This window comes from Diplotaxodon limnothrissa, linkage group LG11 (genome assembly GCF_057381915.1).
Source record: "Diplotaxodon limnothrissa isolate DT_005_m linkage group LG11, D_limnothrissa_male_GT1.1, whole genome shotgun sequence".
Classification (NCBI taxonomy): Eukaryota; Metazoa; Chordata; class Actinopteri; order Cichliformes; family Cichlidae; genus Diplotaxodon; species Diplotaxodon limnothrissa.
Genome location: NC_140606.1, coordinates 10770954 through 10872735, shown reverse-complemented (window position 1 = coordinate 10872735; position 101782 = coordinate 10770954). Strand labels below are relative to the sequence as shown.

At 41.7% G+C, this 101782-nt stretch overlaps 4 protein-coding genes across 7 annotated transcripts; 3 read left to right on the top strand and 1 right to left on the bottom strand.

Moving 5' to 3' along the window:
* Positions 1–15455: 15455 nt before the first annotated feature.
* On the top strand, positions 15456–15983 carry LOC146622373 (uncharacterized). The gene has a single exon (XM_085365086.1). It carries the CDS (start codon positions 15456–15458, stop codon positions 15981–15983), a length of 528 nt encoding a protein of 175 aa, XP_085221212.1.
* Positions 15984–34029: 18046 nt separating this feature from the next.
* On the top strand, positions 34030–49264 carry mms22l (MMS22-like, DNA repair protein). 2 transcript variants are annotated; one of them, XM_085365085.1, is made up of 25 exons: positions 34030–34237; positions 34496–34621; positions 35083–35135; positions 35870–35957; positions 36079–36256; positions 36532–36625; positions 36726–36856; positions 37089–37202; positions 37282–37461; positions 37663–37725; positions 37896–38015; positions 38234–38469; positions 40541–40757; positions 40838–41127; positions 44408–44589; positions 44845–44995; positions 46276–46415; positions 46534–46676; positions 46855–47011; positions 47125–47270; positions 47381–47592; positions 47843–48009; positions 48566–48662; positions 48856–49023; positions 49189–49264. In XM_085365085.1, the coding sequence occupies exons 1-25, from the start codon at positions 34065–34067 to the stop codon at positions 49262–49264; spliced, it is 3702 nt and encodes a 1233-aa protein (XP_085221211.1). In that variant the 5' UTR covers positions 34030–34064. The 2 variants fall into 2 exon arrangements, with proteins under 2 accessions (XP_085221211.1, XP_085221210.1); XM_085365084.1 differs by having other exon boundaries at positions 34065–34237; positions 37663–37719.
* A 1807-nt stretch (positions 49265–51071) lies between these two features.
* Positions 51072–88144, bottom strand: klhl32 (kelch-like family member 32). 2 transcript variants are annotated; one of them, XM_085365081.1, is made up of 10 exons: positions 88120–88144; positions 84164–84341; positions 72498–72605; positions 66505–66603; positions 62950–63165; positions 56963–57689; positions 56753–56811; positions 54381–54573; positions 51978–52072; positions 51072–51233 (listed from the first exon to the last, which is right to left on the bottom strand). In XM_085365081.1, the coding sequence occupies exons 1-10, from the start codon at positions 88140–88142 to the stop codon at positions 51072–51074; spliced, it is 1860 nt and encodes a 619-aa protein (XP_085221207.1). In that variant the 5' UTR covers positions 88143–88144. The 2 variants fall into 2 exon arrangements, with proteins under 2 accessions (XP_085221207.1, XP_085221208.1); XM_085365082.1 differs by having other exon boundaries at positions 84164–84348; positions 88124–88142.
* Positions 88145–90567: 2423 nt separating this feature from the next.
* Positions 90568–101274, top strand: fzd6 (frizzled class receptor 6). 2 transcript variants are annotated; one of them, XM_085366172.1, is made up of 8 exons: positions 90568–90680; positions 91940–92359; positions 97428–97621; positions 97705–98281; positions 98390–98809; positions 99990–100138; positions 100256–100660; positions 100802–101274. In XM_085366172.1, exons 2-8 carry the CDS (start codon positions 92174–92176, stop codon positions 100965–100967), a joined length of 2097 nt encoding a protein of 698 aa, XP_085222298.1. In that variant the 5' UTR covers positions 90568–90680; positions 91940–92173; the 3' UTR covers positions 100968–101274. The 2 variants fall into 2 exon arrangements, with proteins under 2 accessions (XP_085222298.1, XP_085222297.1); XM_085366171.1 differs by having other exon boundaries at positions 98390–98812.
* The last annotated feature ends 508 nt before the right edge of the window (positions 101275–101782 follow it).

Genomic DNA, 101782 nt, shown 5'->3' with positions numbered 1-101782 from the left:
TATTCTGCTTCACACTACTTTGAAATAGAGGGGGGAAATCCATAGCACGGGGAGAGCTGGGCATCTTTATGGAGGAGAGTAAAAGGTTTCCTCTTCATTAGTTCAAAGAGTACTCGCTTACTCTCTCCTTTGCCGTTCCATTGTCCTGGGTTAAAAGCAACAAAAACACCCCCGCCTCACCTACACCTCTGTCCTCCACAACACGCATGTGCACGCATTCACGCGCACGCACGATTTCTTTCATAGGCCGCTGCTCGCAGCTTTGATCTGATAAGAGGCTGGTCCTTGTGAAGGTGGGTGAAGTAAATCAAACAGCAGATCACAGACACGCATACGCACACGCACATATCACTGTCAGGCCACTATTGTCCTCTTACACTTAAATCAGAGTGGAAGAGGTTGAAAATAAATACTACTGAGAGGCGGCGGCAGTCTTTTATGTTCCTAAAAGCCTGCTTGGTTTATTCCCTCTTCACCATCTTCAATTATACTCAATTAACAAAAGCTAGGAGCTGGTCTAACCTTCCCAAAGAAGACAGCTGTTAAAGCTAAGAACTCGTCATACGTGATGTGAAACAGAGGAGAACTCAGGCAGAGAGAAGATGTGATGTGCACAAATCTGCAAATGTAATCAAATGGGTGTTTATTTTAGGTGCAGCGTATTGATTTATGCTAATTTAAGATGATTTAAAGCATAATAAGCTAAGTGTAACAAACACTTGGATTTGTTAGCACATTTAGGCAATTCCTATTTAGCAAGAGAAACATTGTTTCTAATTTATGTGTGAGCTATACTATTGCTTTGTTTTGTTTGTTATGAATACAAAAACATGTACCAAATTCAGAGTGCAGCTCCAAACTAGCATTTTACTTAGGATATACTGTGTAGCACAACAGTGCACTTGGTACATATGTATTCCTCTGGATAATCAGAATAACAGAACTGATAGTTCACCTTTCATGCGCATTCATTCAGGACATTCACATAAATGTCATCATGCTAATGCAAAACGGACACGAGCAGTTTCCCAATACAGCATGAGCCAGCCACTGGGGTCCACTGAGACTTTATCGTTGGCATGCAATGGACAGCATCAGTGAGCAAAAGCTTGCAGCTGCCTTTCACTGAGTTTTTATTTGCACGTTGCAAAGCACTTCTAAAAAACATAGTTATCTCTGCAAAGGAGTTTATGTTTCTGGTAGCATTTGCATGTGTGTCGTCATTTTGTCTCTGTAGTTTTTAACAGGTTTTGAGTGAATTCTGCTGAAACGTTGTAGCGGTTTAGAGTGGGGTCGTGTTAACAATCCATTCAAAGTTTGCTTACGTCAACTTAACGATTTATTGTGTGAAAATTGACACATATCCTTAGGAACTATCATTCTTAGTGTGGTACATATTGTCAACACATAGAAAGTACTGTATAAAGATTTAAAATATTATGTCACATTTGACCTCTGATTAACAAACTGATCTGAAGGTCAAATTAACAGCGCTATTTAAAACTATGTATCTTATTGCCATTATTTGTAATGACAGTTTGTACTGTCATATAGGGAATGAACTATGACATACGGGGAATCTAAATTTCACCTCTAAGCTCTACTTCAAGGTCAAACTTTCAGAAAATGGTATGTGTGGTTTAAAAATATCACATTATAGTTTGCATCCAAATATCATGTCACATTTGACCTCTGACCTCAACTTTACATTTGACTTTTGTCTTATTTCAAACTAACACCAAAATGTGTTATTTTGATTGCACTACAAACTTCTTAAAGTGCATTCAAAAAGAACAATGTAAACTAAAAGAATATGTACAGAATACAATACTATTATTATTAAAAGTAAATACTGTAGAGTGAGCTGCCATGGTGGAGGTTTGCACTCTCTGAGTTCTTCTTGTTTTATTATATTTCTGTTTTAACTTATATTCCACTATATACAATATGATTGTGGGCTTTTAAATACACTGGTTAAAGAAAGTGTTAACAGGAATATTTTCAGATGCATCTCAAACGTCAGGTCAAATTAAACTGGGAGTAGTATTGGTAGGCTATTGAAGATATAACCATTTTCAGCTGGCTAAGCAGTTAAACACCAGAGCGGTGTGTGGCAATAGTTCCCAGAAACTTTTAGAGAAAAGTATTTCCAAAGTCACTCTATTTACGTTGGTTTCCAAAAGTGAAACCAATGACAACGGGATGGATGAAAAATTTCCGTGGAGGCGCATAAACTCGCTGGCAAATAGTGAGTGTGTGCACGCATGTGTGAGGGTGTGTGCGTGTATGTCCCAATAGCCTTGTTAAACCCCTTCAGCCTCTCCTCTCGGGGAGCAGCCAGGACATGGTGATCAATACACATGATAGGGAGCTAATCGCTCTCTGTCAAACCAAGCCCTGCCATCTACTAATGGCACACGCTCACTTGGGAATGCGCGCGCGCGTGTGTGTGTGTGTGTGTGTGTGTGTGTGTGTGTGTGTGTGTGTGTGTGTGTGTGTGTGTGTTTTCAGGCCTTAATGGCAGATTGAGACTCTTCAGGGAGTGTTGCTCAAGGTTAGGCTCAGGGGACGAGGGGCAATTGACCATACTGTCTGTGACACTGACCCCTCTACTGTCAGCACATTCATCATCCAACTGTGATGCATGGGCAGCACACACACACAAACACACACACACACACACACACACACAACAAAATGCACACAATTTCCAAAAACACATGCCACATATACCTGAACTGAAAAATGACATCGTAAGTTTGTGCAACATCAATTATCAAAGCTGCTGACACTTTGCCCTTCACAATAAAAGCATCACTAAATAGAAAAAGAGATATACAAAAGGAACATGGTATGAGATCAATGGAAAATAAAAATAAAGAAAAAACTGAAAAACAAGTTTGGAAAACTCATTTTTAAACAGTGAGTGGGGTAAAAGAGACACAGAGAGAGAGCAGTGGAGTACTTGCTTGATTGAACAGCTGAGATAGAACTGACAGAGGCACAATGTGAATGTGTGGAAGAGGAGGGGAAGAAAGACAGCGAGATGGAAGGAGTAAAACTGCATGAATGTGTGTTTAAAGACATCCCATGAAGAGTGTGAGTGTGCGTGTGAGAGTGTGTGTGTGTGCGCGCACGTGTGTGTTTGTTTGTGTGCAAAAATGGCTCTATAGAACTGAAATGAATGAACAAGGAAGGTGCTGACGAAACGCAGAAAGAAAACTGTGGGTGTTAGAGAGAGAGAGTGAGTGTGTGTGTCTGTGCAATACTCCCATGTCTCTATATGAATGAGTGGATGCGGTGGATGGCAGGCAGCTGCAGCAGTGTGATAGCCGAGCCGAGCTGCACAGATATCAGCGCTGACATTTTGGGCTTCACTACCCACCCACGGCCCCACGGGAAACTGATGGCAATAGCAGCAGCAGTGGCCGCATCACCCCACCGTCGCTGCCTCCGCTGCAGCCCCAACCCCTCCCTGAGCTTGTCAATCTCAAAGCTTTGCTTCCTGACGCACCGTCGGCCTTAGCCTGGCTCTGGTTGGACCCATTATGCCACACAGCAGTGAGCACACCGCATGAACTACCGTCACCAGACCCCGCAATGCACTGCTGATTCCTATCTAGTCCTCAACCCTCCCACCACACTCACCAAGTCTGCCTCTTCATTCAATCTCATCTCTAGCTGCCAGACTGATAGTCCTGACCGCAGAGAGAAAAACGACAGAGAAGAGGGGTTTTTTTTCTGTGTGTGTGTGTGTGTGTGTTACTGTTGCAGAGAAGGCGAACAAGGAAAGATGGGGAGCTCTACAGTAGCACACAGTAAAGGGAGGGAGGGCAAAACTGCTGAAAGAGAGGAAATAGATAACAGCGTGATACACTCTGGCCCCTCCTCTAGGCTTCTTTTAGGGCACCTCTTGGCCTCCTCTCCTCTACCTCATTCCTTCCTCCTTCCTCCTCCCCCACCAACCCCTGGGCCCTCTGGTGTGTTGCTCACTCCATTGTGTCAACCTTCAGAAGTGCTCAGTTTGAGTGGCAGGCCGTCACAGATCAGTTCCCTGCTAAAGCGGCCCGGCAGGCCAGGGTGACGGGCCAGGAAGGGATCTAAGTGGGGTTTATCAGCGCTTCTTAACGCCTCTCCGGCTGCCTGACACAAAAGAGAGGGGTATTAAACATCTAAAGCAAACCAAAAAGCGTGAAAGCTCCTTATAGGGCCGCGGGATTGCGGATGTGACTGGAGTCTTAAAAAAAATAGCAGAAAAAAAAGAGAGGAAAAAAAAAGAAAAATAAGGAGAAGGGGAAAAAACACACACACAAACGTCTCAACAGTGAGAAAGTATTGAGGGAAAATTCAAATGTTTTTCCTGTCCTTTGTGGATAGAAGAGTGGGTTGGAAAGAGGGAGGGAGAGGGAGAGAGAAATCCTCACATTTGAAACAGACATTATACTGCTTGCAAAGCTGAACACAAATATGCAAGTTAGCTAATGTTAGGGTTGCCAACTCCCTGAAAAATAAATAAGGGACACCTCGTGGCCAGGGCCGGGCGACCCAGTTGTCTTCACCCTTCCCAGTGTGGTGAATTTTCTAGCTCTTTTTTTGTGTGTGAAATTATTTTTTTAACCCTTTGACTTGAATTTGATTTAAGTAGATGTGTATTCTTTGTGATATGAACACATGTGAAACAAATGATCATTTAGCCATTTATTTTTAGCTCAAAATGACAACATTAACACAATAAAACAGGTCTCCTTCTTAAACAGAAGCCTGTCATGCTTAACTTTTGAGAATATAAGTAAATCTTTCTTTAAAAGAACTGTCCTGCTTAACTTAAAATAATAGAAAACAATAGAAAGAAAAACATTCTTGTAACAGTGCACATTTAGTGCATTTAGTACAATCGGCTTCAGTTGAAATATTATTTCAGCTTTTCTAATGCTAATCAGCTGCTCCTGTTTGTAAACCCGCTTGTTCCCATGATTACGCATCTTAACTCATCATCATTATTCATCTATGTATTACTTTTATGTATTAGTCATCTATTTGTTGTAATCATCTATCCTTGCAGTTGTTTATTACACAAAATAAATTATATTATCACACTTCTGGCCACATAGCGCTGATATTCATTGCACATGCCCATATTAACTTTTTCCAGCCAGGTGTTTTCCTTTTCCCATTCTTCCCTTTCTCTGAGGGGAACAAACATTGCTGCTCTAATGCTGGGCTCACACTGTGCGGTTTTAGGCCCATTTTGAGCCGATTTTTGACCGATTTTGGCCTTCATCGTGCATCGTGTAGTATACGTGGGGTAACGAGAAGTGATTAACACCTCACGACCAGCTCCCGATCATCAATCGCTCGTGAGGGTCTCATCACAGCCGCTCACACTGCTCGCGCGCAAACACGTAAACGTTGGTGTAAAAGATGGAGCAGCACGGCTGTGCAGCGTGTGATCTGGACACAAGCGATGGAGGCACAACTTGTAGAACTTTGGAAAGCTCATCCGAGCCTTTTCGATGTGGCATCACAAAATTATCACGACCACAACAACCGTGAAAATAGTTGGATTTACACTGCTGCTCAATCACAGCTGCCTGATCATGTTTTTCATTAGCAATTTAGCAAAGTTGATGGTGGTGGTGTGTGTGTCTGTAAGACGGAGAGAGAGAGAGCGCGACAGATTTTCTGTTATAACCTTCGTGTTATGGAGGCACAGTGTGAGCACTCAGGTCGCATCAGAGCATCGGGCGGTATAGTGTGAGACCCTGCATCGTGACCTACCAACTTCTAACCCCTGCGAGTCAATCGTGCAGTTTGAGCAGGAGCTGAATAACGTGACTGAAAAAATCGCACAGTGTTTGCCCAGCTTTAGGTGTACTGTCGTCCGAGACTTGCACCGCCGTGTCGGCGTTTGTTTCCCTGTTGGCCATGCTTCTTGTTGTGGTCATCTGTTGTCTTCCGGTATTTTCTCCGTAAGCGACCTTTCCTCGACCAATGAGATGAGCGGTAATCTGAATTGTCATACTCGAATTGTCATAAGTGTGCTGTCAGCTCATTGGTCACAAAGCAGGAGAGGGGCTGGGAATTATGTTTTCAAACAAAGCGTTAATTCCATTAAAAGTTATAGACTACTTTTGATTCTCACTGTATTACGGGACAAAGTGCGTCCCTTATTAGCTCAATACGGGACGTGTACTTTTGTTTCGAAATACGGGACGATTCCGTATTTTAAGGGACGGTTGGCAACCCTAGCTAATGTAAATCAGGTAATGGTAACCCAAACAACAAAAATGATAAGATAAGCCCAAACGGCATTAGAGTGGTGGTTGGGGTGAGGCTCTTAACTTCATATTCTGTCTTTTAGACAAGTTATCTTTACAGCCTTTTTGATGCCGCTTGGAAAATAATATGGAGCACAAATGAGGCAAAAAACAAACAAACTTAGATTTAACTTAGCATTAAACAAAGCTTCCAAACTTCTGTTAAAGCTCCTAAATCAGTGTGAATACATTACAGATTAAGATTTTATTTTGCGAGCTAACAATTATTCTGGCCTTGTAGATTACAAATGTCGTATAGTCTATCGTCACAAAATAAAATCACAGTAGTGAACAGATAGGTAAACTACTGGTAAAATTAATTAACAACATTCATGATCAAATTAATGACAAATGGATTACACTTAGTAGCTTTAGTTGCAGCGACCACTGACCCCATCTATAAAACAGTTTCCTAGATTTATAGTTATTCTCAGAACTAAGAATTGAAGCCCCAACCACGCGTTAGCCGCTAAATGTGGTTGGGGCTTAGCAGCTAGCACTCTGTCAAATGTCAGTAAATGGTGTCTTTCACTCCCACTGGTGTTGAATCAATAAGTTCATCAGAGTTAAGAGTTGTTTACTGCCCACACAAAGTGATTTGCTCGACATGCATCACTTTGGTGTTGACGTTTGGTTGCTAGTGGACATTCCCGGTTGCACAATGTCCACTAGCATAATGCCTACTGTATCTAACACCCACGATATGTCAAAGAGCAGAATCATTCACTCCCAATGGTCGTGGCTTCAACTACTTGCTTAAAATATGAGCTTCAAATATCAAATATAAGTTCAATTAAGGAACCAATTCACACAATTATCTAATTCATTGATAATTCTAAGTATAAACAAAACATTTCCAACAATTTCATATAAAGTTTTATGAATGTGAATTTCTGCTTAAGTCATACTTAAGAACATAAAAGTTGATCATTTTAATAGTAATATCTGTATTGCTCAATGGATATATCTAATATGGTTTTTATTTTAAATGCATCAAAACAGTTTGCACATAGAAGAAGTGAGAAGCAGGATGTACCTGAAAGCACTCTCACTCTTATTCCATCTCTATTCTACAGACATAGCAATGTAGTAAAGTTATGCTTTATGCAATTAAAATTCTAGGACTTTAGTTTAGGCACAATATCAAGAATTAACAAAGATTACTATAGATTTCTATAATATAATTAACACGTTCATCAGACAGAGTGTAACTTTTTAAAAGCAACATATAAGTAGGGATGGGTACCAGTATCCGGCACCGGTTCTGACATAAACGGTAGCAACCAGACCGAAAAGCAGAATTTTGTTAAAAGCCGAGAAATGCACCGTATTTGATAGCTTGCTGCGAGACTTCACATCGTCCACATCTACTGCGTGTGTGGTGCCCGTTATCGGACCTGGAGTTAGCAACATCCCCCAAAAACCCGAAGAGGAGAGTCCTGGCCCCTAGCCCTGCCAGTGTAGCAGAAATGATGACGGATGATGATGATGGCAGCAGCAGCCGTTCTTCTCTGCATGAGTAGCTTAATGTTGTACGTGTGTAATTTACGTTGAGTAGGCTAACCACGCTATTAAATGAATGCATGTAAGGTGAACTAGCAAACACCGTCGTAGTTACATGCGGCTGTCTTCTTGTTTGATGGCAGATACTCCCTTCACCCTGGCCAAAAAGGCTAAAATGACCAAAGAAAAGTGGAAAACAGCTAAACATGAGAGGTTTTTGGACAAAGTTTGTGTTTTTTCCATTGTTTAAGCACTGCTTCCAGCCAAGAGTGATACCAGATATGCCCTATAGCTGCAGAAAAGGCACACATTGTTATCTTTTTACAAAAAAAACAGCTAAACATGAGAGGTTTTTGGACAAAGTTTGTGTTCTCCATTCTTTAAGCACCGGTTCGAGCACCGTTTAAGCACCGGCACCGTTTCAAAAGTACCAGTTTGGTACTGGTATCGGATAAAACCTAAACGATACCCATCCCTACATATAAGGCTAAACTTGCACTGACAAAAATATTTTTCGATTTGCTGTCACATTTTAAACACTACAACAACTATCACATTTATTAGCACATTTTCACTTTTATACGTTTTTAAGGATTTAACACACTGCAAATTTTAGAGGTCGTTCAATAACTCGATATTCAATCACAAGGAGATCGAGCATCATTTGACAACAACTGGACAATGCATGCTCTATCTTAATTTAGCTGTGGCTGTTTAGAATATATTTCATTTTTTATGCAAAAATAAGACTACCTATTGGTGAGCTTACACTAGTTAGGTAAGCATCACTAAAAGTTTAGATGTTTTGCTAGCTGCAAGGTAAAGCCTATATTTGACTTTATTTTTTCTAAAAGCTGACCTTGGCCTTTCATCATTATAGCATCCTCACTATAATAAATATCTTTTAGCGCCCTGCTTATTTTTTTCAGTTTATATAAGAAAAACTTCACACTTGTTCTGCCGGTAATGTCTTTTCTCCTTGACTTCTGTCTGCAGCTTGCAGCTGTCGTCTCAAGTGTTGCATCAATAAGGTGCCTGTACAGCTCAGATTAATGAGACAGATATTAAAACAGATTTCTTTTTAAAAAGAAGATTCAAACCAGGTCATCACAAGACTGGAACATGCTGTGAACAGTGCCTTTCTGTATCTGTGTATTAAGTGTGTAGTACACCAGCAGGAACCAATGTGTGTGTCAAAAGATGGCAGGGGGTTAGTATCTGAGACATTTGGTAAAAGGTCAGTATAGAGTTTGGTCAGAAACATGTCTGCGCGTTTGAGAATGAAACCACAAGAGGTACAATAGTTAGGACAGTTCGGAAGAGAGTCGTTGAGGGGAAACGGGGTTTCAAATAAACTACGTACACATACACACGCAGAGAGACAGAAGAGAAACCATGTGTGTATGTGTCTGTGTTTTTGCTTCGTTAACAGCATTTTTACATGTGCTTTATTTGCCAGATGTGCATATATGGTCTTTCTCCATGTGTCTCTAAACCCTCACATTGGTATGTTTTTCCACAGCTTTGCTAATGATGCCATTAGCATTGAGATTAATACCACAGCTGATTGCTGCCTTGCTGACAGAGGGCTGCATCAGCTGGGATTACACAGTGGCAAAACCTCCTCCTCCTCTGAGATGCCACTGTGGCCTCCATTCAATGTGACTGTGTGTGTGTCAATGCAGCAAACAATAGACTGAGGCTTCTATGAGCTGCAGCAGCTGCGGCAGATCGTGCTAATTTATTAAAGATGTTTCTTATTCTTCTGTCAAGAAGATTTAAATAGTTCCCTTTCATTTATTTTCTTTATAAAGGACTCCTCAATAGTTTGCAACAGTTATGATATACAGACAGGTATAAATGATATTTTATGTTGCGTCTTATTTTGTTTGCCGTGGTTTTACAGCATTATTAATCAATACGCCAAGTTACACTGCACAGCTGTTATTACAATATAGTTACAACTATTTCTAAAAGGTAAAACAGCCCTCGGTTTAATTCCACCTCCTGACAGGAGTAGATCTATCTCGTGAAAACACAGCCTCGTTATGCTTTTGCTACACAACGATGCACCAGTGATTTCACCTTTCATTTCAAAATGCAGGTGCTTTGCAGAGTAACACAAACACCTCAGTGAGTAGCACTCTACCACATCACTGCAAATGGGATCTCAGCAACAGTAGGGCTTTTTTACCTGTAAATACTATTCTACTGTAAATACTATTCTAACTGTGAAGGGCAGATTAAGCCGCACGAAGCTAATTTTAACTCCGTCGCAACCTTGCAGTCTACTAAACTTTATATGATGCAGTAACTGGTGGGTTCTGCTATCAAACCCACCTGCTATGCAATCCAAAGGAAAAAAAACAGCAGACGTGTTTGTAAAGATGGAAGCCTGGTCAGAGGTGGGCGGACGAACTATTGCTAAGGCTCTGGCAGGAGGCCAGCTGCTTCAGCTAACACACTCTAATTGTGTTTGACAACACATAACCCAACATAAGCATGTCTTCCATAAACCCACAACAATATTAACTGTATTCAGCTAAAAAAAAGAAAGCAAATAAAGTGCATTATATAAGTTGGGAAGCAAAGAAGTTTCAAGGGTTTTCAGAGGGCTCAAGTAAGCTGCAATAGCAGCATTTTTTTTACTTGCTACAAAACTAAACGATAAGATTTCTTTAAATGAAACAAAATTCCAAAATAAAATGACTGTAATGGAAAAAAAATGAAGGCAGCTGGCAGGGAGAAGCAGCGTTTAAATACGCAATTGTTCATCATCCCAAAACATTATTTGTGCAATCCATTAAATGTAAGACTCATTACGAAACGTGAGACATTTAAGGGTGGGAATTTATTTTCACCTAAAGTTACGATAGTAGAAAAGTAATTAAAGTTACAGTTTAATGAAATCATGAACCATACATGGAGTCACTGGAGATTGTGCATAAATTACTTCAATTAATCACACGCACACTGATTCAGATGATAACTCTGAATCGGAAAGTTGGAATTCCTTTCTCTCCTTTGCTTTCAGGCTGTTTGTGTGTCTGTGTGTGTTCGGGTGGGAGGGTGGTTTGTAGTTGTGGGGTAGATGCACACACACACACACACACACACACACACACACACACACACACACACACGCACACACGCACACACACACACACACACACACACACGCACACACACGTCTTTCTATGTGAGTATTTTTATTGTTTTGTGTATTTTGTGTGTATGTGTGTGTGAGAGAGAGAGATTGAAGGGGCAATGTGTTGGAGAAAGGCCAGAGGTCCGGTGCACCCTGGAGAATGGACAGGGGCGAAGCCACATCTCCGACCCTTCCTCTCCCTGCTGTCATGGGATGTCTCCCTGAATGACGGTTTCCATGGCCACGGAAGCCTAGTGAGGAGGTTGAATTGTGAGCTCCGAGGGTAAAGCGGAGCAGCTTGCTGAAGGTGGCAAGGGAGGAAGGAGGAGGGGATGGGTGCACAAAGTGATATTGGGTGGAACAGGCACACAAGCAACAAGAGCAAGGTAAACAACTTTTATCCATTGCTCAACACGGGCCTGCTTCAGTCTTTTTTTCCTTTCATTTTGCTAATCAACAGTGGAGCATGATTAAAACAGCAATGGCAGCTTAAATGAACTTCCATTTGCATACACTCGCTGGGTACAATCAGAACTGATGCCAGAGTGTAAATTCACTGTGCTAAATGCATCAAAGAGTCTCGTCCAAGTGGCTGGATGCTCTCAACAGCTGTAGTTGTGAATGCATTTCTCAGAGTGTTGCAGGAACAGGCAAAGAAATGAAAGATAAAAGTAAACAGAGTGGCTTCTTTTTCTTTTGGGAACACACAGCTCCTTCCTCTGTCAGTGTCCTCACTTTTCAGTCCATCAAGTGTTTTTTTTTCCTTTTCTTTTAGTTCATTTATTCATTTATTTATGGGGGGGTGGGTGGGGGGATACTTACCCTTGCTGCTGCTGCAAGTCTGTCTTCAAAGGTGGCTCTGTCAGGGCGCCCCCTGGTGTCCCTCAGTGTGTACAGACCGTTCAGGCTGCCAACCTGTGAGCATGGAAAGACAATTTCACATTCAGCTTATACAATCCCAAACTTTTAAGGCGCAAAGTGTTGCAGGGTGCAAGTTATGATATAACATTTGATCATGTGGCTGCATTTTATTTAAGAATGCAAAAACAAAGATGCATTTGGAAAAATCACTCAAGCGCTTTCTTCAGCGCAGAGAAACCAATGCAGGTACAGAGCGAGGGTCAAAGCACACAACGCATTCAGCCTTAATCACCCATCTGACCCTTTTGCACAACATGATTTCAGCGTATCCCCTCCGGCCATCTGTCTTGTGTGGGTTTTTCTGCGAAGGGTGGCCCAAAATCAAATAGCACACAGTTTATCTAACCTTATCCTGGGCTTTTCATTTCCAAGCCTTATAAACTCAATCGTATTGACCGCCTGGGAGAGTTAGAACTAACTAAGTGAAATCTACTCGGCAGCAATTGTGTGCAAGGCACACGTTGTGTGAGTGTGTATGTATGTGTGTGCGGGGCTTGCTGATTCTATCTTCCTTCACTTTCATTCTCTCTATTCTCTGTCCCTGAGGTGCATCAGGGCTGAGACTGCCGAGTAAATTGTCCCAAATTGAGTTCCTTCTTGCCGGCAGATACAGGCCACATCCCGACCGTTTAGAGCGAGACGGGGAGGGAGAGAGAGAGAGAGAAAACAATCACAGCGCACATCACTCGCTTGAAAAATTTCTCTCTAATTTCTCTTCTTGCCTTTCTCTCCTATGCGCCCTCCCCGTCTCTTCTTCTTTTCCCCTCCTCTGCTGATTTCCCTGCTGCCTCTCTTTCTTCTCTGACTGCATTATTCTTATGCTTCTCCCTCTTTATATCACTCCCCGTGTGTCTTCTCTTGTCTTTGTCTGCTGCGATAGGTGTACATCAGTCTTTCCTTGCTCAGCGTGGCTTTTTCCTTCCCTTTGATGATTCAGTCCTCTCCTGCTTGTTCTCCTTCCTCTATCTTTTATTACCCTTTCTCCCTCGATCCCCGTTACCCTCCTTCATCTCTAACAATTTTTTTCCTCCCTCTCTGTGCTCTTTTCTCGCCTCAGTTTCAGTCTCTCCTTTTGCTCTCTCATCCCTCTCGCCACGGCTGGCCCCGTACCCGGTGACATAGTACCCATCAGTGCGCACTTCCTGCGTGGAGGAGCCTGGCTCCGACAATAATCACACACTAAGTTTATAACGCTTGCAGCCCAGCTGAGCTGAGCTGAATTGAGCACACGCGACTCCCCTGACGCCAGTACAGTCCATTTAACTTGGCAGGGGGCTGAAGGCTGGCTGCGGTGGGAATGAAGCATGAGGCAGAGATGGGGATGCCAGTGTGTTTTTGGGATGAGGGAACTTTGGGGGCTGGTGGGCTGGTGATGGAACAGTAACTGGTGATAGATATGGAAATGTAATGAGGGAGGACAGCTGAAGCTGAAACAGTTGCTGGAGGGGAAGAAGAGGGTGTGAGGTTTTGGACATTTGGGTTTAGGAAGAAAGTTGGGTGGTTTTTTTTGGTGTTTTTTTTAAAATATGCGCAAGTAACTCTCTCTGCATAGACTGATACTTCTTCTTTACTTTCCCTGCTCACTTTCAGCAAAATCCCGTCTGTCCCTTTGTGCAGCTTTACAGAGAAAAAGGAGGAACATTTTCAAGCATCACACAACACAGTCTCACAGAAGTTTGTGGAATACTCATGAAACTGAAAACTTCTTTTTTGGTTAGGCTTGAGACAAGATCATGGATTGGGTAAAATACAACTCCTACCACTATTTTTCCTTTTTAACTTATTTTTTCCGGTTGCCTGGGTCACACATTCCCACTGAGGACTCTCCGAGATGTATGTGGCACCCACATGAAATACACTTCCTGATGAACCCTAGTTTCATTGTTGTGCTGATTGCAACGAAAACAGAATAAAATAAAAATCAAGTCCATTTACATAAACCAATAAACTGCTTTTCCATGACTACTTCATATTTTTTATCTATTTCTATAACCACGATCTCCAGCAAATAACTAACTAACCCTGATGTTGGACCTCATTTAGTGGGGCAACAGCAGTATGTAGTCCACAAAGTCCACAAACAGCATCAAATTTCACTTTATGGTTTGTGATCTTCACAAAAGAAAAAAAGAAAAAACATAGAGTATATATCACCTATATATCTGGGCTTCCTTGTCATATTTCAGCATATTACACTAGACATAAAATGCAAGCCATTGGAGCTAAATATTTCCTTGTGACACAGGTGCATATACCCTTTAAAACAGCAGACTAAGCCTCATAAACACACAAAGACACTTGCTGCTTCAGTGAGTTACTGATGTATCACAAAATGTCAACTCTGGATATGAATCGTGTGCACACATCGCGCACACAGACAAGCTACAGCTGTACAAGAAAATTAGTGAGCAATTTCAAACCAACCAAAACAAACGCACACTTTTTGTGCCCTGCCAGAGCAAGTTCACAGCAAAACAATATGAGGCCAATCAGGGGACCGTTGGTATGGCTCTCCCTCTGCTAATGAAGGCACTTTAAAAAGGTAATCTAATTCACCAGCAGCAATTAAGGCTGGGAGCGCCTTGTCACTATCAATTATTCGCTCCTTCACTCATGTTCTCCAGTGCGGACGCTGAGCCTGCCTGACACACTGCACTGTCGGACAAATCAACCCCATCAGCCAGCAGTCACTGAGAACACTAATCATGAGAGTGTTCAAAGGCACACAAACACACGCCCAGACACACAAAGAGACATGTGATACTGTAGGCTTGAATCGGTGCACAGTGAACTAAGTGAGCTTGGGATGAATTTGGATGTTCTTGCTGACTGGACGCTGGTACCAACAGACTGATCCGTTCCTCTTTGGATCCTCTATGATCCTTTCGTTCTTTTGGGGACTTCTTTGTGAGTGAGCCATTTCCTTTGCTGCACTGCCGCACCAGATCTTAGGGTTCCCCCCACCTATCGAATCCACTTTAACCCCTCACTGTTTGCAAACTCGCTGGTTCCCATATACATAAAGGTTGAAACCCCCTCCACTACCACACACCCTATAGCGAGTTTAAAGTACTACATCACCAGCATATATGAAATCATCTTCATTGCTAAGCTTTTATTATTCTGGTGTGCACAGCTGACTGGCTGCTCCTCTATTAGCAGCTGTTCTTCGCAGCTAGGAGTGAAAGCAGAAGTAAGACTTTACATTGGTAACTTCCTTTAGTCCCTGAGATACGCCTGCTTAGTTTAATTATTCTTTCAAATGGGACTTTCACAGAGTCCAGCTGTACAGCAATCACTTCCTTTTTCATCGCACATAGAGAATGAAAACCCTACCAGTGTGCTTTCTTTTTTTTCAGTCTCTCCACATAAGACAGAGAGAAGACAACCGCAGGATCGAATAGTTCGTTCAGCTGCAGCACAAAACACCAACTTTAGTTTCGGTTGCAGGCACGCTTTGAGACTACAGGGAAACGGGTACCAACTAAAAGGTAAGTTGTGAGAAAATGTTTCTTTAGTGTAGTTTTAAGATTCCTGTTCTCACACTGGGATGTCTTTTTTCATAGATGGCACACGACAAAGCCTTGTTTTGTTTGACTTTGGTGTTGTCTGTGGTCTTGACCTCACCTCCGAAAACCCTCGACTCAATACAACAACTCCAGGACAGCGGGTTTGGTCAGCCGCCTCCTCGCCATGGCCTTAAGCTGCTGGTGTGGTACGTTCAGAACTGCTTGGACAACAACATGAGGGCTCTGTGTGATCCCTACCGGGGAGAATATGGGTTTCACTTGTTTCAGAACAAAGGGCCAGTTCTTCCTGTGATAAAAGACAGACAGCAGTGGAGCTATTACACCATTGGAAACCTCCACTATCCTGGCGCAGAGAAGCTGCCGTATGAAGTCAGAAGATACTACAACCGCAGCAATCCTAAAAGTAACATGGACAGAGTTTTGGTGAAATATAACAAGAACAACAAACGAATCGACGAGCTTTATGCATCCGCGCATTATGAGCCAAAAGAGACGTACAGGATTGGGCCCAATCTTCTTGCATCTCTTCGAAAGAAAATCGCCTTCGTTAGCACAGACGTGTAGGAGACCTCTGATCCTAAATCAGTACAGTATGTAACAGCTTTGAGAATTTTGTGAATCTAAAAAATACAGGTGAAGTCACAATCTTTGCTTTTATGCTAGTTTCTTTGAAATAAAGTAGCCACAAGTTTTCACTTTGAGGCTTCAGTGTAAACTATCAGCTTTTGTGTAACCTGCATCTTATGCCTGCTTGTAGGGAAAAAAAGTAATCAATAAAATGTGTTACAAATGTGGCTCCCAAAGTGGTTTTCCAACTTTTTTACATAGCATGCCCTACTTCAGACAACCAAAAACATTCATTCAACTTAGTGTCCATCCACATTTTTTCTTCTTGTAGTGTTATTAGCAGGTCTAAAAGGGTGTGGAATCACTGTCAAAGCCTCACTACATTCTTCATTTCCAGTTAATACTTGTACAGGTGCTGTTATTGTGTATATATTTATTTATATTTCTTCATACATTCTTATATAGTTCTATATTGTGTATTTTGTTGCACAGTTATTTTATTTTCAACTTTAATTTATATATTTTATCTTATTCTTTCCCAGTTAAATTTACCCTTCATTCTAATTTGTGTTGTACAGTTATTTCATTTTTAACCTTAATTTATATTTTATTCCTTCCTAGTTAAACTTACCCTTTTAAATTTTTCATATTTATGTCCTATCTTATTCATAGCCTTTTCCTTTTTTGTTTTCTTTAGGTCACGAGCAGTTGTCCAAGCATTACACTACATATCGTACTGTGTATGACTGTGTACGTGACAAATAAAAATAAAATTTGAATTTGAAATTTGAACCGGGCAAATGGCACTGGCATGGGTAAAAAAAAACAACTGACTCAACAAGTTTATCCTCACTAATTCGATTGTATTTTGTTTCTTTTATGTTGCACTGTCAGTTTAGATAATAAAATACTAAACTCTCAGTCAGATTTTAACATCTTTTGAAAGAAACTAAAATCTAGCTGTGTAGAAAAAAAGATTCAAACGTTTCACATTTTGACAATCATGCTGTAGGATGCCTATCAACTGGAGCATGTTTCAGAAAAAATAAGACATGCCTTCAAGAACGTGTGAACTAGTGAAAAATATATATGTATTTAGTATCTTTTTGGTGGGAGGTAGTTAAGAGTGCCTGCTGACGTAAATGTGTTAAACAGCTGATGAAAATTGGGGGTTGAAAATTCCTTTATTATATGATTAGAAAGGCAGTGATCCATGATCAGACAAACCTGTTTAAATTCACTGAGGTTTTTCTAAAGCATTATGCTAAGATTGAATCTGACACATGGATGCACAAGCACCCTGACCTATCGCCCTCTTCCCAGACTGAGAGCAGCTTTAACTAGTCCTTCAGACTGTAGACAGAGGTATAAGTTGACAGACAGCACTATTCACCAGGCTCTTCTCAGGGTCTCTATTGCTTAACTGAATCTCCCCAATCCATGACCTTATTACAAAGTACTGATAGAGAGGGTATATGCATGACAGTGTTGCTGCTGTATAAAGCCTGTAAAGAAAAAATCTGAACTTAACTATGTTGCCACTGCAAATAAAGATCCTGGGTAGAGACAGATGTTCATGATAAATTACTATTAATTCTCAAAAGTCCATTTTATCCAAGACTGTCCTGTGAAAATGTCTTTTTAAATTCATATTTACATATAAACATATCGCCATTACAAACTGATAAACTTTGAATCTCATTTGTAATTTGTACATATGTAGGATCTTTACTTTACAATATGAAGCACCTTCAGGCGTCTGTTGTGATTTGGCGCTATATAAATAAAACTGAATTGAACTGCATTAAAGAAAAGCATGCTGTTGCACCTCTTGCAAAAAAAGAATAAGAAACCACAGCCCTGATGAATGGGGACAAGTAAATGAATATTTTCCCACATGAGGTAAAATGTGCAGAAAACCTCAGATAACATAATATATAAAAACCAAGGAGACCACACCTATGATTTTTCAAGAACCGCAAATCAATTCATATCAAGCACATTTGAATTTTTATTTAAGTTCATGTGTCATATGAACTGTAGCATTATCTGACACACCTCCTCCTGTTGACCTAAAGGCTCTGGATCTGTGGCTCTCTATTCGCTGTGTACCTTTTGTACCAGAAAATCATAGAAGGTGTGTATGCAATACACTCATTGTATATATTTAATACAAGTTGCATAATTATTGCAATACTGAAAACTGTAGATACCACGTTGGCCTACTTTATGACCCTGCAAAAAGTTCTCCACCACTAAAGTCTCAGAGTATAGTCCTGTCAGTCAGTCTGATCATCATCATAATCCGATTTGCCATCACTGGAATTGATCGTCACATTTTTGTGATGTCACAGCGTAGCAACTCAGGGAAAAAATGCACATGGGAAAAGTTTTCAGTCACTTTTACAGTCATTTGTGCCATAAAGCCAAACTCTGCTGTTCAGTTTGTGGTTAACACTCTGTTTGCCATTAAAAACCAGGATTTTTTCCTAAACTCAATCATAACTGCAAGCTGAAAGCTGACAATGACAAGAGCACGCACAAGTCCAATAATAATAATAATAATAATAATAATAATAACTGTTTTCACATGGGACACAAAGCCTTGTTTGAGAAAGTCCTGTGCTTGATCCTTTCATCCAGCACAGCCTCATCATTATGCAGACTTTAATACGATCTTGTGTGAACAGCATTAACTTGGCGATATCAGTGATTACTGGAAAAAACAAAAAGATCTGGAATACTGACAAAAACATTAACATAAAGTATTGGGCATTGTTTAGAGTTCCCAAGGTAATCTGACCTGCATGGTGAAAATATAAACACCATAAAGAACGCATAGCTGCACGGCAAATTGCTACTACTAAAAGAATACTCAATAAACTCAAAATTGCATGTCTTGTATATCAAACAATTGCGATAAAGAGCAAAAATCTACAACTTTTCCTTGGATCAGGATATATATATATATTTATATATATTCTGATCTAAAAGCCCCCCAAATGATAATCTTTAGATTATAAAGTATTATTAATCAAGACAGAAAAAAAGTAAAGTCTGTATAAAACAGTGACACTTGAAGTGCTCTCTAATCACACCCACTGAATAACTCTGTCACGCAGCTGCTGGATTCTCTTTCAGCTTTAATTAAACTCTCACTTTTGCGCTGAGAACCAGTGAAAAGATTTCAACAGTTCAAAGTACTGATTTAAACAAAAGCAACTTTATAACATCACAAAAATGGACTCAGTATCAAACGAGCCTGTTGCTTTAAAAAAAACCCACTACTTTTGTGGTGCAAGCACAGTTGCTTATTATGTGAGGCGGAGGGTTTTTGTGTTATAGCCTTTCATTGTATTGCTGAGTTACCGTAGTGCTACTGTCTCATATATCTCTCCATATCTATTTTGATTGATTCTTCTGTGTTAGAAATGCCTGTACTCGCTCCTCGAGTGTCAACTCAGATCAGCATACTGTGCTGCATATGATTGAAAGGCTCCAGCCTTAAAATCAAAACAACATTTGAAAGCAACAAGCAGATTTAAAGCGCTGTGAAACAAAATACCAAAGCTCAAAATCTGCAGGTACTGTAATACTTGCACTGTCTTTTGTTCTTTGGAAGCTGTGCTTAATATTATTTTTTTTAATAAAAGCCAAACTCTTTTTTTAATGTTTACTTGAGGAGTTTTGAAATAAATGATCCATTAATTTATTTTCTTTAATAACCTTTATTGAAGTCAAATCGGTCCATGAAAAGCTGCGTTTTTATGACTGATGTAATTAAAGTAGACATAAGTGACAATGATGCCCATCACAAGTTAGTCACTGACTAATGTGTTCTGGACTTCCTGCTGAATTGACCTGATGGCAAGCTAACACAAGCTAAAAGCTAAAGGTTTGCCAAGCTTAAAGCTTACCAGATTTCATAAGTAGGCTAAGCATAAAAATAACAGATATATCATATAACTGTTACTCATGTTGAGAAATTAACTGTTATGTTTCTAATGGAGTAAAATGTAACATGCAATTGCTGCTTTATGTCGTAATTAGCAGAAGTGGACAAGCAGTTGGAGAACTCTTGTTTGTACCAGTCAAAAGTTCAAGATAAACTACAAGCAAACAGAGAAGAATTGCTTCAATAAAATAAAAGACAACGACAACAAAATTCTTTTAGCTGCTCACTTTAGGCGTTGCAGCAGATCATCTGCCTCCATCTCACCCCATCGTTAGTACTCTCTTCTGTCACACCAGCCCTCTGCATGTGCTCCTTCACTACATCCATGAATCTTCCCTGAGGTCTTCCTCTTTTCCTCTTGTGTTGCAGCTCCATCTTAAAGATCCGGTCTCCAGTATATCCACTGTCCCTCCTTTGCACATGTCCAAAATCTCTGCCGTGCCTCTGTAACTTTGCTCGACCTGAGCAGTCTGATGTACTAACTTATAATCGAATCCATTCTGTTCTCTCCCAATGAAAATCTTAGCATCTTCACCTCAGCATGCTGTTTTTTGTCTTTTGTTTTCTATTTTAAAGGCTTACAGTGTGAGTTACAACTACAAACAGAGGACGAGCATGTCAGTCAGTCATCCAGGTCATGGTAGTCTTAAGAGCTTGACAAAAGGTAAATAGACTTCTATAACATGTTTGAAGATCCAAGAAACTTCTTCAGTTCTACAACCAAAAGGTGGCGAGTCCTTGGTATCATAACATGCATGAGATGACCTCAATAGGTCACATGATTAGGTGGCGCACGCTCACAGAGTGGTTTCACACAAAATCTCTGGTGGTAATCTCCCACGCCTATTTTACGCCTTGGCTCATGTGGTGACACACGTGATTAATAGTGGATCAACAACCACCTCCTCCCTGGGACAATCCCAAGCAGGGCTTAAATACCTGGGACTCTCCACCTTTTGGTTTTGAAACTGAAGAAGATTCTTGGATGAGAGGTGAAATGTCTTTAAACAACTCAAAGCAATCCAGTTTCCTTCGGTCAAGTTAGCTACTAAACGTGGTGGTCTACACGAAAACTTCCAAATGGAACTAGTGACACAAACACAAAACTAGGCACACGAATGCTGGATTTATATCATGGGGGGGTCAGAAAGCGGACTCCAAAGCAATGCTAAGATAGAATATTGGGGGGAAAAAAACAACTTATATTTATTTTTAAGCTGCTTTTGCAGCATTTGGGACATATGTTTAACAGCCTTAGGGCTGCGGTTTTGTAGCACCAGGAAGCAGCTGAGTAATAACAGCTTGTATTTTACACTTGTAAAGCCTGAGCGTATTTTTACGCCTCAAGTTCATTTTGGGCATATTGCACAAGTAACTACAGGAACTAGGCCCTCGGCTCCGACTGCTCTGCTAATGTGGCTCAGACTCTACATTGTGTGTATGCACAGCGTGAGAAACACAGAGACTCACACTGCAGCAGCCCTACCACATACAGAGTCAGCTATTATAATTACTGTAATTATCTCAATGTTACAAGTTCACACTCATTTACAGGTCACTGTAACTAAAAATACATAATGGCTACTACAAGTCCAAGAAAGAGACAGAATACATGTCCACCCAAAAACATATCCTGTCATAACTGTGGTGTACAACAGAGCTTCTGGTTGCAGTTCAGACTCTGAGTCTTCTTGGTGCTGAAGCATCCACAGGATCTGCGTGGCTCACTGCTGCTGGCAGCCTCCAGCAGACAAACAGAGAAACAGCAATGGAGGGAGGGAGGGATGGGGGGTGGGGGGGGGGGGGGGGGCATGAAGGATAAACAAAAACAAACACAGACATCAAGAGCCACTGAAGCAGTGTGTGAGAGCCACGTGAGGCAGTCCACCCTATGGAGAAAACAGCAGCTGGTGTGTACACTAACAGCCCTACAGGGGCTGTGGCCTCCACAGCCTCAACTATGGAAAAGCAGAAAAAGGAGAGATGGGAGGGCGATGGAAGGGGGATGCTAGGGGCTAAATGGGGTGAGCAGTTAAGCCTTGTTGGTTACAGTATTGGCAGCAAACGAAATGATAGAAACGAGTGGAGGGGGGTGGAGGGATTTTTACTGTCCATCTTAAAAAGGAAATATATTGGGACTGATGAGTTTTTAAACGATAACGCATCTAGGAGTTACCACAGGGTTTTATATAGTATAAGGTTGGAAGAAAATTAACTCCTAGGTGGTTACAATTATGACTGTATTTTGCTGGTTATAGGCTCCAATTTAACCACAATTTAATAAAAAGTGACACCAAGTTCACTGCTAATGTTTCGATATGTAATAACTATTAAAAAGAGGGTTAAACAGTCCAAAAAAAGAGGCTTTTTTGATCATTGCATAGATTTTAAATGTGAGGCATATATTCTGATGACCTAAAAAAAAAAAGCAGAAAGTGCTTCAACAATAATGTGCTTTCTGAAAATTTGAACTCATGTGCACTTCTGTCCTATTGCGCACGTCTAAACGGGATTCTTCTGCTGTCTCAGGTTCTCATTTTTACTAAAAGGCAAAAATCGCAAAAACAGCACCAGACGATGTTTTCCACAGCAGCGGTAAGTGGAAAGCATGTCCTGAAAGTTCATCCGCAAAGCATGTAAGAAAAACAAGCGCTTCATAACATCTGCTCTGCTTTCATTTATGTCTTTTTTTTTTCAGCTCTATTTATGGATAAGGACAAAACAAATACCTCAAAGTAAAATCAAACGGTAAAGCTTCAAAACATGCAATTTTATCAACATTTCGGAATTTTTCATATCACCTACAAGAGCATTGTGTGTGTGAGGGTGTTTGTGGGCTTCTGGCACGCCCCACTCCCCGCTCTCGTCCACCACTGTCCTTTATCTTCTTTATCTCTCTGTATTTCCCTCTCTCTCTCTCCATTTCAATATTGAAGAGAGTTTTATTAAGGGCTAGACTCGGATGTGCCGAGGCGCTCTTAGTAATTTTCCTACAAAGTGCTTTAATCCATCACACGGCCAACATGTGGCCTTTGCAGCCATACATCATCTAAGCCCACAGAGAGAGAGCGACAGACACACAGAGAGAGAGAGAGAGAGAGAGAGAGAGAGAGAGAGGGAGAGAGAGAGAGAGAGAGAGAGAGAGAGAGAGAGCAAGCGAGGAGGTGGTAACATAATTTCAGCCCCCTCCTTCTTCAACTTCTTCTTCTTCTTCTGCTTCTTTTTCTTCTTCTCTGCGCTCGTCTCCCTCCAGAGTTTCCCAGCTGGGATGGAAAGCACATCTTCTCCACATATTCCTCATACAAGTCCTCTCTCCATTTACAAATCAGAGTGAGGTATGTGTGAAGATGGAGCGAGGGGAGGGGCTGGGTGGTAAGCAAGGGGAGAGAGAGAGAGGATGAGAGAGAGAGAAAATGAAAGAGATGGAGATAGGCGAGAGTGAATGAGTGTGTGAGGCTGAGAGAGAGAAAGAGAGAGATAAGGAAAATGGAGAAAAGCTTACTGGAATGAATGAAATTGGGGGACAAAAGCGGGTGATAGGAAGTCAGTGTGTGTGTGTGTGTGTGTGTGTGTGCTCTGTATGAACAAGGTGTGCGCGCTGTACTTGGATGAGGAAATAGAAATAGGCGGAGAAGGAGTGGAGATGAGTGGTGGGGGGCTGCGTTTCCCAGCATGCAGCTGGTGCTGAGTTGCCCTCTGTGTTGCCCCCGGCCAACACCTGCTTCCATTTCGCTTCCTCCACCCTCTTCACGCTGAGGAGCAGCGATGAACTCCGGGCCCCCTGACTAATGGAATGGGCCCTTGCTCACAACCATTAGAGGATTGGTGTCCCTTTCGGTGCCCCCGAGTGCCCTACGGTACAGAAAAGGGAGAGGAAGGGGCGAGGTAGAAGATGGTGGCAGGTCTGCCTTTTTTTTTTTTCCCTTTTGGCCCAACACACACACACACACACACACACACCTGGTCATAATATAACAGCCTAGAGTAATCCAGCCAGAGTAAGGCTTGACATAGCTTAGCATCTGACTGAGGCTATTTCTGAGAGGATATTAGAAAATTCTGAATTGGGTGCAGCACTGCGAGGTTTCGGAGAGGGAGCTCTCTGAATGTGTACGACAGCGGCCCCGGCTGATCGCGAAGCGTTTGTGTGATTTCATTTAGCCGGTAAATCCAGTGCTCTACCTCAATTACATCTGCTTTACTCAGATGGAAAACACACCTCTGTGTACAGAGGCAGGGGAGGGAGGGGGGGGTGGGGAGAGGAGAGAGGAGGGGAGGGTGGAAGCAGGGAGCGGATTGGGGGATTGAATCTCTCGATGAGCTGATAGCACGTCCAAAGACAGCGAGCCAAGCTGTGCAGCGGTAATGTTATGCTAATGATATGGTAATGATATGGTAATCTGCCGGCAGTATTCCACCTCACTGGAGAGAAGGGGAATCTGGGAGGCCTTTTACCATTGGTTGGAGACCGGGGACTTCCTGAAGTCAGAGTTCAAGACAAAACCCTTTCTCACACACACACACACAGACACACCACATTAACATGGGACAGGCACTTAATTGTCGAAGCAGTGATCTCAGCTAAAATAAAAGCAATGCAAAACATAGAGCTAATCTGGCTTTAATCGGATTTGCAAACTCTTAAGTAAGCAAGAAATAATACCTGTAAACAATGCAGTATCATGAAGACTGGGTTGGCTGCATTGTGAGTAAGCCTGCGAGCTTTATCAGCGTGTAATATCAAGTCGCTGCGACGCTGTTTTGTGTCGACATAAAGCGAAACAGAAAATCATCTATTTTAGATCGTGATCAGGGTCTCTTTTTTTCTGTGCCTGTGTGTGTGTGTGTGTGTGTGTGTGTGTGTGTGTGTGTGTGTGTGTGTGTGTGTAACTCTGCACCTGTGATGGCTGCCATTACCTGTCTACACAGAGCAGCTCTTTCTCTCGGCTTTGTAATGAGTGGGTTACACCACCGCCGCCTTGGTTGGAGCGAAAAGACTCACCATTGTGTGACAGGAGTCTCTGAATGCGCGTCGTTTATTATATTTTGCTACATTTCACTGCATCTCATCTAATTGGGAATGAGCTGATTTGCCATTTAATTTCAAGCATTGTTGACAAACTATAGCCCATCTTTAAAGCCTCCCAAATGAGCAAATGCGTAAGGCATTATATAAATGTGAATGGATCGACTCTATCACTTAGACACGCTTAAGAATCGCAAAAAGTGACAGGAAATGCTTAGGTATGTCTGCTAAAAAGAAAAAAAGAGGGACACCTGCAAAAAGCAACTGCAATGGATGATGGTAAATCTGTCCGTGTGGCATAAAGACATCATCTCGGGTATTTTGCTTTTGTTTTTCTTTGTATTTTACAGTTGCAAAATGGATATGTCAAGTCTGCACAATGGAGACATGCGATGACATTTTCCTGGATGCTGTACACTAAATCAAAGGGACCAACAATATGTTGAGTGCCAGCATGGAGACATTTGATTCCCATTCCACTCATGCAGTATTACTGCTGGAATGCCAGCAGACATCACAATCCTCCCAAGCTGGCACTGGGCTTGTCACACTTTTTATTCCACGTCAGTGTTTTCAAAAAAATTAAATAACATGTATATATATATATCTCACAGGAAAATGTGAAGCCCCTGCTTCTTCTTGATACACTTTATTTGCAGCACAGAATGCGCAAATCACTGGTGACACAATTAAAATAGGTTTGACTTAACAAAGGCGATTTAGTGTCAGTGACATTTAGCATCAGCCTCTGGCGACAGACAGGTAAAAGAAGCCAGTCAGCAGATTGGACCTGAGGGGATGGGGAAAGTGGGGGTTGTAGAAGGCTCTTGTCTGGGTTTTGGTGTTGCTGGGATGGACGACTTATTAACACAGAAACACACAATTAGTGTAAATCCTTGACAACAGACTGCCACTGTAGGCTTACACCAGGGCATCAAAGCTCCAGCACCCCTTAATTTGAATGACCAGACTATGGGTGCTGAACTCAACGACACATATAGAAAATATGTTTTGTTTTTTTTCCTCACTGAACTGTGCATATGCACAAATACAATAAGTTTATGTAAATAGATTAAAAAATTAGTGCATCATTAGTGTCTAAAAGAGGAGAAAACAATGCAGGAAAAAACAAGAGGTGTTTGTGGGTATACATGAGGGACAATGAGAGAGGGAGAGAGAGAGACAGGCAGAGAGAAAGACAGAGACGGGGGTGGACTGTCCAATACACTCCTGATAAAGGTCAAAGAGATGTTTTATTCATGATCCAGGCGGCAGCAGCAGAGGCAGCAGGGCCAAGGTTGAAATGAGCTCGCGTCCATGTTCCCTGGAGCCAGTGCTGCAAACAGCCTCACACCAGGCCAGCGGACACTCCAACTGACTGCTATCAATAATGCCAAAATGCGCACACACACACACACACCCTACCCTTATCCCTTATCAATAACTTCAAATCACAAAAAATAAGAAAAATGGAGTCTTAAGTAAGACTAATATTTTGGTCTGATTTCTATAATTATATATCGAACAGTAACAGTTGTAAATATTCTAGATCTAAAAATTCACGATTTCAGTATTTTTTTCATTATTTACAATGAAACTGTCAATATGCTGTTAAATGCATGTAATATATAATATATTACGATTTTTACAGTGAACCACTTCAACTATGTGTTTATAACATTTTTTTTGGATTAGTCAGACTTTACATTTGAAAAGCACAAGTTAAACAAAATCCCTTTTAAAATCCTGAATATAACAGCGCACAGCAGGAATGGGAGTCGATTCATAAAAGTTCTTACCTTTTAAATTTCTCTCCGCTGAGAATCTTTCATGAAACATTCACAGTGAAGAGAATCAGACGAGGTTCATTTCGAAATCTCTTACACCCTTGAACCCCCTCTTTGAACTCGCTCCAAACAAAAAAGGCAAAACCTCTGTACTGCACCTAACCGAGACCAGCTCCGAGCCCTTGTTTTTTTTTAATATTTATTTATTTCATTTTTTATTTCAGTGTAGCTGGGAACTTTTTGATGGAGCTGACACAGTCTGAGACTCAATAACTAAAGTAACCTTTAAAGCACAGATGTGTCTTAATCAGAAAGATTGTAGCATCACAGATTAAAACTTGTGAAAATGGTTAAAGACCCAATAATTTCTAAAGACTTAAACACTGAGCCTATTCACATACTGAGTAGGGAAGTGGGGGTTTCAGGGGAAAGAGAGGCGTTTGTGCCTGTTTGGGAGCATAGATGTGTCTTTTTATACGTGTGTGTGTGTGTTACACTGTGCGGCCAGCCCACTCCAAGCATCTTTGATCAGATATGAAATATTCACAAATGCTGCTATAATTTGATGAAAGTCAGATATCCCTCAAATAGGAAATAGAAGTCAGCTCGTTGGCAGCTCTTAAATAAAACAAAATAAAAGAAATCTTAGAATCCAGATTTAAAAAATGTAAATTGCAGGCCCTGAGGTTGGAGTAACAAAGAGATTTTAAACATGCACTGACCCGTTGTACGAACTCCAGTCCATGCTGCTCAGCCAGAGCTTTGGCAGCTCTGGTGCCTCCGTCCATTTGCACTGCATAGAAGATGAGGCAGTTGGTCCCACGGTGCCCCTCTGTGGTCACTAGGTTCCTCTGCAGCAGGCAGCCCAGCACCAGCACAAACGCAGTGAACATGGAGCCTTTAACGAGAATATCTGTGAGAATTAGATCCATATTTTCTTTTTTCCCAAAAAAAAAAAAAAAAAAAAAAAAAAAAAAAAAAAATAGAAACTCTTGGAAATTATGCATGTTTTAGTGCACTGTGTAGGGATCAGCCCAGAGTGCTACATTACATAATGTTTTAAGCAGACACCTTGCCTGAAGTCTTCAATGTCAGTCAAACCTACAAAATAATCAGATTGTATTTGTGTATCGGTTTTGGTGTCATTTTGAAAGCACAAATGACAGAGTACATTTTTGGCAAGCCCACTAATTATTTGATCAAAAAGTTGTTTCCGCCCTTTAATGTCAGGCATCATTTTTCTCTTTCAAAATGCCACCTAAGGTTATTTCGCATACCCGTGCTCTTCACTGGATCTTTGTAATATCTAAAATCTGCAATTATATACATGCAACAAAACAAACCCAAACACCTACTTTTTTCTTTTCTTTTCCTTTCTTTTTTTTACATATTATCATAACACTTCATATACCATCTAACTACACAAATGAGTTGACACAGTTTAGGATTCTGCATCTCAGTACAGAGTATTGAACATTGGCAATTGTGAAACAATTTGCCCACAGCCACCTCCTCTGTACTTCTGCGTGAATTCCACCGAGGCTGCCACCTACAGCATGTGAACCACCCACCTGTAGCCACACAGAGTGAAACGTCCAGGAGTTATCTTTCACCCTGTGCGATGAAAGCTAGAACTCTGGCATCGGGGGCCCCAAGCGAGACAACACACTCTCTCCAGTTCCCAACCCACACGTTTAATCTCCTGGCCTTGATGCAAATGCTTCTGAGAGCAGAAAACACTGCAGTGCCCTCATTGCGTGAACTAACTTCCCTCTTTAAGCAAAACAGGAACTTTATCAGTCTGTCTTTATGCTCGTACTTTTCCTGTGAACAATGATGGAACAAAAAAAAAAGTTGCCACGTTGCTCTTGAACAGCATCTACTGCAAGACTAAAACAGCCGATGTACTGCTGGACGAATGCCGCGTTGAAGAATATTAATTGCTTAAACTCCCTGTCCTTTCACCACATTACACAATCAACATTTACTGTTGATCTGCCAAGTAGGCCATTTTTCAGTTTTATACATTAGCTTACATTAAATGCAATTAGAAACGCAATCAGGCAAAGTGCTGTTTCCAGCGCGTATGTCTGCTGCCCGTGCAAAGAGCTCCTAAACTCTAAAAGGTTGCTTCTAAATACAGCTGCTCCTATTATACAAGCGACTAGTTGAGTAAGGAGGAATCATTTTAAGCCACGCGTTATGCAAACAATGCTTAAAAATAGTGCACGCAAGACATAGAACAAAATATATCGGACTTTTTGGAAGCCTGATGAACAAAACAAGCGGTTCTTTTAAATCCCTTCTTGAGAATCGTGATGGGAATTCTTAACAATGATTTGTTTTATGCGCAAAAACAATAATCCAACATTATCACTTGCAGTGCCGGTATCTAATAGTGTTAATGTGCAGCATCTGTGGTTGAAAAAAATCTTTCTACTTCTTCATCAATTCTTTCAGCCTCTTTACTTTGAGAAATGCACCCGCTAAGATGCAGCAAAACTCTGAACCAGACGATTAAGACATCTCCGTCTATGAGTGATTCTGTTTGTGTGTTTATCTGACTCCTCGTCAAAGTGCCTCCTCCTGCAGCGTTTTTCGCCCCCACCCCAAACAACAAACAATGCAGCTGACCACTGTTTAAAGTCTGCAGCATCATTCAGCTCCTATCTCCCGAGCCACTGATTGAAATCGATAACCTCACTTGGGGCTCGAGCCCCAGTCAATCCCACTGAGGTGCGGGGCCGGGAGCGAACACCCCACCCAACGAGTAACCAGCCCTGGACAGAGACAAAGTAGACAGGGGGAGAGGGAGGAGGGAAAAAAAGAGGGCTCATGTGAGACTGGAGTACAGGGGAGCCACATTGAACAGTGTCAGGGCCTCGGGGCCTACTGGGACGCTGATAAAGTACCTGGACATTTTTATAGACAAACTACTTATTTCCGTCCTCATATCGCTTGGGAAGACTGATAACTTTATATTCCTCTCAGGCAGAGGAAAGAAAGGGAGGAGGGGGGTCCTTTCAGGAGTTTAATTGATCAAACTGTAGCCACAAGGTTTTTTTTTTCTAGAGATAAAAGAGACTAGCACTCTCTCCTGTACAATACAGAGATCTTTTAGAAAGCAGACCCAATGAGGGGAAAAAAGTGTAACTCATTATGCAAAGTCATTACAGTCCTCTGACTACCCTCCTTAAAGAGAAGGCGTTAATGGTAAAACTGTTCATGATTTTCCGAGGTCAAACTACTGGTCACAGGATAATATTATTTCACAATGTCCACATTATCGCTCCAACCAAACTTTTTAGATGGCCGTTTTAAGGTCAGACTTAAACACCATGTCTACTTAGAGTGTTTAACATTAGTATATTACCATAGTAATATTGCCCAGGGGACATGTTGGTAGAGAGCGGGGGGGGGCAATGTCTCAATTTTACAATGGCTTTACAGTAGAATAATGTTCTTTCTGTCATGAGTCAAGAGAACAAACGCAATAAAAACTGAGCCACAATAATCAACCCCATCTCGAGCCATCAGCAAAATGGCAACACATATGCAAATGTTGTTAAATATTTTTCCTCTTTTTGTACATTGCCCTGAAAATACTCCAGAATCTTACGTTCATATGGATAAAGCAGACTTGTAAAGCTTTACAAGTCATATTGGACAGATTTTGTTGTCCGTGGAGAGAGGCAGGCTAGCAATTTTCCAGTGTTTAGCAAATGCCAGGCTGTAATATAAGGAGTCCTTGAGCAAGACTTAAACCCCTGCAGCAGCTGAACTACAGCTGACCGTAACTTCTGACCTTGTAGTGTGTTTGTGGACGGGTGCTCCATTTTTATCACTGACAAACAAATACTGTGGAGGCAGATACTTCAACAATTTAATGATAATGTTTCTCAACATAGTTTGGAAAATAAGAGCACTATCAAAGAATTTCTATATACAAGGTCAAAGAAACTGATGAACTCTGGACATTAAAAACTGATGCCTATACTAATATTTGGTGGGATACAAAAACAAAAACAAAACAAAAAAACAGTTTTCCAATATATCCAATATTATTTCAGGCATTCAAAATATAAACATATTTCCAAAACATCTGTCTAGTTATTCATGTACTCATTTAGTCTCTTCCAGACTCTGCTCTGATCAGCTGGCTGTTGGTTTCCCCATTTCAAACACTTATCTTGCCAAAGGGAAGTTGCAAGTGTCAAAAAAATATGCAGAGTCAATACTCATAACATGGTTGAAGCGTTTTTCTCCTACCTCTTCTTTGTTTTTCAAGACATAACCAGACAGCATTCTGTACGGAGATCGGTAGTAAAGGAGTCCAGGTGAAAATAACTGGTTTCCTATGAAATTAAAAATCCTGCAGAGGAAGTCCAAAACATTTGAGTGCTTAAAATCATGTATCAAGCAAGGATGGAAAAATATTTTACTTGTACAACTACAACGGGGGCTACTCTGATTCTGTGATGGACTGGCAACCTGTCCAGCATGCACAGTCAGGATATACTCCAGGTTCATTGTGACCCTGAACTTGAAAAAGTGGTTAAATGGATGGATGGTTAAATGAAAACTACAGCAGCTGGTCTCCTTAGTTCCCAAACAAAGAGCAGTTAATGGAGCACATGGCCTTGTCCAAACTCTTTTGCAACTTTTTTTGGAACCATGAAAATTACCATAGATTTCAACATTTAAATGTTTAATATACCTTTTGTGCATTTAAAAAATGAAATATAGTTTTGGGCAAATTGGAAATTATTGCATTCTGTTCACCTTTTTATGAAAGGAGTCGCAAACGGAACTAAACAATCAATAATATTAATGACAGGTTTTTACTTTTCCTCCTTATATTAAAAACGTTGACTAATGAAAAAAAAAAACACCTATATTATCAGCATAGCTCCACCCAGCTACATCATGCATGGGGGCTAGTCAGACATAAATGGAGGACACCTGTAGTGCTGCATGGCTATGGCCATTATTTCGTTTTACAGTGTGGAACATTTTCAGCAGATGTTGCTTCCAGTTGCTTCTGTAGCAGTCTGCCTCTAGTTATCCATATGTTGGCAACAGTGTTCTCTCCTTTACACACAGTTCATTAAGTCTATCTGGAAGCCTCAAAAGGATGCAGGTAATTACAACACCAGGTTATCACCTTAACATAATAATGTCCCACTGCATCCATTACAAGCACCAAATCCTTTTCAGAGTTCGCTGCTATTAACTGAGGATGATGTGGATTAATAAATGCATCCAGAGAACTGATGTGAGTATAGTTTAAGGTTCTCACACTGTTAGCCTCGGGTCTTGAATTTTAGTGACCCCCCCCCCCCCCACACACACACACACACACACACACAGAGACACAGCAAAAACACAAAAAACAACAAAACACCCAAACTGGTCCAGTGCATCAAAGCCTGGAAACGAGGCTACATCTGAGAAAGACGGGAGGAGGGAGTGGGGGTTCAACTCCCACTCCCTCCATGCAACACGGAGCTGTGAAAGGATAGAACGGGTTTGTAGAGTAGGAAGAAAAGAAAGCTCTTACCTTTCCCATCCAGGCGACAGAGCCCTTAGACAGACGGACTGCCTCCTGTTGAAAGCAGAACGGCAGGTCGATGCATCGTGGAGAAAAAAGAAAAATTCCGACGCGTCCATTTTTTTTTACTCCTCGTAATAAAAGATGCAAATTAGAGCATGCAAAACACCGCATCTACAGAGCACCTTCTCACAGAACAAGTCAAACGTGCAGAAATAACGATTTTGTAAGTCGGCAAAACGAGCACATCCACGGCGTGTGGCGGAAGGGGGGATTTTGTAAAGATGTGAGAATGCATTAGAATGCAAGAAATGGTGTGATGGCGAGAGGGACTGTTGGGAGAGACAGATCTGCATATGGAAATTAGGGTTAGCCTGCTTTAAATTCTTTTTCATACGGTCCATTATTTTGTATTCATTTGGGCGGAACCCCGACAGTGGGACCGAGGGGGACAAGTGACTTGACAAATCCCGGGGAAAAGTCACGGCACGGAACAGGTGCTTTGGTTCAGTGCTTTTTTGTGAGCAACTGTGTACGCACATACATGCTATGACGATAATGCTCTAAATATTTTTTCATATATCCACATAGTATTGTTTTCCCGAGTCTGTATTTAACATCTGTTATGTAAACTTAATTTCAAGTTAGCGTGTATGTCTTAACAAAGACCGAGAAGAAACTGAATGTAATTATTTTATTTGTTTAATGAGAGAGCTCAGCGCTGTTAGTGGTATACAGAGGAAGTTCAGGTTGCTCTTTAATACAACTCACGATAAATACAGCTGCTGAACCGACTATAAAACAACTACAATTCTAAATATCTTAAAAGCTGCCCGGAGAGACATTGCGACAGAGGAAGCGCTTAGCAGTGAGACCTCTTGTTTTGTGTCTGTCAAAGGATTAGGTTCCTCCCAGTAGGAAACTTCGGACCAATCATCGGGCGTGGAGCGAGTGTGCGCCTGCGTAGTGTGAGCGCGCGGGACCGGCTGAAAACACAAACAGCGATGAATACTGGGAAGTAAAATTCACAAACTACTAAATATACAAGAAGCCGAACTAACAGGTTAGTTCATATTTCATTAACAGTTGTTTTTGGAGGCTTTTCTGTCTTTAGTTTGCCTGTTAAAAATAGTTTTGTTTGACTTAACTGTGCTGTCGTGTCGGCACAGCGTATGCTAGAAAGTTAACGCTAGCATTATCATGCATAAAGCGTATAATGTAGATACGTTAAGTGTTAAATTTGCACTTCGTAACTTCTATGAAATGTTTTATACTCTCATGTCGGATCCATTGTGAAGTACTTGTTCGTTGGCTAGCTATATGCAATAACATACATGCCCGTCACTTATACATTCAATAAATTCATTTATGTTGCTCCAAAGATATTTTTTCCCTGCTTTCTGCTCATGTTTCCTTTAAAACTACATCTAATTGTGCACAACTCTGCAAAATTAGATGTAGTTTTGTATGCTCTGCGTTGAGTACCAGTACTTGTATGTAAGTACAAATGTACTGTAAGGTACATTTGTACTTACAAAGTAAAATGCTAAAATATTGCTGTGAAACCCTTTTGTTTAAATTGTATGTGGTATTAAATTATACATCATCCCAGTGTAATTGTGAATAACTTGTTGAATATTTACATATGAACACAGTTTTGCAAACCACTGACAAAAAAGCATTCTCTCAGTATTTTGCGCTGTGATTTCTTTTTTTTTTTTTTGGTCATTTCAGGTCAAATTGATTCTGCACTGACACCATGTCAGATGACTTCAGCCAGTCCCTCACCCCGCCAGTTTCCCCATTTGCAGGAGACAGTCTATGTGACCTGGCTCCAGTTCGACCACCGTGTTTCTGCTGCTCTGATGTAAAAGATGATCCCGCTGGAGTACTTTCCACAGAGGGATACGTTGTTAGAGGCTCCTTGAAACGGTATAATTACCTTCTGCCAGCTGACTGTAATCGTACAAAATTGTCTGGCACTATTTTGTGCCTGAGAAATGCTGTCAGTAAGAACAGTCTTTTATAAAATCGGTCATTTTTCTGTGTAATTTATTCAGAGGTCAGTTTTTTTGTACTTATAACACCTCAAATGTAATTCCATTTACCTCCCCTGTGATGTTGTAGCTGCTAAAGTTCCACTAGGAGAAAAGCTTTAAAATCTCACTGCAGTCATTGCATCCACTCCAGGCTACTCTTGCGTCTTGACCCAGCCCCTGCAGAATATGAGACGGACACAGTGGACATCTTTGGCTTCTCCTGGGTGACAGAGACAGCACTGGTGGAATCTACAAAACTACTGTTTGGCCTCTTCAGGTAAGGCATGATGTAAAGCATACGTTATTTCAGTCTGCTTTAACTCTTTACCCTTTGAAAGCCTATTAGAATTAACCTAGGAGCTGTCTTCTGAACTGAGCGGTTGTTTGACGCCTCCTTATAGAAATGACTGGGTGTGTATTGAGAGTTAGTGAGGGTGGTCTTTGCCTATGCAGCTACCTTTGGAAAAACCCTGATACTATTCTAATCATTGTGAAAACCTTTACTGATATGTAATGAAGCAACAAAACATGTTGTTATGGGAAGTCATCAGATATCATCTTTATAAAGGAAAGAGTTAAAATCTGTTGTTTCTACCACTTAATTCTTTTCCACGGCAGCAAAAGTGTGGTCATGAAATCATTCTTTAAAATATTTCATATATATTCCTGATACATTATTGAAAAAGACATCCTTCATATCCATTTACAGGGTCTCTTCTGTTCTGTGTTATGTTTCAGACAACGGATTTACAAGTTGGAGACTTTAGTTAAGTCCAACTCAAATGACTTTGGTAAGTCTGTGTAATCATTAGTCCAACTAACAGTCTTTTAGTTTATTGTCAGTATTTTGTTCGCACAGTAAGCCACTGTTTGCTTACATAGGCATAGTTTGTGTATTAGTTGGATATACAGGTTGTTTATGTGCATTGCTTGTTTATATAATTAGCAGAAAAAAGATTTGAAACATTTTTATGCAGGTTCTGTCAACCCCTTTGGAACTTGGATCAGATTTTTAATCCTAGTTAAGGCATATTATGTGAGGACAGAAAATGGTCTGATCAGCTTATCAGCTTGTAGGAGAGTGATAAAAACTAGTTAAATCAAGTGAAATAAGTGTAGGAATTACCGAGGGCTTCAAATATGTTAACCCTCTCAGGCTCAAATTAAACTTTTTGTTGCTAATGCACAACCAAGTCCTGCAGTGGTACTTCTGAGTAAAAAAAACAACTCATAAAATATGTATGTGGGGTAATCAGGTTGTTAGTTTTTAACTGTTGCAAATCGGCAACGCCTGCCTTGAGAGGGTTAAAGAATGAAATGTCCAGAATAAATAAAAATAATTATTCTGCAAATTAAATCCCATAATTTCTAGAGAGTTGTTTTCTATATATATATTTTTATGAACAATTTGAATGTATTTGATATGTATATATGAGCTGTACAATAGTCATTTTCAGAGTGATCTGATCTCTGATACCGTAGACATATTATGAGTACTACCTACAGCACCCTTTTGATGTTTTAGGTCAAGCTGGAAATCTCCACTATAAAGCAGAAGAACTCTGGCAAGAATGTGTTACATTTCTTCAGTATGTCAAAGTCTTTCTACACAGGTAATTTTAACACATTTTCATGTCACACTGGAACTAATAAAAACATGTTAATATATTATGGTGTCATGGAGTTTTTGTTTATTTGAATGTTTGATTGGATACCCCTTTTGCATATGTTCAGATATCTCCAGCCTTCCAGGTCCCTGGATGCAGCTCAGTCACACCCTTACGAGGAGCTGGAGGCTCAGTTCCCCTCTGCTCTTTTGGAGGAACTTTTTGGGATCACTCTCCTCGTAGGACGACTCAAAGACCTGCCTGCTAATGTTCAAAGTGCCTTTACTATACAGAATCACGGAAAGGTACGGCCAAACGCTAGTTGGTTTGTTTAGATCTAACTTGAGTAGAGATTTAATGTAAGGCATTGATTACAAAGGTGTTAGGGAGCTTAAAAACCGAAGGAAAAAAACCCCAAAGACAGCATTTAAAACAGATGCAGACAATGTGGGGCTGGCATACCAGAGTACAAAGGCTATATATTATCAACTGAGCATTAGGTTTTATGACTACAGTTTTATCACCCAGCTGATTTTTCTTCTTTTCACATTGAAATGAGAAATCTGTGTTCCTTTTACAGATTTTACCTCCCTCCTGGCATTTGCTACACCTTCATCTAGACATCCATTGGTCAGTTTTGGAGATCCTTCACCTACTTGGTCACAAGATGCAGGGTTTGTGTTTGCAGCAGAATTCTCACCTAGGAAATAACTAAAGAGCTATTGAATTATGATGGAAACAGGCTCTTTGTAATTTTACTCATTCTGTCTTCAGGCCAGGTGGTGTACGCCCACAAGTTTGTGGACCTGACGGGAGAGAACCTGACTGATAGCAGCCTGTTTGACGAACACCTGTGCAGTCTGCTGTGTGACCTTACTGGACTGGCCATGGGCAAATACAGCAAGGTGGGTGGTTCATTTCATCTCACTAGATGCAGCAGTGGTATTTCAGAGTTATGTTTTTAAGCTGAAATTCTAAGTGTTTCTCATATAATTGCCACATTTTGTAGTTGGTTAGCAAAAACTGGATCGAAGCTGCACACAGAAGGCATCGCAATGTGCAACAAAAAACATTTTAGTGTAGAATAAAGCTTTAGTTGGCAACTCACTGTGTTTAATTGATCCTGTTTATTTGTAGGTGAGGCCTACAGAGGCGCTGAGCAGCCATCATTACCTTTGCACCTGCACCAAAGAGTTGTGGGTCCTGCTCATGTACCTTCTGGAACACAGGAATAAAGAGTTGCACACACAGGTAACACACATACACGCATGTTCTGTCACACAGTAAACTTTGATTCTGACAGTATTTAACTAATGTGTGCTCCCTTTAGTCTTTCTGGAGCTACATCAACTCGTTGCTGAGGCCTCTGGTTTTAGGAAAACCTGCTGCTGAGCAGTTCAGTGGCCTCCCCACACACTGTAAGGACCCTCTAGGATTCACATGGTGGCTGGTCACTCATTTATCAATGCTAGGCCAGTATAGTCGGAGCGGCATGATGGTCCAGAATGAGGTAAGAAACTAATAATTGCAATAATGATACCTAAAGATGTTCCAAATGAACAGAAAAGTGTTTCTATGTAAGATTTTTTCTGACATATAAAACTGCAATTTGTTTCATCTTAAACACTAAGATGAAGACTATTATGATGAATATAGAATACTGTGAGTTGTTGTTTTTAAGTGTCTCTCATTAATTTATCTTCATCTGCAGAAAAACCTGGGGGATAACTGGACCTTTGTGGATGAGTTGCTCAAATTAACTTGTAAGGTAAGCGCAGTTTCTAGTTGCGATATTCAGTTTTTGAACCCTTTAAAATCATAGTGTTTTTAAATGGTGTGTGTGTGTGTGTGTGTGTGTGTGTGTGTGTGTGTGTGTGTGTGTGTGTGTGTGTGTGTGTGTGTGTGTGTGTGTGTGTGTGTGTGTGTGTGTGTGTGTGATAACAGGGAGGTCTAGCAGAGGAGCAGTTCAGGATGCATGTCCACTCCTGCCTCAGTCTTTGTCTGATGTGGGAACCGAGCACCAGTGCTGTGTCCACCCTCTGGGATTACTACAGCAAGAATTTGGTAAAATAACATCTGTGGCTTATCATGAAGTGTATACATTTGATTTGCTGACCAATTTACTACAAGTAGCTTACTTTTGTGTCTAACCATCAATTTTTGAAATGTCTTATTTGTTGCTCCTTTATTCACACCATACTTCTAATTCTAAGCATGTCATGCTGCACCCTGGTTAACAAGGGCTCTACAGTTATATATTATGCTCTGTCACTCCTCTTCAGAGTGCCTCATTTACCGTGCCCTGGCTGGGGATTTCTGCCCTGGGCACTTTATGCAAGACACCTTTAGCTCTGTTGGAGCAGGCCCGGAGCTGCTGCTCCCTGCCTCCCCTTCGCTCTCCTGGATACACCCAGCTCTATCGCTCTGCCAACTCCTTCCACATCTTTCTTCGAGTGCTGGCCCTGTGCCTTGCACAGGATCGGGCTGGAGGAGTCCCACAGAGACAGATCAAAGGGAGGTAAGGATGGAGAGAAGGCTGAGAAGCTTTGTAGCTCTCGATCCTTCACATTTTCTTCCACCTTGAAAAGTAGGTTTGACAACCATAACACTATATACTCTATATTGTGGGGTTTTGATTTGGAGTCTTTCAGCAGTGATTACTAATCAGGGATAGGCTATATAGATTTCCCCTTCCCACTTGATCTTTAAATGTGTGATGTGTTTAAATGGTGTTTGGATTTGCCTATGTGTAAGCACTCGCTTGCATAAATACACACACAACATGTGTGTTTGCAAACTGTCATGCATTTGAGTCTTGTTTGTGTACGTGCCAGGTGTATCGCAGTCTCCCGGTGCGTCTTTGATATTTACTCAGGCCCACTGGTGGAGCAGGTGTCTCAGGAGTCAACCACCTGCTCTCCAGCAGAGGCCAGACCCAAGAAGCCTCCTACTGATGCACACACAAACACACAGGCTGTGCACCTGCTCCCTAGAGCAGTGACATGGTTTCAGTGTGTGAGGCCGTTGAAGAGAAGAATACAGTGCGTGTTTGAATAGGAAATAAAGAAAAAAAAATAGACAAAGGACAAGAAGCTGATGGATGCATCAGAACCATGTACTGGTCCATCCTATATCCCAGGCCGGCTGTGTGCCAGAGGGAGGCAGCCGTAGATAAATCCGCCTAATGACTTCCCTCTGTCTGGAATGTGCTCTGTAGCACTGCAGACATGGGGGCTAATTAGCTAACGAGCGTGGCGGTTAATTCGCCTTAACGAAGCTGTGTTGGTTTCCAACACGGAGAGAGGGGAGCTTGGGTGGTGGGGGAGCAGGGGGATGTGGGCGGTAGGCAGTCTGGCGACAGCCAGGCTGGGCTGGGACAGGTCCAGATCCCCACCCCCATCCCCTTCACCTCCCTCCATCTCCCTCCACTAAAACTATCACCACTACCTCCTCCTCCTAAGGAGGCGCGAGGCGTGCCGACTGTATCTCCACAACGCTTCGGCAGCGTTCCCACTCCTGGCTAGGCTCTGCGGGACACCCGTGACGACCACATTAATGGGATCGACTGCAAGCATGTTGCTCTCCAATGCTGGGAGTTAGGAGCATCTGCTTGCCTCCAGAAAAAAAAGCTGTCCAGAATAAACAAACAGAGAGACAGGTTGGGAGAACACAGAAAATCCCCTCTGCTATCTCCCAGTGTGCAGCTTATATCCCTGTTACATACTAGCCATTCATCTATTTAAATCTCCCTCCCTGCTCACTCTGACTGTATGCTTCACCACCTTTTCCTTTTATAGTTCTCTGTGGGTGTAACAAAGCTGGTTGTGGTGTTAACCTGGTCTTTCCCAGTTTCCGTCTCATTTTTCTCCACTCCTTTTATACCAGTCATACTTCTTACACTGAGTTTGTCTTGGGATGTGCGCTGTTTGTGTTTTGACCGAAACAGCAGCTCTACTCACCTGTGTGGGCTGCATCTGTATTTTAGGATGGGGAGGGCTAGGGGGCTCCAGCCTTCTGTGTTTTCCTGCCAGGCGAGCAAGCTCTGTGTGTGTGTGCGCATGTGTGTGTGGTTTTATTGATCTCTCTCTGTTGTTGCAGTAAATTGGTTTGGCTGTAGAGAGAGGGACTGAGCGCCTACTGCTGTGTGTCTGAGTGTCTCTGACATTTAACATGATCTTTAAAGGCATTTCTCCACAGTGCCCGCAGGATCTAACAGCGTGCTGGGTGGTTCTCTATTCTTACTTACTCTCTTGCTTTTTCCTTTCTCTCTCACCCACATAGGCTGGGGAGCCCAGCCTCTCCCCCTGGAGCTGAGAAGGTGATGGAGGCAGGTGGTGGGGTGCACTACAGGGGTGGAAAGTTCAGTTAGTCAGCGTTTAAAGTCAGGGTGTTTCAGAAGAATAAATCATTTCTAATGAATTGGATAGTGGAAGTAAAGAAAAAAGTGAAATAGGATAATAATCTAAAAATAAACAATGCAACCATTTGTTTCTTTGTCTTGTGTGACATGATGCTGTCCATCTCTTGTGGCATACCTGAAAACCTTTGTCCTTCCTCTTTCTTTCTTACTTTGGTCTCTGTGTGTCCAGGATTTACTCTAAGTTCTCCCCAAAGAAGATGCAGGAGCTGTCAGAAGCAGGTCTCATGAACTTTCTGCTGCTGTTTCTGGTAGTGGCCCGGCAGGCAGACCTGGAGGATGTGGCCAGCAGAGCTTGTGAGCTGCTTGGCTTTCTGCCCTCTAACTGTCCTCTTGGACACCGCACACTAATCTGGAGAGGGCATCTGTCAATGGTGTTGCTATTCCAGGTATATTTGTTTACCATAACATAAAAAAAGATTTTAATTAAAAATAACAAAACTGATGGACCATCGTATGTTTGCTCCAGGAGCGGGGTCTGGATGTTGGAGCTCAGGCTAGCCTGCTGACTTCCTCCTTTAACGAGACAGCCAAAGAGTTCTACAACAAAACCACAGAGGTCTCACGCAGGCTTGCCCTATGGGGGCCACTTGGGTCCTACCTGGAGGGTGTGGCCGAGGTGTTTGAGACCAGCACCACTCTCAGCCTATCAGAGGAAAAGCTACTCGGTGACGGGTTCAATTGGTTGCTGCCTGCCTGCCGCCAGTCCGAGCTGAATTCTACCCTGGGTTTTCTGCAGATCGTCCTTGCGCAGCTCAGGTGAGAGAGCAGGTGTAAATATTCACCAGCTCCCAGGTATCTCTTACTTCTCCTCAGTTTCCCTCATTCTTTCATCATTCACTGATAGCTACTCCCTCACAGATAGTAGACACATCCAGACAAATGTTTTCTGGCAAAGGCCAAGCTAAGCTTTTATTAAAATCTGATAAGGCTCTACGGAAGAAGAGAGTGATCTCTTCTGCTCTCCCCATCCCATCCCAGAGTCCACTCACTTCTCATACTGACAATAAGCGGATTGTGCTGTCAGCAGGAATGGGTGTCTGTAAAAAGCCTGTGTAGCACTGAGGCCCCAGTTAGTCTCAGGAGGACCAGTGGCTCCGGGTCACCCTAACCAGGTGCTGCAGTAGTAGCCCTGATTAGAATTACGGGCCCAGGGGACCCTCTTTGGACCCTCCTGTCTTTATGAGGACGGCAGCAGTGCTGTGGGTGTGTTGAGAGACAGTGGTCAGTAGGGCACCAGAATGAGTTCAGCTGTAGGACAGGGGTGTTCGTTACATGAACAACCCCAACTGAAGGTCAGAGAGCCACATCTGAAACGCACTCTGTTTATGGGAGGTAGAGATGGAACAGAGGCCACAGTGGACAGATATCAGACAGTGAGGAAAGACGTGTATATTTTACACGCTAATCTGGTGTTATTTAGAAGAGTCAGTTTGTTTGCAACCTATTATGTTTGTAATAGCTCTGAACAACAATTAAAGCGGCTTCTTATAATTGCATGGATGAATTAATTTTAAGTGTTTCATGCTCCTAAGTTACACCAGTATGCTGTGCAAAGGCATTAAAGTCTTTGACAACAACTATCATTTTATATTGGGAAAAAATGCCTATTTTGAATTTATGACCATGTGGCCATTATAAACTCAAAATTAACTTATCTTTGAGCTTTGTTGTGGCCTTCACCAGCTGCTAGGTGAAATGGTTTCTCTTTGGTTGCTTTACCTTTGTATGTGCTCCACTTAGTTGTTAGAGTTCTCAATTGGTAGCATCCAGACTATTTTATCAAAAAAGTTGTTGCTTGCAGCTCCTGGAAACCAGGCTAGTGAGGTTTGTTTTGAAAAAAATCCTACAGAGTTTTGGTGATGGTTTCCTGTGGCTCCATCACTAAAGGTGAAAACTAAGTGAACATTTATTAGCAAATGTATTCAGTGCACACAATGTGCTGTCCATTTTATGTCAAAGTAATGAGGTTTGATATGCAGCTTTGTTGAGTATATATCTGATTTTTCAATATACCCCTAGATATATATTGTTTCTGGAGTTTTGTAGCACTCAGTGTTACTACGTCTTTATGCTTACACTACTTTGAAAAGGTTAATAAATGATCTGAAACCTCAGAAAAAGGGCATTGTAAAATTAAGTGTTACCGAGCCCTCTTGCTGTTTCATGTAGGTGTATGATTGCTTTAATTCTCCAGTGTGCACTACCATCCTCTCAGCACACACAAACCTACACAACTGTCCACACCCCCAAAGTGAAACACTAACCGAGGTGTACTCGTTTCTTATTTCAGTGCCAGCCCCTTGTAACACAGTATCTCGTTAGCTTTGCTAATTCCCAGACTTCCCATCTCAGATCTTGGGGTTGAAGGGCACACATTTGCACATTAATGGCCAAGGAGTGAGAGGAGAAGAAGAGAACTCTCAGAGGCCCTCTGTGTTATGGCCTGGACCACCATGACCCATTTAACCAAATAAAAAAAAAAAATTAAAATACCGTGCTCTCTCTCTTTCCAATTCGTGCCGCCAAATTAAATATAATTCTTCGGCCTGGCAATTTTCGGTATCTCTTTGTGATTAATGCCTTTTCTGTGACACAATTAATGGGCAATTATGTAGCCTGGCAAATTTAGTGTGTGCATCATTATGTCTATTAAGAGCCATGTGGAATCTGCACACATTATGAGAATTATTCTGCCAATGGTTGAGGCGGCGTAGGGTCCGAACATTCACTCTTGATAGCCATCGTCATGGTGCTGAGGCAAGAAGCCAGTAACAGGCATAATTCCTCAATTTTATTTCTTCCCATGACCCTCCGTTGTAGGAGGATGGGGGTGACGCTGGTTGACGAGGTGAGCTGGCATTGGCACAGTCTGTTGGATCTGTTTTTGGCACAAACAATTAATCCCCATCTCCTTGGCTTGATAAAATACAAGCCTTCCTGTGAAGCTTTTTCCTTTGTGAGCATTAAGACCTTTTAGCGGGTTTTGATTCCCCCCCCCCCCAATAGTCAAGGACAACTACTGTCAAGTGTCTTCTTATAAAGGAAAAAAACACCTTTACATTAGATACAAATGTGAGGACAAAGTAAGGAAACAGGGGACGTGGAGTTAATTCCATGTATGCCCATGTGTGCGTCTGATGTGTTTGTCTGCCTGGCATTGTTAGGATGCTACTTTTTTTTTTTTTTAATGTCTTTACAGTGAAGGCAGCTGGGGGAAGGGTTACTTTGGTCCCTAGTGGTATGTAACGGTGTATGTATGTGTTTGTGTGTACATGTAAGAAGCCACAGTGAGGAGGATTAAGTGGGGTCTCTGACGATGTCTTGTACAATGAGGGTTGATGGGTGTGAAAGGCCTATTCCGCAGTAGTAACGAGGCTAATGAATTCAGACTCTAATCGATTGTCTCAGCTCTCTCTGGATTAGATGCAACCTTGCTGGAAGGGAAGGCACCATTGAGGTGTGTGTGAGTGTGTGCGTGTGTGTATGTAATATAGTAACAGAGTAGAGTGTGTGGTTAAGGATAGGATAGAAGGGGGCTGCTAGTTCCTCTATCTTTTGCTTCTTCCCCACCTCATCTTAGCCCCCGCTTCCCTACACCCTCATCCGGGTGAATGAGGGGGACAGAAGGATCATCTCCCGTCTAAATGAGATTACAGCTCCTTCAGCTGCTTATCTGGGCTAATGCCAGCCACTGTGGGGCTGCCGTAGCGGCTGGGGCCAGGGATGAGCCAGAAGAGCCAAAGTATAGTCTGTGTACAGGGGATCAGTATTAGGCTCCACTCTATGCCTATAATATCCTCCTCTCCTTCCTCACACCTACCTCCACCCCGCTTTGCTCCACACTGCAGCGCACCACTGCACCCAGTAATCCTCCAGGAGAGAAGAGAGGGAAAACATATGAAGGAGGAGTGAAAGAGAGGAACTGTGGAGCAAAAGGATTTGAGAAAGTAGGGAGGGGTTTGTACACAAGAGGGAGCACTGAGTTTGGATTTTGCATTGGATAGATTTGTTTATCTGTGTGTCTGTGTCCTTCCAGACGAGTCCATCAGCGCAGTGACCAGTCAGCTCCCACCCTGTCCTGGGTTCCTGCTACCGCCAGTGTGGTGAAAGAGCGCCACCTAGCGGTAGCAGCTGCTCTCTGGGCTCACTTCTTCCCCTTTCTGCACAGCCTACGTCTTTCTCAGACACCTCCAGCACAGCTTGCAGATGCAGCTGCAGGTCAGTAAGACCCAGTGGAAGGAAAGGTGGGAGAGCAAGATTTCTGGGCATCCTCATACAAAAGAAAACTGATGTAGCTATTTTAAATGAAAGAAATTTGAGGGGAAAATATGGCTTTACGAGTGAAAAGGTAGAACTGGAAAGGACACAAAATTCAAAGATCATAGTAAAGAGAAGACATTAATGACTTTGAGCGCTATACGTATCATCATCCAACTAACTGAGACAACACTGACCTATTTTCATTTTCCTCAGGTTTCACCCTGCTCGCCTTTGATCTACCCACTTCGGCACCCCAGGACCTTCAACCAAATTCAGTTCAGTCCATCATGCAATACTTTGGGTGGGATGACATGGTTCACCCACTCTTGGTAACTCGCTATCTTTCCCATCTGCTTCAAAACAGGTAAGCTTTGACCTTTGAATCCAATCCCACCCCCCAGTCTTCTCTGTCCCAAAACATTTTCATTTGACTCACCTGATGCTTTTACATCAGGTGAGTCCGATGAGAATGATGTTCTCCTCTTTTCCTGTTAGTTATCAAGCTTCATCATTGTGTGACGCACTTAAAAAAACTGTTTTCCATAACTTCTGCAGGTACATTACACCGTCTCTAATTAATAAATGAAGCACAGGGTGTCCTTGTATAGTGAAGATGGTTATTAATAAATAAAAATGCATTCATGCCTTTATACAGAAGGTAAAAGCTTCAAAATTACACTCAAGAGTAGAAGAATGATTATTATTTCAACCACAGACATCTTTTCAGACGGTGCCAAGTGATACTAAAGCTGCAGTAGGGGAAAAAAAAAATATCCAAGAGTTTTAAAAAAACCCTCCATCTGCAGCTCCAAGTCCCTCCCATCACATAAGCGCTGACATGTGCATGTGCTTCATATGCTTACAACACAAGCTGTTAGAGGCTCTAACAAGCTACATAAACATGAAATGGAATTGGCTGCAGCAATGAGCCTTTGGCTAAGGTTAACAGAGGGCTAAACCATTAGGAAGATTCAACATGGCCACTTGTGGCGTGCTTAATGGAAATTCTACCTGCACAGCCTGAAACCACTACAACAAAGACAGATTAGATATTACAGGAATGCGTCTAGCAAAGACAGAGATGCTGAAACACCAATCAGAATAGCCTGCTGTGGTTTGAAATTAGTTCCCTAGTTAAAATTGCAGACATCTGGAATATTATCTGGCCATCAGCTGCACATCCTTCTCCACCAGTCCAGCAAGATGGAGAAAGAAAACGAGCCATAAGCTAAAATAATATCCATGAACCAAAATGTTAATAGACCACAGCCTTACCTACTGAGCTGTCTGGGCACTGTTTATTAATGAAAGAGAGGCAGGAAGATTATTATGCAATAAGGAGGTGGTGTGTTTTGTATGGGCAACTGCCAGTACCTGACCCTTCAACTGCAAGATACCAAAGTGATCCTTTTTAGAAGTTTTTTTCTGACAAGCTTATCTTTCTTATTTTGTGCGGGTTGCTTTAAAGTGATTGCACAAGCTGCAAAGTAGAATTTGCTTCCATTGAATTAGGCTTTCCACCATTTGAAAAGATGTGCATTAGTTGGACAGTCAATAGAAACCGCCTCGCCCCCCACCCACCCTGCCCCACACATCTCCAAACAGACTTGTGATCAGGTTCTTGCTGTCTCTTCTCTTTCGCAGTGAGCTGGTGTCCTCTCTGAGTGGAGATCCTGGCGTTGCTGTGTCTGGTTCTGCACAAAGCCTGTCAGTGAGGGCCTGGGTCAGATGTGTTCTACAGCAGCACCTTCACAAGAACCCAGATGGCACTGACAGCAGAACAGGTAACAATACTCAACAGCAGTTTTCAACCTATTCTTTAAGTAAAAAAGGAAGTGTTTACATTAATGTGAACTTCGTTATCATTTGAATAACCAGTGTTTGTGTTTTTGCATTCGTCAGCCCGGGCTGTGGAACAACAGTTGTGTGAATTGACCCGGCTTGTGCTGAGGCTTCCCGAGGTGGAGAGGCTTCTGCAGAGAGCCAACCTTAATCCCACAGCAACCAGGCCAGAGCCGACTGCAGCCCTGGAGATGTTTGTCAAGGTAACATACGCACACAGGTGACAAACACACTGGGGAATAATTCTGTCTTTGTGTATTTTGAAATTTTACAGCAAGTTAGTTATGAGAGAACTCAGGTCGGCTTTGTGTCCAAGTAAAATTAAAAATCGTCTGTGAACCTTCATCAGCGTGTGTTTCTATGTGTTTCACATGGTGTTAGGCTGTAGGCAGTGTGTACAGTGGACTGAAGGTTTTGTCTGAGCGTTCAGCCATGGTGACCACAGCCCTAGACTACATTGGTGACATCCTGAAGCACATTAAACCGTCTCTCGTCAGCAAGAACCAAGAGGGAATACAGCTAGCATACTGGGCTGTTGGTAGGTGCAAAGTTTATCAATTTCACAGAATATACTGTGTATAAAGTCCACGACTGGGCAAGAAATTATTGGAATTGCGTATGAGAGTACAACACTCTTTTCTCTGTGACCAGGCTGCATTGTGAAGCACTGGAGCCCCCTGCTGGCCACATCAAAAGCACAACAGCTGTTGTTCCGCATTGTGGATGGGCTGCTGCTTCCCCACAACCTCACACAGCAAGACAAAGCTCTCAGAGACAGTCTGCCTTTGTATATACAGGTAGGGACAAATGTATAATATAGACACACATTGTCCAAACACACAGCCGTTACATTAAAGAAAGAAACCTGGCTATTTTGATAAAGACCCTTCCATTTATCGTCTTCCAGGGTCTGTCTGTGGCCTCTAGTGTGTCTCAGTCCCAGGGGGCTTACCTGAAGCAGCAACTACGTTCTGTAACTCGCAGATATTTGGACCATTTCCTTCCTGCCTCGCCTTCTGTGGGCATTATTGCCAACCACCCGGTGCTTCTAGGTGCCTGCGAGGCCAACCCAACCAGCCGTGGAGCTGCCCTGAGGAGACTCATCCTAGAGGTTCTTTGGTAGGTCTGCAGAACCATGAAAAGAATTTGCCTGATCCAGCATTGACCTGAATTTCATGTTCACTTAATTTCTGAATGTGATTCCTGTTTAATCAAAAACTCTCTCAGCAATGACTGAAAACTCCAAACGCCCCAAAGGCTGTCTTACCTTTATTATCAAGGACTCATGTACATCATTTCCTTCTTTCACCATGTGTCTACATAAACAGCCACTTAAAGTTACTAGAAACACCTCTGCTTGTGTTTGCAGTGAGAACTTCCTGCAGTTCAAAGGTCACGCCCCCCCTCCTCGTCTGGCATCCGTCCTGATGTTCCTGTTGGAGCTTCTGAGACGAAATGGTGACTCAGACCCCTCCCTACTCACCGTGCCCCTCCCCTCTCTGCTGCGCTGCATTATGCTGGTCAACGAGCCACAGGGTAAGATTGACAATCTGAATCTTAAATAGTTTTACAAGCCAAGTTTTAATATAGCAGTGCTCCACTACCTCACTGTTTCTCTGTCTGCAGCTTAAGTATAAAACTATATAATCATGAGATCTAACAATCCAGAAGTTGGTATAAAAAGAGAGCGTCTGGCTTTCCATATGATCACAGTTCACTGAGTACAAGCAATGTAATGATGGTCCAGAGCAGAGGAATATGGACAGTGCGACATTAGTGGCATAAACGAATAAAGTTGTAATCCAGCAGCTGTTCCCCGTGTGAGAAAGTGCCAAATTCTACTCAGAAACTCTTGTTATGTAGATTAGGAGTTGTTGTAATGACTTGCAGTACTCAGATCTTCTGTTAACTCTACATTTTACTGCAGTTTTGATTGATTGAAGTAGAAGTTAAAGTCATTTTTTATATAACAGTGTCATTTAAGTGGATTCACTTCATTTCAGACTGATGCATTATATAATCAACACTTTCCAGCCCGTCTCTATTGATGTGATTGTGAAGTGATTTTTATTTTTTTATTTTGGATGTGCAGTAAGGAAGACGAGCACAGATGCCTTACAGCTTGTAGTTGAGCGGTGTGGTGCCGCATCTACAGAGAGACCATGCGACCAGATGATCACAGTCTTACGGTAACTGAATGTTTGTAGCATTAAATACTGTATGCATCGACAAACTTTGCAATATTCGACTGTGTAAGATCATTTGAAGTGTACACATTATTCATAGACAGTAATTATAGATCATCATCAAATTACAGCCTCTTTTATCCATCATTTTTATTCATTTATTTATTTATTATGCCTACCATCTCGATGCTCTTAGGTCGTTTGTGGAGGAGAACGAGGGAGTCTACGACAGGCAGATATACGGCATCTTGGAGACTGTGGCTGTTTTAGATCCCACTGTGGTTCAAGCTCTTATCCCCAACCTGTCTCTCAGTCTGAGAAACACTGAGCACAAAAGAGGACTGGGCAAGAACATCGCCTTGAGGTGAGCAAGCACATGAATCACACCCTGGAAGCCATGTAGACGGCATTCATCACTTTAAACTATTTTTAAGTTGTCTAGACAATAAGCGCTGCAGTTGCATACAGAACAAGAAATATTCAGCAGCTCTGTGACTTACAGAATGTGCCACATTTGTTTGTGTAACAGGAGTGCATATGTGAAGTTGCTGGGTCTCCTTGGGGAAAGTGGGCAAGCTGAAATAACCAGTCTGGAAAGCGAGTGACAAAAAAAATCCAGTAAAGAGAGACCTCTTCCAGACCCCTCCAAGAATCTCTTCTTATCATGTTGTATTTTCATTTTTGTCAATTTCCCTTAAAAAAATGAGGATACCTTAGAAATTCTGTTTAATTTATGTTTAGCATAATCTGTAATATTCTTAAAACCTCAAATGCAGTTGTAAAAAAGCACAGAAAAGATTTGTAGAAGGGAAAAAATATACAAATGGGCATGTTCCTATCATGGATTAAAAGCTTAATATTACCTGCCTGTAGATATGTACATATTGTCCAAAAAAGAAAAAAGTGCAGCTTTGCATCTCAAGAGATTCACTGTTACTGAATGAAAAATGTGACAATAAATGTGAATGTGGCCACACGCCAGCATCCCCACCTTTTCGTTTCTGTTCGATACTAAGAGAAGGGAAGAATGTGAAGTGTGCACACATTATTTGTGATTGTGGTATGAGGTGCTGCATCTATATATCCAGCAGTCTGAATTACAGATTTGATCAGGGCCCAATGACTTCACCACCACACCTTAAAAAAAAAAGTTGAGCAGAGGGAAGAAGTAGTACTGTTTGTTCCCACTCTCCCGTTCTTTCTCCCCGTTCCAAGTTCAGCAATCTCTTCCAATCCCGTTCTAGTTTGCACCTAATCACATGAAGTCTCACTCCTGTCTCCCACAATCACCAAGTCTCATTTTCTGTCATTGCTAGTCATTTTCCAGCCTCATCAAACTGCAATGCATCTCCTTCATCCGAGGAGCTTTCTGCTGCATCACATTCCTTTTTCCTCCAGCAGCATCAGAGCTGGTTGGAGAATCCATGCATAAAGAAAGAAACTGAGGTGGTTCTTTAAATTAGTGTGCAATTATCTATTGCTGCTAAATAATTCCCACTGAAGAGCAGTCATCCTCACCCCCCGAACTCTTAGAACTACTACTGCTCTTGACAGAACACACTCCTGCGCCTTTTTTCAATTCTCTGTTTGCATCTTTATTCTGCAAATTTTCCAGGTTTTCAACACCTTTCTTTTCGACAGACAAACGGGGGTTTGTTTTGGTCAGAAGTATGTTTTGGACAATCAGCATTATTCAGTATATGGTACGTATGCACGCAGATGGGACTAGACATTCATTAGACCACAGTTTTAGGTCCTGAGTGTATTAACAGTCGGACTCACACAGGTCGGTTTTTTTTTGTTATCTTATTTGAACTGAAAAAGATGGCATGGTTATTTACCTACGAACCCAAGTACCAGCACAGGCGATTAGAAAGCAGGCTGTTCTTCAGGCCACCGAAGTGATTATAGGGATCACGTGGAAGTGTTATACAGCAGTTCTAGCTAGAAATGCTCCTACAGTACTTTAATGGGTTACAGAAACTGCAGTTTCATTATTATCTTGAGGACAGTTGAGCAGGTCAGCAATATCTTCTTTCCACGTCTTTATTAACAGTTAGGATGACTGTCTTTTTCTTTTTCTCCTGTCCCTTTCCTGCAAGATTTATGTTCCCACTTGCTCCTTATGTCTTCAGTGGTCATGATGTTTCAGTCTTTGGAAACATACAACCAAAAAATGCTTTATTGTTGTGAACGCAGATTGTTCCTAGAAGTTTAAATAGCTTAAATAGCATGGCTCTTGTCAGGAAAATATTATTATTACATTTTGGTGTCAGAGATGGCGTGTTTCAGATTGAGTCCAATAATCGAGCACTTTAAAAAAAAAAATTAAATAAAAAAGAGAGTTTATCTGAAAGTGCTCCATCCTCTGGTCACATGTTCTGGTTTCCTCACGTTTTGTAAAGGAGTGGTTTAAACAGCACCTATCCTGTGATGGGGTACTTGTAGAGTTTGTAGGTTTGGGCAGGTGAAGTAAGGAGCAGGAAGGAAACAGGCCGCTATCCCATTGGAGGCAAACGGCAACGTTGGCCCGTAGAAAACCTCCTCCTTTCCCTCCGTGCTAAGATCCAGCACCTGGAAAGAGAAAACTCATGCAATATATGGCACAGCTGTAGTAATGGCACTGGGCCAGTACATAGTAATAACAATGTCTTTTCCTTTGGCACCACCACAAGGCATGAAATTTGATACAAACATACATATCAGCCTCAGGAAAGGTAAGAGATATTGTCCTATTTCAGTCTTTAAAAACTGCTATAGATGACCCTATGCCCATTAATAAATCCCAATTAAGCCTGTTTTCAGTCTTTATATTAATACCAGAGAAAGATTGTTTAATGAAAGTCATTTGCTCCTTACTAGATTCCAGCTAGAATGGTCTTCATCTTTAGATTGACGAGCCATGAAAAGTTGGGAAGGTTCTTGCTGTTAACTAGGGGATAGTGGGTTAGATTTGAATTAATCGCCTACATTAGAGCACTTGTTCCCTACAATACTAGTGAAACTGCTTGAACAACCTACTAAAGCATGTACTAACTTAATCAATCATCAAGTCAGTTCAACTTGTGGAATACTAATCCCCTCAGCAGGGCTAGTATGTGCCCCTTTGTGCAAGGAGGAACTGGACGACATCCAGGAGGCCGCTGGTGTGAATGTCTCCGACCAAACAATCAGAAACAGACTTCATGAGAATGACCCAACGTCCTCCGTAGGAAGTAGTAGGCCCTGTGCTCACTGCCCTGCACTGTGGAGCGTCACTGGCATTTTGCCATCAAATATGAGAATCAGCAGACCCACCACTTTACTCTGAAGACTCACCTGAATGCATGCCAGAGGCTCGTTGGTCCAAATAGAGTATCCTCCAACTACATAGATCCTGTCATCGTGGACCGCTACTCCAGACTCGTTCTGACCTGAAGAGGACAGAGACGGCACAATGCTTCACTGTGCCAATCAGAGGGCATCCTGACAATATGACTTCCACGTCCCCCAGGAGGCAGAGGGGAAGATAAATGGAGAAAGATGGGGCAAGGGTGGGAGTGTACGCAGAGCTATGGCGTGTTCTTTCTGTGACTTTGTCTTTAAACTTTTGCAGATATAATGGGAGGAAAAGATCCGAGAACAATTGTGTAAAGTCAAACAGGAGTACAGGAGGAGGAGGAAATAACAATAAAGTCATCCAGAATTTAAAGCCTGTAATGGAAAATGAGAAAACATGACCACATCCTACAGTATATGCATGTGAGATTGTCTTGGCAGTGCTTGTGTTCCATCCCACCGCTATCCTGTAGGCTAAAAGGTGCAACATACCCTCAGGTCCAAAGTAGACATATACTCTCTATATGTTTTAATTTAATCATCCTACCACCTACTTGCAGCCAACAGGGAGGCATTATGTGTTGTGTTTCTAATCTAATGAGAGGAGGGCAAAGCCGAGAGTTATACTCAGCCTACGTTTCCAAGCACCACATATGTACAGTGCATAATTGTATTAAAAATATATGGTGTTCTAAATAGATTAGCATTAAAGCTGCTGAAAGCTTGTTTTCAGAAGTGTTTTTCATTAAAGATTTACAACTACATAAAGAGCAATTAAAAGATCAGCTTGGAAAAAAGTTTGATCGACAGTGGCCTTGAGTATCAGCCTGCTGTTAGTCATCACACTGGTATTCAAATGTCACTAAATCCTCTGTGCATTTGGAAATACGTCCTTTTAATTTGCTCGATTTGACAAAAAACTATTAAGGTTTGCGTGAAAGTGTAATCTATGATACGGTGCAAAAGTCTTGAGCCACCCCTCTTAGCTTTATATTTTGCAATAAAAATGGCAAATAGGTGCAGCGCTTAATTGAAATGTGCAAACACACATGGAAATGCAGTCACCCTTCCACTGGGACCATTTCTGATGAGGCTTCAGTGAACAGTACATGGATCAACTAAAGGCCCTGATGAATGTCTCGGGTCTTGTGTCAGGTCTTTGCTGGATTTTTCTCCTGTTTCTTAAGGACATGACTTTCACAAATTGTTCATCTGCTGTAGATACTTGTACAACATGCCAAGATGTGCAAGGTTTTCTGCTAACAGCATTCCTTGTTGGTGCAAAAAATATTATTTTATGTCTGTCAAACTGACCTTTGGCATTTTTCATAGATTCAACTAAAGAAATGGGAAAAAAATATTTTTTGTAACAGGCTGCTTGTGGCAAAGTGCCTACAAATAGCAAAGAACCAGTTTAAATTCTAAGATTAGACGTTTTTAGACTAACTAAAAACGTCTGAAAACGGCCAGCTTCAAGTACTGGACAATGTATGAAAAACCAATCATTGTCTGAAGATCAACTTTGAAAGACCTTCAGAAAGCCTGGAGAACTGTGGCCCAAAACAACATTTTTTAAAGGTCTCCAAAATATAAAGGAATGGGTGCTGTCTCTTGATGCTGTATGTCTTAAGTTAGCTCTCTTTTATGGCTCCACAGCTCCTGACAGAGCGGGTTCAAGCTGCTAAACACAACAGAAATTTCAATATGTTGCTATGATAGATGAGTTAGTTAACTCAGACTTTATGTGTATGTATAATGTAGGGCATATCTAACACTTTCAATTTAACATCTTCTCAAAAATAGAATATTAGAGTTGTTGGTCAAAAAAACTACAAACTGATTTATGCTAGGAAGATGGGAGAAGCAAAATGCGTTAACATTTCCCACCCAGTTTGTCACTAGTAAAGTCACTCGCAGTGGGCAGTGCGTCTTTTGGTCTATTAATATAAAAATTGCTAGTCTGGCTCAAATCAAAGGTATCGTGATCGAGCACCAGCATAAAAGCATTTTGTTCACACCCTATGTGTTTTTTTTATCCTTACCAAAACACCAGCATTAAATAAACAAGTTCTAGTTTAAGATGGATTGTAGTGGTGAATTTCATGATCCTGTCAGGTGAATAGCAGAAGCAAATATTGTTTCTCGATAGAGTCAGTTAACTGCCCCAGTTCTAGTCTTTATCTAAGTTAATCTAACCACCTCCTGACAGTAGCTTTATGTTAGCGCAGACATGACATCACCTATCTCCTCTAACTCTCAGCAAGAAAGCTGCAATTTCTCTGTCACAGCCAAAGCTTCTTCTGCTTCTATCTAATGGATCATTTCAGAAAAAGTTGTGCAGGTCACACAGTTATTTCTGAGCATGTATGCATGTTTCCACAGTGGCTTCATCGCTTTGCCCACCTGTGAGGAGGCTGAATGAGCACCGCGTCCACTGGTCCAGGTCCATATTATAGGAGTCGATGTGGCGGACCAAGATGCGATCGTTGTTGTAATCCAGGTCGTTCCCACCTAACACGTACAGTTCCCTCCTCACCGCCGCCATGACGTGGTATACTCGCCTCTGCAACATGGGACTGCGGGCCAACCACTGGTCCTGAGGTGGAGGCGAAGGTGGTGGGGAGTAGATATGGGGAGGGAACGGCAGATGAATTTGAAGGGGGTGAAAAAGGGAGAAAATAAGAGATGCAGTACAAAGAGGGAGGCAGAGAGAAACAGCGAGGGTGGAAAGGGAAGGAGGATGAATACGAAGATTAATATTTAAGCATATCCATGCATGGGTAATTGATGTATGCTCAGCATTAGATAAATAACGTGACACTGGAGCTCAGGTTTGTACTAATGACTTCCCTCCCTATTTCTAATCATATGTTTCAGCCACTCCATTTTACACCGAGGATCCCTGCTCATTTCACTAAGTGTGTCGAAGTGTATTTTCTGTGTGTGTGTGTGTGTGTGTGTGTGTGTGTGAGTGCTTGATTGAGGCAGAGAATGAGAGAGAGAAAGTGTGTGTGTGCGTGTGTGTCTGCTGGGAGCTGACGGGTGGCCATCTGTTGAGGGTAGAGTGGGTGGGGGGTTGCTGTTGCTCTGGCAGGTGAATGTAGATTCATGGTGAATACAAATGAGACTCTCTTCCTCTCTCTTTCGTTTCTTCATTCCCTCGCTTCCACGCAGACATGTACAAACACAGACCCATATGGATATGCGCATTACACACATACACACCGCGTACTATATACAGGCTTTAGCAGCTGCCTATAAACACAACCGATTGATGTTTAGCCCTCTACATTCCAGTGCAGAAAGGTGTGTTTGACTATTGCACACAGAATCAAAATCATTTAAAGCTCATATTTAATTTCAAAAATATAACCGAAAAAACACGACAAAAGTTGGAACTAAATTTTACTGTTTGCAACATTTTGTCTTGCTGAAATAAGCAAAGGGGTTGTTTTACCTTTACATACCTTTACAGCTTTGTGTGAAGGAAAGTTTTCGCAGGCCTCTACATTGAAAAACTAAGGAAGACCAGAGCAAGTATGACCACCTCTATAAAGGTTTTGCAGTTTGCTAGTTGGGGTAAATTCACCCCATTTGAGTGCTCAGAGAAAATGCAAAAAAAATCCAAGAGCTACATGTCAAACTCTAAAGTTTTCAGTTAGCATGTTAAATGTTAAAATTCATGACAGTGCAATTAGAAAAGGACTGAACAAGTGCAGCTTTTTCAGTTTAAAATGTTTTTCAGAGCACTGTAGAGTCCTGGAAGTGTCGTTTCGCATTAAGCGCACCTTTGCAGATGCACAAATTAATCATACCATGTATACAAATGCAATTCCCATCCCAAATCTAGTTTTACTATTTATCAGAGTGGCTGGGATGTTTTTAATTGATTCCATACAGTGTGAAAATCAATTAGCAGACACTTGACACCTGCCTGTTGTGCTATCCGTCATTGAGAACGTAAGGTGTGCTTTTATTTCTGGGAGAGAGAAAAAAATACTCCATTATTATTACACCGATGATGTTTAGGTGTGTACTTTTCCAAAAGTCTCATCATCAGTCAACAACAATTCAAACAGAGTAAACTGTATTATAAGCTAACCTCAGTACAAACTTTCACAGAGAAAAATCTCAGGATGAGTCTCATAATAAGTGGCTCTGAATAAGGATTCCAAGGACACAACAAGCTCTCAGCACTGACATAATAGCAACCAAAACGCTTTACCGAGCAGTTCACATCCACCACAGACCATCAATTTAGAGTTCTGTTTCTGAACACCTGAAAAATGTAACTCAAATAATCTCATCTACCTCACATTTGGTCTCCAAAAGCTCCTGAGAAAAAAAATATGAAGCTTGAGGGAAATTTTGTGTGTCAGCTGTTTGGACCTGGGCGTGTAAAAGGGTATTTTTTTTGTTTGTTTTTTGTACTGATCACTGCTGTTTGCTGTTGATGAGAGTCAGGAGATGAATGCAAACAGTAAGGTTACTGTCAGTAAAACAAAATCACTGTTCAAAAAAAGAAAACCCCACTGAAAGTACAATGAACTGTAGCGTATAATCATACTTCTTTGTGATTTTGTCTCTATCAGCAGCCTCGTTCACAGTAAATTCATTCTTAGCTTATATGTAAATACTGGCTCGAGTTGGCTTTAGTATGTTTTGGGAATATGGTGATAAAGTGTGCCGTAGTATCGAGTATACAGCTGTAATCAGGGAAAATGAACATGCATTTCCTCGACACACAGAAACAAATCCAATCAGTCCACAGCTACCTGTTCTGGGTCGTAAACCATCAGCCGGTTTTGGTACTGAGCCGTGTTTGTCACCCCACCTGGAACACAAACAAACATCTCAGGATTCTGGCAGTGACACGTTCTCCTGCAAATGTGTGTGAAAGTGTGAACTTAGTAGCAGAAGTGAGATAAAAGTAACATCTATGGGACCGAATGTGCAGGCTGAGTCTGTGTTCTCTCCTTGTGTACCTGACACCCAGAGCAGGTTGTCAGCAACGCAGCCGGCGTGGCAGGACAGCGAGCGGTCAAAGGGCTGGACGAACATCCATTTGTTCCTCTTGGGACAGTAACGCTCCACAGAGGGGAGCACCTGCCTCAGCTCATTCCTGCCTCCCACTGCGTACAGGTACTGCCCCAGAGCTCCCAGGACAAAGTGTTCCCTACATGCCTTCATGGGGGCAATCTCAGTCCAACGGTTGCCCCTGGGGTCATATCTACAGGCGGTCCTTACTGCACATGTCCTCCCAGTGGCGTGCTCCATCTCTCCACCTACGACAAACAGGAAGTTCCCCATTACAGCCACGCAGTGGTGGCTGCGTCCAGTAGGCATGGGGACCAGTTCGCTCCAGTTCGACCCGCCCGCCACTCGCACGTGCTCCTGCACAGCTGGGTTGAAATACCGCAGCTCCCGGACTCTGCTCACCTCCCGCTTCCGACCTCCAACTATGTAGAGGGTGAGGGACTGGAAGCGCGGTCTGGTGCGGGCTGACTGGTGGAGGGGCTGAGCGAAGATGGCGCGGTGGTAGTCCAAGGCCTCATCTACCAGAGCTGCAGCGGTAGGGCTAGACTGGACCAGAGGATGGCTACGCGAAAGGTGGTGCAGTGTGGGGACGTCCATCAGTCCGTAGCGGACGTGCTGCAGAAGGTCCTCGGTGTACTGGTAGCGACAGTCGTGCTCGAGCCACAGAACAACCAGCTAAATCCAGAAAGAAGAGAAGATCAGTTAGAGACCAAGAGCAAGCAGGAAGAACAGTGACTACAATATTCATCATGCTGTCATGGTTCCATAAATTCAAAAACTGCTCATTCAATTTTAATGTATTATTGATGAAATTATTATTTGAATTCATTATGGCTCAGTTTTTGTTTCTTTTCAAGTTTTAAATTAGAAACAAAAGTCTCCCTGCTCCAGTCGTTTTTCATCCAGTCCCTACAAAAGGCAAATAGGAAAGACGTTAGGATAAGAGGGAAGTGTAGAAGGAAAGAATCAGTAGGAAAGACTTTGGGAAAAAATAGAGATAGGGAAAGAAAACCAATATGAGAGAAAAAAGAAACACTGAAGGACTGCTAATCAGAAATTTTTCTAGACACCTATAGGCTATTATGGCAAGATTGAGCCAGCACTACAGCCATAGTTGCTAACACACACACACACACACACACACACACACACACACACACACACACACACACACACACACACACACACACACAAGCATTTATTAATCAGCAGCATTCAATATTCAGACTGTAAATATCCACAGGCAGCCTCCTTTGTTTAACGCGGGCGAACCGGGTAGCAGGGAAGGGATTTAATTGAACTTGAGAGCGATGGAAGGTTATTTAGCTGCGACGAGGTGTGAATGTGGGCGAGATGACTGGAGATCACTGATACCATTATCAGGAAAACAAAGTGGTTGTTAGCGCAATCTGCGCAGAGACTGAGAGCTTATTACAGCGAATAAAGGAATAAAGATTTTTAGGGGGAAAAGGGACACGAGGATGGCTAAGAACAAATCAGGGGGAAAAAACTGTCAATGTCACGACTGCACTGATAATACAGGAGTCGAGATGTGATGCATGCACACACACTGGATGCGTGCCTTGTCTTTGCTATCCAGACGAAACCTTCCTTTCCTCATTTCTCCTTTCAGTCCCCTCTGAAGGTGTGAATATGCAACAAACATGCAAGTCAGGCTTCTGTCTTTTTTGTGGTAACTGTGCCACTCTGCTGTCTCGTCTTCCCTTTCCTCCACTGCTAACCCCGCCTCTCTCCTCCTCAATGCTTTAAAGTGACAGTGTGCGTGCGTGCATGTGCGTGCGTGCGCATGTGTGTGTGTGAGCATGCGTGTGCGCACTACGGCAGCTGACTGTGAAGGTCACGCTGCATCACACAACTTCCTCGGGGCACAGAATAAATCAACTCCTTCTCCCTCCTTCCCCTCCATGCTGAAAGAGAAAGTGTGTGAGAGAGAGAGTGTGTATGTGTGTGTGTGTGAGAAAAGAAGAGGGTGAGGGAAAGAGATAGTGAGGGGAGGAGGGGAGACTGAGCAAAGGATGGCAAGATAGAGAGAGAGGGAGAGAGAGGGAGAGGGGAAAAACAAAGGCAGAGAAAATGTGATTTCCAGAGCACGAGAGGCTCTAAGAAAACTCTGAGTGACGATGATTGACGCCCGAGCTAGGTCAGTCCGGTTTTGGCGTGCACCCCACCACCCTGCAGCCCACCATCCCTTTCGGACGACAGCCCCCGCTCGCTTCCGTCTGATGCCCAAATTAACCTTCTGGGTGAAGTGAAGGAGCCCCAAAGCAGCCTAATCAGAGGCTGATTATGGCGGCGGCGGCTGGCTAAAGGGTCAGGGTAATTGTGCCATCAGAGGCCTGATTGTTTTCATTCAGACGGGCGGCCGAGTGACAGCTGGGGGATTGGGGCTCTGATGGAGCCGCGGTGGGCCTAATCAGAGAAGAGAAGAAGGAGAGAAAGAAAGAGAGGGGAGAAAAGAAGTGAGAGAGAGCGGGGGTGGCGGTGGCGGTGGTGTGGGGGCTGATTGGAGCAAATGAACAGTCAAAGCGGCGAGTCCCACCCTGCACTGCCGCTTTACTCCGCAATGCCGGCAGTTCATCACGCTTACTATACGCTGACAGACGAACACCCGGTCAAACGCAGCCCTTCCTACTGCACATTGTCATCAACATAAACAAACAGTATACGAGATGCAGATGGCAGTGTTTAATTTCTTGTTTATTAGTCTGAGCGTCTGCTGTGTGTCATGCATTTCTGTACATGTTTGTGTTTTATATATATGTGTGTGTGTGTATATATATATATATATATATATATATATATATATATATATATATATATATATATATGTGTGTGTGTGTGTGTGTGTGTGTGTGTTAGGGCTGCCACAAACGATTATTTTGATAGTCGACTAGTCACCGATTATTTTTGCGATTAGTCGACTAATCACATCATCATCCATTGGACATACAGCGTACAGCTTATTGCACCAGCAGCATCTGCTCTTATATAACTATCATTAGCTTACAGCTTTAAGTGTTTAAGTTAAGTGCTAATTAAAAATAAAGACAAGATGATAGTTTATTAAAGTTTAATGAAGTTTGCAGATTGTTTCGGTGAAGTTTAATAAACTCCTTGCTATCTAAAATATAACAGGACACCGGAGTAAATTCTCGAGCATCTCACACTTCTGATAATCAGCTGTCTTCTTGACGTTTATTCAGCTGTGTAAAAACTATAACTTTAATCTCAGACAAACTGATTTACTCAGGAACAAATAAAATACTAAAAAAAAGCCAAACAATAACATTTTAAGCTAAGTGACGGCAGTGGGTTTGAAAACGATTTGCCGGGAGTCCGGTGTTCTCACGGCTCTAGTTAGCCTAGCCCCCGGCTAGCTATCGAGCTAGTGGGTAACAGACGTCTCCGAAAACGTCGGAGCGCTTTTGAAAATATGTGGTGTCTTGATAAACTGAGCAGATATTTGAGGTTTACACAGCTACATTCTCGCCTGAAAATATGTTAAACGTTTATTTTGTGACCCGGAAAGAATAATAAGAGTAATATAAAAACTAACTAGCTGCCGCCATTGTTGACAACAGAGCTGGGCTGCGCTATGAATTCTGGGACGGAGCTACTTCTTCTTCTTCGGGGTTTAACGGCAGCTGGCATCCTTGTACATGCAGTGCTGCCATCTTCTGTTTCAGTCCGTTATTACACTCTTAAATCCTGCTACTTATTCCCGCGTCTTTTGTGATCTTACAAAGCTTCAAACGACGCGTCGACTATTAAATCAGTCGTCGACGATTTTGATAGTCGACGTAATCGTGACTAGTCGACTAATCGTGGCAGCCCTAGTGTGTGTGTATATATGTATATATATATATATGTGTGTATATATGTGTATATATATATATATGTGTGTATATATGTATATATTAGGGGTGCAACGATATTCGTATCGATATTGAACCGTTCGATACAGTGCTTTTGGTTCGGTACGCATATGTATTGAACAATACAAAATTTGTAATTTATTTTATCAACTTTCCTTCTGACGATGCTGTCTGTGTTGAGCGCTCAGTGAATCTGCGTTCGACTACTCCACCTAGGCTGCACTGTCGAGCGCAGATCCACTGAGCGCTCAACACAGACAGCATCGTCAGAAGGAAGAGCGCAGGGCAAGCTAGCAAGACAGAAGTTAAGCTCTCCTTGCAACATTCAGATCTGGCGTTTGGAATTATTTTGGTTTTCATGTGACGTATGACCCTGAAGGTAAGCGAGTCATGAACTAAAGTAAAACAGTATGTTGGATGTGCCATGCAATGCTCAATTACATGGGTGGGAACTAGTGTGTTAGCGCAGTTAGCTCGTTAACGTGTTGGCCGTCTAGCCCCATGCACGGAGCGATCGGCGGTAGCTCGTTAACGGAGATTTGCCGTGTTGTGGCGTTAAGGTCATTTCAACGAGATCAACCTGAAAGCACTAGTGGGAACACAACGAATATGACTGCACATTTACGCCGACATCATCCTAGTGCAAAGACAAAAACAACAAGCATGCTACTAACTTTAGCCGAGTCATTTAGACAGCTGTTAGCACATGATTCTCCTTATGCTGCTGAGAATATAGCCCAGAAGAAGCGGATAGTATAGCTTTTATTTTGGAAAGAGACATTTCTCTGTAATAAACTCTCTTTTCCAAAGATGAGTGATTCCTCAATCAGATACGGGGCTTGCAATATCGCTAGCCCGACGTCCTGGGGCTAGCGATTTTTTCAGTCGGGCTACCAAAATCTTTCTCTTCCCTGCCCGTCGGACTATTGTAGGAAGGAAAAATATATGTCAATGCTTTTGCATTCTTTCAGAAATGTAGCTGGGTAATTATGTCATTGGCATTGGTGAGCCACTGTCAATATGTGACATATTGAAATCGCGTTTGAATTTGCGCTTGTTTTTTTGCTTTCACTTTGCAATCGTGCGAACTGTGTATAGAGAGCGACAGCACTGATCTGTGAGTGATGATAATTTGTGCACCAATTCCTCTGACATCGTCTTATTAATCGTTAGCTTACTATGCAAACATGACAAGTGAAATCTCCCGCAGCAAGCTTAAACATGTGAGAGGTTGATCGCGCAGAGAATTGCTGAGCTTATGTGAGTGCGTGTGTAAAAGCAGCACGATATATATTTTAGTTCTGCTGAGCCAAATAAGACAGGTCAGGGTGAAGAAGTGACAGCCAAAGAAAAGCTTACCACAAAACGGAGAAGTTATGACAAATCAGACTATAAGGCAAAAAGAAAGTGCAGCTTTATGGTTTCATGGACAAAATAATTTCTATGGCTGCAATATGACGAGCTAAATAACCAGGGCTGCACATAAGTGGTCCGCAGGTGCGCATTCGCTGTCAAAATAAAAAACACGCACAAGGGTTAGGGTTAAATTTAAAAACTGTACTTTTGAGTTAAAATATATATTTATAATTTTAATAAATGACAAATTAAAAAGGCATGAACTTTTTTTTTGTATCGAAAAAATATCGAACCGTGACACCAAAGTATCGAACCGAACCGAACCGTGAATTTTGTGTATCGTTGCACCCCTAGTGTATATATATATATATATGTATGTATGTATGTATGTATGTATGTATGTATGTATGTATGTATATATATATATATATATATATATATATATATATATATATATATATATATATATATATATATATATATATATATATATATATGTATGTATGTATGTATGTGTATATATATATATATATATATATATATATATATATATATATATGTATGTATGTATGTATTGCAATTTCTTCAGATTTGCAATCACAGATGATTGTTTTTCCAGACTGTCATCAGCGTATTAATACTGTGCTTTAACACTTCAGGGCTGCATCTCGTGTGTCTTGTACCTTCCAAATCTCCTCCTCGCTCAGAGAGGTGAGACGGTCGCTCTTCAGCACCTCCCTGAGGAGGCGGTAGGGCAGCTGCAGGGCCTCGTCCTGGCGGCTCTGGCTCAGCTCAGACAGATGCTCCACCAGGAAGCCCACCACAGCCTCCTCTAAGGTGGGGAGGTGGAACAAGTCAGCCACGCGGTACAGCTCCAGGTAGTTGACGCTGCTCAGCTCCTGGGGGATGAATGGACGTCTATGCCATTAGGGTCTGTTAAAAAAAAACTTTAGAGACAGCTATCAGACTACATGATCCTGGAAACCCACCAAAGTAAACAGTGAGGATGATTTTTGTCTATAGAAAGTCCATAAAAATTTATTTGAGCAATGACTGAATTATAATTCTAATGAGAACCTTTCATTTACAAAGATCAGTTCACATCTGTTGTACCTCTGTGTTATTTCTCATTTTGTTAGCAGGTGTCAATTGCAAGACTTTATGTGTTAGCCATTGTTTTGTTCTGAGAATATGTGACATTTACAAATAATAGAAGCCGATCATCCCCACTTCATATTGCATTTATAAGCCACATGCACACTAAGTCTGAATTCAGTGCCACGACAACATTGCGTGTCAAATACTAGAAGACAGTTAGAGAAAGGCGCAAGACTAAGAAGATCTGACTAGTGGAATAAGACTGCCATCTTCTGGCTCTCTTGCAGCATCTACAGCACAAACAGCTCCCCTCTCCTACGGATTGGCCTTTAATAATGTAGCACCTTGATGAATCAGCCACACTCAGAGGTTTTAAAGACTAACATTGCATTACAGCTCACTACATTTCAATTTTGCTACTGTGAAATTAAAAAAAATTTAGAAAAATCTGAATGAGGGTTTAGAGAATCTTACAAACAACAGTGGCAAAGGTCATACATGCATGCCAGTCAATGTTAAAATGTAATACACTGCAACGGAAATGTATTGATCAAATGCTCAGCGGAACAAATTAGAATCTAACAAATCACACAGATGATCCTGACTGGCTAATGTACCTGATTTTCAAGTGTTTACAGAAAAGTCTTTTTTATGAGTCCGGCATTACTCTAAACAAATTGCATATAGAACATTGAGCTGATGCGATAGCTGTGATGAACACACAAGCGATTTGCTAGCTAATGACTTATCAATTGTTCTGATTGATAAGTCATGATGAAGGATGGTTATTATTAATACAAAACCAGCAATGATACAACCAGCAGATGGCACACTGGAGCTAAATTTACAGTCCTAATGTAAGACCCAAGTCTTGCCTGAGTTGAAATACAGTGTTAAAGGATTATACCCTCATGGAGGGGAATTGAGGACAACATCTCCAAACATAATATAAAACATGATATAAATGAATATCAAGTGGCAGTCTTTATCCTTCAAGCTCAGGTCCTCTACCAGAGGCCTGGGAGCTTTAGGGTCCTGTGCAGTATCTTTGCTGTTCCTAGCACTGCACTCTTGTATATAGATAGATAAACAGACAGACAGATAGATTCAAAGCTCCTCTTTGGATTTTCAGTACAGTTCTTGTGTAATTTGGCATGCCTCAGCCTTTTCTCCCTGTCCCCCCCCTTCAGAATAGCTTCTTGACAGCCACCCTTCCACTGAGACTGTCATCCGTTTTTTAGGACACACTGCACACCATGCAAGTCACGCTTTCAGCTAATAGCTTTTTTTCTGCCTGTCAAACTGTGATCTTCAGCATTTTTCGTAGACTCAACAGTAACATGTAACAAAGTGCCTAAACGTGTCATTTAAAATAGGTTCTTTTGCTCTGCTCCCAGCTGTGTGTTGACACAACATTGGTTCATCCTTTAGGAGCTTTTTTATGCTTGAATGATTCATAGATCAGTGTTAAGTGGTTTAATAAACAAAACACATCCTCAGAAAACAGTTAGGTAAAAGGACTGCACGGAAAAAGAGTGAAAAAGTAGCCAATTCCAAAGAAAAGCTCTGAAGGAACATCAGAAAGTTGCTGCTCAAGACCACTATCTATCTATCCATCCATCCATCCATCCATCCATCCATCCATCTTATGAAAAGTCACTGATTCCATTACTATAAAGCCATGTATCAGATATCTTAGACTATTTCTGTTCCACAGCAACCTCCACCTGAGTTGCTTTTTATTTACAGCAGCGCTTCGCTACATACCCAGAGGACAGTAGGCCGACTTTGCTTCTGTTCTAACACATGCATCTTGTGATAAAATGCATGAAACACACGTCAGCGTGGCCCAATTCTTGAAATGATCTGGCCTGAGGTACCTTGCTGTAGACGACAGGCATAAACCCAGCAGAAGTGTCCTTGAGCAACAGCACTAAACGCTTCCTAGGTCTGGGGCTTGCATCCTCTAACTGACCTTTAAACATTCACACTAGACCATCAGTAGATGGAAGAACTGCAGCACTGACTTTGCGGTCAAGGTATTTAGAAGAAATAGCTCGACATTTTTCAAGACACACCAATTTTTTTTTTTTTTTAAAGATGAAAAGATTGATCACAGTTTAATTTCTTTAGACACAAAGACCAAAACAGAGGGAGCCTGTCTCTGTCAAAAGGAAAACAATGAAAAAAACAATTAGTGAGATGCAGAGGTGCCTCTAGTTTAACTAACACATTATAGCCTAAGTGAGCTTGACTAACAACAACAGCGCAGAAACAGAAGTTAACACATACACTGTTGTTGTAGAGGTTTGAACCCTTTGGAATTTTTACATTTCTCAAATAGGTCCTAAAACATCACCTGATTTTCACACAAGTACCAAAAGTAGAAATTACCTAATTAAAGGTAACGACAAAGAGATTGAAGAAAAGGACTCTTTGATCCAATTCTAGTCATTTGCTCTTTTACTGGTTTAGATGGGGACATCATGTCAGTATTTTAATATGCAAGCAGTCAGTATCAATATAATCACAATAATCTTGATATAAAATTGCATTATTTTCCTAACAAAGGTGGCATGCCTTTCACACACCCTAATAGAATAGAATAGAATTCAACTTTTCTATTCTATTCTATTAGGGTGTGTAATAACGTGTAATTGTAATGTGTAATTAGGGTGTAATAACTGCAACAGCTCACAGTTCTTACACATAATATCTTCATTTTCATTTTCTGAAGGGAAAAAAAGCAAAAAATCTATAGTAATGAAAGAAAACTGGAAAGAAACACAGGAGATACTTGACAGTTTGGATAATGATTTAGGAAATGTGTAAAATGACCTATGTAAGCTATTCAACCCCAAGTAAGGTGACTCATTTGTAAAAATTCCCCCGATATAACTGGCAGATAGGATCAAACGGAGCAACTGTTCCTGAGTGGACCATACCTCTCACACATCAGTGTTATTACCAGATTTTCATTAACCTGATGAGGATTTTGTAGCATGAACCTGTTTCTGCGCTGATTTCTTTTCCTAATGTCCGCAGTTCCCAGCTCACACACAAGGACACCAGAACATGTGAACGTTTGTGTGCATGCGTGCATTCATGTGCGCGTGTGCGTCTGTGCTTTGTGCACGCACCTGGATGAGGTAGTGTGAGCAGAGGCTGAGGAGCTCCAGCAGCTGAAGGTGGCTGCCTGCAGACAGGACGTCCTGGATCACTGCTGGCTCCAGCAGAATCTGGTTCAGAGCATTCAAACAGGGTCATTAGGTTTCTTTTTTTAACATTTGTGTCTGAGTGTCCGTTTCACTGCAGCTGAGCTCTAGGTTGTTTTCAAGTGATGCCTTTTTCTGAACTTTAGTACTGTACTGTATATTATTTATTGATAATCACTGTTTCTTTTAACTGTTCAGGTTCAGGCACACGTTTTTATCTATGGTATGCAGAATGTCTGAAGAAGTCACTTGGATGAATGACGAAATGTCGAGATGAACACATCCAATTTTCTTGGAACATTTCAGCAAATTCCCTCTGAAGAACCACAAGATTTCTGGAATAATGTCTTTAATATTTATCCATAATGCACCATGCTACATTTGATAAAAACTAAACACAGCATTTTAGCCCAGAGACATTAATCCAGCTATCAAGCATGTGAGAAAAAGAGGATTTATTTTTTCATGTCCTAACACATACAACCTTAGAACTAAAAAAAAGTATATATATATTTGTAATTTCTTTCTTATTTTAACTTTAGTTGGGCTAAGTTTGATTTCTACTGGTTAAATGTAAAAATGTTTCGGACACTGCAACAGATGATGCGGAAACAAAAACAAAAAAACCCTGCTTGACCATTGTGCTTGATTTGCCATTATTCTCCTTGCAGCGCAGCAACATATTCAGGCAATTGTTTCTGCACAGATTCTTCCAAAATGCTTCCTGTTTAAATGAGCAGCGGATGAAAATTATGCACTGAAAGCTTCCTTCTGTTTCCTCCATATTACCCACCCATATGCAACATAACGCTCTGTAACGCAGCCAGTTCGTTCTCGTAAGCTCTTAGGAGCAGAGGGGTGGAGAACTGCGCAGAGGGTGGCATCACTTAAATCGTAACCCAGTCAGACTAGACACCATGCTATCTCCCTCATCCTGTGGAATCACCTGTCCCACAGTTTAGATTGGTTTTAAAAACAAACAAAAAAAACAACCTACAAAACCTTTGATAATCCCTTTAGCAGCTCTGCCCTACATATCCACAGAGCTGTGACTGCATCAGCAGTGAAAGTGTGAAAAATGACTTCATCGTTTGTCTCTCTCACCCATCGGTACTGTTGCCACAGTAATGGACTGAACATTGTTTAGCAGGCCTCAGGAGTATCAATTTTGCTGGAGCCTACTGATTATTTATGAATCTGAACAACAAAATGAGCAGATCTGAATACAAATGTGTTACTTAATTCTACTGCATGTTTGTCCATTCAGTCTACATGATTGCTCTCACTGCATTATAACGCATTATTTGGCCACTTTAGGATTCATGTAAACACTTCATTTGAAATCATCAGGCTACTTGTTTATAATAGTATAATATACAACCACTTAGAAAATATTCCCAGCAAGCCGCTCTGATAAAAAAAAAATTCTACCCTCCTTCTCCACAATTAGCTGCATCTGCACATTCCCATTTATCACAGTATGGTTTCCTTCCAGGCCTGGGCAGCAATCCAGTTAACAAGCCGCACCATCTATGGGCCTCGTAAGCTTAACATATTAAGACAGAGAGCAATAGCAAGTGGTTTTCGCTTCATTAACAAGAATCTAGATACACTGAGCTAGAGAAGAAAAAAAACAGCAGAACAGAGCAGATAAAAATGTTGATTTGAAAAAACTAATTTCCAAGCACCTCTTCATCTATTCTGTGACTATGAACTGAGGAAAGCATGCTATCAAAAACATCAAACCCCGCATTTTTTCCCTTTTTCACTCAATCAGCATCCTGTCAGGCAGCAGCAGCAGCAATGATGACTGTAATAACAGTAAGTGAACTCTCTTCATATCGTGCTCTCCTATCCACTCCAGAAGCCCACTACAGTTAGAGCACCTCTACCTCACACAGCAGAAGTCAGTTTTATAACTCCGTGCCCGCTTCAGTGTGGGAGTACAATGAGCTCTTGTGTAAACCAGCAGTTATTGCCGCTTACTAGCTTTCACCTGGAGGAGATATAAAATGGAAGAAGATGCGTGTAAGGCAGAACGCATGTCCTCTGCCATGTGATCTGGTACCGTGTGGCTAATAAAACTGTGGCAGCGCTGCAGGATGTTTAATTGATTGAGAGATCCGCTGTGGTTGGCAGCCAGTAAAAAAATAAAAGAAATCCTATGAAGCTACTGATGGCATGCCTCCTCCTTCACCCTGCTGGCCTATGACATGTGGCTAAAGGATTTTTAGTAGGTCATTATTAACGGTCTGGGGGTAAGCTTATTGCCCTCATCTCATCTGCTATCATCTCCTCTGGGCAGACAGGAGCTGAGCCAACCAAAGCGGGGCGGCTTGCAAGCCTGCTGTTGACCTACTTACACTGGCTAACCGACTCACTCTTTGCTCATTTCCACTGTGGAAATAAAATTAGGAGTAATTACAAAGTTCCTGGCCTCTTGGTACACAAAATAAGCCGCTGGGCTGCTTAGTGAAGCAAGAATCATTGGCACAAAAAATGTCAAGAAAGGTTTACAGGAATTCTCACGCACTCGTTCTTTGTCGACTGGGCGACAAGACAAGGACATGAACTCACAAGAACCTTTAGCACTGAAATGTAATTGTGTGCTCTTCTGTTTTTATTTTAACCAGAGTGGCCAGGGCAGGTGCATAGTTCATAGTTCATAGTAAAAATCTGATAAAGCACCTGCACACTCAGTCATCCAGCGGTAGGAGCTTATGCTGCTGAGATTAAAGAGGTAATCTGCAGAATCCATGTTTTTATTTAGTTTTGTGACATATTTGGCACTGATAGAATATTAAGTTATTTTCAGCTTTAAAGTAAATGTACAGTATTTGAGTATTTCACATTTGTATGCTGTTTTTATACTCCCCTTTAATTATAAAATATAGCCAGCACATAGGATTTTTAATCTACTAACATCAGCTTGGTCATCTTATGAACTACATAATGCTCTTTGACAGATAACCCTCTGGCATTCAAAGTAGTCAAATTTATCTTTACTTTGACCAGCCACAGCGTCTCTACTACTAGCAAAAACCAGGCCCCTGGTGCTTGTTCGCTTTGCTAATATATGAAAACACAGACGTGTGTTCATTTATCATGTTATTATTTTTTATCTTATTTTTATTTATTATTTCACCATATATAGTGAGACAGTAAAAACTGATTTTCATAAATAATAAATACACACATTCATTGTTCTTAAATCAATTACCAGCATCACTGTTTGATGAACACTTATTTACAGGTATGCATGACAACACAGTCCCAAACTGCAAAAAACTGTTTGGCAAGATATTTACTAACAAGCAACAATATATCTGTGAAGGTTCTCAGTCATCCAGGTCATCGTAGTCTAAGGAGCTTGGAAAGAAAAGCGTCTGGACTTCTTTAAGTTACTTGAAGACGTTTCACCTCTCATCCGAGAAGCTTCTTCAGTTCTAAGGTCAAATCACCTTATCATGTGATTTCCTGAGGTCAGATGGCCCAGGATGTGAGTGGACGTTAAGGCGTCTGGGAAGGGAACTCAAAACTGGATTATAGATTATAGATGGCAGACAGTTGGTATCATAAACCACCGCCTCTGTTCAAAGATGGTCGCTCACAGTGGACGTAAATGGCTTCTTTCCCTCCTCTTTCAAACCATCTGTCCTCTCTGTCCAAAATGTGAACGTTGGCATCTTAGAAAGAGTGACCTTTATCCTTAAGATGCAGATGAACTGCTGAGTCTTGTCCTGTGGAGGTGGCTCTTCTATGTTGTGCCATGCGCTTGTGAAGTGGTTGTTTGGTCTCTCCGATGTAGAGGTCTGAGCATTCCTCGCTGCACTGTACAGCATACACCACATTGTTAAGTTTGTGTTTAGTTTTTGTCTGAGTGTGTTGCTGGGTCTGAAGTACACTGGGATGTCGTGCTTGGAGAAAACTCTCCTGAGTTTCTCTGATACACTGGCTACATAGGGGATGACAATGTTGTTGCGTCTGTCCTTCTTATCCTCCCTCGCTGGTGTCTGATCTTCTTTTCTGTGCATCTTTGCTGACTTTATGAACGCCCAATTAGGATAGAAGCATGTTTTAAGTGCTTCCTTTACATGTGTGTGTTCCTTCTTTTTTCCTTCAGGCTTAGAGGGAACATGTTCTGCCCGGTGGTGTAGGGTCCTGATTACCCTAAGTTTGTGTTCCAGAGGGTGATGGGAGTCAAAGAGGCCTTAACGTCCACTCACATCCTGGGCCATCTGACCTCAGGAAATCACACGATAGGGTGGGACCAGGTTTCACAATGAGCTCACCTGAAACCCTGACTGATTGTGACCCACACCCGCTTTCACACCTTGGCTCATGTGATTAGGTAGAGGATCATCAGGGGTCCTTTGTCCCTCTTTGGGGTGAAACTCCCACTGGGTTTAAATCTGGGACTCTCCCCCATTTGACCTTAGAACTGAAGAAGCTTCTCGGATGAGAGGTGAAACATCTTCAAGCAACTCAAAGAAGTCCAGATGCTTTTCTTTCCAAGCTCTTTAAACAACAATATACATGTACATGTAAAGTGTATATATCAAAGAAGAACAGCACTGGAATCAATTCTGCAAATATTCTTCATAGCTTGTTAGCCAGTTATGTTGTGTGCTGCTATGCTAGCTGAGGGAGTTAGTTTAGTGTTTGGCTACTGTCTGCCAGTACTAAGAACATGCTGGTTAGCTTAGCATGCTGAGTAGCTGCACTGTGCTTGCTTATATAGCTTGGTTAGCTTGGCTAAATAAATTTGCTAAACCACTTGAGCGTTTATGTTGTCTTTATACGGTGTATTTCAGTGAACAGTAGGGAAAACAAACATAACTTGCATCTCAGAGATTGCTGCTAGCCAGCCCATTTACTTGTTTTCTAGGACTGTATATTTAAAAAATGGATGGATTTTGTCTCAGTCAAACAGTCAAGATGTGACTGAAGTCCAGACTTTCAGCTTTAACTCAAGGGGTTTAACAGAAGTATCTTTTTAACAAAGTGAATTCCAAAGTGGGGGCCAGTACTGCAGGTAGGCTGTAGTAATAACAGAAATTCAGTGTGAAATTATTTACAGTTGCATATTTATATATGTAAATTAATTTGTTTAGATAAAAAGTGAATTAAAACTGGTAATAGGAGGTTGTTAGTTTGTGATATTACTCATTGCTCTGACCTAAATTTACTTACTTTTGTATTGAAATTTGCATCCAGGTGGGTCACACATGGGCTTTAACACTTTACATATGGATGGGTGGTGATTTATAGCCAAAGGACTGTGTTGTTTATGTTTCCTGAATAAAACAGTCAAGGAAATACATCACTTTCTCTTGTATTTTCATTGGAGTGAAGATTTAAGTTTGGGTGGGCCCCAGGGGATTTTGTGGTTGCTTGCGTTATTACTGTATATTTTTATATTAAAAACATATATATTATTTCTTGCACTACAGGTTAAAGCATTTCATTCCAGAGAGGTTGCAAATTTAAAGCAACGAAGGCTGATCAATTGAGCAGGCCTAGACGTCCAAATGAGACGAAACTGCCAATCAGGCAAATGGGATCAGGCAATGTAGCTTAGCCTTGAAACAGTGTAGAAAGTAAGGCTGATTAGGCAGCCAAATAAGGATTCAATAAATCAGAGTCAACAAACTATGTCACCTGGCAGAGAACTTGGTTTCTAAACCTAATGATACATCAGAACAATTTAACAGTAGTAGTGGACGTTCACCCACAGTTTAGCAAATGTAATGATATGTACTGATAAATAACTTTCTGGATATTAATCTAAAAATTTCTGTGTGGTGTACTGTGATTTCTTTTCATGAGATTTTCTGTCGACAGCATTTCCATCTCTGCAAATGTTGTTGTTGTTTTGGGTTTTTTTTGTCAGTCTGCTCACGATGGCTCAAACTCACCTGTCCAGTGTAAGCGAAATCTAAAGCGTGCTTCAGTCCGACGCTGGTCACTCCCTGCAGAGTCACTTCATCTGCCTCGCTCTCCACCATGCACAGGCTGAACATGGCCTGATGACACAGAGCCAAAACATGGAGGTCAGCTGAGGGAACATTACATCACACATATTTCATGTGGCATTTTCTTTCTTTGTTGAAATAAAAGAAGCAAACACATATAATACTGTATTAGAAAAAGTCCAGTGATCACAACCATTCACATTTGTTTCTCCAGTCTTTCAGAGGTGGCTCTGGAGGTTCATCATATAAATATCTGGAGGTTACGACACACTTGAGAAAAAAAAACAAAAACAAAAAAACAGCCTGATAGTTAATCAAAACCTGCCAGACGCAGCATCCTAGAACCCTTTTCGTATTGATTTACCTGCCTTGGCTCTGAAGGTCAACAGAAAGAAATAGCACAATCAGTACTTTCTGTTATACCCCTCTGTCTTTCCCTCATCCTGTCTCACACACACACACACGTGCATGAGCACAGTACATGTCAAACTCCATGTGAAATCAAAGCCGTGGACACAGCATCTGCAGTCTGGCCCTGCTGTGTGTGAGTCCACCTTGCTGCTCGCTAGTCAAAGCTATTGATTGGTGTCACACCATGAAGGGATGACAGCGCTATTGATCACGGCCAACCAGCAGTGCGCAGCAGTGTTGAGGGGAAGAGAGAAAGAAGGAGTTTTACAGGTTAAGCATGGCCATGATGACGATCATCTGCTACCTGTCACCTGAGTTCTGAGCTAGAGTAACGTTATACCATCTTTAAATGTGGTGTCTCAATGTTTCTCCTGTAATGGGACAAACAGCACCACTAAACCGCTTTTGAAAATTAATTCCAGCTGTTTCTGTATCCAAAGTTTCCTTGCTTTTCAGGATAGTGATCTTAGCTAACTTGCAATTTTAAAGTATCTTTTTAATCACAGTGCAATGTGCAACACGGTCGCTCCACTCTATCTCCACTGAGACGCTGGTGTGTGACAGCATTTTAAGCTTCAAAAGCCCCCGGGCTGCCTGGTTATCGCAGGATCTCCTTCTGTTGTGAAAGCCACATTCATTTCGCTTATAATGAATGTGGCTTTCCCTGATTCATAGCACACATGAACTTTCACCAGGCACCAACGCCCACCCCCTTCTCTGGCAAATGGCCCTTCTGTATTGTGAGCATGATGTGAGAAATGGGCTACGCTGAGTTTTAAACCAGTGTCTGCGTATCTGTCTTCAAAGCTCAGTCTTGTTGATTCACCACCCGGGATGTGATAGCGGCTGAGCTTTGGTCTGTCTGCAAGAACATAAAACACACACAAAAAAGCATTGAGACACAAGCAGGAAGTAAAGAGTGGAGGACAAACAATATAGACTGCCTACGATATACAGAGACAGGGCACCCTGAGAAGTGCTCATAGAGTTGTGTGCCTTCAGCATGAGCGCTCCTGACCTTGGTGAAGGAGCTCAGGGAGCACTGGTGGTGACGGATGGCTACCCTGATTTGGGATATAGATCTATCGCAGAGACACATTGCGCCACAGAGCCATGCTCGCTGCAGTCGTTTCACACACTGCTGCAGTGGGGGTGTAGCGTTGCAGTTAGCCTGACCCGCTGGCAAAATTTGTGTGTGCCTGCTTGGCCTGATCATACCATAGAGGACTCGTGACTTCCTCACGCACCCAGTGAAAAATTACAGTATTCAGTCTGAGAAAAGTAGTGGTTTATCTCCAGGGAAGGAGACTACACTTGCAAGTATGTTTATTAGAAAAGACCAAAAAGAATAGTTGACTGTATTTGGTAAATGGATGATTTTGCTTTTTGGGGCACTTCTAGGGCTGCCATGATTAGTCGACTAGTCACAATTACGTCGACTATCAAAATCGTCGACGACTGATTTAATAGTTGACGCGTCGTTTGAAGCTTTGTAAGATCCCAAAAGACGCAGGAATGAGTAGTAGGATTTAAGAGTGTAATAACGGAATGAAACAGAAGATGGCAGCACTGCATGTTCAAGGATGCCAGCTGCCGTTAAACCCCAAAGAAGAAGAAGTAGCTCTGTCCCAGAATTCATAGCGCGGCCCAGCTCAGTTTCCAACAATGGCGGCAGCTAGTTAGTTTTAATGTTATTCTTATTATTCTTTCTGGGTTGCAAAATAAACGTTTAACACATTTTCAGGTGAGAATGTAGCTGTGTAAACTTCAAATATCTGCTCAGTTTATCAAGACACCACATATTTTCAAAAGCGCTCCGACGTTTTCAGAGACGTCTGTTACCCACTAGCTCGATTGCTAGCCGGGGGCAAGCCTCACTAGAGCTCGTGAGAACACCTGTCTTTCGCTACTCAGGTTAAACATATATAAGTCACTTAGATAACTTAAAAATGTTATTGTTTGGCTTTGTTCCGTGTTTTATTTGTTCCTGAGTAAATCGGTTTGGCTGAGATTAAAGTTATAGTTTTTACACAGCTGAATAAACGTCAAGCAGACAGCTGATTATCAGAAGTGTGAGATGCTCGAGAATATACTCCGGTGTCCTGTTATATTTTAGAGAGCAAGGAGTTTATTAAACCGAAACAATCTGCAAATTTCATTAAAATTTAATAAACTATCATCTTGTCTTTATTTTTAGTTAGCACATACCTTAAACACTTAAAGCTGGAAGCTAATGATAGTTATATGAGAGCAGATGCTGCTGGTGCAATAAGCTGTACGTTTTATGTCCAATGGATGATGATCTGATTAGTCGACTAATCGCAAAAATAATTGGTGACTAGTCGACTATCAAAATAATCGTTTGTGGCAGCCCTAGGCACTTCACTTTAATATTTCTATTTTACACTGATTCTTATCTTACAATAGAGAAACAAAAATGTCTTCTTTTTGTTTTAACTGAATTTTACATTAAAAATGTATGCTGGTCTTCCAATACTTTGAAAAGAAATTAGTTCTGCCCTCTACCTGGCTACCTTTATGATGAGCGTGCACAGTAATTTAAAAAAAAGTGGAGTAGTTTCATATACAACAACAATATCCCATTTATGAAGACATTCTCCAATTTAATCTGTGTTTTTGCTTTGTGAGTGTCCAGTGGAATTTTCTTATAAACCTTTCAGACTGCATTTGTTTGTTCTTCTTTGGATTTTTCTGGCATTTTCCTATGTTCCTATGTTGCTGGGACCTTTAGATCAGAGAAAATAGTATTAAACGAGACATGTCTACACTTTGGTACTGCTTGGTAAAGTTTAATTGGAATGTTTGTTCCATAACTGCTGCAAGCTGTTAAATTGCCAGAGGCTCAGCTGTTAAGCTTTTTAAAGACCAATGCGTGTATCAGTGCATTTGGACTGAATCTGCCAACTGCTCTCGTTCTTGGTGCCAAGAAATGAGGAAGGTTTACAAGGATTCAGAGTACTTAGACTTTTACTTAAGACTGTGCACAAAAACTTGTGAAAACCATTCATTTGTTAATTTAACCTTCCTGTCCTTAACTGCCTCAGTAGAAAGAAATAAACATGGTCAGCATTTCTATGGTAAACTGCGTGGTGATTTTGTGATTGGATTTAGATGCTTAATATGTTTCAAAGTAGTGCTCACAGAGCACAACATAAAGGAAAGCTCACCACAAACCCAGGATATCAGCTGATATATAATTAGGGATGGGTACCGGTATCCGGTGCCATTATGACACCAGTTCTGACATAAACGGTAGTTTATTTCGGTGCTTTTATTTTTCCTGAGATGTCATACACTTTGGATTCTAGCCAATCATTTTACCTTTGCAAGCGTAGTAGGCGGGCCCAGGTACGTACATTCTTTTAGAGCAGAGCTACAGATTAAAAATGCCCAAGGCGAAGCGGTCAAAATCGTAAAATTCCTGTATTTGTATAGCGCTTTACTAGTCCCTAAGGACCCCAAAGCGCTGGGAAACAGCTAAACATGAGAGGTTTTTAGACAAAATTGGTGTTTTTTCCATTGATTAAGCACTGCTTCCAGCCAAGAGTGATACCATATATGCCCTATAGCTGCAGAAAAGGCTAACATTGTTATCTTTTTACAAAAAAACAGCTAAACATAAGAGATTGTTGGACAAAGTTTGAGTTCTCCATTCTTTAAGCACCGGTTCGAGCACCGTTTAAACACCGGCACCGTTTCAAAAGTATCGATTTGGTACTGGTATCGGATAAAACCTAAATGATACCCATCCCTATATATAATTGGCAAATCTCATTTGGAGCACATTTTTTCATCTGCAAGCCACTCTGCAACCCACAGCTCCTGTTTTGGATGGACTGGTATCGATACTTACAAAGTGCTTGAGGATCAGTATCTTGTTTGATACTTCAACATGCAGACAGAGGAGCCAGGGACCAAATCACTGACTTTCTGATAGGCAGACAACCCACTCTATATGAGTCATGAACACAGTTTAATGCTGCATTTGACTTAATCTGTCTGTGTCCTTGAATCCTGCCCAATTCTGTGCCAGTGCACATGGAAGGGCTGGGAAGTTGCCCATGCCATCAAATTGTAACTTTTGCTGCCCTATTGCCCACGTCTCTCTTGAAAATGACATTTTAACCTCAATGAGACTTTTTCACCTGGATAAATAAAGGATAATAACATAAATTCCAGGAGATTAAAATAAAAGTCTTTTTTTGACTATAGTGTTCCTATCTGAACCTTGATTGCTATAAATAAACAAATGATTAAGAGCAACAGTTTGTTTATTCTTGACAGCCACTCTGTTCTCCTTTCTACTTCATAAAGAAAGACCTTGTAGTAATGATTCAACTGCATCTTTACATTTTTAATGTTCAAGATTCAAAATTCTTTATTTGAATCTGCATCACTCTGTAGTTTGTAGAAGCACCTTTAGAAAAACTTGATAAGTGATACAGTTTTGCCCCATACTTCTTTACAATATTAATACATCAGTACACTGAGGTTAGTGGGTATTTATATATGCATAGCACAGTATTCCAGTCAGGCTGAGGTCTGCAGCACCTTGATTCTTTTCTTTTTCAGCTGTTCTGTTATAGACTTGTTACTGTGCTTGGGACCATTGTCTTGTTGCCCAGTCTAGGCCAGGCTTAGGCTATGGGACAGACTGCCTCACATCTGACTTCAGTATACTCTGTTATAAGGCAAATGGTAACTGTACTGGTTCTTATATACAGTGGGGCAAAAAAAGTATTTAGTCAGCCACCGATTGTGCAAGTTCCCCCACTTAAAATGATGACAGAGGTCAGTAATTTGCACCAGAGGTACACTTCAACTGTGAGAGACAGAATGTGAAAAAAAATCCATGAATCCACATGGTAGGATTTGTAAAGAATTTATTCGTAAATTAGGGTGGAAAATAAGTATTTGGTCACCTCAAACAAGGAAAATCTCTGGCTCTCACAGACCTGTAACGTCGTCTGTAAGAAGCTTTTCTGTCCCCCACTCGTTACCTGTATGAATGGCACCTGTTTGAACTCATCATCTGTATAAAAGACACCTGTCCACAGCCTCAAACAGTCAGACTCCAAACTCCGCCATGGCCAAGACCAAAGAGCTTTCGAAGGACACCAGGAAAAGTATTGTAGACCTGCACCAGACTGGGAAGAGTGAATCTACAATAGGCAAGCAGCTTGGTGTGAAAAAAATCAACTGTGGGAGCAATCATCAGAAAATGGAAGACATACAAGACCAATGATAATCTCCCTCGATCTGGGGCTCCATGCAAGATCTCATCCCTTAGGGGTCAAAATGATCATGAGAACGGTGAGCAACGATCCCAGAACCACACGGGGGGACCTGGTGAATGACCTGCAGAGAGCTGGGACCAAAGTAACAAAGGTCACCATCAGTAACACACTACAACGGCAGGGAATCAAATCCCGCAGTGCCAGACGTGTTCCGCTGCTGAAGCCAGTGCATGTCCAGGCCCGTCTGAAGTTTGCCAGAGAGCACATGGATGATACAGCAGAGGATTGGGAGAATGTCATGTGGTCAGATGAAACCAAACTAGAACTTTTTGGTATAAACTCAACTCGTCGTGTTTGGAGGAAGAAGAATACTGAGTTGCATCCCAAGAACACCATACCTACTGTGAAGCATGGGGGTGGAAACATCATGCTATGGGGCTGTTTTTCTGCCAAGGGGACAGGACGACTGATCCGTGTTAAGGACAGAATGAATGGGGCCATGTATCGTGAGATTTTGAGCCAAAACCTCCTTCCATCAGTGAGAACTTTGAAGATGAAACGAGGCTGGGTCTTCCAACATGACAATGATCCAAAACACACCGCCCGGGCAACAAAGGAGTGGCTCCGTAAGAAGCATTTGAAAGTCCTGGAGTGGCCTAGCCAGTCTCCAGACCTCAACCCCATAGAAAATCTGTGGCGGGAGTTGAAAGTCCGTGTTGCTCGGCGACAGCCCCAAAACATCACTGCTCTCGAGAAGATCTGCATGGAGGAATGGGCCAAAATACCAGCTACTGTGTGTGCAAACCTGGTAAAGACCTATAGTAAACGTTTGACCTCTGTTATTGCCAACAAAGGTTATGTTACAAAGTATTGAGTTGTATTTTTGTTATTGACCAAATACTTATTTTCCACCCTGATTTACGAATAAATTCTTTACAAATCCTACCATGTGGATTCATGGATTTTTTTTTCACATTCTGTCTCTCACAGTTGAAGTGTACCTCTGGTGCAAATTACTGACCTCTGTCATCATTTTAGGTGGGGGAACTTGCACAATCGGTGGCTGACTAAATACTTTTTTGCCCCACTGTAGAACACCAAGTCAGAAAGATGAAAGCATATCTGCCTGTATCTCAATCCTGAAGATTTATGAAAATATATAATATAATAGTATAACTCTATATTATTTTTAGATGAGAACATTTCCAATAAAAATATTAGACCAATGGAACAATTTTACAGTCGTGTGAAAAGTATTTACGAACCTCTTTGCAGCTCTGTTTTTCTTTGTTAGCAGCCATTAACTGATAATCAGCAACTGTGAGCACCTCTACAAATGCAAAAGTTTTGACTGTTTCCTGGTTTGGAGGATCTTAACACAATCCTAAACTCTTCCCAGGAGTGTATGTCCCAGAACATTTATTTTAAGCTCAGACTAAACAATGCTCAAAACACTGCAAAACTCCCAAGAGCTACATGTTAGACTATACAGGCCTCACTGAGCATATTAATATTAAAGTTCTTGAAAATATAATTTGATAAAGACTCAACAAGAATGGCTTAAAGTGTTGCCAGGAGAAATTCTTTACATATAAAAAAAACATGGCAGCATAGCTTAGGTTTGTATCTTGAGTTGTATCTCAAGAAATCACAAGACTTCTGGAACAGTGTTTTTTGGACAGACAAGCCTAAAGTGGAGCTTTTTGGCCATAATGTATAGCACCACTTTGGTAAAAATAAAACACAGCTTATCAGCACAAACACATCACACCAACTGTCAAGCATGGTGATGGAGGGGTAATGATGTAGCCACAGGATCTGGGCATCTTGCAGTCAGTGACTCGACCAAACTTCTCTCTATAGAGCTCAGGAGGTAGAGCAGGTCATCTACTACTCAGAAGGTTGGTAATTCGATTACTGGCTGTTCCAGTCTGCACGCCAAATATCTTTGGGCAAGATACTAAACCCAATTTGCTCTCCAGTGATCTATCAGAGATTGAATATGTATGAATGTTAGATAGAAACGTTGTATGAATGTGTGAATGAGGCAAGTTATATAAAGTACTTTGAGTGCTCAGATAGAGTAGAAAAAAAGCTACAGTGGGGCAAAAAAGTATTTAGTCAGCCACCGATTGTGCAAGTTCCCCCACCTAAAATGATGACAGAGGTCAGTAATTTGCACCAGAGGTACACTTCAACTGTGAGAGACAGAATGTGAAAAAAAAAATCCATGAATTCACATGGTAGGATTTGTAAAGAATTTATTTGTAAATCAGGGTGGAAAATAAGTATTTGGTCAATAACAAAAATACAACTCAATACTTTGTAACATAACCTTTGTTGGCAATAACAGAGGTCAAATGTTTACTATAGGTCTTTACAAGGTTTGCACACACAGTAGCTGGTATTTTGGCCCATTCCTCCATGCAGATCTTCTCGAGAGCAGTGATGTTTTGGGGCTGTCGCCGAGCAACACGGACTTTCAACTCCCGCCACAGATTTTCTATGGGGTTGAGGTCTGGAGACTGGCTAGGCCACTCCAGGACTTTCAAATGCTTCTTACGGAGCCACTCCTTTGTTGCCCGGGCGGTGTGTTTTGGATCATTGTCATGTTGGAAGACCCAGCCTCGTTTCATCTTCAAAGTTCTCACTGATGGAAGGAGGTTTTGGCTCAAAATCTCACGATACATGGCCCCATTCATTCTGTCCTTAACACAGATCAGTCGTCCTGTCCCCTTGGCAGAAAAACAGCCCCATAGCATGATGTTTCCACCCCCATGCTTCACAGTAGGTATGGTGTTCTTGGGATGCAACTCAGTATTCTTCTTCCTCCAAACACGACGAGTTGAGTTTATACCAAAAAGTTCTAGTTTGGTTTCATCTGACCACATGACATTCTCCCAATCCTCTGCTGTATCATCCATGTGCTCTCTGGCAAACTTCAGACGGGCCTGGACATGCACTGGCTTCAGCAGCGGAACACGTCTGGCACTGCGGGATTTGATTCCCTGCCGTTGTAGTGTGTTACTGATGGTGACCTTTGTTACTTTGGTCCCAGCTCTCTGCAGGTCATTCACCAGGTCCCCCCGTGTGGTTCTGGGATCTTTGCTCACCGTTCTCATGATCATTTTGACCCCACGGGATGAGATCTTGCGTGGAGCCCCAGATCGAGGGAGATTATCATTGGTCTTGTATGTCTTCCATTTTCTGATGATTGCTCCCACAGTTGATTTTTTTCACACCAAGCTGCTTGCCTATTGTAGATTCACTCTTCCCAGTCTGGTGCAGGTCTACAATACTTTTCCTGGTGTCCTTCGAAAGCTCTTTGGTCTTGGCCATGGCGGAGTTTGGAGTCTGACTGTTTGAGGCTGTGGACAGGTGTCTTTTATACAGATGATGAGTTCAAACAGGTGCCATTCATACAGGTAACGAGTGGGGGACAGAAAAGCTTCTTACAGAAGACGTTACAGGTCTGTGAGAGCCAGAGATTTTCCTTGTTTGAGGTGACCAAATACTTATTTTCCACCCTGATTTACGAATAAATTCTTTACAAATCCTACCATGTGGATTCATGGATTTTTTTTTCACATTCTGTCTCTCACAGTTGAAGTGTACCTCTGGTGCAAATTACTGACCTCTGTCATCATTTTAAGTGGGGGAACTTGCACAATCGGTGGCTGACTAAATACTTTTTTGCCCCACTGTACCTACAGCTTTAAAGAAAAGAACATTTCAGGCTTGTGTCTGTTGGAGTCAAATTATTAAATGTTGCCATTATTGTACTTAAATTTGTAAGTCTTGGTTCAAACTGTATGATCCAAGACATTCCTTTGTTTCTGACCCCCGCCCCAGCCTGTTGAATGGTGGGGGAGGCTGTAGTGTTTTATTATAGGGACACATCCTATGTGAAGGTTCTGTTTTCTTGTTTAGTAAACTTCCTGCCTTTATGACCCTTTGGTGAGCAGGAGGTCACACAAATGCACCCCCAAACACAAGCACACACACTCACGGGCACCTACACACACACACACACACACACACACACACACATGCATACACACACATACAAGGGCCCGACACACCGCAATGGGTGGTGCCAGTGTAAACTGTAACTGTATTCAATAAAAAGGCTGCAAGGAAGGCTGTTTATTTGAAGTTGGCTAGGAAACAGGTGAGGAGCGTTCAGCTCCAAGAGCCTGGTGGACCAGCCTCCATTGCTAGCAAGTAAAATCGATCGATTGCTGTTCGTCTTGCTTCGTTAACGGGAATAAGTCTCTAAACCCGTGGGGCCTGTGGAATCACAGACCCAACAGTGTCAAATTCTCATAAATGAAATCAATACAGCTCAGTTAAACAGAGCTCAACTCTTTCCACAGGCAGTCCATGTAGTGTGTTGTACCTCTGTGCATGCAGTCCGGAGATATATAATATGCAATGCAACTGCCTAATGCGACATCAGTGCCACAGTAGTACCTGCAAACTCCTTTTCTAAAGTATTCAGAAGAAAAAACTAAATAAGCTGTTGCTACTATAAATACCTGAAAGGGGAATTCACAAACTTTCAATTTTGTATGCAGCAGTGAATCTATTTCCACTTATTTACAGCTTGCTACAAATAGCACAGTATACATTGAATCCCCACGCACCAACTTCCTCACAGGGATCAACTTACAACAGATGCCATTATCAAATCAAGCTATATTGGATTAGACAGAGGAGAGATCGTCTATAAATGATCTACAGGAAATACCGATCAGTCTTTTAAATAGTGTTGTCACAAAGCAATATATGACTTTTACTTAGTGTAGTTTGTGACATTTCTATTGAAAATAGTGACTGTTTTTTGGTAAAGGCTCCTTTCTAACTGATGGGCGAACAGACAACATTTTGTGTGTGGGTACTTTCTCGCTGTCAGCGGTGTGCTTGTGAGGCTGGTGTGACTGATTGTGGCTGTATCTCGCCAAGCTGTCCAGACGTCTTAGTAATGTGATGGGACTGGAAGAGGCAGGTGACACATTCAGGACAAGTTCCAGGTACACAACTCATGCTTGGTCAGGTATTTCATTACAATCCCTCATGCCCGCTGGACTACATAATGTGTTCTAATCACTGCAAAGTGTGCAGGTGTTTGCCTGAGTGTGAGAAGACTGAGACGTGGAACGAGGGGGAAAACACAGTTGCTATTCCCCACACAAGGCCCCTTCATCTCCTCAGTAAATGAAGTAAATGAAACCCAGCGGTGGAGTCAGATGACAAAATGAACATAATGTTGTTAGGCTGCTCCAGAGGAACAGAGGAGCGGAGTGAGTTTTTCTTGCTTACTGTAGCAGGCTGATCTAATAATCCGAGCGCTGGAACAACAGTGTTGCTCGGCTCAGCTGGGACTTGAAAGAGCGGCATTTAAAAAAGGAGCCGAAGAACAAAAGGAGAACAAATGTGAAGGGGATGAACAAAAGGAGGAGAGGAGTGTGACTCGCCCACCCTCGACTCTCTTCAGACAGAAGTAAAAAAAAAAAAACCCTACAAACACACACACACACGGGAGGAATAATCCCCGGGCAACTTGGACATATTTAATCTGCCTCTCATTTTCAACAGGGATTAATTTCTACCTTCTAATCTGCTTGGTGTCCCTGAATTAAATCTCATGTGTGCACTTTTCCCTGTGCGGCCCATCTGAGGAAATCTCCTGCCTGGCTGTCTGACAGCACAAGCCTAGCTAAAGCAACGTATGTGGCTTAAAAGGTATCAAACACTCGGGCTCGTTCCAGGTGGGTTAGTGAAAGACGTGTAGCAGTTGGTGTGACATATAATACACCATGTGGGCTTGCAAACATGACCAATTTTCCAACCAAACACTTCTACTACTACTCTGCTCAAGAACTTCATTTATTGGCAGGATGAATTGTTTTTGAGATCTCTAACATGAACTAGACTCACCCTGAAGTAATCGCTGCACGCTGCTAGGACGGCTTTGTGGGCGTGGAACTTCTGCTCACCGGCAACCAGAGTGACATCACACAGCAGGCCATCCTTCCTCTGCTGGTTGAGGGCAGAGAGGACCGAATCCTGGTGCGACTTTGACTGGCAGAGCCTCTGTCCTGTCAGCATCTCCCTACTGGTGTACAACACACAGACATACAAAACAGATGTTGGATTTTAGTGGATTTACTAGGTAAGACAAAGATTTTGCGCTAATGATAATAAGCAATAATAATTTATCCTTTACCACAGATGGATTAAAACAAATTAAGACTTTTCTGTGAGCAAACATTTACAATAAATCTAAACAATTCCATTCATTTTAACCACCTTGACAGCACAATAGTAACATATATCCATGTAAAACTCCTACCTTAACAAAAATCTCTATTTTTTTTTAAAATATATGTAATGTGCACAGCAAATACATGAAAAATCATAACTTTTTACCCCATGTCCAGTGGTGAAAATCACACCAAACAACTGAAATGAAATGCTCTCACACACACTCCAAGAATTAAGCTAAGGAACTACAGCAAGCTAACGTTGCTTGCTGTATCATTATTATCCATACATAAAGTATCTCTTAACCCAGTTTCCTCTACCTTTTACCACACCACTGCAACTATATCAGTATCCATTGATTACTTTACTATTGGTGTTCAAACACGTATTGACAACTACTATAAATGTCAGACGCGCTAAAACTATTATTAGTCCACACAGGATTACTCTTATTGACGATACCCTATTTTTTCTCTTCCACCACCGTGAGGCTGATTTTTCTTGTTTTTTACTGAACTATATGGAACTGTTGGTTTTCTGCCATAAAACTCTCTAGAAGTGGCCACAAAACCCAGAGGATGAAGACATTTTTGAATAATTTGGCAGCATGGTGGTGCAGTTGGTTTAAATCTCCTGATTATCTGGGGCCTGCTTAGCTTGTTTGCCTGCTCATGTTTCCTTGGGTACTCCAGCTTACTTACACACTCCAAAGACATGCATGCTAGGTTAATTAGTGATTGTAAAAATGGCTGTAGGTGTGTCTTTAAGTGCTGCATGAATTAGTGTGTGAAAAAGCTAAATGTGGCTTATAGAGTAGAATGGTTCGAGCAGTCAGACCAGAAAAGTGCTATCTACATGCCAGTCCAGTCCATATTAATATGAATTTAATGTCCCTGTACCTAGAATTTAGTGTGGCTTTTTGAACATTAATGATTCCCAGGCGATAAATTGTAATTATTTATCCTTGGTTTTTTCTCTAGTGAGGCATTTGTTGCCTCCATGAGGTTATTATATCTGCTTTATAATTACATTATTTGTTATCTACAACATTCATTAGCCTTCTCAGAATTAAATGTAAAGACTTTGGTCATGCTTTAACTTTTCTGGTTAGTATCATTATTGGCACATAAGCTTGTCCCATATTTTTATTTATGATAAAACAGTGGCAAAGCATCCCTTTCTGTGAATAGAATATGCACAAATATAAGTGAATTTCCAAAACAGTTGGGATGCTGTGTAAAATGTGAACAAAAATGTGCAAATCTCATACTCATGTTTCATTCACAATAAAACATATGATCAGATATTTGAAGTCTTTGCAATTTTTCATCAAGGCACATTATTCTGAATTTGTTCCACAATATGTAGACACAGGTTTTTGCAGAATGGTGCACCTCATGTCACTGACCTGTTGCCAGATGACCCACTAAGCTGCTAAATGTTCCTCCAGTTGGTTTGTTTTTCTGTAACACTTAGTTTTCCAGCCTTTCGGGATGCCCGTCCCAAAACGGGCTAACATTTTCATGAAATAGTAAAATGTCCCAATGTAAACATTTGATGTGTTTTCTATATTCTATTGTGAATAAAATATGAGTTTATGAGATGATTTATCAAAGACTATGCACAAAAACACTGATCTCGTAAGAAAAAAGGGTGGTGTTTATCAGATCGCGCTACTAGTTCATTTCCATCTACAGTCCCTGAACAGGTACACCCAAAAGATTAACCAGGCTGCAAAATATTAAACATAAACATCCACAGGACTAGCAATAATTTGAATAATATAATCAAATAGCCTAAAACCCTTCAATCAGTCCCACCCACAAGATACAAACACATTCATAAGTGCATACACCCCATTATTCAGTTATCTTTAATTTCCATTGTTAAAATTGCATCAGAAATTTAGACAAGTGACTCAATCAATGGCTTGCCATGATTTACATTTTTGCCATTCCCCCACCCTTACAAAAACAGCGCTTCCTACCCATCAGCGTCTATCTCACAGTTTAGCTGACAGGATAAACGCGCTGACCACAGAACATGTCAAAATGAGTTTTCCCGACTGGCAGAAAGCTGAGGATCCATGTAACAGCAAATATACCCCATTTTCCAACTCATCCTCAGTCCCTCTCCGCTTATGCCCATTCATAAGCCAGTCTGTCCACCCAAATCCATCTATGTCCACTTCCAGTCCTGGCCATCACTTTAAATTATGCTGCCTGCCAAGAGGCTTACTCTGTCACCTTCATGGTGATGGGGTGTAAGACAGAGGAAATAATGGGCGTGTGTGTGGGCGGATGCGTTAATGCGCTCTGGGATTGAGGTAGGATAAAAGATGACTCAGGTTGTTTGTTTGGTAGGTTTGTTTTTTTTTTTTTTGGGGGGGGGGGGGGGGGGGGATTGCCATAATTTAAAGTAAAAGGTTTTTACATTCCAAGAAGAGAGTATAAGGATGAAATGAACATATTAGGACAAAACTGTTAGCCGAATGGTGAAAACTAAAGCAACACAAGAACAATAATGTGGCTAAACTGCCCTCAGAATGGGTCATATTGCAAAAGAATCTGTGTCCTACATTTCACAGTGTGTCATATTTTGTTTGTGTTACAAAAGTTGCAATTTACCAGCTCACAAAAAAATAAAGAAATAATGTTATCAGAGGTTATTTTTTCTCTAATTACCCAAGTATGATGTGTAAAACAGCTTTAAAATTTAAAGTACACCAATGTTTACTCTTAAAGTACCACCGCAAGGACTGCAACAGTCAGAAATGTTACGATGCCATATATGTTGGCTTTAAAAGGCTAAAAGTAGATTTCAGTTTGAAAATAGTTTATTGCAACATATTCTTATTTCTTGAAAAGGCCAAAATCAGCACTTGATTATTTCTCCCTGCCTCCGAGCTTCATTTAGTGTCCAAAAACTATTAAACATATAAATAAACCACAGAGTCGGAAGGCTAGGTAATGAAGCAATCAGTGTAGATGCTGGAGTTCTTTTTCCAAGTAAATCCCACGTGCAGCATCCTGCTGCTAAAAAAAGACTCCCTGATAACACAATAAAAAGATGTTTCCTTCTATTTGATTAAACTAAAAGAAAATACAACTGTGACCTGTTTTTGAAGGTTTAGTAAGTAGGTTTGGTACAACGGATTGGGCTCTTAGGTAGATAGGTGGATTGTCGCTCGTATAACCTTGTCTACATCCATATATTAAGTTAGATAAAAAAAGACACTGAATGGACAGTCCAGGAGAGAGAGAAAGATAGAGAAAGCTAGTAGAGCCTGCGCTCTCCAAGCACGGTTATTGAACAACAAATCGATCCTAAATAGATCTTTCTCAGCTTAAAATAAAGAAGTGAATAATGTCAGCATTGTTTGAAACTGTCAGTTGATTCTGTGTTTGGATTCTCATTAACATAGCAGTTTTCTAGTCTAGCTGATCACTCAAAGCACTTTTACACCAGTAGCCACATTCACCCATACATGCGTACACCAAACCACCATCCTTCCAATCAATGAACAGCCCGCTCTACCTCCTGATAAGCCACAGGAGGTGCATACACAGTAACGGTTCCTTAAGGGTTATTGTCTATTTTTGCCATGAGCTTTAGATGTGCGGACCTACCTGAGGCTCGGTTCAGAAGGCATACCCTCTTACAAAGGAAGTTAAGATGGAGGTGGAGGGGAGGTGCTATGTGGCTCCTGAGGACTGTAGTCTCCTCACTGGGCACATACATCAGCCTGATAGGACAGAACAGCATGTCAGCTTCACTCAGTCCATCTACTCAACAAAGCCACAATGTGACAGCCTCCTGTGCGACGTGTGAAGGGATGCTACCACACGTTACGCCTAATGCTGACTTCTCCCTTCTCTCCATCCTCTGTTGACTTTGACAATTGTTAGAGCTGTTCTTTGAAGGCCTTTTCTTGTAAAGCCCGGGGACTGCGACAGCCACAGGCAGCTAGGCTTCAGTGAAGTGAATCAACAAGGTCAGCACTTCTCTGAACAAGCTGGGAGTCCAAATTACACCAAGTCCTTCTGGTGTAGCTACAACCTTGACATAATGTGCTACACACCTGAATCTTGATATCCCACAGATAATGTCCAGCAGCACAGAGAGGTCACTCGGAAATCCAAGCTGCTCTGGATACTCTGATTGAAACCCCACTCGCTTAGTGTACAAATAATAAGCTGACCTGGGTCTTCTCATACACCTGTTTTACAGAAGCAAGCCTCTGTATGTTTGCAGTTTATTTGATAGAGCCGAGTGTACTGCTGGTTTAGGTGTCATCCTCAGTGAGGTTTACTTATCGATCCATTCACGACTGACCTTCAGATGTATAGCCACAGGTAAGTGTTACTTACATTACCCTTGAGTCCAGCTGAACACATGCTAAAAACGTGTGATCAAAAGCAAATAAAATTGGAAATCATAACTTCCTTGTCTCCCTAAATGTCTTCAGTGCTGTTAGAATACGAGGTTTTCATAACATATATCTAAAAATTATCTTACCAAGTGAAAAAATGAGCAGTGGGAGAGGTTAAACACGTCCGGAAGGCGGATAAATTTAGGATCTGATAATCGCAACAACTAGGCCATTGTTCCCTGCAAAACACTGTAATCTCCTGACCGAAAACGACCACAGTGCAAATGTTGTCTTTTACGCACAGAAGACAATTAGGATTTACGCACGAAAAGCGCGCGAGGGAGCTGAATTGAGGAGGAGGAGGAGGGAAGGTTTGGGTTGCCAGATAAGCAGATACCCTTAGTGCATTAAGTGTCACTTTGAAGAAAAATAATAAGAAAAAAAGCTCCCAGCTGTCAAAAGGTCTCCTAGCAACAGGCCAGCGCCTCGGTCCACAAACTACGGGGACGGTGAAGAGAGCAACCTCTCCTGTGCGAGCAGAATATCCTGTTGCATCCTTCGCAGAGCACAAGCACACGATCTGTACCAAATCCTACCCAGAGCACCTCACGGCTTTGGAGGAATTTACAATATTCACCCCTCCTCCTCCTCTCTCAATGTGCCACAAGCTTACGCACCTCATATGAATGTGTTATGAGTCAGTCCCGTCCCCCTCTGGCGGCGCCTCCGTTACAGATCATTTGATCATTTGATGTCCGAGGTTGGGCTCCTTTTTTTAAAATCAGCTGCGACACGAAGGGAGGGTGCAGCGGCGACCAGATGCGCAGGGTTATCAGCAACACTTTATTGGTTACACTGTAGGACCTAAATTGTTACATTATAACCCCGCCTCTCCACGGCAGGTCACATGAATATGGACACAGTCGGGAGAGAGCGCCTCCAGGTGGATAATTGAGGCATGGCAAATTGTTGGGGATGCCTCTGTGTGTGCTACATGCAGTATTGTAGACACTACTGGGACACCAGGGGTCCTCATAGGATTTCCACGGGGTGCCCGGCAAATTTGGCGATACTACGCTGCTCCACTGAAAGTAGCAAAAGAAGAAATATAACACTGTGTAGTTGCACGCATCTGTGAGATCATTGTTACCCTTATATTTTTGATATCAGTATTACAGGAAACGTCAGTGCAGTTTTATCTGTATACGACTGCATTTTGTCACTTGCAAAACATCATGACACATTTTTAAATGGTAAAATCACCCACTTCCATCTAGTGGTAATTGTGGAAAATACAGAAATTATAGAATTATATTCTATAAGTTATGATTGTTGTAAAAAAATAGAAAAGTTGGTGTTTGTTAATAAACCCTCTCAGCTGTATTTTGCATTGTTTCATCCTTTATCTGCCGTCTGCACGTACGCGGCGTTTAAGTGCTTCCTGTCTATACTGACATTGTTACTCTCGTTGGGGCATTCAACTGCTAGTTTAGTGACCTGTAAAGTTAGTATGTACAGTACGCCACTCTTTTAAAGATGAACTTGCCCTTTAATTTTTTTTAATATAAAAGGCTATTATACACATGAAGTCTCCCACCCACAAACTACCGTGAAACTTAGATTTTAACTTAAAAAACAAACAAACAAAAAAACACTTCATATTTCCAATTGCACCTGAAAGCATCTTTAGTTCAGAGCAGGACGGGAATAGTTGGTGGGAAGGTGCGGGAGCTTATCTCAGGAAACACGCTACCAAATTCCTCACCGGGCAGATCCTGCAACTATTCATAAAGTCAGCTAACTCTTGGGTATTTGGGGGTAAGTTTTCGTGTTTCGCATTTTTACCCCCTCATGGGTTCTTTCTGCTTGGTTGTGGCGAAGTTGTTTCGGCCCCTTGTCCCATGGCAGCGACCGAGGCAGGGATGTTGACTGCACTGTCTCCCCACAGCTGGTGTGTCATTTACGGGGAAACAAACGGCTTTCCTGGCCGCCGTGGACTCGCGTATTGATTTAAAACGTAATTAGCTTTGACATATGCAAGTAATTGGACAGTAATATCAACTTATTATGTCTGTTTGTAGCCATGTCTGCATGGTATGTCGAAGTGTTGGTGGAACGTGTCAAATATTTACCCTGCTAACTATTCCTGGTATATCGCTAATATGCTAACCAAAGGGCTTATTAAGCGTAAATTACTTTTTAGCTACTTTAGCACTATGAACCTCCTTGACTACATGCTGTACTTTGAGGACTGCTGAATTTTGTTGTACGTGGAAAAAGGGATGCGGTAATATTAAGCGCTTATCATCAGTGATAAGATAATCATCAGAGAGACGAGTACCTATATAAACGATGTGTCTCTTTAGTCTCAATGGACAAGAATTCTGTGCAAACTGATCCAAAGCTAGCTTTGCTCAAATTGTTAAAATTCAGAATATAACCAGAAGTTATATCAAATAAATGCATAATCTGTGGGCCCCTTGTTAGGTCACCAGGAACAAGCCTAAACCTACACATACTCTGTTTTTATGAAAGGCAAAACATCAGTGGGAAAGTACAGCAGGCTGTCTGCCGTTCAGGTTTCTCAGTGGCTCGTAAACCAAGTGTGTATGTGGAACTCTGACACTTTAATGTGAAGTTTAATGTGCATCAACAAGCCGAGACTCATTCTTCTGAATCAGCATGGATCTTGCGCATTCCCCACCCTGTGTAAAAAGCATGCACTCGAAGCCTGCGTGGGGATTGACTGGATTTTGGTAGCTTGATTCCATCTGACTGAGGAGTCTCTAAGCAGTGCTTCCCAAACTAAACTTCTCAAAGATTTTAAGACCTCAACGGACTTGTAAGGATGCACTGAAATCATGAAAATGTGTTTATTTTTTAAGTGACGGAACAATGCATGCCAGGTTGTTTTCCTAAAACTGAAATTGTGCAGTAAATGAGGTACTATTGAAAAAGAAAAACCTCCTAAGCTGGGATTTCTGAAGGGATATCTTGCTGAAAATTCGGTTTGTGCGTCCACTTCTCTGTGTGTCTGAAAATATAAACCTGTGTCACAATAAGTACCTTCTTTTCAGGGATGTGGAATTCCTATCTGTGGCCTATAGGCACTTGCTGACTCACCATGAAGAAATTCTACCTGCTGCAGCGCCCACCAGCTCCACTGAGATGTCCCTGGGAGGAATGATACACGGATGACAGTCTGAACCAGGCCAAGACGTCCTCGCACGCAGTTAAAAAGAAACTCGAATTAGTTTATACACACACAAAAAAAGAACTGTGCACACGCCCACTCCTACTCACTCATCACAATGCTGATGCCAGGACCACTGTGGGTGTGCCTGGCACTGATGTGGGTGGGAAGCTGTCATGCCCACAGCCTGTTTACATGTGAGCCTATCAGAGTGCATCGGTGCTTGGAGACGTCCTACAACATGACCTTCTTCCCCAACATGATGGGCCACTATGATCAGGATATCGCATACAACCGCATGCAGGTGAGCCCTCGTAACATTACACAACATTTATCTGTAGAAATCTGTATGCCTATGCATCGTGCAAGCATACAGTGATTCATTTTTATTTAAAGGTCCAGTGTTTTATAGATTAGGCGGGCCAAGCAAGCTAAGCATGTGAACAATTGTCAAAAATGATTCAACCCCACAGAACTTACTTTAAATTCTAGTAGAATTTATGTAAAATTAGGCTGAATTTGTTCAAAGTGTATATTGGGCTAATGCAGAGTTTATTGACTTATCCAGGCAGCCTCTGGCCCACCTCAAAGGTTCTCATCAGTCTTGGTTTCCATGGAACGTTGAAAAAACGCTTCCTCTCCTTATAATTGGAAATTATACTTCAGGCCACATTCAGCGATGATGAATATCATGTCCATATAATTGTCATTATTAGTGCCATCAGCGCTGTTTGTGGCTCCGGTTACTAATTGACGGTGTCTCTCAGCCCATACTGAAGCACATATTGATTGAAATATAATTACCATTTTGTAATGGACTTCAACTGACACACAGTATTTACCAGCCACAGTTTGTCCACAAATCACATCTGATTGTTAAAAGAAATAGCGAGTGATTAAACTGTGAATCTGTCCACTTAAATTCTAAAGGGAGGCTTTTAAGAAACCTTTGCGGTAGAAGAAGGCTCTGCTTAGGGTTCCTCTTACAAGTAAAAGAAGTTAAGAAAGAAGAACATTCTTAGTTATAACAAAAATGTGTCACAAGCTTTAATCACTGACTAAGTCCAAAACCAAAGTCCAAAAATCACAAAAACAAGAGGCCAGATGGGGAGCAAAACAGGTGCATCCACAGTCATTTCACAGAATTGTGCACAGAACTAAGCAGAGAAAACAACAAAGAGAAGGCCAGGACGATTTTTATTCTGGAGGCTGATTAAGGAATATCAGACAGGAGGGAGACGAGACACAGGTGTAAGTAATTACACACAGCTGAGCACAACCTGGAGGAGACCGTCAGGAAGCAACACACAGGATGTGAAGAAAATAAACTGTCAAAGCTAAAGAGGAAATAACCAAAGCAGACTTAAAGTTCTACAAGAGAAGAAAACACAAACCACAAATACGGAAATGAGACAAAGAAAAACACAGGGAAGAACATTATTACAACTACAAATACACAAGGCGTGAACCAGAATTTAAGCTATACAAAATGGAGCTTATCACTATAATAAGTATCTATAATAGAACAGCAACATAATAGGACAACAATGAAGCTAAATAGGGATTAAACACTCAATATCACCAGAGCTAAGATTCACAGTTTACTTTACAGGAAATCAGCTCAGACTCACCCTAACAATAATCGAAAGCCTGCAGCAGCGACACCAAACAGAAAGTACTTAATTAATAACAAGTAGAAATCCAAAAAACTCCATTCTCCCTGGCAGCCATAAGATTTCCACTGGGCTTTGCTAAAGAGGCAAAAATGCAATAGAAATGGAAGGATGTGAAATAGCCATCAACACACAGTAAACGTGGAACGGTATTTATCAGAAAATCCATGGCTCTCAGCCGATCAGTGGAGCCAACAGCTAATTCTGCACGCTAAGCTGAGAGGCAGCTTTCTTTTTTAGGGTAATCAACATTTTTCAGCTCATTACTTTTGCAATTTGTGGGTTTCTTGTTGATCTTCTGATAAGTCAAATCAGTTTAGGGTTTTTTTCTTCATTTGCACGCACTCATGCGATTGCATGTAAGTATAGGTGGCTATGGGGTGCATTTGGTCTTGGTATTGACTGTTATTGCGTGACCACTTTTCCATCCAATTAGTGGGTGATGTTCTGACTAACACCTGGATGACTGATGAATGGTTGAAATGAGGCATGTAATCCGAATCCAAGCTAAGTTAATTTATCCTTATGTAAGTAACGCCTTTATCGGTTTTGGAACATTATTATCGGCATGTTTAAAATACCATATGCAAACATGTTATCAGGGTTTTTGAGCTTTCAAAAGTCAATATCCAGATTGGCTCAAAATATCCAGTGGTAATTCAGTGTATACCCATATGGAAAAGAAATAGTAAAAACTTATATGTGATTACTCATGAAAGTGGCCACTTTCTCATTACTTTTGTACATTGTTTTAGTAAGTATCCAAAACATACAAGTTTCACTATATAATTTTTCAAGGGATCTTATATCTGTTTTCACTCTTATATGCTTTTCATACAAGTTTCACACAAGACAGATACTTTATAAGATTTATATATATCTTTTCCATATGGGTAATCTTGATTCAGGAAGAAAAACGACTTAATTGTGTTTGTTTTCAACAGAATAAACGTACAATTATAACAGAAAGCACAATCATATATATGTTTGATGGTTGTTGTTTGTTTTTTTTTTTCATTTCTCCAAAATTCTGTCTTCATCATTCGAAACTGCGGGAAAATCTCCTGTCCCTTTATTGTGTAAATTCAGGTCATGATTCAGATCACAGTGTAACATTTGGGCTGAGCTCAAGGACCTGTTGTTGTGATATAACTGTCTGATCATTTGTTGGCATCAACAAATTAGGAAAAATCTAACACAAGCTAAGAAGTCTAGCTGTATACGTAGAAGCACCTATAAGCTGTGCTCTTGTATAAAGGTTTATAGACTGTAATGGGCTGTTATGTGCTCCAGTCAGTATTACACAACAGAAGTCAGTAGACCATCTCTTAGCAACAGTAACTCTCAAATGACACTGAACTGGTGTAATTAGAGATTTACACCCTGCAGATTAAAATTTTCTTCCATGCATAGAATACAGAAATCAGTCTTCTTTTTCATAGTGGAAAAATATGCTTAATATCTGCTCAGATTTAGAGAATTCTAATCTTAAATTTGACTTCTCTTCAGACTAGTAGTGTTCTCTTTAATCACCACCCTTTGCTGTGACTAAAGTCTAAGTTTGTGTAACTGGTGTTTCAGCTTTGCTCCGTCAACCCTGTGGCACTTTGGCTAATGTGCTTTAAGACCATTTGTTGTCTTGCACATATCCTCAGCAGAAATGTTTCTCTAGCTGTTGCATCCTGTCTCCTGGCATTCCTGGGGGTTTGGGTTACGTGCATTTGGTGTGGAGTGTTGAGCATGATCTGTAGGAGTCTTTTGTGTGGCATCTGGCAAAGGTATCAGCTTCTTATTTCATGGCAACCTTGGCCACGGGCAACTTCAGTGACTTTGTTGTGAGGGCTCTTTGATTTCTGGAGGAAGGGGAGGGACACACCCAGTCGCACACAAAGCCTGCTGTGCATACCACAAGGAGTATCCTCTGTCTCTTAATACCCCCCCAACACACACACACACACACACACACACACACACACACACGGTCCTACCTCCGCAGTCCTGTCTCCCAGGTGACAGGCTTACACTCTCTGGCCTTCATTCAACGTTAAATACTAAACATAGCCCGCTTTGAACATGTGCAATGATTTATCACAAAGCTCTGACGTTGGAATCAGGCAGGTTTCTGCTTTATTCTGGGCACAGTCCAGCCTATCAGTAGGATTTTCCGGAGGAGGGCTAACCTTTTCCTGCCCTTCCACTAGTGTTTGCCAGCTTTGGAAAGAGCAAAAACTTTGAAGTGTTAGAATATAGAGAGAATGGAAAGACAAACTGACACACTATAACGGACACTCGGGGGCCTTGAAAGTTTGAGTAAAACTTTGAAAAGTAAGAGTCATCTTTAAAAAAACAAAACAAAAAAAAACTTCACTTAATACTTAAAGTACATTGTGCAGAAATTCTCTGCGAAGGATTTTGCCCTAAAGAGCAAATCAGCTCAAATTTTGCAGCTGATCCTGTTGGAAGGTTTTTGAAATGAGGGCAGTTTTTACAGTAAGTGCTCTAAAGAAAATAAAGGTCAGATTGTTCAGCCACGAGGAGCCTCAAGTCCAGGACCTCCAGAGGAGAGAAACAAGGACGCTTAATGTCTGAGGGGGCAAGCCCAGGGCCCAGAGATGTGGGCCTGGAGCCAGAAAAAGCAGAGAAGAGAAAACATCAACTAGTGCAATATGCTCAAGTGTGGTCGTGTGGATTTCCTTTGCGCATATCGGCAGTTTAGATTTACAGCAAGCTATCCAGTGATGAGGTCGAGAGTGTGGAGTACTCTGAAATACACACAATACAACACAGCACAACACACTTAGTCTGTGCTAATGCATGCCTGTCACTATTAACTGGTTATGTATTGAACATGCATATTACTCCAAGTGATGTAGCTGGTGTCGATCCAAAAATAATAAGGCTGTCCTCCACACATATCCTCAGCAACCTTCCCATGAACAGCTCTGTGCATTCCAGCCTTCTTGGCCTGTCCCTGGTTGTTTCCAAATGTCCGCACTCTCATTTCCTGCCACCTATACCCCCCCTTCCAATGCTCTGGTTGATCATGGTTTCCGGCCGATGAATGGACAGTTTTGTGTGTTACTATAGTGTACTGTTGCTTATGTAGCATAAATATTTTCACCAGCTTTTGCTACCCTGATCATTTGTAATCTCAGTGCTTATTATATTACAATGTCCAGTCATGCAGACTGCACTTATAACACAAGTAAAATCATTATATTTATGCCTCTTTTCCAGTTGCATTTACAAAAGTAATTTCACAATCTTACAGGTTACTGTCTGTCTATTTTTCAGAGAAAAATGTTTAAAAACTTCAAACTGTGCAGACTGCTACCTACACCTACTCCCCCAGCACAGCACAGTCTGTGGAAATACTGGATTCACCAGTGTAGGCAGACTGTACATAGCTGTAACATCATGAAAATGCTTTGGAAGCTCTTCAAAGAAAAGTTATAGCTGGAAAACTTAGATTTAAGCTACTTCAAAGGTTTCTTTAGGGAATGCTATATAACTCATGCACGCACATGTGAGTGTTCAGGTCATGAGTAGGGCTGTCAAGCCTTCAAATCTATCAGTATATTCAAAGTTCTCAGGTGATGTAACTTGCATCTAAACGTAATGGAAGAACAGAGTGCAATAATAGTTGTTATAATGGAAAACCGATTTTTAATATAGTATGTTTAATCTCTTCAATTTCAGCCATTTATGCCCCTGATAAACCTGAAGTGCTCTCCAGATGTCCACCACTTCCTGTGCCAAGTCTTTATCCCAGCATGCACCGAGGAGAATAAGGTGATCCACCCCTGCAGGGAGCAGTGCAATGCTGTTCGGTCCGACTGTGAGAAGAACATCCACACCTTTGATGTCCCCTGGCCTCCTGAAATGTGTGAAAAGTAAGAAAATATCCTTCCCCGGTTTCATTACCCACAATTCATGTTGAGGCACTTATCCTGTTATATTGTTATTTATGCTCTAGATTGGACCCTTGCAGTGTGCCTGGTTCTCCAGCCCCTTTAACCACCCCAGCAATCTCCTCATCCGCTAAGAGAGAGCTGGGCTTCTGGTGCCCATTGCAGCTAAAGACCAAGCCAGGTCATGGCTCATCATTCCTAGGCGCCCAGGACTGTGCTCCACCTTGCTCCAACATGTACTTCAAACCCCACGACATAGAATTTGCAAAGAGCTTCATCGGTGTGTGCTCCATCATCTGCCTGGGTGCTACACTCTTCACCTTCCTCACATTCCTTATTGACGTCAAACGCTTCCGTTACCCAGAGCGGCCCATAATCTTCTATGCTGTGTGCTATAGCTTTGTCTCGCTCATATACTTCATCGGCTTCCTGCTGGGAAACAATGCAGCCTGCATCAAAGCGGCCCATCCTGCTGGGGTTGACACAGTGGTGTTGGGCTCTCAGAGCAAAGGCTGCACTCTGCTTTTTATGCTTCTCTACTTCTTCTCCATCGCCGGTATCGTCTGGTGGGTTATACTCACCATCACCTGGTTCCTGGCAGCCGGCCCCAAGTGGAGCTGTGAGGCCATTGAGAAGAAAGCGGTAAGGTTCTTAAGTATTTAGGTTTGTTTCCTAGTAGCAAATAGGAAGCAAACACAACAAGGAAATATGTGCAGTTACAGCTCAGTCAATATTTTTATTTTGTCTAAGGTGTGGTTCCACTCTGCTGCCTGGGGGATCCCTGGGGCACTCACTGTCATGCTGCTGGCTCTGAACAAAGTTGAAGGAGACAACATCAGCGGAGTCTGTTTTGTGGGGCTCTACGACCTGGATGCGCTGCGCTACTTTGTACTGGCGCCACTGTGCGTGGGCGTCATAGTCGGCCTCTTCCTCATCCTGGCAGGTATCGTTTCTCTGAATCACGTCCGACAGGTCATCCAGCACGACGAGCGCAACCAGGAGAAGCTTAAGAAATTCATGATTCGCATCGGCGTGTTCAGCTGCCTCTACCTGGTCCCGCTGGTCACCCTGCTAGCCTGCTACACCTACGAACAGAGCCACCGCAGCAGCTGGGAGAACACCTGGATAAACGACCGCTGCCAGGAGTATAGCATCCCCTGCTTAAACCAGGTTGTTGTGACTTATTCATTCAGTAAAGATGGGGTGAAAGTTTAGGACAAGCTTTTTTAGACTGCTGAAAAAGGGCAAAACCAAAGCACAGTGAAAATTTCATAAAACTGATCAGGGCTCAGAAGGATCCAAAAGGCTCATCTGTTTAAAAATCCCAATTATTAAATATCTATAATGTCCTGCAGAGTACAGGGATTCCAAAATCAAGACTGTTATGACAGATCAGTGTGGAAGTAACAGACGTCTTAGAAGCTGCGGTACCTCAAAAATGTAGTGCAGAATACATGAGTTTTCTTTAATTTATTAAATATAATTTTTCCACATTAAAATAAATAAAAACAAAGAACAAGAGGTCTTTAGATGAATCACAATTTAATGCAGGGTTATAAATTTTAAAAAAGATGGTGGGGAGAAAAAATTGGCATCATCAGTTTGTCTCAAGGGCCAAATAAGCACACTGTTTCTCCCTCTGTTATTCTCACAATTCTCTTTGGAGCCGTATACAATATGTCATGTCTCAGGATATGTTTGACAACATTAACACTAACACAGCATCTTGTAATGGGGGTGTATCCAACATAAAGTAATGTCAAACTTCTGCAAACATTAAAGCAAAAGACTTTAGAAATAATTCCCACAAATCCCCAAAACATAAAGGTGCAAGTCCAAAACATATGGACATTATTAACCATTTTTTCCTCCATCAAGCCAGTTGAGCACCAGTTTGTTCGGACTTCTGTTTAGGAGCGACCAAAATTCAAGGTTTTCCAACAGGAGTCTCTCCAAGCTCAGGAACTGGTGGAGGACGACTGTATTTCCCAAGCAGTCTGCCGCACACCTTCAGATATTTCAGTGGCCAGGTCTTTGTCCTGTTGTTGTTTCATACAGCATGTAGTGCCCATGTTCGGTCATTTGGTGGTGTGGTCCAAATTCATTAGAAGTGCTTTAGTAGTGCAAGAATTATACATCAGTGGATATCTGTATGGTATGTGGAAGATACAATACGTGAGCTTATAAGCGCTGCAGTGGGAAATAGCTTAGTCTTGTTTTGACAGTCAGTACCTGATGCCTGTACTGGAAATGCTTGACTTTGTCTTAAGTAAGAAATTGAATTTTTTTATTTAACCAGTTGCTCTAAATCACAAGGATCTCATTACCATTGAGTTTGTTACTGTTTTAGACCACAGATCATGAACGCCCTGACCTCTCCCTGTTTCTGGTGAAATACTTGATGACATTGGTGGTTGGCATATCTGCAGTATTCTGGGTCAGCAGTAAGAAGACCTGCTCTGAGTGGGCCTACTTTTTCAACAGGACCCGCAATAAAGAGTAAGACACAACTCTGACCACAGCAAAACACGTGGAAGATCTTTCACACAGTCACTGATGGAGTGAGAATACAGTATTCTAGATCATGTGTTTAATGCCATGTCATGTGACCCACAGCCCCATCAGCGAGAGCCGTCGGGTGCTCCAGGAGTCCTGCGAGTTCTTCCTAAAGCACAACAACCGGGTTCAGCACAAGAAGAAGCACTACAAACCAAGCTCCCACAAACTCAAGGTCATCTCCAAGTCCATGGGCACGAGTACCGGAGTCACGCCCACCAGTGTCTCCACCACCAGCAATCAAGGCACCTCTGCCTTAGGCAACCATGAGCCCCACATGCAAGGTTCACTGTCTGAGATCTCAGCCAGGGAACACCTGGACCGAGGCACCTCCAGTCGAAGCTCGAGGAGAGGGGAGAGAGATAGGGAAAGAGAGAGGGATGGGGGGGAGAGACGCAGCAAAACGGGGAGCTCCAGTAAAGTCAGCAGTCGCTCAGAGAGCTTGCACAGAGTGGCAGATGGGAGGTAAGTAGGAGAGGTGTGAGATGCCATTTTTGAAATGTTAAAAAATTGATTGTATATGTACAGTTCCTTACATTACATGCACTGCAACATCAGACAAGCATTAACCAGCAGTAATCTGTGATGTGTCCTGGCTGGTTTTAGGGCAACTCCAAGGAGCGAGCTATCAGAGGTCAGGCACATTCCCTGTGAGAAGCAACAGCTTTCAGCTTTAAACCCAGCACACACCAGCAGCCTCCAAGACGCCAGCCACCAGATGGTGCTCCAGGTGCCTGAGGAGCGCAAGGACCCAAAGGACAGCAGCTGCTGAGATATCTGACCTTTCAAATTTGTCTGCTCATCCATCCACCCATCCATGACACCAGTCACATGGGAGTCATGCTTGATGCTGGTTGTTGTTCCCATTGTGGGATTTTATTGAATACACTGGAGTGACTGAATGGAAACAGACCAAAACTTGTATTTCAGATGTTCTGAGGGTTAGCCCACATCTAACGGTGTTTGACGATTTAGTCTGTTTAAGTCATGACTTTGTCTTCCAGCTTTACTCAGTGTTTGACCTGAATGTTGCAGCAGCACAGCTACATGCATTGAGTCTGCTGTTTTATAACTTGTGATTTCAGTGGCATATATGCATGCTAGTAAACGATTGCAATATTTATGTAAATATTCTCTTTTTTTATATCTCATATATTTAGTCGTTCACTGGACTGGTCGCCACACTGAGAGTTTAATTGTTAAGGTGAAAATATTGCCAAATATTGAATCCAAGGAAAGTCTTCCTGTGATAAAGTGTCTTTAAATGTCCTATTGTTCTTAAAACGTCATCCTGTAAAACACACTGTGTGTCACTCCTTTGAGGCGTACTCTTAAACTTGATATAGCTGATTTTCAGAGAACTTGTGATTTTATTTTGAATACTTTTCTTAAAAGAGACATATATTTTTCCATTTTCTGGTCATTTCTCCATGTTTTTGTTACAGAAATGCATGCTGTGCTGAACTGTCTTCAAAGCTGTGAATTTTGGTGAAATACAGCTTTGAAGCTTTCTAAAAGAATGTATTTTTGCTTAGAAAATCTTGTCATGATATCTGAGTTTTACTTCATAGTTACTGTGGCTAGAGA

What these genes read in the sequence shown, in the direction of transcription:
- LOC146622373 (XM_085365086.1), top strand. Translation starts at nt 15,456, where the DNA reads ATGGCACACGACAAAGCCTTGTTTTGTTTGACTTTGGTGTTGTCTGTG.
- mms22l (XM_085365085.1), top strand. Translation starts at nt 34,065, where the DNA reads ATGTCAGATGACTTCAGCCAGTCCCTCACCCCGCCAGTTTCCCCATTT. An exon ending in ATTACTACAGCAAGAATTTG is followed by an intron (nt 38,016 to 38,233) that starts GTAAAATAACAT and finishes ACTCCTCTTCAG; the next exon opens with AGTGCCTCATTTACCGTGCC. An exon ending in TCCCATCTGCTTCAAAACAG is followed by an intron (nt 44,996 to 46,275) that starts GTAAGCTTTGAC and finishes TCTCTTTCGCAG; the next exon opens with TGAGCTGGTGTCCTCTCTGA.
- klhl32 (XM_085365082.1), bottom strand. An exon ending in CAACCTGCTCTGGGTGTCAG is followed by an intron (nt 56,812 to 56,962) that starts GTACACAAGGAG and finishes TTTGTGTTCCAG; the next exon opens with GTGGGGTGACAAACACGGCT. An exon ending in AGCCTCTGGCATGCATTCAG is followed by an intron (nt 51,234 to 51,977) that starts GTGAGTCTTCAG and finishes TTCTCTTTCCAG; the next exon opens with GTGCTGGATCTTAGCACGGA.
- fzd6 (XM_085366171.1), top strand. Translation starts at nt 92,174, where the DNA reads ATGCTGATGCCAGGACCACTGTGGGTGTGCCTGGCACTGATGTGGGTG. An exon ending in AGGCCATTGAGAAGAAAGCG is followed by an intron (nt 98,282 to 98,389) that starts GTAAGGTTCTTA and finishes ATTTTGTCTAAG; the next exon opens with GTGTGGTTCCACTCTGCTGC. An exon ending in TCCCCTGCTTAAACCAGGTT is followed by an intron (nt 98,813 to 99,989) that starts GTTGTGACTTAT and finishes TTACTGTTTTAG; the next exon opens with ACCACAGATCATGAACGCCC.